General features: G+C 41.7%; 2 long non-coding RNA genes across 3 annotated transcripts; both read left to right on the top strand.

The window, feature by feature from the left end:
* Positions 1-42,553: 42,553 nt before the first annotated feature.
* Positions 42,554-104,902, top strand: LOC140135321 (uncharacterized). Of its 2 annotated transcripts, none has more exons than XR_011856499.1 (4): positions 42,554-42,742; positions 102,684-102,765; positions 103,825-103,896; positions 104,456-104,902. It is a non-coding gene; the product is annotated as an uncharacterized lncRNA (long non-coding RNA). The 2 variants fall into 2 exon arrangements; XR_011856498.1 differs by lacking the exon at positions 42,554-42,742 and adding an exon at positions 91,612-91,856 and having other exon boundaries at positions 103,829-103,896.
* Positions 104,903-105,604: 702 nt separating this feature from the next.
* LOC140135320 (uncharacterized) lies at positions 105,605-117,515 on the top strand. Its single transcript, XR_011856497.1, has 2 exons — positions 105,605-106,434; positions 117,027-117,515. It is a non-coding gene; the product is annotated as an uncharacterized lncRNA (long non-coding RNA).
* Positions 117,516-129,869: the final 12,354 nt, after the last annotated feature.

Genomic DNA, 129,869 nt, shown 5'->3' with positions numbered 1-129,869 from the left:
AGTGAGATAATCACACCATAGTAGAGTGGGACCAATAGTAGGATTAAGACAGAGTGAGGGCAAAAGGGATTCCTTTGTTTACTAGCCAAAAAAATAAAAACATTTGTGGAACCTTCTATCTTAAGTACCAACCAGTGGGTATCATGTAAAGTTAGTTTATTTTTGGCTTAGTGGCAAAGTGTCTCTGGTGACAAACATGTTGGTGTCCATTCCTTTTGTCTCTTGCTTTTCGATGTCTAGTGGTTAATAGGGGTTGGCCACAAATATCCCAAATAGGGTCAGCAATAAAGTACTTACTGGGTAAACTTTCCCCTTCTGGCAACGTCAGGAGGTCGAACACTGACCTGTACTCATTACTGATTGCATACCTGCTCCCTAAACACCACTCCTATACCACTCAGGTGGGGGCTGAGGGCTGAGCCGTCTTCAGCACAGACAAGTCACATGTTGTTTTTTAAAATGCATCCAAACCAAAGCCTAACCCCTAGGACTACATAAGGGATGTTGTCAGGATGTAAGGTAAGTTATAACAGACAATTATATTGTAATACAAATGCTCAGAGAAAGCAGAAAGACATATTTGCAACGCAGGTGTGATGGGCTTCTGTAACCTGTCTTTAGTGAAAACGAGGGCTCTGGTGACAGGGTCCCTTTAACCCCTTCCCGTCGCGCACCGTAATAGCATGGGCGCCGCCATCTTGATGACGATCGCCGCTCCCGTGATGTCATCGGAGAGCAGCAATTGGTCGCCATGACAGCCTCAGGTCTTCCCAAGATCCGAGGCTGTCTTGTTTCAACCATTTCATTACAATGTGAGATTTGTACATTGTAATGAATGAGGAGGAAAATCCCCATATACTGCCATACTGTAGTATTGGTAGGATTGATCAGACAACCTTGGGTTAAAGTACCCTACGGAGTCTGAAAAATAGTAAAAGTAAAAGTAATAATAAAAAAAGGGAAAAAAAACTATAAAAAACCCTCAAAATTCAAATCACCACCCTTTCCCTAGAACTGATATAAATATAAATAAACAGTGAAAATCATAAACACATTAGATATCACCGTGTCTGAAAATGTCTTATCTATCAAAATATGATAACGGTTTTTCACTGCATATAAAACCGTAATGGAAAATAGTGCCGGAAGTTGAAAATTGCACTTTTTGCCATTTTGAAAAATATAAAAAATTCTATAAAAAGTGATCAAAAGGTCGTACAGTCCTAAAAATGAGAGCATTGAAAACTTCATCAAAAGTTGCAAAACATTACACCATCCACAGCTCCGGACACCAAAGTATAAAAAGTTTATTAGCGCCAGAAGCAGAATCGCTGCAAAAAATTTTGTACAGGAGGCTTTAATTTTTGTAAATGTATGAAAACATTATAAAACCTATATAAATGTGGTATCCCTGTTATTGCAGCGAACAAAAAAATAAAACAGACATGTCATTTGGAGCGCACAGTGAAAGCTGTAAAATCCAGACCCACAAGAAAATGGTGAGACGCATTTTTTCACCACTTTCACTGCATTTTTTCTCGCTTCCCAGTGCGTTGCATGGAACATTAAATACTGTCACTATGAAGTGAATTTTAGAAAGCAGAAAACAAGCCCTGACAGAGCTCTTTCGTGCAAAAATAAAAAAGATATGGTGGGGAGTGAAAAATGGAAATGAAAAAACAAAAAGGGCCAGGTCGTTAAGGGGGTAAAGCCAGAAGAGCAAAGTTTACCATGGTAAGTACAATTTGGGTGACCAGGCATTAGGGGATTCTACTTACCCTGGTAAACCTTGGTATTTGTGGCTAACCCTTCTAAGGATCTTAAACTCTGGTTTATGTTGTTGTTCTGTTTTCCTTTGGATGATCTATCAATATGTCTCAATAATATCAGATTAGTAAGGGTCCAGTGCTGGAATCAACAAAGAGTCCAGCTCTGGTCTATATGTATTGGGCAGCCCCAGAAACAGCTACTCAGCTCCAATTCGAGTGAAATAGAACAGCTGATATTTGGGGGTTTAACACTCGGACATTTTCTGTGGATAGGTTATTATTGTTACTAACCTGACAATTTCAATTAATTTGTTGTTTAATAAACCTGTCGTCTTTTGGCTTTGTTTTCTGGCATTTTATCTGGCTGCCTCAGGTATTTATTGGAATTGATGGGAATTTCTGATGTTGACAAAGGTTTTGAAATAGAGAAACTATTACAAAATATATCAGATTACTGAGCACAAACGTAACAAATAAAAATCCATTGGCAAAGATTCAGGAAATAAAGGGCTGGACATCTGATCTGTGTAAATATGTCAGTGATCGGTCAAAGAAAGAGCAAATCACTGGTGCCTTGATCATTTTTGAGACCAAAAAAATGACCATAAGAGTCCCTAAATATGATTAACAGATTAACATGTAGAAAGTATTTTGTTTAAAACACAAATTTTTCATATAAGGTTTCATGCACAGGCTGCAGATTTTTCCTTGTGGAAATTCACATGTGCTGCATAATTTACCACAGAATTTAATTTAATTGTGGCCCAAAATAATTTAACCAAGCTGTGGTATAAACTTAATGGCGCACATATACTAAGGGCTGTGCGCCTGTCCGATTTTGCACAATTTTTTCAGTGCAAACTGCCTGCACAAGTATTTAAGAAATGTCTGAGACACATTTCTGGTGCACACTACACAATTGTGCACTATCTTTCATGTGACACAAATTTCTCCACAATTAACATGCAAACTCTGACGGAATTGTTTTGCACAGTCCATTTTAAAGGTGCACAAAAAAACTGGTGCAGTACAGAAGGCATCAGATTCATGCAGAACATGCCCCAGAAATCCTGAATTGTAAATGAAAAAGACTGCTGTATGATTTAAGCCCGTGCAAATAAGCATGGCTCAACAATGTATTTAACGTAAACCAAATTTATAAAATTTTATTCACAGACAAACCAAAAACAAAGAAATACATTTAAAAACATTTAAGATAAATAATGTACAGAGAGTACAAGAACGGTGACCCAGGTGTAGGTCGACCGAAGGCCCCAATGTTCAGTCACCTAATAATGACTATGGACCTCCCCAAGTGTAAGCCAGAGGCAATGAAATAGAGATCAAGTAGGTATACAAGTACCAGTCAATGTAGCCTTAGGTCACAACCCTATAGGAGTACCAGCTTGTCAACACAAATCTAAGTGACAGATAACACAACAAAGTGCTTATGCAGTAATCCAGTGATGGCAAACCTATGACACGCGTGTCAGCACTGACACGCGTAGCCATTTTTGGTGACACGCGGGCGCTGGGCGCCCGCGGTCCCTCCCCTCCCCTCCCTGTGTAATGTGCTGTCCCTGTGTAATGTGCTGCCCCTGTGTTAATGTCCCGTCCCTGTGTTTCTGCCCCTGTGTAATGTGCTGCCCCTGTGTTAATGTCGCATCCCTGTGTTTCTGCCCCCTGCTTACCTGTCCGCCGCCGCGTTGGTCCGCCCACCGTGTGCAACTCCTCCAGGCTGCAATGCGCGCTGCTCGTCACGTGACTGAGGCGACCTGACGTCAGGTCACTTCAGTCACATGACCCGAGGCGCGCGGTGCAACCTGGAGGTGCCGAGCCGCCATTATCATCAGACCTGCAGTAAAGCTACAGGGAAGAAGACATCACTGGGTAAGTATATAAGTTTATTATTATATTATATTTAAAGGGAGGCGGCTAGGGGTATTTTTTGTAGTAAAGGGAGGCAGCTAGGGGTATTTTTTGTAGTAAAGGGAGGCAGCTAGGGGTATTTTAGTAGTAAAGGGAGGCCGCTAGGGGTATTTTAGTAGTAAAGGGAGTCCGCTGGGGCATTTTATTAGGGAAGGAAGGCCGCTAGGGGCATTTTAATAGTAAAGGGAGGCCGCTGGGGTATTTTATTAGGGAAGGAAGGCTGCTGCTGGACATGTTATTAATAAGGGGAGGCCGCTGCTGGACATGTTATTAATAAGGGGAGGCCGCTGCTGGACATGTTATTAATAAGGGGAGGCCGCTGCTGGACATGTTATTACAAAATTTGTTTTTTTTCTAAAGGTGACACAGCACCCGAGTTATGCTCGGTTTTTTGGCGAATTTTGACACACCAAGCTCAAAAGGTTGCCCATCACTGCAGTAAGTCAGTACACAGTTGATATACACTATTAAATAAGACAACTTAAAACAAGGTGCCAATGCAGCAAAAAGAGGTAAGTCTAGAGGGTAAGTCTAGAGGTAAAAGACAGTCTCAAGAGTTTTCCTCTGCATCCACGTCATTCAGAAGAAATGATATATGTAGGTGCATGGATGCATACAGTAGTCAATATGGACAGTACCTTTCCAATTCCATATTTCCTATGCCAAACGTTGGATCAGGTAAAACAGACTCTCCGTGCGCTCCCTCAATGTGGCGTTCTCGTGGGTCCGGTTGTTAGACTTGCGGTGTGCAGCATGTAGCCATGCAGATCTCTGGTCTTCCGACTAGAAAACTCCACCGCTTCACTTTTGTTCCGCTTTGTTGCACAGGACACCGGTAAGGGGAGAAATGCGAATAATAGTGCAACACAGTTTCTTTTCCACAGATTGACAGTTCTCATAGTACCTTGATTTCTCCAGACGGAGACAGTGCCCCCTGTTCTTTTGATTTGATTTAATCTGAAACAACTTACCACCATATTTTTTGTATGGACCATTCATATATTTATATAAATTAATCATGTCCCCTAGTAGTCGTCTCTTTTCCAGACTAAATAAATCTAGTTGTTTTCATCTTTCCTCATAACTTAGACCCTCCATACCCCTTATCATTTTTGTGGCTCTACGTTGAACCCTATCCAGCTCCAGGGCATCATTTTTATGGACCGGTGCCCAGAACTGGACAGCATATTTTTAGGTGAGGCCGAACCAATGCCTTGTACAGTGGTTATATTACATCCTTATCCTGAGAGTCCATACCACTTTTAATAAATGACAAGATCCTACTGGCTTTAGAGGCAGCTGATTGACATTGCATACTGTTATTCAATGTATGATCTACTAGTACCCCCAGGTCCTTCTCAACAAGGTACTCTCCCAGATTTACTCCCCCAAGGACATATGTTGCCTTTGGATTATTAGCCCCCAGGTCCATATTCTTACATTTATCCACATAGAACCTCATTTACCAAGTGGATGACCAAACATTCAGTTTGTCCAAGTCACCCTGCAGCCTATGAACATCCTCCATAGACTGTATTACACTACACAGCTTGGTGTCATCTGCAAAAATAGACACAGTGCTAATAATTCCTATCTCTGGTGACCATTCTGAGTAGGAATCATTGACCACAACTCTCAGACAGTTTTAAATCCAATAGCAAATGATTCCTGCCAAACCAATAGACCTTATTTGACCCATCAGGTGTCTATGAGGCACAGTGTTCAATGCCTTTGCAAAGTCCAAGAACACAATATCCACAGCAGCTCCTCCATTCAGCTCACCTCTTCATAGAAGCAGATCAGGTTAGTCTGACAACTTCTATCCTTAGTAAACCCATGCTGGCTGTCACTTATTATTCTATTTGATGTCACATACTCCAGTATATAGTCTTTTACTAATCCTTCCAGTATTTTCCCCACAATGGAAGTTAAGCTTACAGGCCTGTAATTGCCTGGCAAAGTTCTAGAGCCCTTTTTATGTATTGGCACCACATTTGCCTTGCACCAGTCACTTGGCACCACATCAGACATTACGGAATCCCTGAAGATTTTAGACAGCGGTACAACAATAACAGAACTGAGTTCCTTAAGAACTCTAGGGTGTAACCCATCTGGTCCAGGAGCCTTGGACACATTGATTTTTTTGAGCTTAGATTGGATCATGTCTACATTCAGCCAGTCTAGTATATTACAGGATGCATGACCCGCACTGGCACCACCCACGTCAGACGTTCTTTCTTCTATGGTATAAACGGAGCTAAAAAAAAAAACATTAAGTATATCGGCCTTCTGTTAGTCTCCAGTCACCTATGCCCCATTTTGAGAATAAAGGGGTCCAACCTGCTCTGACCCATTTTTTTTTGCATTGATATACTTAAAAAATTTCTTGGGATATGTTTTGCTATCTTTAGCCACCTGTCTTTCATTTTGTATTTTGGCTGATTTGGCAGCTTTTGGTAAGTTTTTTGTAAGTATTGAAAGCCTCTGGTGACCCGTCAGATTTATATTTTTTGAATGCCCTCTTTTTATCATTAATTGCCCTTTTAACTGTAGCTGTAAGCCACGCGGGGTGTAGTCTATACTTGTTACATATTGGAATAAATTTAGAAGTATAATGTATTCTCCAATTTAACATTAGTATCATTACATGACAGTATTTGATCCCAGTCTGTATCCTGTAGGGCAGCCCTGAATTTCTGGAAGTTAGCCCTCTTAAAATACAAAGTTTTTGATTATGTTATAATCGCTGTTCCCAAGGGTCTCCCGGACACTGGCATTTTGGACAATGTCTGCATTGCTAGAAATCACAAGGTCCAAAAATACATCACCTCTTTTGGGATCTTCCACAAGCTGCACCATAAAATTATCCTGCAGAAAGTTAATACAACTTCTTCACAGATGAAGAAGAATTTATATTTGGAAATTTATCACTCTCCAATTATCACTACGGTCCCCTCATGTGCAGTCCACTTCATCTGTTCATATAAGTGACCCTCTATTTCCTCAGAGATGTTAGGGGGGGGTCTATAACTTACACCAAAAATTATTTTCTCAACGCTCTCTTGGTTTTGAATTTCAACCCACAAAGTTTCCGCTTCCTCGCGCTCTTCTGAGACCACTGTCTCATTCACAATCGCTTTTAAGTCTCTTCTGACATAAAGACATACACCTCCTCCTCTTCTATTTGTCCTGTCTTTCAGAAAGAGTGTAAAACCTTGAATATTAACACCCCAATCATGCGATGCAATGAGTCATGTCTCCACTACACCAACTACATCTAACTGTTCCTCTAATACCAGAGCCTCAAGCTCACCCTTTTTGACTGTGATACTTCTGGCAGTTGTGAACATACACTTTAATTTTCCACAGTTTTTTTTAATCTGATTTAAAGTAATTTTCCTGGTACATATATTTGCACTATTGTTTTGTAACTTGTGGATCTCCTTATCCACTGCCTTAGTCCCCCAAACACCGCCAACTTCACCAGCCACCGACATAACCTGTCCCCTCTATGACCTGTCTACCCCTTTTGGGTCTTCCTTTTCCTCCTCCCCCGACCCTAGTTTAAATGCTCCGCCACCCCTGCTAGGATCTTCTCCCCCAGCACAGCAGCTCCTCTTCCATTTAAGTGCAAGTTATCTGTGGAAAACAGCTTGTACCCAATGAAAAGTCAGCCCAGTGCTCTAGGAACCCAAATCCCTCTACACCAGGATCTGAGCCATGCATTTACCTCACTGAGCTCCCGCTGTCTGCTCCGTGTAGTGCATGGCACAGGTAGAATTCCGGAGAATATTACCTTGGAGGTCCTTCCCTTAAGCTTTGAACCTAATTCTTAAAAAAAAAAATTCACATGCATGCAATGTGGACTCTTTATAAAGGGAGCCTGTCAGCACTGTTTCAGAAAAATGAATCTAAGGTTCCTATAGGCTTATTGCATCATAGGCTATAAGTTGATTGTTGTTTAACAGTTTGTTGGCACTCCATTATAAGTTTTGGAGTTATTGGTTTACCTTGACCAATTATTATAAATATTAGACCTACGCATGGTAATTTTACTCCCTCAGAATTTACTTTTATTGTCAGCGCAGGTGCACAATTTTATTAATTAATTTTATTAATTTACTTGTACCCAATACTTGTGCCTCTCGTATAGGTATAGGTTTCCTACTGCTGTGAGGAAAACACTTCCTCCTCCAACATTGTCCCCTGGCTGGACAGTGGAGTACCTACCCGCTGTTGGACCAGCAACCCATCCTGCAAGTCATGTGGGGACTGGCCTGACACCTCTTCCTCCTTTACCGCCTCCTGTGCCACCATTACATCCACCATCATGGCCTGAAGGGTTTTTCTAACAGACAAAGGATGGGTATGCCAATGTCGATGATGGCATATTGGAACCACTGTAGCATGGCATAAATGTTGCTCATGGAAGTCCACCGTGGTGGTAAAGTGCTGTTGATCACTTTTTTTAATATTTTTTAATTATTTCTTTTCTTTATTATTAATTTTTTATTTAATTTTTTATCTTATGTTATTAAGATAACCATTTTTGTCTTCTTCTTTCTAGCATTTTTGCAGCCCTTTGAACCTCCATTTTAAAGCCATTTTGGGTGTTAAAATTGGGGACCCCTTTGACTGCAACAGGGTTCTTGTTCAAGTTAAAGGTTAAGTACATGTCCCGAAGCAAATATTTTCATGATGTTCAGACAAACTCAACAAACCCCAACCTGCTCATCACTAGTCACAACTAGTCCAGTGATTAACGGTGGTACAAGTTAAATTCCTGGTATACAGGGCCTTCATGTACAATTGTCTAATGTCTAGTGATCAAGTGTCTCAGGACCTGTTATTTAGTTAATAAAGGGGTTTCCAATTTTGTAATATTGATGTCATTACCTATTGATATTTCCTTTGGCACCAGAATCATCACTGAGTTAATTCTCTATGTTATTAGTAGGCAGATATTTCTTTAATAAAGGCCCCCTGCCACCGAACATGAATTTTGGAAGTTTCAACAGTTATACATAAGCCGATTGCCAGAGCAGCAAAGGATAGACATATCCTTCCCGAGTTTACGTCTCAGGCAATCCTTATCAATTGTCATCGCAACCATTTTTTGAGTCCCATGAAACTGCATACGTCATTTACAGGAGGCCTATCTGGGAAATCACCCTGTAATGCTCAACACTGGCGTGCACTCAAGTCTAATTCAGTTCCTGTTGTGTTTTGGCTTGGTTTCTGATGTTTTCTGTAGCTGATTTGCATATATAGTTGTTGCTTCAGGAATTTATTTGTATTGGGGATTTCTTAAATTGCCAAAGGTTTTAAAATTGAGAAAGTCACTTATTTGTGCCAGTGTATCAGATTACTGAGGACAAACACGTGAAACTGTTGTTTTTTTTATCTAAGCCTTCTTAACTAATAAAAATATGGCAAACTTTCAGGAAATACTGAATGGCTAAACAATCATTTGCTTAAAGGAAATCTAGCATCAAAATCCCTGATTAATCAGGGACACTAACTTAGGATCCATGACGGTGGTAATCTTCCTTCTAATATACAACTTTACGACCCCTCAAACCCCCCAAGCACTTGTCCAGTGAGAACTTCCCCCTGTATTCTCAGTGCTGAGGGAATGGGGGGAGGGCAAGACAGTGTAATAGTCTGTTAAGCCAATCACAGAGGGGTTAGGTTAGAAAGTTGATTTTTGCAGGAAGGAGGACATGGATAAGAAGTATAAGATGGCCACAGTCACAGTGCTGGATCTATGAGTAAGTGTCCCTGGTATATCATTCTTGATTCTGATGGTAGATCTTATTTAACCTTTTCATACATTTTAAATATATGTGGTGTATAGGGGTGTATGGAGAGGACTCACGGACTGCCCTGTATGTAGTACAGTAACTGCCACATTCATGCTGGCAACAATCCCGGCAGTTAACAAGGTGCTGTGGTCAAACCCAACCGCAGCATCTAACTCTGCTGCATATGGGTGCTGCCATCTTGGATTCATTGTGATATCACAATGGAAGTTTGGGATGTTACAATAAAGCATTGTTATGTCACTATGGACAATTGGGAAGTCACCATGGGGTACTGTGATGTCATAAAGGGCATTGACATGTCACATAATATATATATATATCGTTTTATCAACCATTCCAATATTTAAAATCTACCAACTTTTTGTATCTAAAATGATTTAATTACTGAATTAACATATACAGCGCCTTTAGCAACCCTTGAAAAAATCTTGTTTTAACTGCATAGATCTAGAAATACCAAAAATACAACACCATAACCAAGTTCTATAAATATAGTGGGGGTCATTTACTAAGGGCCCGATTCGCGTTTTCCCGACTTGTTACCATGATATTTCCGATTTGCGCTGATTGTACCTGAATTGCCCCGGGATTTTGGCGCACGCGATCGGATTGTGGCGCATCGGCGCCGGCATGCGCGCGACGGAAATCAGGGGGCGTGGCTGAAAGAAAACCCGACGTATTCGGAAAAACCGCCGCATTTACGAACGGAAAATGTGTCGTTCGGGACGCACTTACCTTCACCGAGCCGGTGAACTCCAGTGCGTTCAGATGCTTTTCAGCGCAGCAGCGCCACCTGATGGACGGCGGAAGAACTACCTTATTAAATCCCGGCCCGAATCCAGCGCAGAGAACGCGCCACTGGATCGCAAATTGACCGGATAAGTAAATCTGCCCCATAGCGTCAGAACCAAGAGCAATACTTATAGTTAATAGATCAATAAAACCAAGTTTGTACATACTTACAACACCAGAAGCAAGTTCAATACATAAAAACAGCACTAAACCTGAGATTAGAAGACAAAATACAGCACCAGAACCACATTTGGTAGATAAATACAACGCCTGAACCCAGTTCACAAAATAAATACAGCACCGAAACCCAGTTTAGTAAATATAAACACTACCAGAACCTAGCTAGTACATAAAAATAGAACCAAGCTAAGTGTAAAAAATAGTGTGAGTTGTGTATAACCAGCGCTTACTATAAATCCAATGTCTGGATGATTGGAGGAGTCTCTTTCTCTTCTTCTACCTGGTAACCATTTCAGCTTCTTCCAGCCACAACTTGACTCTAGTGTAGCAACACAAAAAATGTTAGGTTCTTAACTTAATCATAATCTCCTCTATATTCTTATCATAAACATAGTGGTGTTCTATTGTTCCCCTTGAGATCACTATTATGTCTTAACAGTAACCGGTATTGTATTACAGTAGCCAATATATTAACAGTATCCCCACAGTGGCCAATATAGTCACAGTGCCCCCACACAGTGGCCCATATAGTCAACTTGTCCCCACACAGTAACCAACATAGTAATAGTGCCCCCACACAGTAACCAAAATAATATGTAGCTCATCTAGTCACAGTGCTTGCAAATGGTTCACAGTGACCCCTCTCAGATTCCAATACTCACATTTCTGCCACAAAGAAGCCAATAGTCACATTGTCCCCACACAGTAACCAAAATAGTAACAGTAGCCCTCACATTAGCCAGAATAAATGTAGCTCTTCTAATCACAATGCCTGCAAATGCTTCACAGTGCTCCCTCTCAAATTATAATAGTCACATCTCTCCCACATAGAAGCCAATGGTCATTTTGCCCCCACACAGTAGTCAATAGTCCCAGACATCCACAGTAATCAGTAGACACTGCCCCAACCCAGTAGTAGCCAATGGTAACACCAGCAACTCCCAGAAGCCATTAGTCACAGTGCTTGTACCCAGGGGTGAACCTAGCCTCTCTGCTGCCTGAGCCGAACTATACAAAGACGCCACCAAGCATCCCTCCCCCCACGTCAGGTCAAGTATAGTTATATACTATGCTTAGTCCAACCATTCAATTGAGACCTCTGCAGATCAAAAATGGGTTTTGTTGTATTGCAGATTGAAAGAGCAGCTGGTCGCACATGCTTCCTGCTGCTTTTCTCATCTCTGTGGCACTGGCAGAGATAGCTGAGCGCCGTTTTCAGCTATCTCCATCAGTGCCATACACAACGAATGGAGCATCAGTGAGCACTTAAATTGGGGTACTACAGGTCCCTGTTCTCATGATCCATGACCCCCAGTGATCTGCAAGTTATCCCCTACACCAGTGATGGGCAACCTTTTGAGCTTGGTGTGTCAAAATTCTCCAAAAAACCGAGCATAACTCGGGTGCTCGGGTAATTTTGTAATAACATGTCCAGCAGCAGCCTCTCCTTATTAATAACATGTCCAGCAGCGGCCTCCCCTTATTAATAACATGTCCAGCAGCGGCCTCCCCTTATTAATAACATGTCCAGCAGCGGCCTCCCCTTATTAATAACATGTCCAGCAGCGGCCTCCCCTTATTAATAACATGTCCAGCAGCGGCCTTCCTTCCCTAATAAAATACCCCAGCGGCCTCCCTTTACTATTAAAATGCCCCTAGCGGCCTTCCTTCCCTAATAAAATGCCCCAGCGGACTCCCTTTACTACTAAAATACCCCTAGCAGCCTCCCTTTACTACTAAAATACCCCTAGCAGCCTCCCTTTACTACTAAAATACCCCTAGCGGCCTCCTTTTACTACTAAAATACCCCTAGCTGCCTCCTTTTACTACTAAAATACCCCTAGCTACCTCCCTTTACTACAAAAAATACCCCTAGCGCCTCCCTTTAAATATAATATAATAATAAACTTATATACTTACCCAGTGATGTCTTCTTCCCTGTAGCTTTACTGCAGGTCTGATGATAATGGCGGCTCGGCTCCTCCAGGTTGCACCGCGCGCCTCGGGTCATGTGACTGAAGTGACCTGACGTCAGGTCGCCTCAGTCACGTGACGAGCAGCGCGCATTGCAGCCTGGAGGAGCCGGAGGAGTTGCAGACGGTGGGCGGACCAACGCGGCGTCGGACAGGTAAGCAGGGGGCAGAAACACAGGGACGGGGGCGGGACATTAACACAGGGGCAGCACATTACACAGTGCTGACACGCGTGTCATAGGTTCGCCATCACTGCCCTACACACACATAACCAACACATAATCTACATGCACACACAGCTACTGACCCAATCTACATGCACACGCAGCTACTGATCCAATCTACATGCACACACAGGTACTGACACATGATCTACATGCACACACAGCTACTGACCCAATCTACATGCACATCCAGCTACTGACCCAATCTACATGCACACGCAGCTACTGACCCAATCTACATGCACAGGCAGGACTGCAGGGATTGACAAACCCAAACCTTAAATCTGGTACTTGCCCCTGTACCTTGATCAACCATACATCCGTCTGGTACTTAACCCTGTACCTTGATCAACCATCCATCCGTCTGGTACTTAACCCTGTACCTAGACTAACCACCTAACCGTTTGGTACTTGACCCTGTACCTAGAGTAACCACCCATCAACAGACCGGGAAACTAAATGTTTGGGTAATGTGGGAAGGCCAGAGCGTTTATTAACAACCAAGATAAATTATTAACCCCTTAAGGACGGAGGGTTTTCCGGCTCATTTCTCGCTCTCCAACTTCAAAAATCCATAACTTTTTCATTTTTACGTGTACAGACCTGTGTGAGGGCTTATTTTGTGCGTAACAAATTTTACTTTCCCGTAATGTTATTTATTTTAACATGCCGTGTACTGCGAAGCTGAAAAAAAATTCCAAATGTGGAAAAATTGAAAAAAAAACGCACGTGCGTCACGTTCTTGTGGGCTCAGTTTTTACGACTTTCACTCTTCGCTCCAAATAACACGCCTACTTTATTCTTTGGTTCGGTGCGATCGCGGTGATACCAAATTTATATAGGTTTTATTGTGTTTTAATACATTTTCAAAAATTAAACGAATGTGTACAAAAAAGAAAAAAGATTTTTTGCCATCTTCTGACGCTAATAACTTTTTCATACTTTGGCGCACGGAAATGTGTGAGGGGTCATTTTTTGCGAAATGAGGCGACGTTTTCATTGCTACCATTTTGAGGTCTGTGCGATATTTTGATCATTTTTTATTTCATTTTTTATGTTATGTAAAAAGGTGTAAAAGTCGCATTTCGGACATTTGGGCACCATTTCCCGCCTCGGAGGTCACCGCCGGCCGTAACCGTTTTTATATTTTGATAGATCGGGCATTTTGGGACGCGGCGATACCTAATATGTCTGTGATTTTTACTGTTTGTTATGTTTTATATCCGTTCTAGGGAAAGGGGGGTGATTTGAACTTTTAATATTTTATTAATTTTTTTTATTTTTTAAACTTTTTTTTTTCTTTTTTTTTTCACTATTTTGTAGACCATCTAGGGTACAATAACCCTAGATGATCAGATCGCTCCTACCATATACTGCAATACTACAGTATTGCAATATATGGCGTTTTTGCAGGTCTTACATTACAATGAGCCACTGGCTCATTGTAACGAACCTGCATAAACCATGTAGCCTTGTGTCAAGAGAAGACCCGAGGCTACCATGGTAACCGATCGCCGCCCCCCGATGACGTTCGGGGGCGCGGCGATCGAAAAAAAGATGGCGGCGCCCGCGCGCCGCCGTCTTTTAAACGCCGCCCGCGACTTTGCGGGCGGCGTTTAGAGGGTTAATAGCCGCGATCGGTGCAAGCACCGACCGCGGTTATTAGCGGTGGGGGTTTTGTGCAAAATGCAAAAACCCCCACCTCTGTATGAAGAGGACTCAGCCCGTGAGCCCTCTTCATACATCCCTTATACCTCTGCGCCGTAGAGCTACGGCGCAGAGCGTTAAGGGGTTAAATAACGTTATAAATTAAAACATTTCACTACTTGCTAGGCCCACTTGGCATCTTCAAAATCTTGAGAACCAACTTCGCCCGAAATGGCGGCTGCGGCCCTGCAGCCGGCATGTGGGCATCTTCCAGCGCCTTAGGGCCTGTGTAACTTCCGCCTTCGCTGTGACATCTGTAGGAAAACAGAAGGAAACAGCCAGAACCGAGGAAAGAAAAGCTGAAAAGAAATAATTCTGAGGGCAGGGTGGGAGGGAGACTTCTCGCCTCTTCGGTCCAGGGGGCAGAAGGAAAGAGGCCCCCCCACGTGCTCTCGGACTTTATAAAACCACCGGGCGGGTCCTTACCCGCCCCAAAACACCGCCTCCGGTGACCACACACAGGAGGAGTAAAGGTGCAAGCCCCACCAGCACCAGAAGGCTTGAAACCACCCCCTACAGTCCTCAGCCCCTTCTCTATTTGCTTTGGGGCTTGTTACTACTGACACATAATCTACATGCACACACAGCTACTGACACATGATCTACATGCACACACGGCTACTGACACATGATCTACATGCACACGCAGCTACTGACCCAATCTACATGCACACGCAGCTACTGACACATAATCTACATGCACACACACACAGCTACTGACCCAATCTACATGCACACACAGCTACTGACACATGATCTACATGCACACACAGCTACTGACCCAATCTACATGCACACGCAGCTACTGACACATGATCTACATGCACACACAGCTACTGACTCACGATCTACATGAACACACAGCTACTGACTCAATCTACATGCACACACAGCTACTGACCCAATCTACATGCACACGCAGCTACTGACACATGATCTACATGCACACACAGCTACTGACACATGATCTACATGCACACACAGCTACTGACACATGATCTACATGCACACACAGCTACTGACCCAATCTACATGCACACGCAGCTACTGACCCAATCTACATGCACACGCAGCTACTGACACATGATCTACATGCACACACAGCTGATTATTTTTATGCTCCATTTTCTGGCTCCGGCCGGCTGCCCTTTACCGACATGACTAAAGTGCATTATGCCGCCCCCTTACATTCAACCAGGTCGTGCCGCCTGAAGCGACATCCTTAACTTGACTCATGGGTGCTGCGCCCCTGCTTGTCCCCAGTAGCCAGTAGGCGCACTGCTTGCCCTAAAGTAGCCAGCAGTCCAACTAGCCAATAGTCCCAGTGCCTGCACCCAGTAGCCCCAGTGTCTTCCCCAGTAGCAGGTGATTCCTCCTGTAGTCACAGTGTTTTCCCCTGTAGCCAGTAGTAACAGTGATGCTCTCTGTAGACACAGTGATGCCCCCATTATGGACTATATGACTTTTTGATTACTTTTCATTACATTTTTTATGTGATGTAAAATCATATAACAGTAGTGTTTCGGACATTTGGGGCGCAGCGATACGTTTGTGATTTTTACAGTTTATTTAGTTGTATATAAGTTCTAAGGAAAGGGGGGTTCTGAATTCTTAGGTTTTTTTACATTTTTTTTAAAATGTTTATTACTATTTTCTAAACCGCTACAGTTTTTAACCCTAGATTGATCGTTCCTGGTCTGATCGTTCCTACCATATATTGCAGTACAGGCGGTCCCCTACTTAAGAACACCTGACTTAAATACGACCCCTAGTTACAAACGGACCTCTGGATTTTGGTAATTTACTGTACTTTAGTCCTAGGCTACAATAAACAGCTGTAACAGTTATCACTGGTGTCTACAATGAAGCTTTATTGTTAATCCTGGTTCTAATGACAATCCAACATTTTTAAAATCTAATTGTCACAGAGACCAAAATAATTTGGCTCCGGGTTATAATGATAAAGTATACAGTTCCGACTTGCATGCAAATTCAACTTAAGAACAAACCTACAGACCCTATCTTGTATGTAACCCGGGGACTGCCTGTATATGGCATTTTTTACATAGGATTCATTATAATAAGAGATGAGCGAATCAATTCTAACGAATCAGAATTTGATACGAATTTCATGAAAACTTTGATTCGGCGCGAACCAGAAGTTTATGGTGATTCGTGGGATCAAAGTTTTTCTTTCCTCTTTATTAGCAAATGGCCGCAAGCACAGCATGTTACATTGGGCAGAGAACTCTGGGTAGAAAAAAGGAACACCCTCGATCACATGTGCAGACATGAAAGCCAATCAGCGACCACCATACTTATGTGATGTCACAGCACTATAAAAATAGACGGCCATTTGCAATCCCGTCATTTCACACTGCATGTGCTGTCTGTAGCATCTGTGTAAATATAGATAACATAGTTTCTGGAGTGAATTTTGCTCCAATCCCAGGGTGTCCGTTTTGGGGGATCTGTATACCCCAAATTGCAGTTCTTTTTTGTTGCTGAAGTTAATAGCAAGAATGTCTTTTTTGGCAATTTTCAGGGAAATTCAAATTTAAATTAAAAACTTCAAATTCATTTCAATCTTTTAATTTCAAACTCTGTCATTGTGCCACACTGTGGCCTACCATGTTGTTGCCACCTCCATAATTTGTCATTGTGCCACTCTCGGACTTCCTGCTGCTGCTGCCATCTCCACACTCTGTCATTGTGCCACACTGTGGCCTACCATGTTGCTGCCAGCTCCACAATTTGTCATTGTGCCACTCTCTGACCCCCTGCTGCTGCCACTTCCACACTCTGTCATTGTGCCACTCTGTGGCCTACCATGTTGCTGCCAGCTTCAGAATGTGTCATTGTGCTACTCTATGACCTCATGCTGCTGCAGCTGCCACCTTCACACTTTGTCATTGTGCCACTTTCTGACCTCATGATGCTGCTGCCACCTCCTCAATTTGTCATTGTGCCACTTTTTGACCTCATGCTGCTGCTGCCACCTCCACACTTTGTCATTGTGCCACTCTGTGGCCTACCATGTTGCTGCCTGCTCCAGAATTCATCATTGTGCCACTCTCTGACCTCATGTTGCGGCTGATGCTGCTGCCACCTCCACACTTTGTCATTGTGCCACTGGTTGGGCCTACCAGGTTGCTGCCAGATTCAGAATTTGTCATTGTGCCACTCTCTGACCTCATGCTGCTGATGATGCTGCTGCCACCTCCTCACTTTGTCATGGTGTCACTAGGTGGCCTACCAGGTTGCTGCCAGATCCAGAATTTGTCATTGTGCCACTCCCTGACATTATGCTGCTGTTGCCACCTCCACACTTTATCATTGTGCCACTCTCTGACCTCATGCTGCTGCTACTGCCACCTCCACACTCTGTCATTGTGCCACTCTCTGACCTCATGCTGCTGCTGCTGCCACCTCCACACCTACCATGTTGCTGCCAGCTCCATGATTTGTCATTGTGCCACTCTGTGACCAACCATGTTGCTGCCAGCTCCAGAATTTGTCATTGTGCCACTCTCTGACCTCATGATCTTGCTGCCCCCACTTCCACACTCTGTCATTCTGCCACTCTGTGGCATACCATGTTGCTGCCACCTCCATAATTTGTCATTGTGCCACTCTGCGCCCTACACATGCTGCTGCCAACTGGCCGCTGCCTCCCTGGAACACCCTGTGATTTCCATAATGCTGTTTTCACCTTCCACCACTCTATGACGTTGCCACTATGTTTGGTTTTCCCCTTCATTTCATCCGTCAGAAGGAATGAAAAGCTTCAGGATTGATAGCCAAAAGCAGGAGTGGATACAGAACACAGAGAACATGCAAATATCCCATTTACTGGTCTCTCTCTCTGGACACTGACAGATGTAAAGAAGGGCAAAATGATCAGTGACGTTGGTCCAAAATTACTGTCGACACCCTCTCCACTCTTTTGGGGGGGGTTTACATGTATCTGCATTTAACAGAACAGGTTAATGGACATCTATGGAATCATCTGATGTCAGTGTAAAAAGAGTGCATATAGTGTTATAGTGGGATCTTGGCCCTCAGCTCAGTCCTTTCAAGCTGGCACAGACGTTACCTTGTCAGGCTGCATTCTCGCTTCACTTATTTGGTGAAGTTGGCCCCTGCAGGTGCCCGTGGAATTGAAGAGTGAAGCGATTCTGAGAGCGGCGGCATTGTTTGAAGACCAAACCACGCTCCCTATGCATATTTGAGCATGACACAACGCTCTACAACAACCTACAGGCTCTCTGCAGCCAGGAAATACCTGTTTTTCATTATGATTCGATTCAGGTCAAATCAAATTTTTTTCAAAAAATCTAGTTTTTTTAAAAATGCGCCACTGGCGCATTGTAACAAATCCATGGTCTGGTGGTCTGATGAAAACATAAGGCTGTCGTGGCAAGCTATTGCCACTCCCACATGAGCAGCAATCTCAACAAAGATGTGGCGGTGCCCCCAGCAATGGTGGATTACAGAGTGGGTGATTATCTCACAGAGAGAAGGTGGTCAGCAGAGAAGGCGCCCAGCACATTCTCCCCGGTTGGTCCGCTGACTACTACTAACAATACTCCTAACACTACTACTATTGCTGACAGTGCCGCGCAGGACCTCCTGTGGAGCGCCTGTGACACAGGAAGCGCTTGTTCACACTTCCTGTGTCACCACTGCAGGAGCAACTCGGGAAGAATGAGGAGGAGTGGTGGCGCCACATTCAAAACTTTGCCACACAGGGACTTCCTGGTGGTGTAGGCCCTGACCTCAGCTCTGACAGAGAGGAGAAGCCCTGCCCACCAGCCCAGCCTCCTGCAGAGAGGATGTCATCTCCGTCGGCTGCCCTGATGGATTCCCTGCCTTTCCTGTTGTATATCAAGCTGTTTCAGGTAAGTCTAATGTGCAGGGCCGGCTCCAGGTTTAAGTATGTCCCTGGGCAACAGAGCCTCGGTGGGTCCCTTTGCTATAGCACCCCTCTCCTAACCCCACTATGTGTTTTACATGGTACCATGTGTTTGGCTGCTTTAAAAGCCTTTTTCTTCATTGCTGGACGCCTATGCAGCTGTGTTAACCCTTTCACATTTGCATACATTTCTAACAAAAGAAAGAATACGCTTTCAAAGCATCCAAACACATGGTAACATGAAAAACACATACGTTCTTACTAGAGATGAGCGAGCACTAAAATGCTCGGGTACTCGTTATTCGAGACGAACTTTTCCCGATGCTCGAGTGCTCGTCTCGAATAACGAGCCCCATTGAAGTCAATGGGAGACTCGAGCATTTTTCAAGGGGACCAAGGATCTGCACAGGGAAGCCTGGCCAAGCACCTGGGAACCTCAGAAAAGGATGGAAACACCACGGAAATGGACAGGAAACAGCAGGGGCAGCATGCATGGATGCCTCTGAGGCTGCTTAATCGCACCATTATGCCAAAACTATGGGCAACAGCATGGCAATGACAGAGTGACCGAATGAGGCTAGATAGCATCTAAAACATCCAATAATTGACCCTGACACTATAGGGGACTCTGCAGAGGCAGCGGAAGGCTAGAGAGTGTCTTGGCAACATACCCCAAATGGACTCAGGCTTAAAACCAATGGGTGGCAGAGAGGAACCAAAGGAGGTGAGCAAGAAGCGCTCAAATAATATCGGTAAATGATAAAAGTTTGCCAGTATATTTTGTGGATTACACAGCAGGGTGGCGACAAAGTTAACAAGTTTGATGAGGAAGCCATGAAAACAACCCAAAATTGTGCCTGACACAGCTCGTTTGATAAGGGGACCATGTATGGAGGCAGTGAACTAGTAGTAGATTAAAGGTGCTGCAGTTAAAACTATGTTAGTTGGATCTTGGGATGGAGCTGGCGCTCCGCTGCCAGGCGAGCTTTCGCCAATCCAAGCCCCTGTCTCTAGGCTACTCCCCAAACAGCACTTCTAAGAACCTTTTTCATAAGATCAAGTGTAGTAGCGTTCTTATAAGTTTAGGATATGGCGGGTGAGGGGAATGTAAACAGATGCGCAAGAAGCGCTGAAATAATATTGGTAAATGATAAAAGTTTGCCAGTATATTTTGTGGATTACACAGCAGGGTGGCGACAAAGTTAACATGGAAGCCATGAAAACAATCCAAAATTCTGCCTGACCCAGCTCGTTTGATAAGGGGACCATGTATGGAGGCAGCTATATGGACTACTTTTGGAGGCAGCTATGGCGATGACGTGTGGAGGTAGCAATGGAGACAACGTGTGAAGGCAGCTAAAAAGACGACGTGTGGAGGCTGCTATGGAGACAATTTAATTTGGATAGTGCCTGTATGTGGCAGTCCAAAAAAGTTTTCAAACCAGAGGAGCAGGTAGCTGGTCCTCCAGAAAAATTACATAGATTGAATGCCTGTATGTGGCAGTCCAAAAAAGTTTTCAAACCAGAGGAGCAGGTAGCTGGTCCTCCAAAAAGATTAAATAAATTGAGTGCCTGTATGTGGCAGTCCAAAAAAGTTTTCAAACCAGAGGAGCAGGTAGCTGGTCCTCCAGAAAAATTACATAGATTGAGTGCCTGTATGTGGCACTCCCAAAAATTGTTTAAAACAGAGGACAGGGTAGTTGGCCCTCCAGAAAAATTAAATACATAGAGTACTATAGCCAGAGCCAGTTGGCCCTGGCAAAAAAATAGCCACTTTCCTCTGCTTTAGTGTACAAAGAGGAGGAGAAGGAGGACAATGAGGAGGAGGAGTGCATACATTCTTCAGGTTTAGCTTCTTTCACCTGGTGGAGAATGGAAATGCGGAGAAATCCAGGCTTTATTCATCTTGATAAGCATCAGCCTGTCAGCGCTGTCAGTCGACAGGCGTGTACGCTTATCGGTGATGATGCCACCAGCTGCACTGAAAACCCGCTCGGACAACACGCTAGCGGCAGGGCAGGCAAGAACCTCCAAGGCATACAGCGCCAGTTCGTGCCACATGTCCAGCTTTGAAACCCAGTAGTTGTAGGGAGCTGTGTGATCATTTAGGACGATGGTATGGTCAGCTACGTACTCCCTCACCATCTTTCTGTAAAGATCAGCCCTACTCTACCGAGACTGGGGACAGGTGACAGTGTCTTGCTGGGGTGACATAAAACTGGCAAAGGCCTTGTAAAGCGTACCCCTGCCAGTGCTGGACAAGCTGCCTGCTCGCCTACTCTCCCTCGCTACTTGTCCCGCAGAAGTACGCCCTCTGCCGCTAGCGCTGTCAGAAGGGAAATACTGTTTCAGCTTGTGCACCAGGGCCTGCTGGTATTCATGCATTCTCACACTCCTTTCCTCTCCAGGGATGAGAGTGGAAAGATTTTGCTTGTACCGTGGGTCCAGGAGAGTGAATACCCAGTAATCGGTGCTGGAATAAATTCTTTGAACGCGAGGGTCACGGGATAGGCAGCTTAGCATGAAATCTGCCATATGCGCCAGAGTCCCAACGTGCAAGAATTCACTCCCCTCACTGGCCTGACTGTCCATTTCCTCCTCCTCCAACTCCTCCAACTCCTCTTCTTCTGCCCATACACGCTGAACAGTGAAGGACTGAACAATGGTCCCCTCTTCTGTCTCGCCAACATTCTCCTCCTCTTCCTCCTCATCCTCCTCCACCTCCTCCAATATGCGCTGAGAAACAGACCTAAGGGTGCTTTGGCTATCAACAAGGGAATCTTCTTCCCCCGTCTCTTGTGACGAGCGCAAAGCTTCCGACTTCATGCTGACCAGAGAGTTTTTCAACAGGCCAAGCAGTGGGATGGTGAGGCTGATGATGGCGGCATCACCACTGACCATCTGTGTTGACTCCTCAAAGTTACTCAGCACCTGACAGATATCAGACATCCACGTCCACTCCTCATTGTAGACTTGAGGAAGCTGACTGACCTGACTACCAGTTCTGGTGGAAGTTGACATCTGGCAGTCTACAATCGCTCTGCGCTGCTGGTAAACTCTGGATAACATGGTTAGTGTTGAATTCCACCTCGTGGGCACGTCGCACAACAGTCGGTGAGCGGGCAGTTGGAGGCGGCGCTGCGCTGCCCTGAGAGTGGCAGCATCTGTGCTGGACTTCCTGAAATGCGCACAGATGCGGCGCACCTTCGCGAGCAAATCAGACAGATTGGGGTATGTCTTGAGGAAACGCTGAACTATCAGATTTAACACATGGGCCAGGCATGGCACATGTGTCAGTCTGCCGAGTTGCAGAGCTGCCACCAGGTTACGGCCGTTGTCACACACAACCATGCCTGGCTTCAGGTTCAGCGGTGCCAGCCACAGATCAGTCTGCGCCGTGATGCCCTGTAATAACTCTTGGGCGGTGTGCCTTTTATCGCCTAGGCTCAGCAGTTTGAGCACCGCCTGCTGTCGATTAGCGATGGCACTGCTGCTGTGCCTAGAGCTACCGACTGATGGCGCCATGCCCACGGATGGTAATTCAGAGGAGGAGGTGGAGGAGGGGTGGGAGGAGGAGGAGGCATAGTAGGCCTTTGAGACCTGGACCGAGCTAGGCCCCGCAATCCTCGGCGTCGGCAGTATATGACCAGCCCCAGGGTCAGACTCGGTCCCAGCCTCCACCAAGTTAACCCAATGTGCCGTCAGCGATATATAGTGGCCCTGCCCGGCAGCACTTGTCCACGTGTCCGTGGTCAGGTGGACCTTGTCAGAAACGGCGTTGGTCAGGGCACGGAGGATGTTCTCTGACACGTGCTTGTGCAGGGCTGGGACGGCACATAGGGAAAAGTAGTGGTGGCTGGGGACCGAATACCGAGGGGCGGCCGCCGCCATGAGGTTTCGAAAGGCCTCGGTCTCTATCAGCCTATAGGGCAGCATCTCCAGGCTAAGCAACTTGGAAATGTGGACGTTGAGGGCTTGGGCGTGTGGGTGGGTTGCGCTATACCTCCTTTTGCGCTCCAGCGCCTGGGGTATGGAGAGCTGAAAGCTGGTGGATGCTGTGGAGGATCGTGGAGGTGAAGATGGGGTTTTCGCACGGGAGGTGTTTGGGCCGGGGTCCTGGGCAGGGGGCTGACTAGCAGATGACACAGGGGAAGGAGTAGTGGTGTGCCCGGCCGGAGGTGAACGGGCTTGGTGCCATTGAGTGGGGTGTTTAGCATTCAGATGCCTGCGCATACTGGTGGTAGTTAAGCTAGTAGTGGTGGAACCCCTGCTGATCCTGGTTTGGCAAAGGCTGCACACCACAGTCCGTCGGTCATCCGGTGTTTCTTTAAAGAACCTCCAGACTTCTGAAAATCTAGCCCTCGCCACGGGAGCTTGACTACGGGCAACATTTGGCGCTGATGCACCAGCTCTGGCCCTGCCTCTCCGTCCGGCCCCACCACTGCCTCTTCCAACCTGTTCTGCTATAGGACTCGCCTCCGTCTCAGAAGCACTGTGTTCACCCGGCCTATCAACCCAGCTTGGGTCTGTCACCTCATCATCCTCCGATCCCTCAGTCTGCTCCCCCCTCGGACTTCCTGCCCTGACAACAACTTCACCACTGTCTGACAACTGTGTCTCCTCATCGTCCGACACCTCTTTACACACTTCTTCCACTACGTGAATAATGTCATCATCACCCACAGACTGCGACTGGTGGAAAACCTGGGCATCGGAAAATAGCTCAGCAGCAGCAGGACAAGTGGTTTGTGACTGTGGGAAGGGTCCAGAAAACAGTTCCTCAGAGTATGCCGGTTCAAATGCCAAATTTTGGTGGGAGGGGGCAGACTGGGGGGAAGGAGGCTGAGGTGGAGGAGCTGGAGGAGTGCCGATTTCGGTGACATGGGTGGACTGCGTGGAAGACTGACTGGTGGACAAATGGCTAGAAGCATTGTCCGCAATCCACAACATCACCTCTTCGCACTGTTCTGGCCTCAACAGTGCTCTACCACGAGTCCCAGTAACTTGAGACATGATGAACCTAGGGAGTGTACCTCTGCGGCGTTCCCCTGCTCCCCCATCAGCAGGTGATGTCTCACCCCGCCCAGGACCACGGCCTCTGACCCCTGCAGTAGTTGGACGTCCACGTCCACCCCCTTGTCCTCTACCCCTAGCCCTCGGGTTAAACATTTTCCAAATTAAAGTGTAAACTTGAAAAAAAAAATTTTTTTTGTTTATTTTTTTTTAGTTTTTTATTTTTTTTAACAAAACGATGCTATCCTATTGCTATGGCTAGTTTCTAACCTACACTGACAGCACACAACTGGATTTTGTGCTTTGCAAGATGAGTTTGAGCTATAAAATGAAATAAAGGTAAAAAAATAAAATAAATCAGCAGACTCTGCCTAATTCTAATCAAACCCCTAATAAATTGTCCCACTTTGGTGTTTGAGGTGGATATGCGTGTCACTAAGAGCTAAACACAACGGTCGCAGGTCTCCCAGCAAATTCCTCACAGTATGGTACTAGCTGCACTACTATTGCCAGCAAGCCCAGCCACAAACAAACAAAAAAATGGAAAATATAACGCTATTGTAGGCCTAAGTAAGCCGTTGGGGTTCTCCTATGGCTATTTTGTAGCCTACAATGAGAGCACACTGCTTTGCAAGATGAGTTTGAGCTATAAAATGAAATAAAGGTAAAAAAAAATAAATCAGCAGACTCTGCCTAATTCTACTCAAACCCCTAATAAATTGTCCCACTTTGGTGTTTGAGGTGGATATGCGTGTCACTAAGAGCTAAACACAACGGTAGCAAGTCCCCCTGCAAATTCCTCACAATATGGTACTAGCTGCACTACTAGTGCCAGCAAGCCCAGCCACAAGCAAATAAAAAAAAAAAAGTATAACGTTATTGTAGCCCTAAGAAGGGCTGTTGGGTTCTTGTAGAATCACTCCTGCCTAACACTATTCTAATAGAACACCCTAACGCTTTCCCTGACCAGCAGCAGCTCTGTCCCTAGCGGCATCCAGACACAGAATGATCCGAGCATCGCAGGCAGGGGCTAGTCTATTCCAGGGTCACCTGATCTGGCCAGCCAACCACTGCTATCGACGTGTAAGGGTACCACGTCATGCTGGGTGGATTGCAGAGTCTCTTGGCTTGTGATTGGCTCTGTTTCTGGCCGCCAAAAAGCAAAACGGCGGGAGATGCCATTTTCTCGAGCGGGCGAAGTATTCGTCCGAGCAACGAGCAGTTTCGAGTACGCTATTGCTCGAGCGAGCATCAAGCTCGGACGAGTATGTTCGCTCATCTCTAGTTCTTACCCATATGTCCAAACACATGCCCAAAACACTGTGGGCCACATTTATTATAAGTAGTGCAGCCTGTAGTATGTAGGGTTTCCTCAATGGTGCAGCAGATTCATCAAAACTGGGACACGTTCTTCATGAATCTAACGCCCCCTGCACTGCTCAGGAAGCGTCAACAACCTTTTTTTATGCACCTTTAACATAGAGGGTGTGACATAATTCTGTCGAGTCGCAGTAATAAATATGGAGCATGGTCCGACTCTTCAGCCGTGACATTATACTGGCACAGACACTTTATAAATGCATGTGTAAGCAGTTTGCACGTTCTTTTCAGTGCAAAGTCAGACAGAAAACTGGCACAAACGCTTTAATAAATGTGGGCCTTGTGTGTACGCACCGTCAGGGTTAATGTTTTAAAGGAAGCAGGGACATAGTTGAGAAGCAAGTTGACCTGGCAATTATAGTTAGGTGGTTGTATATGGCAAAGAGATGGGAGGTCAAGGGGAAGGGAGTGGTGGAACAGGTGGCACACAGGTAACATTGCAGGGGGCAGAAAGTGGGCATAAGAAACATAACTGACTCAGTCAGAGTCGAGACTGAAAGGGTTAACTGCACACAGGGCTTGACTCCTACCATGCTGTCCTCCTTGGAAGCCTCCTCAGCTCACCATACATCACACAGGAGTAGACTGATTCCTGCCTGTTTCCATCTGAATAGCTGCTCCTCCGTACATCTGATAACGCTGAGGCCGACCCGAACAGCGCTGGTAGCTGGAGGCACTGAATGCTCAGTAAATCACACAGTGGGAGGCACGGCCGTGGGCCTGTACAGGAGTGCGGTGCACGGCTGCAACACAGACACTGATGATGCAGAGAGTAACCGCTCTCTGCATCATTATTATATCCCTGTCACACACCTCCCCCGCCTCCAGTGGGCCTTGCCAGCCCCAGTGGGCCCCGGCACTTGCCCAGGTATGCCGGGTGCTGACGCCGGCCCTGCTAATGTGTATTATATGTCTTCCCTGTGTATATGTGTTTTGTCATGTATATATGTGTACAACATCTAATGTGTGTGTATATACAGGTATAACATGTAATAGGTGTAATATGTGTGTATATACAGGTATAACATGTAATCGGTGAGTATATAGGTGTAATGTATGTGTGTATACGCCTTTATGCCTTTCACTTTGCGTTCCATATCACACCTCCCCTTGATATTTATTTTTTTTTGTCTTTTAATAGATTTTTAAAAATTAAAACCTTTTTGTTTTCTTTTCTTTAAAAACTTTTTGGCAGCTATACAGTATATATAGTGATTACTGGGGGGTGGTATATAGCGATTGCTGGGGGGCTTTATATTGCGATTGCTGAAGGCTGTATATAGTGATTACTAGGGAGCTGTATATACTTACTGCTGGGGGTGGAGGGGCTGTATATAGGTAATGCTGGGGGGCTGTATACAGTGATTGCTAGGGGGGCTGTATATAGTCATTACTAGAGGCCTGTATATAGTGATTACTAGGGAGCTATATACAGTGATTACTGGGGGCAGTATATAGTGATTGCTGGGGGCAGCCGTATATAGTTATTGCTGGGGGGATGTATGTAGTAAATACTAGGGACTGTGTACAGTGGTTGCTGAGGGTCTGTATATAGTGATTACTAGGGGCTGTATATAGTTATTGCTGGGGAGGCTGTATATAGTGAATACTGGGCGATGTACCTAGTAATTACTGGGGGTCTGTATATAGTGATTACTAGGGGCTGTATACAGTGAATACTGGGGAGTGTATCTAGTAATTACTGGGGGGCTGTATATAGTGATTGCTGGGGGGCTGTATATAGTGAATACTGGGGGATGTATCTAGTAATTACTGGGGGGGCTGTATATAGTGATTACTAGGGGCTTTATATAGTTATTGCTGGGGGGCTGTATATAGTGAATACTGGGGGATGTATCTAGTAATTACTGGGGGGCTGTATATAGTGATTGCTGGGGGGCTGTATATAGTGAATACTGGGGGATGTATCTAGTAATTACTGGGGGGGCTGTATATAGTGATTACTAGGGGCTTTATATAGTTATTGCTGGGGGGCTGTATATAGTGAATACTGGGGGATGTATCTAGTAATTACTGGGGGGCTGTATATAGTGATTGCTGGTGGGCTGTATGTAGTGATGGGGTGGTATATTGCTGTTCCCTGTCTAGACTACATTAAATGGGGGCCTCCACCAATCTTAATCTGGCCCTGGTAGTTACATTTATACAATATTACAATCAGCCCTTTGAAGGCAACCACAAAGCTGGCCATATTGGTAATCCCTTAAGGACGCAGCCTGGTTGTACGTTAAGGCTCAATCAATTTTTTAAAATTCGACCAGTGTCTCTTCCAGTGGTAATAACTTTTCAACGCTGTAAGATATCCCTGTGATTTTGAGTTTGTTTTCTCGTGAGACATGGTAGTTTATGTTAGTAGTGTCATTTCGGTGATCAGCTTATTTTTTTTGGGGGGGGGGGGGGGGGTAAAAATTCAATAATTTAGGAAAAATTAGAAAAAAATTAGCAAAATTTCAAATGTTCTACTTTGTGGACAAAAAGTCAAATCACAATTTTTTTTGTAGAAACCTTTTGCCATTGGTCTTCTTTTTATTTCTATAATTGACCCCATAGCTGGCAATAATCTGCAGGATGGAGACACGGTCGGTCTCAGGGGGGTAAGTAGCTAAATTTATGTTTTGAAGCTCTGTTTTCACTAGATTGGTGAAGTAGTGACCCCATTTTGGAAAGTGCACCCCTCAAAGAATATATGGCGGGTTGTATGAGCATTTTGACCCCTAAGATGGTGGCTCAAATGTAATTTGAGTAGTGCAGAGTAAAATTGTATTGCAATTTATCAAATATGCCATTGTAGTGACAAAAGCATTTTTCCCAACTCATGCCATTGGGCAAAAACACATAAAAAATCATTCTGCGGGTTACCCCGTTAAGGGCAATACCTCATAGGTGGCAATAATCTGCAGGATGGAGACACGGTAGGGCTCAAAAGGGAATAACTTGCATTTGGAGCACAGACATTGTACAAATTTTTTTTCTTTTTGGCATCATGAATCTAAAAATCCAGGGATGTATGATAAATTCGGAAGCAATCATTTATACATAGTCCTGGTCTTTCGGGGCATGTCTCACAGTGATAGATGGTGTCCTTCTGAATGCCTTTTTTGGAGCACACCCTGCACCTCTTCTGTGTCATTCCCTTCTTGGCAGCTTGGGAAACTTCTCCTGGAAAGTGCTGCCCTGGTACAATGCGTGATGTGGCCTCGCTTCCAGAAGTGCTGGCACTCCCCGCTTCCTGGTCTCCAAAAAGAAAGTACTTTATAAGCACCTCTAGGAATTACAGGAAAGTAGCCCTCTGGCCTGCACATTGATATAGCACGTAAGCATTATATAGTGCTATCTGCATGATGTGCACAACCAGCTACTTGTACCACACCCTCGACTTCCGCTTGGCATTGTATGGCTGAAGCACCTGGTCCGACAAATCCACACCTCCCATGTACTTGTTATAATCTAAAATACAGTCCGTGCAACAACCCTGCTGACGTGTAGGTAAGGGGTGGATTGCGAATAAGGCCCTCTACCTGTCAGAATCCATATAGTGAGTCTAGTTAACTCACCCAAGGGATAATGCAGGGAGATCTCAGGTAACACCAGCTGTAGATTCTGCCTGAACAGGCAATAGTTAAGTGCGTGTAAGCATAGCTCCCAACCATCCCGGATTGGCGGGGACAGTCCCATTTTTTTATATATATACCCCGCGGTCACAGGCAGCTCCAGGTCCCGCACTGGCTGGGGTTGTCCCGGCTCTGTGTGCCGCCTAGTAAATACTTTCAAAGTTAGAACCTGCGATACTGAATGACTTCTACAGACATCGTGCAGGGAATCCTTTTGAGAGGTGTGTCGGGTTAGTGCAGAGCAGGTTAGATTAGATTATTGAGATTGATATTATTATTATTGAGATTATTACTATTGAGATTATTGAGTTTATTGTTATTGAGATTACTATTGAGATTATTGAGATTATTATTATTGAGATTATTATTAAAATAATAAAAATAATGATTGTCTCCAAGATAATAATAATAAAAATAATAATATTAATAATAGTTGTCTCAATAATTACAATAGTAATCTCTGAGAAGATGTATCTCTATATACCATTGCATCGAGCCTGTGTCACTGTGTAACAGTAAAAGACTTAGTTACGTAAAATCCTTCCATTGATATCTAAGCCAATAGCCTTGTGCATTGGTGCCAAACCTATGGCACGGGTGCAAGAGGTGGCACTCGGAGCCCTTTCTGTTGGCACCCAGCACAGGATTTACCAGATAGGACTCAATGCTTCTTCCTGCAGTCCAAGACAGCCCAGGATGCGTCACGCTCAGTGCTATTTTAAAGGCACACCTACTCGGCTACCAGGACTACAGGAAGAGCCAGAACGTGTGGACAGAGATGGATTATCATTGGGGCTCCTGCTTCCTCTTCAGGGGACCCTGGGGGGAAGCTACAATCCAAATGTCTCCTGCTTTCTATTGTATTGGTGTCCTCAGGACGCAATACGATTAAAACTTGTGATACATCAGTGATCAATAGGTTACTGCTCAAATTGTCATGTTAGTTGTAGTTTTGGCACTCTGTGTCTAAAAGTTTTGCCATCACTGGCCTAGTGGATAGAGGCCTTCATCTCTATTGGATGTGGAGTATAGAGTTTGTGAGTTCCCAAGCTGGGCAAAACATTTTTTTATTATTATGGAGAGGATTATTATTCTTATTATTATGGAGATTATTATAATTATAATGGAGATGATTATTAGTAATAAAATTTTGAGGCGTGACCAGGGCGTGATTAGGGGTGTGGCTACATGTGCCGCCATTTTATCCCTATTTCTCTTCCGGAAATGTTGGGAGGTATGGGTGTAAGTTATTGACCAATGAGTTTGGCTGTATTGTAAACTGGAGTGTGATTGGAGACGTGCCTCCACATGACCAGGAGAATAACACCCCTGGGCAGAGAGGAACACAGGCCTCTTTTCTACCAGCTCTCTTGAAGAGAACAAGGTCTTAGCACATGCTCTCAGCACATGGACTGAGTGAAGAGAGAGAGACAGTGTTTAGTACACCTTCAGTACTGACACTTAAAGGGGACCTACCACCACGATTCTACCTATAAAGGTAGAATGGGTGGTAGGTGGATGAATGGGACATAAGGATAGCCCTTTTTGGGCTAATCCTTACGTCCCGGCTATCCTTTTGTAAACTTTAATCAGTTGATATGCTAATTAATTTAAGCGGCTACTGGGGCGTGGAGTAGCCGGACATGAGGCTACTAGTCGCGGCTACTCCACGCCCCAGTAGCCTTGTTCCTCCGCCTACCATGTAATCTTCGGCGCGCAGCTCCTCATAGCTGCGCGCCCTCGTGCGAATATCCTGCGTTCTGCTCCTACGGGTGAGCGGCCGTAGCTCCGAGGCCAGCACTACTGCGCATGCGCAGACGTCGGGTGCTCGGATGAGGACGCGCAGCTACGAGGTGCTGCGCGCCGAAGATTACATGGTAGGTGGAGGAACAAGGCTACTGGGGCGTGGAGTAGCCGCGACTAGTAGCCTCATGTCCGGCTACTCCACGCCCCAGTAGCCGCTTAAATTAATTAGCATATCAACTGATTAAAGTTTACAAAAGGATAGCCGGGACGTAAGGATTAGCCCAAAAAGGGCTATCCTTACGTCCCATTCATCCACCTACCACCCATTCTACCTTTATAGGTAGAATCGTGGTGGTAGGTCCCTTTTAACCTAATCCCAGGACCAGAGTCAGAAGATTCAGATTCAGAGCTGCAGCTTCCACAATCTGGACACAGTTCAATCCAAATTCTCCAAGCCTGCATCTACTACCAGGCTGTTGCACTATTCCTGAGGACCACTCTCCATGACCACTCCAGTAATCCAAATCTGTTGTGAGAGTTTAGGTCCGTTGCCTGATGTTGTTTAATAAAGAACCATGAGTTATTTTGCACAACGTTGCCTCTGTCTGATCCCTGGATACGGCTGTCTACCACCACGGGCTTCACCATCCATTACCCAGGGACTCATCCTACAGACACTTAAGTGTTGCCCCAAGGAGAACCAGTATGTCAGCCTCTCTGTCCTTATTTTTTGCACACACCACCTGCTGGAGACCTGCCAGGCTGTAGGACAGCCCTCCGGTCCCCATACCAAGCACTGTGAAATCAGTGCACCCCTAGCTGTCTCCAGGTAGCTGTGCAATGTCTGATGTGTATTTATTAGATGCAGCTGTGTTTCTTGGAATTTGTAGAAATGCAAGGATCTTCTCCCTGCTGTTTTTGAATGTAATGACATGCAATTCACAAGGCAGAGCACAAACGCATGTGTTCTCAAAAATACAACCGCTTTGAAAAACGCACCTCAAAAAACACAGACAAAAAAAACGCAGAGGAGAAAATGCTTTAACCACTTCAACCTAAAACCCATTGAAAAAGCCTATATGCAAATATGAAGCGTTTTTTAAGGATACAAAAACGCAATGAACACAGAAACGCCCCGTGTGTCACCACCCTAAGGGTGATGCCCTACATCATGTTTTGGGTCAGTTTTAAAACATGCGTTTTCAGTCAGTTTAAAAACGGATGAGTTTTTCAATGTTTACCATGCGTTTCACTGGTTTTAATCTGTTTCACAGTTGCCTACACTTCTAGGAATGAGGATAAACAGGTTCAAAGCAGCCAAACGCATCGTAAACATTAAAAAACACATGCATTTTTAAATGGACTAAAAACGCTTGCTTTAATACGGACCAAAAGTGTGACGTGTGGCACCACCCTTGGCCACTTTCACACTTGCGTTTTTCATGCACGTTTTCTGCGCATGCTTTTGACGCACAGAACTTGCATTGCACTCTGAACCATTGTAATAAATGGGTCTTTTCAGGCATTTTTTTTCACGCACACACGCGCATTTTTTTAAACGCACGTTTAAATTTCGGCATGCTCTACTTTTGCAAGTCACGCGCGTGAAAAACGCACCATACAAGTCTATGAAGATGCATCAAAAACGCATTGCACTCTGAGACACTACAACGCAAGTGTGGAAGGAGCCTAAGGGTGGTGGCACACATGGCATTTTGAACCTGTTTTTAGGCTATTTTTAGTCATGCGTTTTCAGATCGTAAAAAAAAAAAGCGTTTTAAAAACGCATCCGTTTTAGTCCATTTTTAATTAAGATAATGGGGAAAACCGAACAAAAACGCATGCGTTTTCAAAAAATGCATGCGTTTGTACAATCTGAAAACACACAACTAAAGCTGGTGGCACACGTGGCATTTTGAACCCTTTTTTAGGCTGTTTTTAAGCAGTCCATTAAGATAATTGAAAAACACACAAAGAACGGCAAAAACCAGATGCATTTTCAAAAAACGGATGTGTTTTTAAAAAAGCATGCGTTTTTTAACAGGCTGCTTAAAAAAGGCCTAAAAACTGGTTCAAAACACCACGTGTGCCACCACCCTTACACGTGGACCAAGTCTCATACCCAGATTTCCCAGGATTGATAGAAAACATAGCAAATAAATGCGCACTACAAATCAAAGTTACATTCTTTTATCTTTCTTGATTTTTCCTGCCATAAAAGTACAAAAAAACTAAAGCTAAACATGGTAGGTAAAGGCATGTTATGCTCTAAAAGAAATTCTGCTCAGTACAACTACTTTTTCTGTGAAAGGTATCATGGAAATGTTCTTATTAATAATAATAGACCGTAATCAGGACTGCAGTGGGATCCGTAATTTAGTACACACAACTTTCCAGCAGGTGGCAGTACTTATCCATTTATCTCATTTTGGCTGCAATTTTCATCATCTGCAGTCATATCTTATAATCAAGAAGAGTATTTGATCCCTGCTCTAAAATGCAGCAGTACTGCAACATATAAAAGCAAATGCTTTACATTACATTTTGAAGGTTTCAGAATGGTTTCCACGTATAATTTTTCATACATGTTAGTCACTGTGATAATTTAGTATCTAAAATTTAGCATCCAGTTTATTGCGCAAAAGGTGTTCAAACAAAATATAAAGCAACTTGTAATTTATTCCTTTTCCAAACTCCAAGTAAATAACATGTTCAACAATGTAGCCTATTACATACAGTAAAATATACCAATTGATACTTAATTATAAGAAAAACTATGCACTACTGAGATAAGTACTTATCAGTGAAAATCATGCAGTCCTCAATATAGTCATGTAATGCTTCTCTTCTTTACAGGCAGTCCCCGGGTTACGTACAAGATAGGGTCCGGAGGTTTGTTCTTAAGTTGAATTTGTATGTAAGTCAAAACTGTATATTTTATAATTGTAGATCCAGACAGAAAAAATTTTGGCCCGAGTGACAATTGGAGTTTAAACATTTTTTGCTGTAATGGGACCAAGGATTATCAATAAATCTTCATTACAGACACCTTACAGCTGATCATTGTAGTCTGGGACTATAGTAAAGCATTCAGAAAGCTTCACCAGAGGTCAGAGGGGTCTGTCTGTAACTATGGGTTGTCTGTAAGTCGGGTGTCCTTAAGTAGGGGACCGCCTGTATTTGGATCTTCTTTAGGTACAGATTGCTGAGTGTATTGGGTTTCATCATGTAGTTGAATGCTAGAGTATGGTGGAAACATCCTAAGAGCATGTATCACTGACATAGCGTTTATCTCCTCTGTTGAGTTTTTTCTTTTAGTTACATAAAAGTTAGGCCCCTTTCACACTTGCGTTTTTCACGCGCGTTTCCTGCGCATACTTTTGACACGCAGAACTTGCATTGCACTCTGACCCATTGTAATCAATGGGTCTTTTCAGACTTGCATTTTTATTTCACGCACACACACGTGTGTTTTTTTACGCGCGTTTAAATCTCGACATGCTCTACTTTTGCAAGTCACGGGTGTGAAAAACGCACCATACAAGTCTATGGAGTCGCATCAAAAACGCATTGCACTCTGAGACACATGCAAGTGCAATGCAAGTGAAATGTGTTTTTCACAGATCAATTGCCATAGAAAAGACAGAGCTCAGTCCTGAGTACATTTCACGCGCATTATCTGCACTTGAAAAACGCATTGAAATTGCATTGAAAACGCACGTGAAAAACTGAGACACTGAACAAACTCTGATTGAACTCAAAACTGATTGAACTCTGATGCAAAATGTGCGTTTTTCACTGACCAAACCCTGATCGTACCTTGATCAAACTCTGACGTGATCTGCTATGCAAGTGTGGAAGGGGCCTTACTGAGGGTCCGCGGACCGCATTTCCATCAGGTTTCCAGACTATTTCAGATTTGCGCCGCATTTAACAGGGGTTTTTGGCGCACGCACCGACTTTCATGCAACAAAATTCGGGGGTGTGGCAGTACAACACGACTGATTCGGACTAAGGATTTTAAATTCAAATTGTGTCACAAGCCAGGCACTCACATACACGGGAAGAAGATGGTGAACTCTGGAGGCCCTCAGCAGGGAAGCGACACATGCAGGATATCGGGCGCACGATTTTGGTGGATCACGCTGGACTTCATCCTCGTCGGACAGTCCGATCGGGGATGCGACAAGACCGGGTAAGTAAATGTGCGCCATTGTATTCAATGGGTTTTGTCACACTTGCATTTTTTTTCACGCACACACACGCTTTTTTTCAACAAAAAAAATCTGTTAAGATTTCAGCATGCTCAACTTTTGCAAGTCACCATATAAGGCCCCTTCCACACTTGCGTTTTTCACGCGCGTTTTCTGCGCGAACTTTTGACGCGCAGAACTTGCATTGCACTCTGACCCATTGTAACAAATGGGTCTTTTCAGACTTGCATTTTTTTTCACGCGCACACGCACATTTTTTTTAACGCGTGTTTAAATCTCAACATGCTCTACTTTTGCAAGTCACACGCGTGAAAAACGCACCATACAAGTCTATGGAGATGCATCAAAAACGCATTGCACTCTGAGACACTTGCAAGTGCGATGCGTTTTTCACGCATCAATTGCCATAGAAAAGATAGAGCTCAGTCCTGAGTCCATTTCACGCGCATTTTCTGCGCGTGAAAAACACATTGAAATTGTATCAAAAACGCGTGTGAAAAACTGAGACACTGAACAAACGCTGACTGAAAACTGATTGCACTCTGATGCAAAATGTGCGTTTTTCACTGGCTAAACCCTGATCGCACCCTGATCAAACTCTGATGTGAAATGCAACGCGAGTGTGGAAGGGGCCTTACTCTTCAAACTCATGCTGTATTTCTTGTGACTCCATAAATCACCCCTTTTTATCCTGGTGGCTGCTGGTATCACAATTCTTCCCCATGTCACATCCTTCTGCAGCATCTAAAAGATTTATTAATACTAATGGATGGCTTGGGGGGGGGGGGGGCGCTGCTGCAATGACTGCCACTAGATCTTATTTTCAGGGGAAGCCTTATATTTCTAAGTGTGAACAAGATTGTACTAGGTCTTATTTTCGGAGGATGTCTTATTTTAGGGGAAACAGGGTAGTCCCCGTCATACCAGTAGAGCCCAACATCCTTCAATTATAGCACCAGCCACATTATCCCCATAGCTATGACAGCAAAAGTGTCTCCTCATAAAAGTTAAAGATCCTCAATTTACCCCAACTACAATGAAAGCCACCAGAAACCCATCGTATTGATGACCACAATGGGGCTCATTTACTAAGGGTCCACAGAGTGCATTTTTGTTGGGTTTCCTGCCGATTTAAGTTTTGCGCTGAATTGCCCCGGGATTTTGGCGCACTCGATCGGATTTTGGCCCACCGGCGCCGGCTTGCATGCACGGAGACCCGAGGCTGTCTCATTTTAACTTATTCATTACAATGAGCTAAATGAATGAGTTATGGCAGTATATGGTAGGATCGATCAGAAAACCTAGGGTTAAAGTACCCTAGTGTGTCTGAAAAATAGTAAATAGTAAAAATCAAAAAATTTAAAAAGTAAAAAAAAAACAAAAAAACGTAAAAAATCAAATCACCCCCTTTCCCTAGAAGTCATATAAATAAACAGTAAAAATAATAACCACATTAGGTATCGCACATCCGGAAATGCCCAATGAAAATATAATAATTTTTTTTTACTGCATTTAACCCTGCAATGGAAAATAGCACCCAAAGTCAAAAATGCCACTTTTTTCCCATTTTGAAAAATATAAAGAATTCAATAAAAAGTGAGCAAAAGTTCATACAGTCCTAAAAATGATAGCAAAAGTCGCAAAAAATAACACCTCCCACAGCTCCATAAAATAAAGTATGAAAAAGTTATTAGCACCAGAAGATGGTAAAATAAAAAAAATGTTTTTTGTACAGGAGGTTTTAATTTTTGTAAATGTATGAAAACATTATAAAACCTATACAAATTTGGTATCCCCGTAATAGTACCGACCGAAAGAATAAAGTAGACATGTTATTTGGGGCGCACAGTGAAAGCCGTAAAATCCAAGCCCACAAGAAAACGGTGCAAATGCATTTTTTTCACCATTTTGACTGCATTTGGAAATTTTTTCCTGCTTCCCCGTACTTGGCATGGAATATTAAGTACCATCACTATAAAGTAAAATGTGTTACTTTATAGTAAACAAGCCATCACTGAGCTCTTTACGTGTAAAAATAAAAAAGTTATAGATTTTTGAAGGTGGGGAGTGAAAAATGGAAATGAAAAAACAAAAAAGGGCCAGGTCGTTAAGGGGTTAAAGACATAGTTGGAAATAGGCAGATTAAGATCCAGTTCCTGCCTATTTCTTTAAATATTTAATATTAAATATCCAAATATAATATCTACAGTTCTGTAGAACACATAACCACAAGCCTGCTGTGATGATTATGTTAAATATGATGCCAAAATATTTATTCCATGAAGCTAACATCTGAATTAACACTCATTAATTAATCTCATGCAAATGTGCCTCTTTTCTGCTCATTTTCACATAACTTTGGAGGGGACTTTTTGAATTTCCCCACCTTATACCACAATGTTGGATATAGTAGAGGATATATGACATAAATGGACTCCTTTGGACGGAACACACAATTTTATGAATCTCACATTTAATAAAAATCTGTAAAGTGATAAATACAGTCATGGCCAAAAGTTTTGAGAATGATACAAATGTTAATTTTTACAAAGTCTACTGCATCAGGTTTTATAATGGCAATTTGCATATACTCCAGACTCCAGTTATAAAGAGTGATCAGCTTAACAGCAATTAATTACCCCAAAACACATTTCAACTTCATTGCAGGTCTGCCTTAAAAGGAGCAGCTAACATAGACTTTTGGAGCAAGGCCTGGTGTCAAGGAAGGCAGCAAAGAAGTCACTTCTCTCCAGAAAAACATCAGGGACAGACTGATATTCTGCAAAAGGTACAGGGAGTGGACTGCTGAGGACTGGGGTAAAGTCATTTTCTCTGATGAATCCCCTTTCTGATTGTTTGGGACATCTGGAAAACAGCTTGTTCGGAGAAGACAAGGTGAGCGATACCGCCAGTCTTGTCTCATGCCAACTGTAAAGCATCCTGCAACCATTCATGTGTGGGGCGGCTTCTCAGCCAAGGGAATCGGCTCTCTCACAGTCTTGCCTAAAAACACATCCATGAATAAAGAATGTTACCAGAATGTCCTCCAAGAGCAACTTCTCCCAACCATCCAAGAGCAGTTTGGTGATCAACAATGCCTTTTCCAGCATGATGGAGCACCTGCCATAAAGCAAAGATGATAACTAAATGGCTCAGGGAACAAAACATAGAGATTTTGGGTCCATGGCCTGGAAACTCCCCAGATCTTAATCCCATTGAGAACTTGTGGTCAATCATCAAGAGACAGGTGGAGAAACAAAAACCAACAAATTGTGACAAAATGCAAGCATTGATTGTGCAAGAATGGACGGCTATCAGTCAGGATTGGGTCCAGAAGTTAATTGAGAGCTGCCAGGGAGAATTGCAGAGGTCCTGAAGGAGAAGGGTCAACACTGCAAATATTGACTCATTCTAACTGTCAATAAAAGCTTTTGTTACTCATAATATGATTGCACTTGTATTTCTGTATGTGATAAAAACATCTGACAAACGCACATAAGAACCAGAGGCCAACAGATCATCTGAAAATATAAGATTTGTGTCATTCTCAAAACTTTTGGCCATGACTGTAGTGTCTGGTGGGTAGTGGGTCTTTAGTACTTGTATGCTACGGAAAGCAGTGCTATCTCTAGTCCCTTGACAAGCAATGGTTGTTGCTATTAAAATATTTTTACTATAGGATTGTGTATCTATTATCATGTGACTGGTTGCAAAAAGTACATGAGAACATAAAGTTCTTCTAATCATCTAATTGAAGAGCAGATAACAATGTCAGATTTTACAAAGCGGAAATCTGATGAGACACCATGGCGGTGAGACAGGAGCTAAGGAGGGAAGGACAACATTGCATAAATGATAAGAAAATCATTCAAAAACGTAATAGGAAATGTATCTGTATATATCACATCTTGTATTTACAAATGTGTCATTTTGCTGTTATTCTGCTTTACTTGTATAATTCATTAGGTTTTATACTGTAGTTACAGCCAAAGCTTCATTTACAATTCTGTTTGCTTATCATTACCAAAACACAGAGAATTATTGGACTTCAGACAAAATTTGCCTATATAAACTACAGCCCTGGATCCCAAGAGTACAAGCCATAATGCCATTATCTATCTGTTTCAGAGAAGTAGATTGAAGTGAAGGCACCTTAATTAGAAATGACATTAAAACTTTGGTTTTATATAATAAATTAATAAAACAGGAGATACTGTCATAGTAAACTTTGTAAATGTACTACAGTAAGTAGTGCCTTGTTTCTGCCCTTTCTGCTGTAGTGAGCAGTGTATCTGAAAGCCTTCTTACACTTAAGACAGATAAGCAGGCTAAAGATGATACCTAGAAGAACTGTGTAGAACTATGCCAGATCTTCAAATGCAGGGCCGGCTCCAGGTTTAAGTGGGCCCCTGGGCGACAGAGCCTTAGTGGGCCCCTCCGTGGACCGCTCTCCAGTGGCCACACTGCGCCCCCTCCCCCTGCGGACACACTGGCCCTAGGGACACACTGATTCCCCCCCCACCCCCCCAGGGACACACTGAAGCCCCCCCTCCCCTGCAGACACACTGAACCCCCCCCCCTCCCCTGCGGACACACTGAACCCCCCCCCCCTGCGGACACACTGAACCCCCCCGCTCCCCTGCGGACACACTGAACCCGGACACACTGAACCCCCCTGCTGACACAATGACCCCCTCCAGACCCATTGAACCCCCCCCCTCCCCCTGTGGACACAATGACCCCCCCTGCTGACACACTAACACCCCCCTCCCTCTCCCCCTGTATACACACTGAACCCCCCCCCCCCCCGCTTCCCTGCGGACACACTGAACCCGGACACACTGAACCCCCCTGCTGACACAATGACCCCCTTCAGACACATTGAACCCCCCCCTCCCCCTGTGGACACAATGACCCCCCCTGCTGACACACTAACACACCCCCCCCCTCCCTCTCCCCCTGTATACACTCTGACCCCCCCCCCCCGCCCCCCACGGACACCATGACTCCCCTCGGAAAAGAAAAAAGAAAGAATTTACCTTTCCTGGTTCCCCCGGAGCAGCGCCTGCAGCTGTCTTCGGCCTGGGCCTCTCGTACGCGCCGGCTCTGAAGCCGGCACACGTGATCCGATGACGTCATCATGTGTGCCGTCTTCAAAGCCGTCGCATACCCTGCGGAGCGATGCATCGTTGGAACCGGGACAGGTGAGTTTTAGATTCTGCCTCTATGCTGCGCTCCCGACCAGCGCAGCATAGAGGCAGAAACGTGATCGATCCGGATGGTGATCAATTGTACCAGTGTCTTATAGCGACACTGGTACAATTGATCCAGGGGCCCGAGTGGGCCCCTCCAGTACCCCGGGGCCCCGGCACTTGCCCGGGTTGGCCGGGTGCTGGCGCCGGGCCTGATCAAATGTCTTAGAAATGTGGTGCACTGTAACACTCTCTAGTCTCACCCTACACCACCTAGTAATTGGCTTAGTTTAGGCAAGAAAATTACTCGATTAACATCTTGGAACATCTTTTGTACACTTTGGAAGTCATTTATCTTTTACTTCCGTTGGTGCTTTTGCACCTTTATGCTGCGTAATGGCTGTTTTGCATCTATTTTGCGTTGTTTTGGAATGTTACGCCTCAATTCGCCATGTTTTGTTGCGCCCTATTTGTCATTTCATTGCGCCTCTTTCCAGATGTTTGTGCCCCATTTATTATACTATTGCGCCTATATGGCTGCAAATAATTGTGCAATAAAACGCCAGTCCTGACCATGCTTAGGAAAGGCAATGGTATGATTTGTGCAACAAATTGCGCCTTTTTAAAAACCTGCATTTGACAAATAACCGAAACGACAAATGAGGTGACAAAGACAAAATAGACTCACAACAGGCACAAAAAGAGAGCAGAGAAGGGGGAAATAAGATAAATGACCCACTTTGTCTCAAATAAGATCACTCAAAGTTATCACTGACCCATGCTTTTAGCTCTGGACCATGATTTATCACAAAGATGCAACACCCCTTTTTCATACAATACTTTTATAAAGTGTCTAAAAGGTTTGAAAATTACTGCACATAGAATATCAGATTTTTTGGCCCAAAATACAAAATTCAGACACACTCAAAACATTAGATAAAGGAATTTGCATTTGGTGTCTGGTCGTGTTGAATTGCCCCTAAGTATTTTTTCAATGGGACAATATAGGGGTTACGAGTACGCCTGTTATTCCTCCCACTGTGTAGCAGGGTAGGTGTTGTCTATCTACTTTATTAAATTCTCCTGCCATAAATATTTACCGAAGTCTGATAATTGATAGATTGTTCATACTGTAGTATGTTGCTCATCCTAACCGGTGTCTTTCATATCCTACCACCTGTGCTGGAATATCACCTTCAGTATGTTCCCTGAATCTGTCAGAACGGATGATCTCAGAACAAGGTCTCTATTTCGTCCCCATGTAACCAACACCGGCTCCTTATCTATGATCAACCCACCCTTTGTAACCGAAGTCAGGTTTGCAAAAAACAAGGCCCCTCCACATTCCAGTTTACAGAGCCCCCTAAAGAAGGAGATACCTACAGTAGACAAACTGAAGAACTCTTCCTGCATAAAAAAAACGGGTTCTGGGGGCTCTGAGGTCTTCTATTATATAAGCCTATTGCCTTTTCTTAAAATCTATTAATATAATTGCTGCATCTGGAGGAAGGAGTAAGATACCCCTAGTGTTATCGGTGGCGGCTCACCATGAGGCTTTGGAAGGGACTAGGTGTTCAGTTTCTTTATATAACAGAGGCCTTGGCTGTGGACACCCGATCGGTGCCTGGTCCGAAAGTATTTGTAATTACACTTGTATCTGACCACCTGGTTTCTTCAGCCATGTCTATGAATTGCACCATTGATATGAAGCTGAACCAAGTCCCTGCACCCTGCAATCGCATCACTATAGCATTTGCAAAAGAAAAATTAATTTATAAATGACAATGGAAAGGGGGTGAAGCTGGGGTCTCAAGAAGAGGCTGCAGTATCATTGGCTTGTGCTGCTAAAGAATTAGTAGGCATGCATGGAATCTGTGTTATGACTAGCAATAGATGTAATGTAACCAGAGCCTGTAGCTTTCCAGGAGCACAGGGTGAAGCAGAAGAGGGGGCAGTGTGGGCTTGGAAATTTCATCTTGTCGTTGATTTGTGCCTCATTTTGCTCTCTCTCAGCATCCCCCTTACAACCCCCACCGTCTCTACCTCTTTCTGCTGGAGCATAAGGGAGGCATTGAAGATTAAATGTTCTTTCTACAAGGCAGGGGCTTGGTGCTGCTAATGTCTACAGGAGCCCGGCTGCATGCAGAATAAGGGGAATCGCCATAATACTGGGGAGCAGAGGAGCGAGCTGTGTGCGGATAATAGTAGGGAGCGCTCAGGTGCCATGGAAGGAATGCACAAGGCAGAAAAGGTAAGAAGGGGCTGATGCCCTGTGCCTGGGCTCTACAGTCAGGGAATGATCCTCTTGTATGTAAAAGCTTCCACTAGAGATGGTGGTGATGCCACCAAAAATGTTGACATCTCTGGAAGATCTGCTCAGAATGTGAAAGGGAATGAATTGTCCTGAGCAGTCTTTAAGCTACTATGCAAAGTATCAACTCGCTGAAGCCTGTCCATAGAGATTACTTTTCGCAGTCACTCTTTATTGTCTAGTTTGTCTTTCTTTTCCAATTTTCCTCCTCCACCCCTTTAAGGTCCAGGTAGAAAGACGCCCCACACAGGGGCCCCCGAGACTGAATGAAAGAAAACCTTGGATTTGCAGCCCTGCCTCTGTTTGAAAGGGGTGTGGGGGCCAGGAGATGGTGCTGGGAATGTACCTACAGTTGCATACAGACAGGAGGGTCTAGTGGCACCGAGGCGGAATGTTCTGCAGGGTGTAAGGAACTCTGGACTGTGTAAGAATGGAGGTGCCTCTAAATGGAGGGTGGGGAGCGAGATTTCACCCTCCCCCTATTTCTTTTTCCGAGTTTAGTGGATACAGATGCTCTGATCATTCCCCTTGACGTGTAGCCAAGAATGAGTGAGGCCCAGTGTCCAGGGCATGCAACACCGCTGCGCACTGCTTGTCGAATAGATGTGAGTGATTACTTATACAATGCAATATGCCTCCTAACCAAAAGCAACAATGACAATTAAGAATCCTGTATATAAGGTTGAGATTTGAAGATTGAAATTTCTCAAGTAAGCCGAACCATCATTTGGTCCCCCATCCCCCATGCAGGGGGCCTGTGCCTGTGAATCTGGGGTGTATCAAGGAATCCAATAAAGGCGGGCGGCACGTCTTGTCTAGATACAGCTATTTAGCATCTCAGCTCCTGTGTGGCTCCATTCTTAACCCATGCGTTGCAGTACCAGTATCTGACTAAAATGACTACTAAGCATCTGAAGGGCTCATTGACTTCTTTTATTTTTATCCTTGTAGGTGAGTTAAATAGCTCTGCACCCCTCGCATTCCCTGAGACCCTAACTTGTGATGTTTTGCTTGTGAAATCCACGGGTTAGGCTCTTGGGAGCTGGGAGTTGTGCTCTTGCATCTGTAATAGGAAATTCAATGAATTCCATGAACGTCAGTGTGTGCCGTGGGCCGCTCAGGTACTGGAGATGGTGAAGGGTGGGCTGCTAGTGCATGCCCATCAAGAAAGAGCGACTCTGCTGCATCGTAACCTCCTTTGCACTTTGTAGAGGATTAATACTTACATTCATTTGCATGGTACTTGCCGAAACCCCACCTCTTTTTATGCAATTAAAGGGGCAGAGTGAGACTGAATAATTCAGGCTGACAATTAGAGGATAACACAGACAACGCTTCCAGTGACTATATTTCCAGTCCCTTTATTTTGAACCTTTCCTCCTTTGAGAGCAGCGCAAAGTACCCCCAGGGCGTATCAAAATCAGCTCAGTACATTGCAGCCTGACCTCATAGCATCTCATCTAAATTCCCAGCATGCCTCACTCCTCCAGTTTAAAAATTCAACCATGTGGTGCAAGTCTCCATCTTTTCCATCAGATGGAGAATTACGGTATGAAGGAAGAACATTACATCTATCTATCCGCACTATAAATATTGTGGGACGCCTACATGAACTTGCATTGTGATGCTTTCTTTGTCTCAGGATTTATATTTTATATGGTTGAGACATTGTGATCAGTTTTATTAATTAAATATTGAAGGGGCCCATGTTCCTCCTATATATTTTTGAGCTCTATCACTTTGATTAGATTTTGTTTAATTTGATTAAGTGTATTTGTTTTAATTCTTTTCCTTTGTATATTGTATCGGGTTAAGGATAAACTGAGCAGAATAGACAATATGGCTCCCATGTACAAGCCACCGTCTATATAGGGGTTTGTCTAGACAGGTGTATGTAGTAGCGTATACTTCCCTTTATTCTCTGGTCAGGTAGTTGTTGCCATAGATGAAGACAATTATTACAGTTACTATATACTTTATATTGAACCATCATTCAGGATTAAGGATGATATATGAGAATATTGGCTGCAGCATCCTATAATTGATGATGTTCGATATTCTATATACAGCTATGTATTTATTTGCTTAGCTATGTTACTCTTTGATATTTACATACATATATACCGTATATACATATATATACATCTGCATATATATTTGTGTGTTGTACCCACATTTGCATGCCGCCTATCTCACTTACCCTCTGTCTCTCTTCCTTACTATTTATGTATGCTCTATATGTCAGTTGCAAAATGATGATGTCTCTATCCATTATTAAATCAGATTAAGTATCAATGAATAGCTCTACATTAGTCCTTGTATCATTTTGATTCCATCATCTTCTATACTGATACTATATTATTAGAGCGTATGTGTCTAAGCTATTTTGGCGACATGTACAGCGTTCATCTGTTTATCAATTTGCATATACATACATATGTATTAAAATGTATAACTCCCCATCTGTTCTTTTAAAGGGAACATGTCACCTACCTTTGCCCCACTAAATTAGCAGCAGCTTTAAGTAAGGTATGATAGAATTCTCTCTTTTATGTAAAATATTGTTGGCATTGTATCAAAGCCGCGTCAGGCTTGTGGTTCTGTTAGATAAAGAACAAGAGAACTGGGCAAGTAAAGTCATAGTTAGGACTGAAAGCTTCATATAGAGATCCAATTGCATACAATGTATATCTTCATAGCTCACCGAACCACAGGCCAACTATTTATTTGAAAGATAAGATTTTCTTCTCTAATCTAACCTGAACCATGGTTCTAAGTACTATAAAGCCTAGAATAGGGGGTCTGAAATGAAAGCCTCTCAGCCTGACTCATCTTGAGTAAGGATTGGTCAGGCTGGGAGGCAAGTGGTGGAACATCACTTTCGATGCCTATATCTTGGATTATATAGAAGTTAGAACTAATCTTTCAGATTGCATCAGGCTTGTGGTCCCGAGAGCTACAGAAATGGATGTGGTTTAAGAGAGAATTTCCTTTTTTTTTCCTTGTTTAAGTTGCTAAAGAACCCAAGATATAGGCATTGAAAGTGCTTCAAACCTCTGAGTCTGGCAAAAATTGACAGATTTCTGCTCATTTTTACATGACTCTGTAGGAGATCCTTTATAGGTAAACAGGTAAGATTTCACATAAAATATGGAATTCTAGAATGTATATTTCATATTCAACCTAAGGAGGCTGGTAGCTTAGTGGGGTAAAAGCAGATGAGAGGTTTTCTCTTCCTTTAGGCCGGGGTCACAATGTTAGTACTATAACCAGTTAACCAATGCAAACTCACCAGTGGGTAACTTACAGAAGTCTAGAGGATATAATATGTACACTGTACTGTGAGGTTAAAACCTTCAGCATGTTATTTACTGCAACACGTAATTAAAAGTGAAATTTGTAATTTGTATTGTATCCCACAGTGCAACTTACAGGTATACCTAATGATACGAATAATGACGGATATAGATTATGACATATTGACAGCTGGGGGGCTAGACAACATCACAATGATACATGGAGAATGGGACATTGCTTCACTGTCACTTGGAATGACAGGAAATTGCAGCACTGAAGTATGGAGGAGGATAGGGAACAATGGCACACTGACACTTAGGGGAGGGGTCAAAGGCATAATGTCATTTGACAGAAAGAACAATGGCGCAGTGACAATTAAAGAATGGGGTAATGACACAGTGGAACAGGATGGTGACATAATTTCACTTGGAATAAAGGATATTGACACGTTAACCTATGAAGTGCAAAGGACAATTACACACTGAAACTTGGGGGTCAGATTGATGGCACACTGACTCGTGAAGCACAGGACAAGTTAACAGGCGGGGTCCTGACACATAAAATATTGTAGTTCAAGAACTAGTACTGTAGTTCAACAGGACAAATGGAAAGTTGCGTTACAGTAAAACAATACACAGAACGTAAAGGGATGGATCAATACATGGAATAAATATACTTTAAAATATATGCAGGTAGGTAATGACACTAAGGTTATAAAATAATGACACAATAACGCTTGGGGTACTGAAATATGACACATTGACACTTGCGGTAAAGAACATTGACCGCCATTACTGAGATTTCAAGAGAGGGACACAAGGGCTACATTATCAAAGCTCCTGCACCAGTTTTCAGTCTGACTTTGCATGCTCTTTTCAGTGCAAACTTCTTGCACATGTATATAAGAAGTGTCCGAGACACATTTGTGCCGCAGCTGCACTATGTCCGACGCGACACAAATTTCTACACATAGGGGTATTCTGGTGCACAGTTGGTCCGTGCGCCGCATTTATTGCTGCAGCTAGATAGAATTGTGCACCACTTTCCATGAATGTGGAGCACTCTGCCCACTCCACAGACAAACTGCTCAAAGTGCAGTTTTGATAATTGTAGGCCAATGACACTTTGGAGGGCAGAACAACGACACATTAATACTTTGGGGGGTGGGGGGGGGGGGACATAGCAGTGACATATCAATATTTTGAGGGTGGAGCACTGACACATAAGTAGTTAGGGGAGGGGAACAGAAGAATGACACATTAATAATTTGCAAACAGAAAAATGACCCATTAATACTTGGGGGGCAGAACAATGACACATTAATACTTGGGCAGAACAATGACACATTAATACTTGGGAGGGTAAGACCAAAGACACTAATACATGGGGGGGACAGAACAATAAGACAATAAAATTAAGGATAGGAAAATGACACACAAACACATAAGGTACAAAACAATGGTGCTCTGATTCTGAAAGTGAGCCTTGAGGGATGCAAAATAACACTGACTTTTGCAGTATGACACATACATTTGAGGTTCAGAAAAATTACACACTGACACTTAGGGGGAAGAACAGTAACATTTTATAAAACTATATTGGTACATGATGATAATACACTGACCATTGAGGTACGAAACAATGACATTTTGATGCTGGAGAGAGGGAAGACAATGACATTGATCTTTATTTTTCTGTCTCCAAGTGAATGCTGTAATGCCTTCATGAATGACCGAGTTGTTAATTTTAACATGTAACATGACAACTTTTTTCGGATATTTGAATGCTCTGTATATTTATAAATAATGATGGTTATGAATAGTCATCCTGATCACGTGATCATACAGTGTGTTGATAATGAGTTTCATTGAATTCCCTAATTTTGTTCATTACCCATTGAAATCACTGCTGTGACCTGAAATCTTTATTGTCTAAGAATCACAAGGGTTAAAATAAAGCACTGCCTGTGGGAGTACCCTCTGTGAGAAGCTGTGACTGTATATAGAGGCTTCTACATTTGTGTTCTGGGGGGGGGGGTAGTAGAATATCACTTAATTAGGAGAAATCCCAGGACAAGTTAAGAGTTTCAATTGATGCAGGTTTTATTTAAGGGGTAATTACCGAGGCTGGATGAAAATGTCGCAGGATTTGAATGCAGCAAGGAGCACCCACATGTGAATTGTCTCTTGTCATTCACTTGTAATAGAATAGAACAGTTCTATTGTGAACACAGCTCAGCAGATTCTATAACAAAGTATTGTAAAATATGTGCCATCCTAAGGTTATACATTCTGTTAATACTAATTTGTTTTAATAGTATTTAATACTAGTTACTGATGTTTCTGACATTATCAACATTTTAATACTGTAATATTCTCTCTACAGGAAGAACGTTCCCCTGTGCTCTGTTTTGCACTAAGAACTGGGGCATACTTGCTCACTCTCCCGTATTTGCCTCAGTTGTCATGTCTTTTCAAAAACAGTCATGGTAAATCTGCTGTCCCCAGGGTGATTTCCACCCCAAAAGGGTTACGCTTTGTGCAAACCCAACCCAATTTAGGCATTCTCATCAGGGTTGAAGATGTCCAGCCCTGGTTTCCCCTTAAATATACAGTAGTAATATAATAACTAATAGGATAATATCCCAGCTTTACAAGAATATACCTACAATAACCACAATAATTCTGTTGCCTATGTAGAATAATGTAACTACTATAATGATGCTCTCCACATATACAAAAATACAGCTACTATGAATTTACCTTATGTATGAGCATATAACTATGATAATACATCCCAACGGGGAATATTAAGAACAGTGCAAACTGTACTAAATGCAATTTGCCTGTGTAGTGTGCAGGGTGGGCCAGATTCCGGATTTCTGGCACACGTTCTTCATGAATCTGTCGCCCCCCTCCACAGCCCGAGTGTGGACAGAGTGCACCACTTTTTTTTGTTGCACCTTTAACATGGGGCATGCAACGCAATTCTGTCTGACTTTACATGATAAATGTGGCGCACGGTCTGACTGTGCTCTGGAATGCCCCCTAATTTGTGTCTTATTAAGAGTAGTGCAGATTCGCCACAAAAGTGCAACATAAATGTGGTGGAGACATTTCTTAAATACCTGTGCAAGTAGTTTGCACTAGAAAGAATGTGCTAAGTCCGACAGAAAACTGTAAATAAGCCCCAATATGTATTCGAGTATAATGGATAATTTTATATTCAGGATGGATTTGAGCCTATTTGCTGCCTGTGGTGAAAACTGAAATGCGCCCCCTCCCCCAAAAAACATATGACCCTGATCCCCTCCTGTATTCAGCCCACAGAATTTACAGGCACATTTGTAAAAATCATCTTAAACCTGATAAAAGTATACAGACAACTTTACTAACAACATCCCTACACAGTGCCACCGGATCACTGGGGCTGACATTACACATGCTCGGAGCTGTAATACTGACCCCCTATGTACTAGGATAATAAATTAATATATTTAACACCACACTAATGAATTTATTTACCCCCCCCCCTCCAAGTTTCATTATTTACAGAACCCAGATTATTACTATAATACTGCCCCTATGTATAAGGCTATATCTACTATAGTACTGCTCCTATGTACAAGAATATATCTACTATAATACTGCTCCCTATGTACAAGAATATAATTACTATAATACTGCTCCCTATGTACAAGAATATAACTACTATACTACTGCCCCCTATGTACAAGAATATAACTACTATAATACTGTCCCCTATGTACAAGAGTATATCTACTATAATACTGCTCATGTCTACACGAATATAACTACTATAATACTGCCCCCTATGTACAAAAATATAACTACTATAATACTGCTCATATGTACAAGAATATAACTACTATAATACTGCCCCCTATGTACAAGAATATAACTACTATAATACTGCCCCCTATGTACAAGAATATATCTACTATAATACTGCTCATATGTACAAGAATATAACTACTATAATATTGCTCCTATGTATATGAATACAACTACTATAATATTACCTCTCTGTACAAGAATATAACTACTTTAATTCTGCACCTAAGTACAAAAATATAACTACTAAGGTATTGCACCTGTGTACAAGAATATAACTACTATATTACTGTTCCTATGTACAGGGATATAACTACTATAATACTGCTCCTGTGTACAAAAATATAACTACTATAATACTGGCCCCTATGTACAGGAATATAACTATTATAATACTGTCCCCTATGTACAAGAATATAATACTATAATACTGCCCCCTATGTACAAGAATATAACTACTATAATACTGCCCCCTTATATGCAGGAATATAACTACTATAATACTGCCCCTAAGTACAATATATTATAATACTGCCTCCTATGTACAAGAATATAACTTCTATAATACTGACCCCTATGTACAAGAATATAACTACTATAATACTGCCCCCTTATGTACAAGAATATAACTATTATAATACTGCCCCTAAGTACAATATATTATAATACTGCCTCCTATGTACAAGAATATAACTACTATAATACTTCCCCCTATGTACAAGAATATAACTACTATAATGAAAGGAAAACGGAGGAAAAAAGGGTCGGGAATCCGGCAGCCATACAAGAATATCCAAGGGTAAAACGACTTCTTAAAAAAGTATTCCAAAAAGGTTTATTTCAACAAAGTTAAAAACATCACTAGCCCACATGCTAGGATATGGACACAGAGGCAGGCAGACAAAAGAAACACAGCACAGTGTGGTGGAGGTAACGCGTTTCGGACTTTGTAAGCTTCTTAGTCCTTAATCATACCTTAATCATACCTGGGAACATTCCGTGCACCTGGCCTGATCTCACGTCGCACACAAGCTGCTGCTACATTGGGGTGAGCCGATACCATTACTTTTCTTTTCTTTTCTTCCTTTCATAACTACTATAATACTGCCCCCTATGTACAAGAATATAACTACTATAATACTGCCTCCTATGTACAAGAATATAACTACTATAATACTGCCCCCTTATGTACAAGAATATAACTATTATAATACTGCCCCTAAGTACAATATATTATAATACTGCCTCCTATGTACAAGAATATAACTACTATAATACTTCCCCCTATGTACAAGAATATAACTACTATAATACTGCCCCCTATGTACAAGAATATAACTATTATAATACTGCCCCCTATGTACAAGAATATACGGTAACTACTATAATAATGCTTCTATATACAAGAATATAACTACTATAATACTGCCCCCTATGTACAAGAATATAACTACTATAATACTGCCTCCTATGTACAAGAATATAACTACTATAATACTGCCCCCTATGTACAAGAATATAACTACTATAATACTGCCCCCTATGTACAAGAATATAACTTATGTAATGCTACTGCCTGTGTACAAGACAATAATTGGTGAAATACTGCTCCCTGTGTACAACAATGGGGCACATTTACTAAAGGGTGTTGTTTGCTAAGTGGCTGTTTTGTGGCACAGCTGTACTATTCTTTATGCAACACAAATTAGGGGGGTTTAAGTGCTGAGTATGACCGTGCGCCAGATTTATCATGCGAAGACTGTATGAAGTGTGGCACACACCCCATGTTAAAGATAGACCAGAAAAAAGTGGTCACTCTGTCGGGCCATTTCATGGAGTGCCAGATTCATGAAGACAGTCGCCAGAAATCATGAATCTGGCGCACCCTGCATTATACGCAGGCAAGCCACACTTAGTGCAGTTTGAACCATTCTTAGTAAATGTGCCCCAAGGATACTGTCACAATGTACAAGCATGATAAAAAAAAGCTGCATCCCTCTTTCCCCTCATATTCTGTGATTGGCTACTGGGGTAGTCACCTCTATATTTTTGTACAGCTGTAGACGCCAGGCTTTTCTTCCTATTCACTAAACTCCCATTTTTTATATGGTTGCCCCCAGTTAGTAAAGGGTGTTTTGCAAGTTAATTAAAAATACAGATATCCCTCCTCCTCCTTTCTCAGTGTTTCTGCTCCTGTGAGCTGTTTTTCAGCCGAGCTCCATGAAATGAATAATTAGGAGTGGCTTCCATTAGCACACGTCTCCACACTGGGGCTCCCCAACTCAAATGGGGCTCAGTATTATTTATTTCTTATGAAGGGTAATGTATGTGCGGAAGGATCTAGTGCTTCAGCCTGACCGTTCCACACCTACATCTAAAAATTAAAGGGCAATAAAAGCTGTCCATGGAGCCGGCAGGGAGCAAATAACAAGTGGAATATAATGCGTTTCCTTCTCCCACTCCTGAGTTCACTGAGGATATTTGGCTTGTCTGAATCTCTCGCTCACTGTGCGTCTCGACTTGAGATTGCCTTGCAGAAAAACATTCTGAATGCGGCATATGGTGTGATAAAATACTCTCTTCTACCACAATTCCATATTAAAGTGAACCTGCTACCTGAACGCAGCAGCAGAGAAGGAGGAAGACATCTTACAAACTGAGCAGGAAGGAACAAGGATCCACATTTATCAATGTATTTGTCACGTTTTTTTGGCACAATGGGGTCAATATATTATTTCTAAGCTGGAACAAATTGCTCTGTAGTTATATAGTGGCTCCGGCCTCTTTAAAGGGGTTTCCGTTTTACTGAAAAACCACTCGGTGCCAAGGCAGAGCGAAGTTGAAACAATAAAACCTGCCTAACTTGCTCTGGTCCCCTTTTCCTTGCTACACATCTCCAGGGGTCACTGATTATTTCCATAGCTTAGTCGTAAGTGTTGACGATCGTTAGACCGAAACAACCAATCGGTGACATAAATCTTGCAGTAAGAAAAATCCACCCCCCACTCTTAGAGGGCTGCTTTCTTAATTTCTATAAGTGAAATTTCATTTCAGCTATTGCCAGTACAGGCAGTCCCCGGGTTACATACAAGATAGGTTCTGTAGGTTTCATCTTAAGTTGAGTTTGTATGTAAGTCAGAACTGTATACTTTATTATTGTAACCCCAATCAAAAATGTTTTGGTCTATGTGACAATTGGATTTTAAAAATGTTGGGTTGTCATAAGAACCAGGATTAGCAATACATCTTAATAACAGACACATTTGATAACTGTTATAGTTGTTTATTGTAGCTTAGGACTAAAGTACAGCAAATTACTAAAATCCAGAGGTCCGTTTGTAACTAGGGGTCGTATGTAAGTCAGGTGTTCTTAAGTAGGGGACCGCCTGTATAATGTATTGTAAATAAGTCAGACTGCAGCATCTCCATCCAGTCCCACCGTGATCCCTACCTCACTCTACTTTCTAAAAAATCAGTGGGTTCCACGGGCATCAGTGACATCACTTCCTCTGCGTCACCCAAAAAATGCTGATGCCACTGATTGGCTGTAGCAGGCCTTGTGACATTACTGGGACCAGAACTGTTTTAAAGGGGTTGTACGGTGCCCTGCACCTTTTAGATAATCAAAAGTCACTTCCTTTACTGATTCAATGTTATTAGCGATTGTAGGGAGTTTTAGAGATAATATAAAGTTATAAGGCCACTAGGTGTTTATAGTCAGCCATCTCCAGAGAAACCACATGTTCACTGCATGAAAGGTGTGGATTTTTGCAACCCTGCACCGTGTTTGTAAAGCAAGGAATATATACCAAGCGCATGCATGTGTCTGTCTGTATCTGGTAGGTGTTTATGATACTATGGGTGTATTATTCTGCAGATCATGTAATGTTAATTATTAGGTGATTTATTTGTGTGAAGGTTATATAGGGACATTATTGCTTAGAGCAGTATATAAGGGTACTATTTATGTCTTAGGCTCCCTGCATACAACCTTTGTTTTTGTCTGTGTGCTATACACTGATTTACATGGATAAATTCATTTCTATGGGTTCATACACATGGCCATAGTTTCCTTTGATCTGTGTGTGAGCCGACTGCTGAAGCGATTAAACTAAGAATAAGTCCTACGCCTGACTATCTTTGTGGCTCAAGCAGTGTTTACTACAGGCCACAAACAACAGGCCGTCCATTCATTGTTTGTGGCTTAAGAAAGCAGATGCGTGCAGGTAGGATGAGTTCTCATTACTGTTAGGGGCTTTCCATCATTTCCATTATTCTGAGGGGAAATAATATTGTTAAAGACCATGGGGGGCATTTATCATTGAGTTTTAAATGGAAAACTGTAATTGTTTTGTTGTTTTGCCTTGCTGCACCTGTTGCACCATATTTATTAAGTGTCGCTGTCACAATATTGGTGCTTTTTCGACCCTTTTTTTTTTTGCTTCTAGATTTCCAGCACATTTTTGGTGCAATTAGAGCAGCAAAAGACTGTTCTACGGAGTTGTATTTCACTTTCATGAATGTGAAGACAGTTCTAGTTCTAACCCTTTAAGGTCCAGTGCCATTTCATTAACCACTTGTGCCACAATTTAACATCCCCTTGAAAATTATAGCAGGATTTGTGTGGCAAAAACATGTACACAGCACCCAAAGTGATAAATGTCTGCCTATGTCTTTTTTAACTGCTATAAATTATAGAAGAAGGAATTCCTCTATACACGTAACACTATGGGGATTGGAGGGTGACTTGTCACTTTCTGCATTCATTTTCTGTTGTTTTCTGCTATAATGGAAGTATATACTGATAGCAGTCACTGATATTCTGTGGTGGGATCTGTGTGTACTGGGTCATTAAAGGAAACCTACCATTTCAAATGGTAGGTTTAAGCTGTAAACACCGAGCACCAGCTCAGGGTGAGCTGGTGCCGGTGCTTAGGTTCGTTAGTGTTAAAACCGCGGTATCGCGGTTTTAACACTTTTTAAACTTTATAGCATAAACTGCTTCGGCGCTGCGTGCGCACGATCGTGCGCGCACCTACATAGGAAATGCCGCAGGCGTTGCGCGTGCACGGTCGCGCGCAGCGCCGAAGCGGCTTCTGCTATAAAGTTTAAAAAGTGTTAAAACCGCGATACCGCGGTTTTAACACTAACGAAACTAAGCACCGGCACCAGCTCACCCTGAGCTGGTGCTCGGTGTTTACAGCTTAAACCTACCATTTGAAATGGTAGGTTTCCTTTAACATATCAAAAGGCTTTGAACAGAAAGAAGCCACCATGAACCAGGTGTGAGATTCCCTGCACACACTGGGGTCTATCCTAATAGGGTCCTAGGGTGGAGTTATAGGGGGGCGGCCATGGACGACACACAGGAATATTTAAAGCAGGTAAAACCAGAATTCAGTCTCTCTTTTCTCTCTTGCTTCCTGACCCCCACCTGGACGAGCAGCACTTAACTTAAGGAACCAGGTCATATATTGTGTGTGCTTTCTGTGTATGTATATAACTTTATAAGAGTAATTATAACATAGTACTTATTATAATATAGTAGACTTTATACATGTACCTATAGATATTCCAGGTGTTATGTGATTTACCATATATACATAACTAAGTAGTGAGTGTGTATATATTAGTGTAACTACATGTATAACCTGTAGCCGTATCCCATTTACATTGTATTGGAGGAATATATATATATAGATGCTATTTTGCATGAGTCTCTATATGTACATGTATATGGTCAGGTACTGGATGTGACTCCTGCTTCAGGATATATCCAGGATCTGTGGTAGTAATAGAATATATTGTATATACATACACATTACTCGGTGTCCAGGAGGGGTCAGGAAAGGAGGTTTGTGTATAGTTGTGTTCTCTATGTATCTTGTATTGTATTTTATGTAGTTACTTTTTCACATGTCTGTTGGTAGTAAAGTCTTTTTGTATATAAGTATCTGCAAGGGTTGTATGTCCTTCCTGTGATATATGAAGGACTGGAGTGGGTGCTTATGGTAAATAGCACGGACTAAGGGGCTGGACAGAACCACTGAAACCTATAGGAACTGAGGAAAAACCCAATCCCAATTCCCCTTTATCAGAGGGGAACTGGGCCTTCCATACTTGTAACACTATGGGGAATGGAGCGTAAATGAAGACCTTATATAAATGTAACACTATGGGGATTGGCGGGTGAATGGAGACCTTCCAAAAAGGTAACTCTACAGGGAATGGAGGGTGAATAGCAATCCTTCCATACATGTAACACCATGGGGAATGGAGGGGGATGGAAGACCTTCTATACATGTAACCCTATGGGGAATTCAGTGTGAATGGAAGACCTCATGTACATGTAACACTATGCGGAATGGATGGTGAATGGAAGCTCTTTCTTACAAGTTTCTGTATTCAGTTTCCATTTTTTTCTCATAATAGAAGAGGATATCAGAGACTATTAGCGCTGATATACATTAGACCCTTGTCAGGCTTAGAGGTTGTGGATCCTCTATACCACTGCGGACGATGGCACAAGCCACTACCTGGGACCGGAATCTAAGTGGCACCCGGTTTTCACCAGAGCCCACCCCAAAGTGGGTTGGACTTGCTGCGGCCTGGTACCACCAGGTCGTTCCACAGGCGTGACTTGTCTGCAGTGGCAGCCAAGGTCAAGGTACAGAAACGGCAGGCAATCTCGTAGTCGGGGACAGGCAGGAGGTCAGGACAGGCAGCACAGGATCGGAGTCAGAGTCGTAGCAACAGGTCAGGGCAGGCAGGAATGGAGCGAAGTCAGAAACGGAACCAGGGTCACAACGGGAAATCTCAATAACAGCACAAGGCATCAAATGCAGCTTTCTCTAGGGCGCAAGGCACAAAGATCCGGCAAGGGTAACAGGAAGAGGCAGGGTTAAATAGATTAGGGGGGAAAGGCCAGCGCCAATTAGCGGTGCACTGGCCCTTTAAATTCGCAGAAGCTGCCGCTCGTGCGCCCTAGGTGTCGGGGACGCGCGCACACAGCCGAGGAGGGTGGAGCAGCAGCAGCCGAAGCAGACGCGCCAGGAGCCGGAGCACGTAAGTGGCGCTTGCGGCGCACTAGCAGGGTACAGAAGGCACGTGTGAGCCCGCAACCCGCGACATTGGTCGCGGGACCACCCATGACAACTCTATTTGGTAAAATGCCAAGACATGCTCTCAGTGACTGGTCTGCCATCAGAACAAGGGTACATCCACACTGGACTAAAATGCTAAAGAATTTCCACACAAAATTTCTGTATGGAAAATTAGGAGCTTTGAAATTAGGAACGTCAAATATATGAGTTTGATTAGACAGCAGAATATTAAGGACCAAATCAGTGACAAATCCACAGCATTTCCCCATAGGAATCAGCAATGGGCCCAGATCACATGTGTATTCCATCTGCTTTAAAAAATCTTTGGCAATTAAGTGGGGACTAACTATGGTTAGGAAAAGCTTGCAGAAAGCATTTTGTATGTAGAAATTCATGTTTTCATACACTGACAGCAAGCTTTAAATCTTTACTGTATCGAAAGGTACTGCAACGCTAAACTCATAAGAAGTTTGCAGATCTTTTTCCTTTCTTTTTCCTTATAGAATAATTTTATTAAGACACAACCGGACCAACCCTTTAATAGTTGACCTGGGAGGGGAGCATTTTTGCTAAATATTTCCTGAGAATTGCTAATGTGGCAGGGTCCTTTCTGAGGTTATATTTGTAGATTTTTTTTATTTCCAGGGGTGGCCACAGCCGGCTGCTGACACTACAGAATGACGCTGACTCTTTAAAGAGGACTTGTCATCTGTAAAAAAAGGCACTAGGAACAGAATTTTCTATGACGCTGACTCTTTAAAGAGGACTTGTCACCTGTAAAAAAGGCACTAGGAGCTGCTTACTAAAGTAAGCAGCTCCTAGTGCTACAAGAGACGCAACAGTGTTACACTGAAACCTCCGATAATGTTAACAGACACTGCCGCCATGTATACTAGATGTATATAGTATTCACGAGGGGGTGGGATTAGGGGCGGTGACTGCCGTATGATGCTCGGCAGTCACCGCCAGCCTATGTAGTGGGTGGGGCAGTCCAGGGAAGAGGCAGCGGTTGGAACCAGCCCCTCGTGAATGCGCCCGACCGCTTACAGCACGGTTTCTAGTGTACATCACGGCAGTGTTTGCTATGTACATTTCTACTATATTCCATCTTGCAGTGAAACTATGAAAAATACGTATTTATGCAAATATCTAAATAATCTAAATAAGCCATGGATAACATATAGGATGCCTATATGAGAAAAAAAATTGTGTACCCTGTAATTTGAATGCTTAGAAATAGTTGTAGAGGTAGAAAGTGCTCCATGCAGGACAGTGGACACAGAGATTTCTAGCAGTCACTGATAGGACTTTAGCCAAAAAACTATATATGAATCTGTTCGTACTGCTCTATATGATCTACTCCTGCTGTTTACAGATTACATTGCAATTTAATGGTAGCAGGTTCCTTTATATGGGTGTATAATTGTAGTTTTTTTTTTAAATTAAAACCTTCTTGTCCTTCATAGTAACAAACACTTAATTACTAAATATTAGAATGTATATATATATATATATATATATATATATATATATATATTCAGTAAGGATACACATACTTATTTCCTACCCAAAGCGACTGACTCATGAGAGCACCTTGGCGGTTCCAAAGACCCAATAAAACATTACTCATCCAATTACTTCATCCCCACTCCATAGAGAGAATAAAAAAAGACTCCAGAAAGGACAAGAAAAAAACCCCACCTAAATATAGGTGGAACAGGTATTGGCCCCCTACATAAGAACACCCGACTTACAGACGACCAATCTTCGATCTCATGAACTCACTCGCCCTTTACAGTCAACAAAGTACCTTTCTACTACAAACCTTCACCCCTGTTCTTCCCTCCCCATCCCTCCCCACCCCTGACTGAGAGTGCGCGAGAGATAGAAAGATCCTATTTTTCTCTATAGACTTAAATCCGGTATAATTTAGTGCTCCAGTGTTCTTTCCATATTTCCCATATATGAGAGGTCTTAAAAACATTTTTCTTACCCTTCTCACCACTAAGTTCATAGTTCAAACTTTTATCCACTAACTTTTTCGACTCACTTATCGATATTGATCTACCTGTACGCCAATTTCTTGCTTAAAAAAATATCCTGTATATTATACCTTTAAATAAATGACACTGCAATCTAACTTATATCCACCCAAAATTGCACAGCATATCTGATTTCTTACATTTACTTTAAATATTTCTTTAATAGTATAAAAAATCTCCACCCAATAACCCTTCTTCCTCGGGCATTCCCACCATTCATGTATTACCGGTATGCCTGCACTTTCAGTCCCAAAAGAGCTACATTTATCGGTCTCTTTCCAACCCATTTTAAAAAGTGTTTCTGCTGAGTAATAAATTATATGAACTTGAAAGCAAATAATTACTTCTAGACCAACATATATTGTGCCAAAAATCCATTATATTGTTAGCAATTGTTTCTTCCCATTTTGACTTGGCCTTAACCACACTCTTATTCGCAAATTCTATTAAAAAAATTTATAACATTGTGACATACATCCCTTACCATCACACAATGAAATACCACTGCAACATTCCCCCCTGGGTCCTTGCTTTTCTTCAGTGGTTGTAGACACCCAGGGCCCAGAATACCAGGCTTCCTTATGTGGCCTTGGGCACGCTATGCTCACGGTGCTTGGTATTAGGACCTGAGGACTGGCCTACAGCCTGGCAGGTCTCCAGCAGGTGGTGTGTGCAAGAAATTTCGAGGGAGAGGCTGATCCAATGGTTTCTCCCTGGGGCAACCCCTGTGGTGTAAGTAGAAGTCATTGGATGATGGAGGTTGGGGAGCCCCTAATGGTGAAGCAGCCTGATCCAGGGATTACACGGAGGCATGTTGTGCAAATCGACTTACAATTCTTTATTCAACTTCAAACAGCAGGCAATGGCCAAACAGTAGCAGCAGATTCAGCAAGCTGGAAGGTTGATGGAGATAGCTGGTCTGCAGGAAGGTTTCTCATAGCCTGTTAGTACTTTGGGCTGGGCTAGTAAAGATGGAGCCGAGCCAAGATCGTGTACCTCTGCTCTGGGGCTTAGGTCTCCTGACTTAAAGGGGTTTTCCCACAAAGCAAAGTTAGGCCCTATCCACAGTCTCAGTGCTGAAACCGCTGATTATCGCAAGAACCGCTCCTCAGACTGTTGGAAAAGATGGCCGCGCATTACCATTCTGCTCCATTAATCTCTATGGAGCTGACGGAGATCGCTGAGCGCACAAGTTTACCCATGTGAAAGAGTTGATAAACCTGTTCTATCCCTTTTTTCTTACAATGTGTAACCTCTACTGTATGTGTGTGTATATGTATATATGTCTGCTAAAGGAATCTCTGTGTCTCAGGGAACGTCATACACTACCCCGCGCTTTCCAAAATCCACTTATTACCCACCATATACAGGAGCCATTGTCTGCTGGTCTGCTGCAGTGGCAGTTGGAAGCTGAGCCATGATTGGTTGCTGTTCTGCCCCGATCATTAATATGAGCTCTGAGCTTTGATTGGTTAATATAAGCAACGAGTATAAGACACTTATGTGTGAGGTAATATGGATAGAGATGCAGAGATAGGGGGAGATTTATCAGAAATATCTGAGGTAAAACTGTTCTAGTTGCCCATGGAAACTAATCAGAGATCAGCTGTGATTTTATAAACAGCTGTGGGAGATGAAACTTGAGCTCTGATTGGTTGCCAACTGGAGTGAGAGCATCAGGGACTGACTGTCGCTGGAATGAGAGCGTAAGAGACAGACAGGTGCTAGAATGAGAGCATCGGAGACGGACAGTCGCTATAATGAGAGCGTCAGAAATGGACAGTCGTTGGAATTGGAGTGTTAGGGACGGACAGTCGCTCGAATGAAAGCGTCAGGGACAGAAAGTCGCTCGAATGAGAGTGTCAGAGACAAACAGTCACTGGAATGAGAGTGCCAGGGACAGACTGTCGCTGGAATGAGAGCATCGGAGACAAACAGTTGTTGGAATGAGAGCGTCGGAGACAGTCGCTGGAATGAGAGCATCAGAGACGGACAGTCGCTGGAATGAGAGCGTCAGAAACGGACAGTCACTGGAATGAGAGTGTCAGAGACGGACAGTCACTGGAATGAGAGCGTCAGAGACAGACAGTCACTGGAATGAGAGCGTCAGAGACAGACAGTCACTGGAATGGGAGCGTCAGAAATGGACAGTTGCTGGAATGAGAGCGTCAAAGATGGACAGTCGCTGGAATGAGTGTCAGTGACAGTCTAAGACAGTATATAAAACATATTAAATATGTTTTTAACCATTTCTATTTTGTTGTAGCTAAGAGCTGTTATCTACTATCCTGGGCAACGCCGTGAGCTACAGCTAGTTTATAATAAAGTACAAACCCGCTTCCATCTAACCATACATGCAAACTGTGCTACTAAAAGATAAATGTAAAACTGTGTGACAGCCAATTCTTCATTTTCCTTAGTTAGACAAAAAATCTCTTGTTTTAACCTAATTCTTTTCCGTTTCCTAATTAATTTATTCATCAATTGCTCAATATTCTTAAAGATATTTTTGTTTATCAAGCAAGGTGCATCGCTTAAAATATATAACAATTGTGGTAAGAGAATAATCTTCCATAGTCCTAACCATCTACAGCCCTAAGTTATCTGCACTAGATAAATGTCATTCCAAACCTGTGTTTTAATCTGTATCTTTTTTATTTAAGGATTTATATTCTGATCTACATAGTTTGATGGTTCACCTTGACAAAGTGTCCTATGCAAAACACGATTGGTGTATATACATGTATTTTGTACATTTTGTCTACCTAGCAGGATTTCTGCTGATATATACTATGGGATTTGGCTATTGGATTCAGTCTAGTAGGAGTAAGTCTCCAGATATATTTTGTTAGCATACATTGTGACCTTATGTGCGCCCTGTATTTTCTGTGTATTGTTCCTCTTTTTTATATGGTTTCAGATTTGTTATCTAATAAACGTATGCTTTTACTGAAATGTATTTGTGTGCTTCTTTGGTTGGGGAAATAACAATTGTGGTAAGGCCTCTTTCACACTTGTGTTGCAGATCCTGTCAGAGTCTGATCAGGGTGCTATCAGGGTTTGGTCAGTGAAAAACTGACATTTTTCATCAGACTTCAATCAGTTTTCAGTCAGAGTTTGTTCAGTTTTTCATGCACATTTTTTTTTCACAATTTCAATGCAATTTCAATTTGTACTTGGATTGGACTTGCATGTGTCTCAGAGTGCAATGCGTTTTTGATGCGTGGCCATAGACTTGTATGGTGCGTTTTTCACATGCGTGACTTGCAAAAGTAGAGCATGCTGAGATTTAAATGCAAGTATGAAAAAAACCCATAGATTACAATGGGTCAGAGTACAATGCAAGTTCTGCGCTTCAAAAGCCCCCGCAGAACACGCAGAAACGCAAGTGTGAAAGGGGCCTAGGAGGATCATCTTCCACAGCCCTAATTTATCTGCACTGGATAAATGTAATTCCAAACCTGTTTTTATCTCTATCTTCTTTATTAAAGGCTTTATACCTGTCAGTACTATCCCTAAATATCATAAACCATATTCTTTCTCTACTACACAAAGCCCAGGTTCCAGTAAATTTTTAACACAGAGAACTCTCCATACACTTCCTCCACGATTTTGTCTCATTGCTTCTAATATTAACTGCCAGGGTTCAAATGCAATTGCAAAGAGTAGTGGGGGAAAAAAGGACACCCCTGCCGCCTCCATCGTTTTAGCACAAACCCCTCTCCATTTACATAAATCCTGGGCCTTTGTCCAGCCTAAAGTATTTTTACCCATTTTACAAATGAATCCCCCAAATTATATTCCTCCACGATTCTCGATAGGTAACCACAAACCACACTGTCTAAAGATAGTATTGAGCGTGGTCCCCCAGGCACCTCACCTGTATATTTACCTTAGCTCTAAAGATGTTGGCAGCCTTTTATCAAGGATGGCACAGGAAGCATGCTATAATTTTCAGTAGGATGTAAGTTTGTGGGATTAATGATTTGGCGCACAAACAAAAAGGTTTAGAACTATCTCCACGTTCATGATGGTGATATAATACACTGTAGACCAGCTTTTTGCTGGTGTGTGTGGCAAAGATTGTGCCACAAAACAAGTCAGAAAATTAGAAGCAACAGGAAAGTGTTAGATTCACAAGTCGTGAGTGTTTGAAAAGCACCAATATTGCAGACACATAAATAAGACACAACAGGCGCAACAAGGGAAGAAAAATAATTTTGATAGTTTTCAAAGTCGAAAATAAATGTCTTTGTCTCTGGACAAAGCCACATTGGTCCTCATGAACCAGATTATTAATTACCTTACCCAATCTATAAGCCAAGATCTTACAAGGATTTATGCATCGCTATTTGTGTGCATCGTTGTTTCTTGCTTACCTGCCATTTACAAACTTGTGTGTCAGCTTTACTACAGCACGTCTTCTGTGATTCTGCCCTGCTGAAGGAGCAGAAGAGTTAAAATACTGAAGCCCCCGATGGATACTCAGAAGACCCTATTGTCTATGATGGAATCTGTACACCTTCCATCCATTGGAGTGTGGGTTATTTTACCACATGAAAATTCACAGCAGTCAAAAAAAAGATGATTGTTATCTATGATTTCTGTAGCAATGCATTAGTGAACAACACACTGAGGGGCATTTATTAATTTTGGCGCAGGCTGGTCCTGGAAACACGCTATATTTTTAATTTAAAAGTTTGTGGTGCAATGGATTAATGAATTAGTGCACGGACTAAAAGGTTTAGAACTCCCTAAACATTTTTTTCCGCTGTTTTTTTTTTTTTGCACCACGGATTGCACCAAAAAAATGTGAGGAAAATCGAAGTGCAAGAAAACTGGTGGATTCACAAGCAGCGCCAAAAATTTGTGCCCAAAAGAACAAGTCGAGAATGTTGGAAAACAATATTGTGGTGCTGACAAAAAACCCAAACAGAGAGGGGAAAAAAAGCACCTTGCAACACCATAAAGTAATACCCCCCAATTTGTTTTGATGTGTCCCCATAGACTTGTATAGGCTGTTTTTCATGCCCTAAAAAAATTGCTGGTGTGCATATTTGTTTCAATGACATGTACTCCAGTGTTAGATGATACAGAAAATCTAGTGCTTTTTCATATACAATCCCAGTTTCATAATTTTTTCCATTATTGACATATTACAGGATGTTTGCATCTTTCAAGATATATGGGTACCTTTTATCTTTCCTTAATTCAACATTTTATTTCCGTCCTTCATCACTTTGCTGTAAATCACACATATAAGTTGTGATGTGTTTATTAGAACTAGGACAAGTGTTCAAGTAAAATCTCCCTGACAAAACCTGCAAAACGAAATTCAAACAGAGGAAAGAATTTCAATGCTCAACCTGATAAGATAATATTCTATAAACTATTGTAGACAAATTGTAGAATCCTCCAAATAGTTAACATTCCCATAAAAGAACAAAAGAAAAAAATAAACAGTTCTCTCGCTGTTTACTATTATAGACTGGGGAATCACAGGTCGGAATCGCTGCGGGCCAACAGCATTTGTCAGCGGGGTCCGGGAGCTGTGGGAAGCAGTGTTTGGGTTTTATTTTAGATATGGTGGGATATGGTGGGATATACATCAATTTGACATTTATGACAAATCCTGTCGATATGACATGAAACTCTTTCTTGGGAAACCCCCTTTAAAGGGAACCTGTCACCAGGTGACCCATTTTTAGCACTCCCCCAGTCCCCACAGAGCATAGTACATACACTGCCAAAGTGTTTTTGTATAAAAAAAATTGGTTTTACAGAAAAAAAAACATATGTTATATTGTACCTTTCATTAGCATCTGTGTGTGACTAGGCAGTTGCCAAAAGGGAGGGTCTGGAAAGGAGCAATTCCCCCACCCTTGGGAAACATGTGACCTTTTCAAATATATGAATAACTCCCCACACTCGGGATTGGCTGTAGAGGAGCAGGGGGCGTCGCTAAGCCAAGTGATGGGTGTTTTCATATATTTGAAAAGGTCACATGGAGCAGTGGTTTCCCAAGGGTTGGGGGGGGGGGGCTGCTCCTTTCCAGACCCTCCCTTTTCGCAACTGCCTAGTCACACAGCAGATGCTAATGAAAGGTACAATATAACATATCTTTTTTTCTGTAAAACCTATTTTTTATACAAAAACACTTTGGCAGTCTATGTACTATGCTCTGTGGGGACTGGGGGAGTGCTAAAAATGGGTCTCCTGGTGACAGGTTCCCTTTAAAGAGAATGTGTCATCAGAAAATGACCTATTGTTCAACTCATTAAATAAAAATATTTTTAACAAATTTGTTTAACATTCCTTGTAATTGTCAATTTTTCATTAACAATAATAAAGCAATTCCAAAGAAACTTATAAAAGTCCATGGTGGAAAAAATTGTAGTGTTTATTTTCCTGTGCATAGGAATTAGTATTATAGCATGCATATTCTATTCAAAATAAAATATGGTTTAATCTAGTACATAAGGCATTATATGATAGTAATCTTCTTGTACATCGAGAACTATTATAGTACCGGTAGCTATTTTTGTGTATCAATACGATAGCATTATTGTAAAATTCATGTACCTATGATGGGCTAGTATTGTAGTTGTTTCATTAGTTTATATAATAGTGACATTTTTGTACATATGGAAAGTATTACAGTAGTTATATTTCTGTACATCAAATACCGTATATACTCGAGTATAAGCCGAGTTTTTTCAGCTGGGGCTGGCAGACTATATACTACAGAGGGCTGGCTGGCTATATACTACAGGGGCAGCTGGCTATATACTACAGGGGTCTGGCAGGCTATATACTACAGGGGGTTAACTGGCTATATACTGGGAGGCTGTGAACAAAGCATTTCCCACCCTCGGCTTATACTCGAGTAAATAGGTTTTCCCAGTTTTTTGTGTTAAAGTTAGGTACCTCTTATACTCAGGTCAGCTTATACTTGAGTATATATGGTACTCTATTACAGTAGCTATTTTCCAGTACCTAGGAGTAGTATTGTATTATTATATTTTGGTAGGGACTATAGTAATTATATTCTTATATTTTCTTGGTAGTTGGAAGTATTATTGTACTTACAGTATATTCTATAACAAATGGTAGTATTATTATACTTATAGTTCATTACAAAGGGCAGTATTATTGTATTACAAAGGGCAGTATTTTAGCAGTATTATAGTAGTTATAGTCTTTTACATAGAAGGCAGTATTGTTGTTCCTAAATTCTTATACTGAGAGGACAGGTCTATAGTTGTTTACTTTATTTATATAGTAAACAGTATTATAGGTATTATACGCTTGTACATTTGGAAAGAATTTACAGTAGTTATGTTTCTGTACACAGAAATAATAATAATTATAAAAATAATTCCTTTTGTTTATATTAGAATAATTCCTTTTATTTATACAGCGCACACAGATATTGCCAAATCAGTCACTGTCCCCAATGGGGCTCACAATCTAATCAACCTACCAGTATGTTTTGGAGTGTGGGAGGAAACCGGAAACTGTATTATAGGAGTTTTTTCCAGTACCTAGCAGCAGTATAATAGTAACTATACCAGTAGATAATAATTTTTATATTAACACAATTACATTGTAAAAACTATTGTATTGTAAAAGCTTTTGCATATTCTTTTATATGGAGGGTATAGTATTATTGTTGTTAAAGTATTGTATCCATAGAGCTCTATGTATTAAATATATTATTTTCTTATACTTTGAAAGTATTATAGTTATACCATGTTACAAAATTTTATACTATGTTACTAAAGGCAGTATTATAGTAGTTTTATTCTATTTCATGGGGCAGTATTATAGCAGTTATATTCTTTTACATAGTATGCAGTATTGTTCTCAAATTCGTATAGTATGATAGCTGTTTTATACTTGTACATTTGCAAAAGTATTACAGTAGCTATTTTCTTGCTCATAATAGTAGTATTACTATTTATATTCCATTAGCAGAGGAAGGATTACAGTAATTAAAAAGTACCTAGAGAGCTGTACTTCAATATTTATACCCTTTCTATTCTTGTACTTGTTAAATGTTATAGTAGCTATACTGTTTAACATAAGGGACAACATGAAGGTACGTTATACTTATTATAAATTCTGTTTTGCATTCTGGGTAATATTAGTTGTTACCTTCTTAGACATAAGTGCAGTATTGTGCTACAATAATTATAAAGTTTAAAGGATTGCATTACTTGTTACAGTAGTTGTAAGTAAATATTATACCTTTATATAGGAGGTCGGTATTGTAGTATTGTTGTTTCCATACACTGGGGAATTCATACAATAGCTATATTCTTTTCCATATGAGGCAGTGTTTTATTAAGCAGGACAGTGATCAAATTAAATGCTAACTCCCTACCTCTATTCTTCTTTGCTTATGTAACATGAATAAGACTGCAGGGGAGATTCTGGGCATCTAAGGTGTTAGGCATATAACTATATAAATATAAATTTATTTTAAAATGCCCTTTAAGGATTAGTGTTACTAGTGTGCCTTTTTGTCAGATCCCAGTGATACTGAAATAGAAAGTAAATCCTAGTCTAAAACGAGGAACTATGAAATGTATTGCAATGTGCATGGAAAAATAGAAACACCAGACTCCTTTTTCATTCTAAGTGAGTCTGTGACGTCCACTCTGGACTGTTCTGTGCATGATGTCTGTTACTCAATAAGGCTGATGTATCATGACTTGAACGCCAGTTTTATGTTGTGAATGGAATGAAAAAGTAATTTCTGGCTGCACCATTGAAAATGAGACTTTTTTGCGCTTCCCCAGTGACCACTCAATCAAAGCAGGGTAGATGCCTTGGCTTGGCAGATTTATCATAACTTGGGCTAGTTATAGTAAAAATCTACTGCAGTCCTAGTGACGGGGCCTCCTAACAATTCTGGAGCGTCTGCCACTAGATCACTGCACAAAGCTCTGATTTTGGCCCCATTGACTTTACAGTTTGACTTTCAAAGTCCTCCTATTTCCTCCTGGAAACACCAGACAGCATGTCGAGCATTCTACAAAGAGCAGTATGGATAACAGAATCGCAATTTTGATTAGCAAGGAGTGAAAGGTAACTCCTGAAATGAACTAGTAGCCGAGTTCAAACACTTCTTCATGGTGAGTATTCTGCAAAGAAAATGTGTTAGGTGCCATTTTCAACATATGCTGCACATTTAGATGGGGTTGTTCAAGAATTTGCAAAACACCAACCAAATTTATCACCCAGGATCAGGGTTTGACAACCCACTGCCGTGGGTTCTTCGGGGTATCCAGCATTATACACCTGATCTGGGGTTCTCCACTATTATCTCCACTCCACTATTATACATTTGCTCCGGGAGTCTCCACTATTATAGGTCTGCTCTGGGGTTCTCCAGTATTATAGGTCTTCTCCAAAGGTCTCCTGCATTATACATGTGCAATGAGGGTCCAAACTTTTATACGTGTGCTCTGGGGGTCTCCAGTTTTATACATCCACTAGGGCGTATCCATAGTTATACGTTTGCTCTGGAGTTCTCCACTATTATAAATTTGCTTCAGGATTCTACACTATTATATTAGAGTATTACTGTATTAGAGTCTGCTTTGGGAGTTTCCCCTAATGTTCATCTGCTATGAGGGTCCCACTATTATACATCTGTAATGAGGGTATCCACTATTATACTGCTCTGGGGGTCTCCAGTATTGATGTTTGCTCTGGGGTCTCCAGTATTAGTGTCTGCTCTGAGGGTCTCCAGTATTAGTGTCTGCTCTGAGAGTCTCCAGTATTAGTCTCTGGTCGTCGGGTCTCCAGTATTAGTGATTTCTCTATGTGCCTCCAGTATTATAGGTCTGCTTCAGGGGTCTCCAGTATTATATGTCTGCAATGAGGGTCCAAACTATTATCCGTGTGCTCTGGGGGTCTCCATCATTATACATCTACTTTGGGGTTCTCCACTATTATACACTTGCTCCTAGAGCAGTGATGGCAAACCTTTTAGAGACCGAGTGCCCAAACTACAACAAAGACCCGCTTATTTATCGCAAAGTGCCAACACAGAAATTCTATTTGTGATTTATATTCCCTTCTCTGTCACAGCTTTCATTGATACCAGCACCTGAGGACACCAATAAAGCAGAAAATAGTCCCAGGTAGTCCTGTCACTTTAAAATCACTCTGTGCACATCAAGTCCTGGGCTGTCTGGGACTGCAGGAAGATACCTGGAGTCATCTATGGTGATGGCCTGAGTGCCGCCAGAAAGGGCTCTGAGTGCCACCTCGGGCACCAGTGCCATAGGTTAGCCATCACTGTCCTAGAGTCTCCACTATTATAGGTCTGCTCTAAAGGGTCTCCAGTATTAGTGTCTGCTCTGAGGGTCTCCAATATTAGTGTCTGTTCTGAGGGTCTCCACTATTAGTGTTTGCTCTGGGGGTCTCCAGGATTATGGGTCTGCTCCATGGGTCTCCAGTATTATACGTCTGCAATGAGGGTCCAAACTATTATAAGTGTCCTCTGGGGGTCTCCAGCATTATACATCTGCTCTGGGGGTCTCCAGTATTAGTGTCTGTTCTGAGGGTCTCCAGTATTACTGTCTGCTCTCAGGTTCTCCAGTATTATAAATATGCTCTGGGGTTCTCCACTATTATACGTTGGCTCTGGGAGTCTCCACTATTATAGCTCTGCCCTGGGGGTCTCCAGTATTATAGATCTGCTTTGGGGGTATCCAGTATTATGAGTTTGCTTTGGGGTCTCCCCTAATATTCATCTTCTCTGATGGTCCCACAGTTAAACATCTGCAATGAGGGTATCCACTGAGTGTATACACTGGAGATCAAAATTATAGAACAATGGGGCACATTTACTAACAACAGTGCCAACTTTGCAAGTTGTTTATAGTGTAAACTACTTGCCCAGGTATTTAATAAGTGTCTGCACCACAACCTTTTTATGACGCAGCTGCACTTGGCATCATGCGACACATATTTGGGGCGATCTGGTGCTCAAGTCTGACAGAATTGTGTTGCACGCCCCATGTTAAAGGTCCACCAAAAAAAGTGGTGCAATCCGAAATCTGGCACACCCTGCACTCTACACAGGCAAACTGCATTTAGTGCAGTTTGCACTGTTGTTAGTAAACGTGCCCCAATATAATATCCATTAATGAGCATTTAATGGATTTTTTGTAAGGGGTACACCATGCCACTAAAAGAGTCCAAAGTATCAACTTAAGCATTTATTTAGCAAAAAATGCGATGATCATAATTTGAGAACAGCAATGACTGTAGCATAGAGAAAGATTTTAACTAAATCTTCTGAAAGTTACACCAGCCACCAATCAGTAAGAAGTGTACAGGTCTTTGCTTTTAATGACTTCAGATCTTCAGCCATAGGACATCACTGGTTTCTCACACTGCTCTGGTGTGATTTTTCTGTAAGTGCTCTACTAAAAGCCCTTTTACATGGGCTTCTCATCATATACCTGGCAGTTATCATTGCAGTTGTATTTAGGATGTGATTCCTTCAGTCTGGATTTGTCAGCAACACATTGATCTGTTTACATGGGGTGATATGCTGCCAAAATAAGATTATAAAAGGTGCTGCAAAAAGGATGGGATACATCAACAAACAAGTACTTAAAGTTTATTTGTTGGTTAATCACTGTGCACATCATAATGGACCTGTCATTAAGTTACTGATCCTCAACTCCTCAACATCAAAGAGAATAGTATTTTAAGTATTCTAATGGACATTACAGAGAGCAGAAATAAAACATGGTATCCGCTTTATGACTTGTGAACACAGTGGATTATCAAATACTGGTAGTTAAACCCATCATATAAAAAAGAGAGGTGAATTGTGCGCTGTCCAAGTATATTTGGAAAAGTAGCAGCTAATGAGAATTACACCCAGTATACAGGAGAAGAGAAGTGGTACTATGCAGTGTCCATATATACAGAATAAGAGCAGATACTGAGAATTACACCCAGTATACAGGACAGGAGAAGTGGTACTGTGCAGTGTCCATATATACAGAATAAGAGCAGATACTGAGAACTACATCCAGTATACAGGACAAGAGATGTGATACTGTGCAGTGTCCATGTATACAGAATAAGAGCAGATACTGAGAATTACACCCAGTATACAGGACAAAAGAAGTGGTAATGTGCAGTGTCCATATATACAGAATAAGAGCAGATACTGAGAATTACACCCAGTATACAGGACAAAAGAAGTGGTAATGTGCAGTGTCCATATATACAGAATAAGAGCAGATACTGAGAATTACCCCCATTATACAGGACAAGAGAAGTGGTACTGTGCAGTGTCTATATATACAGAATAAGAGCAGATACTGAGAATTACACCCATTATACAGGACAAGAGAAGTGGTACTGTGCAGTGTCTATATATACAGAATAAGAGCAGATACTGAGAATTACACCCATTATACAGGACAAGAGAAGTGGTACTGTGCAGTGTCTATATATACAGAATAAGAGCAGATACTGAGAATTACATCCAGTATACAGGAGAAGAGAAGTGGTACTATGCAGTGTCCATATATACAGAATAAGAGCAGATACTGAGAATTACACCCAGTATACAGGACAGGAGAAGTGGTACTGTGCAGAGACCATATATACAGAATAGGAGCAGATACTGAGAACTACATCCAGTATACAGGACAAGAGATGTGATACTGTGCAGTGTCCATGTATACAGAATAAGAGTAGATACTGAGAATTACACCCAGTATACAGGACAGGAGAAGTGGTACTGTGCAGTGTCCATATATACAGAATAAGAGGAGATACTGAGAATTACATCCAGTATACAGGACAAGAGAAGTGGTACTGTGCAGTGTCCATATATACAGAATAAGAGCAGATACTGAGAATTACATCCAGTATACAGGACAGGAGAAGTGGTACTGTGCAGTGTCCATATATACAGAATAAGAGCAGATACTAAGAATTACACCCAGTATACAGGACAAGAGAAGTGGTACTGTGCAGTGTCCAAGTATATTTGGAAAAGTAGCAGCTAATGAGAATTACACCCAGTATACAGGAGAAGAGAAGTGGTACTATGCAGTGTCCATATATACAGAATAAGAGCAGATACTGAGAATTACACCCAGTATACAGGACAGGAGAAGTGGTACTGTGCAGTGTCCATATATACAGAATAAGAGCAGATACTGAGAACTACATCCAGTATACAGGACAAGAGATGTGATACTGTGCAGTGTCCATGTATACAGAATAAGAGCAGATACTGAGAATTACACCCAGTATACAGGACAAAAGAAGTGGTAATGTGCAGTGTCCATATATACAGAATAAGAGCAGATACTGAGAATTACACCCAGTATACAGGACAAAAGAAGTGGTAATGTGCAGTGTCCATATATACAGAATAAGAGCAGATACTGAGAATTACCCCCATTATACAGGACAAGAGAAGTGGTACTGTGCAGTGTCTATATATACAGAATAAGAGCAGATACTGAGAATTACACCCATTATACAGGACAAGAGAAGTGGTACTGTGCAGTGTCTATATATACAGAATAAGAGCAGATACTGAGAATTACACCCATTATACAGGACAAGAGAAGTGGTACTGTGCAGTGTCTATATATACAGAATAAGAGCAGATACTGAGAATTACATCCAGTATACAGGAGAAGAGAAGTGGTACTATGCAGTGTCCATATATACAGAATAAGAGCAGATACTGAGAATTACACCCAGTATACAGGACAGGAGAAGTGGTACTGTGCAGAGACCATATATACAGAATAGGAGCAGATACTGAGAACTACATCCAGTATACAGGACAAGAGATGTGATACTGTGCAGTGTCCATGTATACAGAATAAGAGTAGATACTGAGAATTACACCCAGTATACAGGACAGGAGAAGTGGTACTGTGCAGTGTCCATATATACAGAATAAGAGGAGATACTGAGAATTACATCCAGTATACAGGACAAGAGAAGTGGTACTGTGCAGTGTCCATATATACAGAATAAGAGCAGATACTGAGAATTACATCCAGTATACAGGACAGGAGAAGTGGTACTGTGCAGTGTCCATATATACAGAATAAGAGCAGATACTAAGAATTACACCCAGTATACAGGACAAGAGAAGTGGTACTGTGCAGAGACCATATATAAAAGATAAGAGCAGATACTGAGAATTACACCCAGTATACAGGACAGGAGAAGTGGTACTGTGCAGTGTCCATATATACAGAATAAGAGCAGATACTGAGAATCACACCCAGTATACAGGACAGGAGATGTGGTACTGTGCAGTGTCCATACATACAGAATAAGAGAATATACTGAGAATTACATCCAGTATACAGGACAGGAGAAGTGGTACTGTGCAGTGTCCTTATATAATGAATGAGGGCAGATACTGAGAATTACATCCAGTATACAGGACAGGAGAAGTGGTACTGTGCAGTGTCCATATATACAGAATAAGAGCAGATACTGAGAATTACACCCAGTATACAGGACAGGAGAAGTGGTACTGTGCACTGTCCATATATACAGAATAAGAGCAGATACTGAGAAATACACCCAGTATACAGGACATGAGAAGTGGTACTGTGCAGTGTCCATATATACAGAATAAGAGGAGATACTGAGTATTACACCCAGTATACAGGACAGGAGAAGTGGTACTGTGCAGTGTCCATATATACAGGATAAGGGCAGATACTGAGAATTACATCCAGTATACAGGACAAGAGAAGTGGTACTGTGCAGAGACCATATATACAGAATAAGAGCAGATACTGAGAACTACATCCAGTATACAGGACAGGAGAAGTGGTACTGTGCAGTGTCCATATATACAGCATAAGAGCAGATACTGAGAATTACATCCAGTATACAGGACAAGAGATGTGATACTGTGCACTGTCCATATATACAGAATAAGAGTAGATACTGAGAATTACACCCAGTATACAGGACAGGAGAAGTGGTACTGTGCAGTGTCCATATATACAGAATAAGAGGAGATACTGAGAATTACACCCAGTATACAGGACAGGGGAAGTGGTACTGTGCAGTGTCCATATATACAGAATAAGAGCAGATACTGAGAATTACACCCAGTATACAGGACAAAAGAAGTGGTAATGTGCGGTGTCCATATATACAGGATAAGAGCAGATACTGAGAATTACACCCAGTATACAGGACAGGAGAAGTGGTACTGTGCAGTGTCCATATATACAGAATAAGAGCAGATACTGAGAATTACACCCAGTATACAGGACAAGAGATGTGATACTGTGTAGTGTCTATATATACAGAATAAATTACATCCTGTATACAGGACAAGAGAAGTGGTACTGTGCAGTGTCCATATATGCAGAATAAGAGGATATACTGACATTTACATCCAGTATACAGGACAAGAGAAGTGGTACTGCGCAGTGTCCATATATACAGGATAAGGGCAGATACTGAGAATTACACACAGTAAACAGGGCAAAAGAAGTGGTACTGTGCAGTGTCCATATATACAGAATAAGAGCAGATACTCAGAATTGCACCCAGTATACAGGACAAGAGAAGTGGCACTGGGCAGTGTCCATATATAAAGAATAAGAGCAGATACTGAGAATTACACACAGTATACAGGCAGGGCCGGTTCTAGACAAAGTGGGGCCCTGGGCAAAACTAAAAGTGGGGCCCCAAAATAAAACTATTTTATGACCAGTCGCAGTCAGCAAGAGGCTCCTTTAGTATGGTAAAACAAACTGTAATATGGGAGAATTTTATAGGAGATAGATAAATGATAGGGAGATTTATGGGCAGCATGGTGGCTCCGTGATTAGCACTACAGCCTTGCAGCGCTGGTCAACATCTGCAAAGATTTTGTATGTTCCCTCTGTGTCTGCGTGGGTTTCCTCCGGGTCCTCTGGTTTCCTCCCACACTCCAAAAAATTACTGGTAGGTTGATTAGACTGTGCGGCCCATTGGAGAGAGGGACCGATATTTTCTGAAACATTTGATTAAAAATACTTAAAATATGACTTTGATGGCAAAAAATTTGATCCAAACAGGAAATGTTTACCTTCACATCTCCTAAATGTAATACATGGACATTTGTAGATTTCACAAATGTGCCCTATTGATATGTTCACATAAATAAATCCACATAATATCACTAAAACTGTAATAACTAGATATCCGCTTTTCAGCTAGACATTTTTAGACAGTCACAACCTGCAAAATATATCAATAAAACAGAATAAAAAGTAAAGGCGCCATAAAACCTATAGAATTTTGAAAGCAGACAACCGGGCGATGCATTTGGCAATTAACATCTTCAAAATTTCCTCTAAAATATGTACAAATCCAGATACTTATATAAAGAAAATCTACTTTCCTAAAACAGTAAGATGTGAGGAGATCATACAGACCCCACATGTGTATATTCACCAAAATATGCAGCAAAGGGAACTGCAGAAAATTCACACAGATCTATCATTGTCTGTTCCTTAACCCCTTAAGGACGCAGCCATTTTGTAGCTTAAGGCTCAGCCCGATTTTTTGGATTCTGACTTGCGTCTCTTTATACGGTTATAACTTTTGAACACTGTTACTTATCAAAGCGATTCTGAGATTGTTTTTTCCCCACATGTTGTACTTCATTTTAGTGGTAAATTTTGGCAGATAAGTTTTGCATTTATTTACAAAAAAAAAGAAAATATGATAAATTTTTGGAAAAATTTGCCATTTTCGAAATTCAAAATCATTGCGTTTTCAGGCAGATCGATTTACCACCTAAATAAGTTGCTGAATAACATTTCCCATTTGTCTACTTTACATTTTCATAATTTCTGAAATGTCTGGATAATTTATTTTGATGTCACGCGGCTTACAAATAGAATATCGCTTTTCCGGATTTTCAGAATTGACTATTTTGGGGATAAATACAGTTTGGAATGAAATTTTACATATTTAGCATCAAAACCCCCTATATAACCAACCCATTTTCAAATCTGCACCCCTCAAGCTATCAGAAACAGCTTTTACGAAGATTGTTAACCCCTTGAGATCTTCATAGTAATTGAATCAAAATGGAGGTGAAATTTAGAATGGTCATATTGTTCCCTTATACGTTCATTTAGCCCTAAAATTTACACATTTCCAAAAGATAAAAAGAGAAAACCCACCATACAATTTGTTCTGCAATTTCTCCTGAGTACAAAGACCCCCCACATGTGGCTGTGACTTGTGTTATGGGGGCACAGCGAGGCGCAGAAGGGAAGGAGGGCGCTGCAGCTGCCAGGATTTTAGTTTCCTCATTGGCCCCTTTTGAAGGCTATAAAATTTTCGCTTTTTCGTTATTGGGGCCATGTGATGCCATTTTTTTTGCGGGATGAGATGCTTTTTCCAATGTTACCATTTTGGGGTTTGTATCACCTATTGTTGAAAATTTAGGAACGTTTTTTGAGGACAGGAGTAGAAAAGCATCAATTCTGTACTGGATTTTTTACTTCTTTTTTTTTTGGTGTTCACCGTATAGACTAATAATCATGTTATCTTTATTCTATGGGTCGATACGATTACGGGGATACCAAACATGAATATATTTTCTTACGTTTTACTAAATTTGTCAAACAAAACCCTAATGTGGGGAAAAATCTATCATTTATGTATTGCCGTCTTCCAAGTGGCATAACTTTGTTACTTTTTTGGCTACGGAGCTGGTTGATGGCTTGTTTTTTGCGGGACATGTTGTACATTGCACCAGTATCATGTCACAGTACATATGGTTTTTTGATCACATTTTATAGCATTTTTTGTGGGATTGAAAAGGTAAAAATCATAATTTTTGGAGGGTTTATAACAGTTTTTTTTTACGGCGTTTATCGTGCGGGTTCAATAATGATTTACTTTTATTCTACGGGTTGTTACGGACGCGGTGATACTATATATGTGGGGTTTGTGTTATGATTTAGACTTTTTTTTGAGTTATATGTCTCTTTATATGTTTTGGGGGTTTGGGGCATTTTTAGTGATTTATGACTTTATTTTTTTATTGAATAACTTTTTTTTTTACTTTTTCACTTTTATACCATGGGACATGAAGAAGCAATCTTCTGATTGCTTCTTCATGATAATATTCTGCAATACTCATGTATTGCAGAGTATTATCAGTGTCAGCCTATACACTTGCATAGGCTGGCACTGTGCCAGTAAGATGACGTCACAGACGCCATCTTACTGGCAATTCTTGCAGGTAACTCTGGGGTCCAGATCGGACCCCAGAGTTACTATAGCAACGATCGGCGCACCCCGAAAACGGTTCGGGGGGGCCGATCGTGGGGGAAAGATCCCCCAGATACATGTTAGATGCCGCGGTCGCGCTGACCGCGGCATTTAACGGGTTAAGCACCCGCGATCGGAGACAACTCCGATCGCGGGTGTTACACTGGGGTGCCGGCTATCAGTCACAGCCGGCACCCCGTCTTTCCCGATGCCGGTTCGGCTCAGATCTTGAGCTGAACCGGCATCAGCTCAGCGTCCGATATATCGGACGCTGAGCGCTAAGTCACTGCGCTCAGCGTCCGATATATCGGACGCTGAGCGTTAAGAGGTTAAACAACGGTAACCCAAATACATAACTATATATCCATAAACCTCTCTAATGAGATAATAAAAGTCACTCTTAGATGTGCGCCATTGTATTAGCCGCACAATAACAGATCCCTCCGCGCTTCATAAGAATGAAAGTGAGAACGTCATAACATAGGAGTAAGTAATGGAGGATGATGGGAAATACAAACTTTATTCCAGGACACGTGTGTGTTTTTGGTGTTACATATAACTTTATGGACATGTTCTGGTCGCGGTGTAGTCACATTAGGCGAAGAGGATTGAATGTTCATCGTATCAGTCAATTTTCCCAACACAAAATAAAAGGGAATAAGAGAGAAAGGGCCACATTTATCACTTTTGTGCGCCTAAGTGTAGTAGTTGCGCCTAAATTCTGGCGCACTGTTTTCCAGAATTATCACAAGCTACAACCATCTGTGATAAGTTAATTTCCTGCCTCTTATTAATCACTTTACTTTAACACAGTTTAGGCGCAGTTTAGGCGCAGTTTAGGCGCAATGTTAGATTCGGGCACTTACATGTGATCCTGCTACAAGCTCCTCTCTGCTTCTCCCACATCCCAGCATGAAGATAACACTCACAGCAGCACCCAGGTGTGTGACACCCAGCACCCAGTGACCTCCTCAGCAGGGGCTTCTCCTGGAGGGGATCCCCCAGTGCTGGTCTCCTGCTGCACCCCTGTAATTCTGCACAGTATCCCCCTCAGACACACTGGTGACACTGTGCAGAATTACATGGGGGACACTTGTATGTAGTATCTGCAACATTCTGTAACTTTCTCTTCTCTCTTGCTTTGAGCTCAGGATTCTGCAGAATGTTTTGTAAATAGAAGGTGATGAACTGTCTGCAGAGGATCTCATGTCTGTATGATGATGTTTGTGTTTCTAAAATGTAGGAAAACGGAGATATTAACTGTTAAACTGCCATCGGGAGTGATTTTTAAATATAAAAATGGCACCCGATATTCTCACTTTAAACCTGAATATCTCTGGATCCAGAGCACCTAGAAACAAAATTCAAGATTCATTTGAAAGAAGAGATTCTCCCCTTTCTCCCCTGGGCCCTGTCTACCCATAGCGCCGGCCCTGTATACAGGACAAGAGAAGTGGTACTGTGCAGTGTCCATATATACAGAATAAGAGCAGATACTGAGAATTACACCCACTATACAGGATAGGAGAAGTGGTACTGTGCGGTGTCTATATATACAGAATAAGAGCAGATACTGAGAATTACACCCAGTATACAGGACAGGAGAAGTGGGACTGTGCAGTGTCTATATATACAGAATAAGAGCAGATACTGAGAATTACACCCAGTATACAGGACAGGAGAATTGGTACTGTGCATTGTCCATGTATACAGAATAAGAGCAGATACTCAGAATTGCACCCAGTATACAGGACAAGAGAAGTGGTACTGTGCAGTGTCCATATATACAGAATAAGAGCAGATACTGAGAACTACATCCAGTATACAGGACAAGAGATGTGATACTGTGCACTGTCCATATATACAGAATAAGAGCAGATACTGAGAATTACACCTAGTATACAGGACAGGAGAAGTGGTACTATGCAGTGTCCATATATACAGAATAAGAGCAGATACTGAGAATTACACCCAGTATACAGGACAGGAGAAGTGGTACTGTGCAGTGTCCATATATACAGAATAAGAGCAGATACTGAGAATTACATCCAGTATAAAGGACAGGAGAAGTGGTACTGTGCAGTGTTCATATATACAGAATAAGTAAAAATCTTCATGTAATCTTAATCTTTCCACGAGCAATCACCTTGCCAGGACCTTATTCCAGTTAATGATACCATAAAGGAATCACTGTCGAATGGTTTGACTCTTAGAAAAAGATAGCAGTATTTAAAAACTTAGGTTAATGTTTTTTTATTTGATGCGGAAGAATCCAAAATCTGGGACTCCTGTCCTAAGAAAGATGTCCAAGTCAAAAAGGTAATAAGGAAGACCTAACTTCCTTTTGAAGACACAACAGAGCTTTGTGACATGATGGACTGTAAATCAAACTTAAAAAGGCATGCGAAACATTGATGCTAAACCTAAAAGGATATCTACTACTAGGATTAAGGATTGTAAACCATGCATCCTGACATATTGTTGTGTGCCCCAGCACTTCTTTAAAGGGGTATTCCCATTTCGGCAAGTAAAAGTTATCCAATTTGCCAATATATTTTATGTATTAGTTCTTCACTGTTCTCTCGACCTTTTCTTGCTGTTATTCAATAGGAAGTTTCTATGTTTACTTCCAGTGGTCAGAAATCTGATCATGTCACACAGGTGCACGACTAGTTATATCACAGAGAATAATCAGAGCAGGGTGATATAACAGGCTGTGCACCTGTGTGACCACGGTCAGATTTCTGTGCATTAGAAGTAAACATAGAAGCTTTCTATAGAAGGAAAGCAAGCAGAGATCTAGAAAACTATGACAAATTGATACAGAAAGTATATTAGACACTTGAATAACTTTTCATTATACAAACAATAACATTTATTTGCTGAAATGGGAATACCCCTTTATGCTTCTTATGCCCTTGTGTTTAAGAAAAAAAGGCTTTAAAAACTATGCAAATGAATCTGAGGCGCTCCAGGCTCAATTAACAACTATGAAGCACAAAGCCTCTCAGGCTCATTTGCATATATATATATATATATAATTTTATTTTATTTTTTTATTTTTTTTAAACAAGGCATAAGAAGCTAAGAGAAGAGCAGGTCTTGCCAATGAGGGCACACACCTGTATTTCAGTGGGCTTGGTTTACAATCCTTCATCCTAGGGGTACATGTCCTTTACAAACAACAAAACTGCTACTTTTATCCCTTAAAATATATACAGTATATATACACCATATATACATACAGCATATACACATACATACAATACCATATACACGGACATACAGCATATACGCATCACAAATACACATATACAGCATTTCCACATCCAATACCGCAGATGGCGGGCCCCCTGACACTGTGGGCCCCATAGCAGCTGCTATGGCTGCTACTCCTGTAGTTCAGCCACTGTAGAACACATCCAAGAGAAACCTGAAAAACCTCTTCTCAAATCATCCACTGCTTTCTTTATAGTTGCCTCTGCAGAATCTGTTTCTCAGCTAAAGAGAAACTCCAACTCTCTCTTTACTAACCCATTTTGTATGCTCCTCCCTTCTGTTTTTAGGCAAACACCAGATAGATACCAAGCCACATTGATCTTGGACTTTGTATAAAAGATGGTGGCTGATGTCTGGTTCAAGCAGCAGTGTTTTTATTTATTAAATTATTTTTATTCCGTTACCTTACATAGAATGGCTGGACCATGATGTAAGCTCCTATACCACTTGTGTCACCTCCTCATCCCCACAGACTGTAAGCTCTTGTGAGAAGGGCCCTCACTCCTATTGTTCCATATGACTGTTTGTACGCCGTAATGTATTACTTTATTTCTATATGTCCACTATAATTTGTAAAGCTCTACAGAATTTGATGATGCTAGGTCGATTGCTCATGGACGATGGACATGACCCTCCATCTGCGCCCATTTTATGGTCAGAAATGTCTGGCTGATGAGATAAAAGACAGGAGGCTTCACTTTACATAAAAAGAAATCCATGCTGAACTATTAATAGATGTATATTGGTAAATTACCTAATATCCTGCCCCCCACACGTACACACACATTGGGGCACATTTACCACGGAGTTCACAAAAGTGCATTGTCCGACGATAATGCACTCTGCCGCGATTCACTAACATCGTGTGCTCGATTTCCTGCATGTGTCGCTTAACCACTCAGGTCTGCAGGAGTTCACCTTCTTCTTCCTGGTGCATGTAAGTGCATTGTCTTGCGACACAAATTGAAAGTTAAATCACACGCTCAGTCCGAATTAGTCGGATCGTCTGACGGCACGGCCCCCGATTTCTGTTGCATGCTGCGCCAAAATCCGCTCACGTGCGACACAATCCCAGCGCTGACCCCTGTTAAATACCTGTCGAAGCGCAAATCCTGAAAACAATGAACAGTCCGACAAAAGTACGATCCACAACCCTTGGTAAATAAGCCCCATTATACTAAACATAAGATAAAGTGGTCAACCCCTTTAATGTGCAATGTGCTTTTGGATACCAATAGTTGCAGATCACTGAGCCTCATGGTAGACTCTTTTTGAAGATTATAGTAAAAATGTACACACACCGAAATGAGCTGCCACATTCATTTCTCTTCTATCTTGCCTGTAAGTATATTGTTTTTTCACTTTACTGAAGCGGAACACAATACAAACATGTGCACTATAAAAACAACAACATGGAGCACATGAATGTACTGAACTCAGCAATCTCCTGATGTCTCTGTGCCCCAAGGTGCTCTCTCCTTTATCTGTATAACAAGCTCATAGTGTAGCCAAAAATGTCTGTGAGGATTTCAAAGGAGTCCGGGAACCAAGCACATGAAATTCCACACTCGGTTCACAAAGAGGCCACGATTTAGGGGGAAGGACAAGGAAGACAGAGCGAAAATCCTAATGTGACATACATAAATGTACAGGGCATGTGAAATGATGGAAAACACGCTGTAAGTTGTTCACATACATGTATATCTCATCTGCTATAGACCAGGGCCATAAATGCAGCATTTCTACTGATTAACTTAACGGGTGGCTCTGCATCACCTTTTGGGGACTAACTATCATTGTTCACCCTGAGCCTTCTGGACCATGAACAGGATCCAAAAACTACATTGGAAACTAAGACACAGAGCAAGAGTGCTGCCCTACAATGCAGATGTGTGGTAATTTGTTGGAAGCTGCGTGATAACCAAACATCTGGGGCCAATGTAACCTGGAAGTGGCTGAAAATAACACATTCCACACAAGAAGATGTCCCATTAAAGAGTTTTTTGTCAACGCGGAACACTTATTAATAGTTTTGCGGCTATTTTCTGTCAGGGAGTCCCAGGATTATTTCTAATGTGCCTGTATCAACAATTTTACAAAAAGTCAGCGCCAACACTACCAACTATTTTCATTTCATGGCTAAAAAAACACTGATCACCAAAATTTAAAAAAATGCCCCTACTATGTAGTGTGAAGGATATTTTACCTTAACTACTATTAGCAAGATTTTCAAAGAAGCAGAATGACTGAGCTCCAAATGCAACAGTAGAGTTTCCCCTCTCTGACAGAAAGCAAATATATATAATGAAATTGCAGCAAAGAATTAAATTGGTGAAGTAAAAAAATTGTAGAATGTGTCATTAAAGTGAACCGGTCAGGGTGATTTGGAACATTAAACCACCCACAAATGCTTATTGACCAGTGACTTACCGTATATACTCGAGTATAAGCAACCCGAGTATAAGCCGAGACCACAAATTTTACCACAGAAAACTGGGAAAACCTATTGACTCGAGTATAAGCCGAGGGTGTAGTATACAGCCAGCCCCCACGTAGCATACAGCCAGCCCCACGTAGCATACAGCCTGCCCCCATGTACTATACAGCCTGCCCCCATGTAGTATGCAGCCTGCCCCCATGTAGTATACAGCCTGCCCCCATGTAGCATACAGCCTGCCCCCATGTAGTATACAGCCTGCCCCCATGTAGTATACAGCCTGTCCCCATGTAGCATACAGCCTGCCCCCATGTAGTATACAGCCTGCCCCCATGTAGCATACAGCCTGCCCCCATTTAGCATACAGCCTGCCCCATGTAGTATACAGCCTGCCCCCATGTAGTATACAGCCTGCCCCCTTGCAGCATACATCCTGCCCCCATCAGTATACAGCCTGCCCCCTTGCAGTATACAGCCTGCCCCGTGTAGCATACATCCTGCCCCCGTGTAGCATACTCACCCTCCGGTGTCCCCAATGTTCGTTGCGGCTCCCGGCGGCTTCCGATCCCCATCGTGGCTCCCAGTGGCTTCTTCACTCTTCTATGTTCTATCTTCTCTGGCCGGGAGATTGCGTGGTCCGTCGCACACTGTGATGCGACACTGTCGCCACTGATGAGGTCATCAATGGCGACATCGCTGCATCACAGTGTGCGACGGCCGGCAGATCGCATGGACGCGACTCTGCCGGCTAAAGAAGATAGAAGACAGAAGAGGAGACACGGGGAGCCGCCGGGAGCCGCGACGAACATCGGGGACACCGGAGGGTGAGTATTATTTTTTTTTATCATTGACTCGTGTATAAGCCGAGGCGAGGTTTTTCAGCACATTTTTTGTGCTGAAAAACTTGGCTTATACACGAGTATATACGGTAGTTTTCCAAATAGCCCAATATGAGAACGCATAAAAAAAAAAAACATTTTTACTTACCTGGTTCTGGAGCTCTCTGCGACTGCTTGTACACTCAGGGTGGTGGCACACGTGCCGTTTTGGCTGCGTTTGCAAACGCAGACCAAGCCGCACCCACGGGGGCAGGCCGTGGCCCAATCGCATCAGCGTTTCTATGGTAACTCCTGCGATCGGGAACGAGCCGCCGGTGTTTTATGTTAATTTAATGCAAAACACCAGTGGCTCGTTCCCGAATGCAGGCGTTTCCATAGAAATGCCAATGCGATCGGGCCGCGGGCCGTCCCATTGGGTGTGGTTTGGTCTGCGTTTGCGTTTCCAAACGCAGCCAAAACGGCATGTGTGCCACCACCCTTAGGCGTCACTGTGCAAGCGCCGTATGTACAATACATGCGAAATGAGGCAGAGGTATTATTAAGGCATTATTGAAGCAATGTGAGATGAGGTGCCATTGCTAAGTTCTTCAGACGAGAGTCCAATGTGCGCCTCATCAGACTCACATCTGGGTGAGTATAAATGTTTGAGCTTTTACATTGCACCCACAGACAGCTGCAATTCATGTCGATTTGGGACCATAAATCACAGTATCCTAAATCCATACGGACCTGACTAGTTCTCTTTAAGGTTAGTTTAGTGGAGGAAAGCCCTGTGCAGTGGATTGAAGATAAAAAAATTCTAAAAGCCGACGAAAGTGCAATCCGCAGGACCCTTAGTAAATGAGACCCATGGTATTTTTCTATATTCCCACGCTCAGTCTGATCGCCCGACGACCTGCCCCCCCCCCCCCATTTTCTGCCGCATTGGAAGCCTGGGCCGCTGCGCCAAAATACGATTGTGTGTGACACAATCCCCTTCTAATTAGCTGTCATAGCGGCACAAATCCCCCAAATTTCCAAAATCCAACGAAAGTGCGTTCCGCGGACACTTAGTAAATAAGTTTAAATGTGTGCAGTCTTAGCAATCTCTCATAGTAAGGGTACATTCACACAGTGCTATGCCCGCAAGCTCTATGTTTTCCTGGTGTACGGAGGGCCGCCATTGCCATCTTTGGGAGCGTATATATGCGGTCGCAAATTTGGGGCCGCATATACATCCCCACAGGCGGGCGTGTGAAGGAGCTCTAAAACCATATATCTAATATATAAAGCTGGATGTATGTGTGTATGTTTTTGAGTCAAAATTTTTACCCCGCACTTTCCAAAACCCACTTATTAACCACCATATACAGGAGCCATTGTCTGCTGCTGCTATGGCAGTTGTAAGCTGAGCCGTGATTGGTTGCTGTTCTTCCACAGGTCATTTAATATGAGCTCTGAGCTGTGATTGGTTACTACAAGCAATGAGTAGAAGACAACTTATGTGTGAGCTAAGATGGATAGGGATACAGAGATAGGTGGAGATTTATCAGAAGTGTCTGAGGTGACATTATGCTATAAGTATGGAGATCTGCTGCAGGAAGTGATTACCGATGGAGCAGAATCAATGTCAAACTCAACTGTAAATTGCAGGATGTCACTTCTCTCTGGGCCTGATCAGTTACGTAGTTACTGGTAACCTTCTAGTTTTAGAGACAACTCTCATATATACCGAAACTCCCAGCGCCAAAATATTTCAACATAATGTCAAAAGTCTGCTCTACTCAAATTATATGGTGATGGGTGGGCCATAGAGTGGGGTGGACGTGAACACCTGACCTGCTGTACATTTTTCCAAAGGTTCAAATGACCGAAAAACGTAGGTACAGGGGAACCCAGGTGAGGGCATGCAGTGATTAGAGATATCGTGAGGCATTTATTATCGTCTTTCAAACGGAAAACTGTACCTGTTGCACCTTATTTATGGTGCAACAAGTGCAATCTCCATCAGCTCCATATAGATGAATGGAGCAGAATAGACATGTGCCTCCATCTGCTCCATTCATCTCAGCAACGAGGGGTCTGACGGAGGTACCTCGGATCCAGTAGAACCCCCCATTCTTGTGATCTGTGGGAATCTCATCTCTGAGACCCCCATCAGTAAGTTAGGCCCTACCCTGTGGACAGGGCTTAACTTGTTTGGTGGGGAAAAAAACCCTATAATCCCAAGCAACCATAAACTTACATCTCACCGGAAATTATAGCATCCTTCCTGCGCTACCCTGCACCCAAATTAATAAATGCCTGCCATCATGTGTACAATCACAAGCTCTGGTTGGGCAGCTGTAGGGTCTTTAGCAATTATTAAAATAGCAAAACTGCTAGTCAGTGACTGATTTATTCAACTAAGCCAAGGCCAGGGTATGGGAATCAAGTTAAGGCTTTCCCAGGGAAATGAGCTGGGGACCTCCCTGTCTGGGTAAGGCAGTGTTTAATACCCAGGGTTTGCCTTTGACATGGACATGCTAAACCTTTAAATCACAAAGATGATGCATGTGCACTATAAGAGGACACACAAAAATACAAGCAGTATGCTGGAGGGCAGAGGGACCACAGCTGGTGGTCTGGCAGTCAAGATCAGGGGTAGTGAACCCACTGAACCACTGCGAGCAATGACGTAGGCAGACACCCGGGAGCTGAGTCTAACGGGCACCCGTTTTTCACCAGAGCCCACCACAAAGCGGGTTAGACTTGGTGCAGTGGGATCCCACCAGGTTGCTCCACATGTGTGACTTTGCTTGCGGTGGTATAAACACACAGAGTCATAGAAGACAAGCTTTTACAAAGGCATGAGGCACAAAGATCCAGCAGCTGTGACAGGAAGGGGCCGGAAATTTAACAGGGAAGATGGCCGACCAGTGGCAATCCTCGGCGCTGGAGCATGGAGACCACCTGTGGAGCGAGGGAGGGTAAGTGCAGCCAGGCTTCAGTGGCACAGGTTGGCACAAGAGTGTGTCTGCAACCTGCGAGATGGGTCACAGGAGCATCTGTGACACTGGCATCCAAGGGGAGATGGGAGACGTTGATTAGGAGCTACTAGCATCGTAAAGGGACTGTAGGGACACATCCCCAACTTCTAAGTCAAAATTGTAAATGTATTATTAGTTTTTAGGAGGAATAACATGGCAATGACACAAGACAAAGTTATAAAAAAAAAGGTGCAGACTTGTTTTTCCCTGGAAAATTAAATTATCTTAAACAGAAATGTCAAAAGTGGTGACTTCTTAAAGATCATGTTCCTCACCCAGCCATACCTATACCTGAGTCACTTGTGTCATTTCCAGAATTCTTCATCCCCAGTCTGGGATAAGTAACAGCAGAAGTTATTCATATGTCCATGAATGGTCTATGAGTCAGAAGCAGTGTTCTCTTTTGCTTCCTGAATAAATAACCTGGATCCACCACTTGTGAATGATGATGTTGATGAGTCACCATAAGTCACATTAAATATGGGCAAGGCTAGATTTTTACCAACCATTTATTATCTCCACAATGTATTAAATCATTGAGGAAGTTTAGATAACAATTACAACCTATAACAACTTAGAACTCAATTCATCCTTAGCTTTCGGGTTCATAAATCGGATACATACAGTAAAAACTGACACATAAATGTTGACAGAAAGCCTGGTGATAATTTACGTGGATACACAAATGGCGGCCATTAGTTTCTTTATGAAATCAGGGAAACTGAGAACCCTACTAGAGGACTCCAGAGCTTACCAGGAGGATAACTATCATGCTCCTAACTGAGCAATTATTTCCTGTACACACATGCCAACAGACCATTCATAAAAGTGGCACATGAGTTAAGCACATTTGTGCCACCTCATTGTCAACACTCACTCACTCTAGCTTCTGACTAACACTCATATTTTAATTGGGTTTAGGCCAAAAACTGAGTTGCGTGGAGAAGCAGAATATGGTATTCTGTGATGTTGGATCTATGATTGCATTGAGGAAATGTGTCATCATCAAGGAAATGCTTCAACCTGTTCAAATATGCTTGTTAATAGGGAAAAAAACACAACAGTATTCTGCTGAAGGAGCAGATATTTAATTTACTAAAAGTAAAGGAGAATGTAAAGCAGGGTATCATTCTAAGGCTTCCTTCACACTCCCTGCAGAGGATCCATTCCTCTGCTTTCTTTCATTGCAAAATTGAAGCCCTTTGTGCTTTGATAGGTGCCCAAAACACCTCAGGGACTACAAGGGAGTCTCTTGCACTTCTATTGTGGTGAGCATCAAAAGCTAGCACTGTAGCAATCACTGTGGATGATACTGGGTCCAAGGTGCCTTGGAGACCCCGCAGCCCAGACCAGTGGACACACAATAGTGATAAATGAAGGCTGTGAAAGAAGACAACACAGTAAGTACCCGTACATGATGTGACCCAGGTAAAAGGATATATGATTTACCACTAGTTTCCACCGTGCACCTGTATTCGCTATTGTTTGCCATTATAACTAAAGAACCGCAAACACAACTATCCAATAACTAACCCCAAAAAAACAATCCAATGTTACGCAAGTTTAAATACAAGTTTATAAATGTTTTGTGGCACACCTGCTGTTGTAAAAACCACCAAGTTAGAAATTGTATGCCACCTACAGCAGACCATCAGAGCTCTTCGATATTTATCTCTAATATTATGAGCACTGCCCGCTGTCCATTATGTCTTATAGGGGATATGTCTTTGGACTGCACAGTGAAAGCTGTTAAACCAGAGTCTGTTAGAAAATGGTGCAAATGTGTTTTTTCAGTAACTTCCCCAAATTTACATTTTTTTCCTGCTTCCCAGTACATTGCATGGAATATTCAATGACAACTTGACCCATAGAAATCAAGCCCTCATAAATCTCTGTAAATGGAAAAATATATAATCTCTTACATTTGGGAGGAGGGGAGTAAAAAATGAAAACGCAGAAACATCCTTCACATCTGCCTTCAATCCAGATGTGAATTTAGCCTAAAACGATATTACAGAGACAGGTTTGGGAACCTATTAAGCTCATTACATAATGCAGTATCACACCTGATAGGTTTAGATACAGTATCAGACATGGTAGTATTGTATACATTTGCTTTGCAGATAGTGTTACACATGATTATATACAACAGTCCAGCAGACAGTAATATATGTGATATCTGACAACAAACTGACTAGTGGCATATTATGTCAGTCCTTAGACCCAGCAAGTTATTATAAGTGTCCTCCTATCGCTAATGGATGATATCATGGTAATAGCTACTTATGAGGCAGTTGCTATTTCCACAATGCCTTTTATGACTACAACCCTATGGTGCAATGTCGCCGATCAGTGATGTACAATAGAGAAGGATGAAGATTATAATACAATTAAGGGGAAGACTGTGGTGTCCTGCAGAGAAGTAATTGCATGGATGAGGAGAATTGTCGGGGTTCTCATTGTGTTTGAGATGGCTGGATAAATGGCAGATGTCCACTGTAATATATGTATATATAAGCTAGCTGCAGCCCCTGGCTAGTAAATAACTGCTCTTAGCTATAACAAAATAGAATGAGTTAACAAAAATATGTGTTATCTATCTATCTATTAAGTAATAGAAGAAGAAAAGAAGGCGGCACTCCAAAAAAGCATTTTTAAATGTGGGTTTACTTTATTCCAGGATGCAACGTTTCAGCTCCCATCAAGGAGCTTCTGAAAAAGGCTCCTGAATAGGAGCTGAAACGTTGCACCCTGGAATAAAGTAAATCCACCTTTTTTAAATAACATTTTTGGAGTGCCGCCTACTTTTCTTGTGCTATTGCTTAAAGGACTTCTCAATTGTTGGCTGTGCACCCACTTTATAAAGAAGTACAGCAGAAGTATTTACCAAATATATGTATTTGTTTTTTCAGTATTGCACAGTTTTTCTTCAGATTGACTGGACTTAATGTCTACAGTAGACAAAACTACAGGTATCTAATTTCCAGAGTTAAAAAGGCATGAAAAGGCTCCTAAATAGGAGCTAAAACGTGGTACTCTGGAATACAGTAACCCCACATTTTTGACTGATCAATCTTTGGCTGTACACCCACTTTATAAACTAGTGCAGCTGAAGTGTATACAGAATATATCTATCTCCATCTCTCTGTCTGTCTCTATCTGACTCTCTTTCTGCTTGTCTCTCACTGGGTCTGTCTATCTCTATCTTTCTCTCTGTCTTTCTCTCTGTCTCTCTCTCTGTTTGTCTCTGTCTCTCTGTGTCTGTCTCTCTGTCTTTCTGTCTGTTTCTCTCTCTCTCAGTCTGTCTCTTTCTGTCTGTCTTTCTCTCTTTGTCTGTCTGTCGCTCTGTCTCTATCCATATGACCTCACACATAAGCTTTCTTATACTCATTGCCTGTAGTAACCAATCAAAGCTCAGAGATCATTATAACGACCTGTGGCACAATTGAAGCTGAGCTGTGATCAGTTGCTGGCTGCTCCTGTACATGGCGGTATTTTGGAAAGCACAGGTTGAAAAAATTTGGCAATTATAAATGTGATGGTGCAGATTCCGTAGCGCACATATACACACACGCACACACACATACATACAGCGGGTACAGAAAGTATTCAGACCCCTTTTATATTTTTTACTTTTTGTTTTATTGCACCTAAATGGTAAGATGAAAAGAGTTTGATCAATACTGTACACTGCACCCCATCTTTCCTATGATATAGGCAGGGGCATAGTATGGTCAGTTGTGATGTAAGGTGCATTTATTGTGATATATGTCAGTTGTATTGTGATGGTTAAATATTATTATGGAGTTCAGTTTGGGACATTGTTCTCCAGATAACACTATGCTGTTAGTGGCTGTGATATTTTTAGTTGCACAGTGTGGAAATGTGCTGCACGGAGCTGAAGACATTCTGCAGCAATGTTGCAGTCTGGAAGTCGTCATGCATTTCTGGACCTGATGTAGAAGACATGTCACCTGTGAGGCATGAAATCCCGCTTCTGTGTCTGATCAGTATTGTAGTGACTGACTATCTAGTGTGTGAGACAACTCTAAGTCTGTGTGTATATTCATAGTGTCAGTGAGACAAGTCTACCTACCGTATATGATGCGGTAACCCTGGGGGAGAAGGGTTATCAGGTAAAGGCTGTCAGGATTTTGTAATTGTTAGCACTGACACTTAAATCTCTAACCAAAGGCCAGCCACCAAAATAATGCACTGGAAACCAGGAGTAATTATTATAACATCCCAAACATTCATGCCTGCAGCCTCTGTATACAAACCAGGAGCCATGTACTTAAAGAGAATATAGAAGAATGGGATTGCTTAATTATTTATTTCATAGCTAGTGCTTGAAATTCCTGATCCCGGACTCCTGCAATATTGGTAATATTTGTATGTACCAGTAGGGTGGGCCCCAGGCTCCCCAGTCCGACACTGACCACATACATAATAACGCAGATGAGACAGACCTGTGCTAAGCCCTTATTCTGCAGGTGAATGTTATCCTGCACATATCTGTATATGTTGCCTGGATCATCACTGGACCTGAGGGCTATACAAAGACTGCATACAAGGTGGATACAATGGAAGGATGTTATGTATATATAATATTTTCATCTGACTCTCGCTGAGATGTTTAAAGCTGTAACAAGAGGTGTTTCATGAACATCTCTGTCCTCCCCTCCCCCACAGCAGCCGACAAAACTGACTTTGCTGTAATGAATTCTGGGTCTGTGTCCACTGCGATGGTTGACATGACAACACAGCCGGTATTATTACAGAAAACCTCAACATGTTTCCGTTATCAGCTCCCCTGCAGCGGCCCATCACAGGCAACCTAGCCGGACCCATGACTATCTTTATAAAAGCCACTGGTAAATGATAGGTAGTAACTATATGAAATTAGACCTGTAGTTTCCTTGAAGATCCTGTGTGTTGGCCTCATTTGAGACTGTTTGTGTATGCTTGTAGAAGAAATATCTTGTACTCTCAAGAGGGGTGGAAATAATCCTTTGTACAGCACTACATGATATGTTTGTGATATGTACATGTACCAGTAATAAATTAGTTACCGTATTATTAAGTAACAGGGATAGACAAAGAAATTAAATAACAAGCAGATCACCATGAACAAGCAAGAAGTCCACATACTGTTATGTTATGTCTAGATTATTATGTGTGTATATGTGTGGCAATATTAGATTGTAAGACCATTGGGTCAGCAAAATGCAATAAAAAAATTACTACTTTAAATTACTGCATAAATACTAGTGCTAAGCTCATATATACACTCACCGGCCACTTTATTAGGTACACCATGCTAGTAACGGGTTGGACCCCCTTTTGCCTTCAGAACTGCCTCAATTCTTCGTGGCATAGATTCAACAAGGTGCTGGAAGCATTCCTCAGAGATTTTGGTCCATATTGACATGATGGCATCACACAGTTGCCGCAGATTTGTCGGCTGCACATCCATGATGCGAATCTCCCGTTCCACCACATCCCAAAGATGCTCTATTGGATTGAGATCTGGTGACTGTGGAGGCCATTTGAGTACTGTGAACTAATTGTCATGTTCAAGAAACCAGTCTGAGATGATTCCAGCTTTATGACATGGCGCATTATCCTGCTGAAAGCAGCCATCAGATGTTGGGTACATTGTGGTCATAAAGGGATGGACATGGTCAGCAACAATACTCAGGTAGGCTGTGGCGTTGCAACGATGCTCAATTGGTACCAAGGGGCCCAAAGTGTGCCAAGAAAATATTCCCCACACCATGACACAACCATCACCAGCCTGAACCGTTGATACAAGGCAGGATGGATCCATTCTTTCATGTTGTTGACGCCAAATTCTGACCCAACCATCCGAATGTCGCAGCAGAAATCGAGACTCATCAGACCAGACAACGTTTTTCCAATCTTCTACTGTCCAATTTCGATGAGCTTGTGCAAATTGTAGCCTCAGTTTCCTGTTCTTAGCTGAAAGAAGTGGCAACCGGTGTGGTCTTCTGCTGCTGTAGCCCATCTGCCTCAAAGTTCGACGTACTGTGCGTTCAGAGATGCTCTTCTGCCTACCTTGGTTGTAACGGGTGGCGATTTGAGTCACTGTTGCCTTTCTATCAGCTCGAACCAGTCTGCCCATTCTCCTCTGACCTCTGGTATCAGCAAGGCATTTCCGCCCACAGAACTGTCGCTCACTGGATGTTTTTTCTTTTTCGGACCATTCTCTGTAAACCCTAGAGATGGTTGTGAGTGAAAATCCCAGTAGATCAGCAGTTTCTGAAATACTCAGACCATCCCTTCTGGCACCAACAACCATGCCACGTTCAAAGGCACTCAAATCACCTTTCTTCCCCATACTGATGCTCGGTTTGAACTGCAGAAGATTGTCTTGACCATGTCTACATGCCTAAATGCACTGACTTGCCGCCATGTTATTGGCTGATTAGAAATTAAGTGTTAACGAGCAGTTGGACAGGTGTACCTAATAAAGTTGCCGGTGAGTGTATATTCCAAGAGACTTCATATAAAAAATAATATTAAATACATAGTGTCATCATATACTGCAGCGCATTACAGATCAATGTGTACATGAACAAAGAAAGCAAGACTTAGAGAGCAATAATATGGTCAGATGGAAGACTAGAAATAAGGGCCCTGCTAGCAGGAGTTTACAATCTATAGATTACAGTTTCCAATACAACACCCTAAACATTGCAAATCGCACGGTAGAACTACTGTAAAGTCTGACACATGAGAAGAAATATCAGGAAGAAGGATGTAACTCAAAATAGCACTGTAAATCTTTGTCATATTCAGAGTCTTTGGAAAACTGGGTGACAAATCTTTGTCATGCAGCGTTAGTTCTCCATGTAGCTGACCTATACCACGATGACTAAATATTACAACAGGTAAAGGAAAACTACCATCAGAATCAAGCATGAAGGGGCATTTACTTTTAGGATCAGACACAGTGACTGTGGTAATCTTCTTATGTTTGTTATATGTAGCATCCTTCCTTCTAAAATCATCTTTTAAAATTATGCTAATGACATCCTAGGAGTCATAAATCTGCAGCAGATAGGGCCTCTCTATGAGTAGTGTCCCTGGTTTATAAGAAATGTTTCTTATATGTACTCAGGATAACAAAATAACACATTCTCTAATTCACTGTTATTTATAAAAAAAAATGCAACATTTCACAGATATAGGTCCAACCTGTCTCTATCAGTCCTGGTGTACACAATTTCAGTTGCCCCTAGACACGACCCAGTAACTTCTGACTTAGGGTTGGGATGCCATCTTGGATTTACATGTGAGATCGTGCAGATGAGATTTCTTTCTCTCTCTGCTGAGCCTGTAGCCACGCCCCCTGCACGGAGCTCAGAGACTTGCTCATCACGTCCTGCCAGGAGATCGTGAGCAGAGAGAGAGGCTGCAAACTACGAGCTACAAGGAGATAAGTGATCCGGAGGAAGGGGGAGACAGGCACATTTCTTAGATGCAGCAGAGCTCACAGTGTAAAAGTCTGTCAGCCTTGTCTGTACTGCCTCTGCCTAATAGGTATCATGCATCTTACATCTCGTCATCTCTGATCTGTCGCATCTCTCTATGTGTGTTAGAACAATGTCAGAAGCCAGATGAAAGTGTATATACACCTGTACTAACCACATTGTCACTCCACAGAACTAGATGGGTCATAATGTGTCTGCTTATAGAGGCCCCACCCATACCCTGGGATTTTGTACTGAGCAGTCTAGGAAGTGTTAGGAGCTAAAACAGCTATAAAACTTAGTAAAATTGTAAAGTAATGGGTTAAAATGATCTTTATTGTGTTAACATCACCAGGGGATTGAAATGTGAGAATTTTCTTCCGTGGGAAAACCCCTTTAAACTACTAGCTCCCTCAGCTAGGGTATGAAATGTCCTTTGTATAATTCTCTCTTTTATGTTAATTTCTCACTCATTTACCTATAACAAAATCTCCTCTAAAGGCATGTGAAAATCAGCAGAGAATTGATGGATCAAGTGTAGAGGCTTCAGGGGGATACTCAATTTAGACGGCCCTATCTTTGGTTCTATAGTGTCTACAAACATGGCTTTTGGTGTCCTATTATCTTATCTGTCAGACCGCATCATGCTAGTGATTATGGGATCTCCATAGGGACAGTTGAAGACATAGTTGTAGATGCAGATGAAAATACAATTTCTGGGTTTTTTTAATAGCTGTCTGCATTTCCGTTTCTGTAAATCACAGAACCACATGGCTTGGCATCCCCCTCCAGTATCTAAACTTGACACATCTTAGGTAACTGTGTCTCTTCTCTGCTCATTTACACATGAGTTTGGAGAAGATTTGAAAAGGATAATAAGCGAGAGTACATACAAAAGATGGAATTATAGAAAAGAACATTTCATTCCCTACCTGAGGCGGCTAGTACTTTAATGGGATGTAATCTGGTGACAGGTTCCCTTTAAGACTTTATATTCCGGCTAAGTAAATGTAAAGTTGAATAAGAAACTGTTTCTGTCTGCCTTCTGAAATCAGAAGTTTACATAAACTATATAAAGAAGACACTTATGCATTTTTTCCACTATTTGATATGAAATCAGAATAAACCTTCCCTATTTGTACTTGGGTATAATTGTTTGTACAGATGGATGAGGCACCTTCAGGTTTCGATTCTCTGTCGTCGATTCTCTTCTTGAAATCTGGGCTAATTTTTTTTTACTTTCCCATGATGTTTCACAAAGAAGCAATGTGTTTCAGGTGTGTCTTAAAATACAGCCACAGGTGTGTTTCTACTTAAAGGGGTTGTCCAGTTTTTGCAAAAACTGTATAAAAAAAGGTTATGCTTACCTCCTTCGTCGCTCCTGTTGTCCCGTGCTTCCCTTGCCTGTCAATGCTGTGCCCCTGTTTGTTTACAGAGTCAAGCACTCTCCCATCCGACTACTTCCGATTGCCTGGTACAGCATTAAATTCAAAGCTGTACCAGGGGCACGGCACTGAATGAGTGGGCATACCTTGCCTCTGTAAACCATCAGTGGCAGAGCACCCATGGTGCGGGACAACAGAAGCCACGGGGATGTTAAGCATAGAATTTTTTTGTATTTACAGCCTACCCAGGACAGTTATTTAGATTTTGCTAAGCCTGGACAACCCCTTTAACTCAAATGTTGACATTAATAATAAGAATCTTCAAAGACATGAAATTTGGCTTTACCAAATTGTTTAAGCCCTTAACACATTATGATGTACATGTATGCCATAATGCCATTAAGCTAGTAGTGATGATGTGTACCGTGTTAGCCATGGAGAGCAGAAGAAGAGTGAAGAAATAAGGCAATACCTTTTTGAGGCTAACTGAGTATATTTGATGGTGAGCTTTCGAGAATACTAGTTCTCTTCGTCAGACATGATGTTGCATAGTAAAAAAAGGTTAGAATAAACAAATAAAAATGTAACACGTTAAATATCAGCACATCCCAAAAGTCCTGATCTATCAGCATATAAAAATGGTTATTCAAACAATGGAAAATACCACCAAAATGTCTGAAACCCCATTTTGCAAAATATAAAAATCTAGGAAAAAGTGATCAAAAAGACCATACAGTCCCCAAAATAGTAACAATTAAAACGTTGTCAAGTCCTACAAAAAAATGAAACCTTGCCCAGGTGCGTACTCCGAAGTATGAAAAAGTTATTGGTGTCAGAAATAATTTAAAAAAATTTTGTGCAAAAGGTTTTAATTTTTTTTAATTAAATAAAATATAATAAATGCCTATATAAATTTGATATTCCCCTGCTCGTATTAATTCAAGGAATAAAGAAGAGGTGCCATTTTGAGCGTACAGTGAAAGACATAAAAACTGTGTTCACAAGAAATTGGCGTAGGTGCATTTTTTTCTACAATTTCATCGCATTTGAATTTTGTACCAGCTTTCCAGTAACTGGGATGGAATACTAAATGCGGACACTAGGTAGTATAATTTGATATAGGCATAAACCAAGCCCTTTCACAGATCTGCAAATAGAAAAATAAAAAAGTAATAATAATTTAATATAATAGACACAATGGCACCACTTGTAATACAATGTAAATTAATATGACTGCAATGCCTCCATCACATTACACTTGTTCTGCAATTGCCGGTTTGGGATTATTTTCAGCTTCTGGTTTAATTTTTGGAAAGAGAAAATGCGCGACACACGGCTCGGCTGTCTGGTTTCCATGGTAACCCGGGTCTATTATTCCACCTTGTCATTCATCAAGACAGGATCCCTCTTGACAGAGCAAACAGCCTTCACTCCACAGCACCTATTAATACTGGTGGCTCCTCCGTTCTATCCAAGAACGTGGGGCCAGGAATTATCCGATTACTAATGCTTTTACTCAACAGAGTTGATTTTATAAAATACAAATACCGAGCACTGACTACCACTAAGTCAAATATGTTTATTGCAGCTATACATAAGAAATAAATAAAATACACATAATATGCACATAGATAATGCTCTAGACATATAAAAAAAAAAGTAAAAATGTACGATAAAACGCAATACTCATAACAGACGATACAATGCATGCCTTCCATCAAGAGCTTTAGATGGTATATACCTGGTATGTTATAATTATGTTTAGAAGAACACAGGCTGGGCAACATGGCATGGTGGCATTAAGGGCCCAAGTGCCTCCCCTGCCAGAAAAACTATAAAATGGTACTGTTATATCATGAAAAAAAAAATGCATATTTGGGCAGAGGTCTTATGAGCGCGGGAGTTGTTATTGCTGAATACTGCAGTATTTCATACAATGTTGCCAATAGTCCCTAAGGTGATAGATACATTGTTATGTCCCAAATTCAAATGCAGATGAATACTTATTTGCTGCAAGGGTTAGTTCTAGCAAAAGATAAAGCATGTAAATGGTTAAGGACATAATGTGGTCCTTCGATTGTAGTTCAGATACACGTACATACACTGTGCAAGTAGACAAATATTTCTTCTAGCGGTACAATAGCTTAATCCATATCCCACAGATCACTCTTGGTTAGAAGTCATCAGATTGTTGTAACTCGTAAGGGTATGTCTTATAGGTTATGCCGATCTGATTGCAGAGCCGTGGGTTGTGGTTCCAGATACACGTACATACACTGTGCAAGTAGACAAAGTCTCTTCTTGCGGTAAAATAGTTTAACCCCTTAACGACTTGGCCTTTTTTAGTTTTTTCACTTCCATTTTTCACTCACCAACTTCAAAAATCTATAACTTTTTTATTTTTCCACATAAAGAGCTGTGTTATGGCTTATTTTCTGCGTAACAAATTGCACTTCATAGTGACGGTATTTAATATTCTATGGCGTGTACTGGGAAGCAGGAAAAAAATTCCAAATACAGTGAAAATGGTGAAAAACCACATTTGTGACGTTTTCTTGTGGGCTTGGATTTTACAGCTTTCACTCTGCGTCCCAAATGACATGTCTACTTTATTCTTTGGGTCGGTACGATCACGTGGATACCAAATTTGTATAGGTTTTATAATGTTTTCATACATTTAAAAAAATTAAAACCTCCTGTACAAAAATTTTTTTTTTAATTTTGCCATCTTCTGGGGCCAATAACTTTTTCATACTTTGGTGTACGGAGCTGTGGATAGTGTCATTTTTTGCAAATTTTGATGCCATTTTCATTACTATAATTTTTGGGACTGTGCGACCTTTTGATCACTTTTTATTAATTTTTTTATATTTTTCAAAATGGCAAAAAAATTCCATTTTCGACTTTGGACGCTATTTTCCGTTACGGGGTTAAACATAGTGAAAAAACATTATCATATTTTGATAGATCGGGCATTTTCGGACGCGGTGATACCTAATGTGTTTATGATTTTTACTGTTTATTTATTTTTATATCAGTTCTAGGGAAAGGGGGGTGATTTGAATTTTTAGGTTTTTTTATTTATTTATTAATTTTTTTTTTTTAAACTTTTTTTTATTTTTACTTTTACTATTTTTCAGACTCCCTAGGGTACTCTAACCCTAGGTAGTCTGATCGATCCTATCATATACTGCCATACTACAGTATGGCAGTATATGTGGATTTTACTCCCCATGCATTACAATGTGCAATTAGCACATTGTAATGCATGGGTTAAAACGAAGTAGCCTCGGGTGTTCGGAACACCCGAGGTTACCATGGCGACGGATCGCAGCTCCCCGTGACGTCATCGGGGAGCAGCGATCCACGACAAGATGGCGGCACCCATGCGGCGCCATCTCTTTGAAGCCGCCGGCAGCATTGCCGGCGGCGATCGCGGAGAAAACACCCGCGATCGGTGCTAGCACAGATCGCGGGTGTTACCGGTAAGCCTTTGCTGCAATATGCAGCAAAGACTTACCGGCTATGGAGAGGGCTCGGCCCGCGAGCATTCTCCATGCACCGGGACCCGGCGTCGGGAAGGGGTTAAAGGAAACCTACCATTTGATTTCATGCATTATGAAGCAAACATACCTTGAGAATGGTGTTGCTACATATCTTGGTTAATCCCTGAGCTAAGTGGTTTTGCTGAAAAAACAATTATACCATTCACGACCTTGGGAAAGCTGGGACAGACTGGCTTACGGAGCTTGGAATTACAAATGAATGAAAGTAAAGCATGACTAGTCAAGCACTAATCAACCTGAGCTGAATCACTCATACACAGCAGCTAAGGGATGGTGCAGCAATTGATTATTCTGTCTGGCAGGAAGAGAACTGCAGGAGATGATGATGATGCAATCAGAGAGAAACTCTCCTGCAATGAGAAGCGGAAAAGCAAGCGCCAGAGCAGATATAGAAGCCACATAGCTTCATTATCATAATGTTACATCTGTTTTATTAGCAAAACGACTCAGCACAGGGATTAACCAAGATATGATCCTGCATCATTATACCTACAGCATTCTCAAGGTATATTTGCTTCATATTGCATGAAATCAAATGGTAGGTTTCCTTTAATCCATATCCCACAGATCACTCACGGTTAGAAGTCATCAGACAGGTTGTAACAAATAAGGGTATGGCTTATAGGTAATGCCGATCTGATTGCGGAGCTGTGGATTGTAGTTCGGTGTCCTATAGTCTCACATGCGCATGCGTGACTACTCAGTGTTATCAGCCAGCTTGTAATGGAATGGAATGGTCATCTGATGGCAAGTATTTATCTATATGTATCGCTCAGTTCTCCCGACCTCTTCCACAGTAAAAGTTGTAGATGCGTTTCTCAGCCTATTGTTGTTTCCTTTCTCAGTAGCAACTCGTTTCTGAGCCTATTTTCGGCTCCTTCCTCAGTAGGCTCACAAACACGTCTAGAATTATGACTTTTACTGTGGAAGAGGTCGGGAGAACTGAGCGATACACATAGATAAATACTTGCTATCAGGTGACCATGGTCGGGGCAGCTGTCCGTAACCAAAGGAGGAATAATCAAGATCCAAACCATGAGAGCTTGTATGGTCTGTTGACCAGAACTCCATTATGAGCTGGCTGACAACACTGAGAAGGCACTCATGCGCATGTGATACCGGAGGATGTGGAACCACAACCCACGGCTCTGCAATCAGATCGGCATAACCTATAAGACATACCCTTACGAGTTACAACAATCTGATGACTTCTAACCAAGAGTGATCTGTGGGATATGGATTAAGCTATTGTACCGCTAGAAGAAATATTTGTCTACTTGCACAGTGTATGTACGTGTATCTGAACTACAATCGAAGGACCACATTACGTCCTTAACCATATACACTCAACAGCCACTTTATTAGGTACACCTGTCCAACTGCTCGTTAACACTTAATTTCTAATCAGCCAATCATATGGCGGCAACTCAGTGCATTTAGGCATGTAGACATGGTCAAGACAATCTCCTGCAGTTCAAACCGAGCATCAGTATGGGGAAGAAAGGTGATTTGAGTGCCTTTGAACGTGGCATGGTTGTTGGTGCCAGAAGGGCTGGTCTGAGTATTTCAGAAACTGCTGATCTACTGGGATTTTCACGCACAACCATCTCTAGGGTTTACAGAGAATGGTCCGAAAAAGAAAAAACATCCAGTGAGCGGCAGTTCTGTGGGCGGAAATGCCTTGTTGATGCCAGAGGTCAGAGGAGAATGGGCAGACTGGTTCGAGCTGATAGAAAGGCAACAGTGACTCAAATCGCCACCCGTTACAACCAAGGTAGGCAGAAGAGCATCTCTGAATGCACAGTACGTCGAACTTTGAGGCAGATGGGCTACAGCAGCAGAAGACCACACCGGGTGCCACTCCTTTCAGCTAAGAACAGGAAACTGAGGCTACAATTTGCACAAGCTCATCGAAATTGGACAGTAGAAGATTGGAAAAACGTTGCCTGGTCTGATGAGTCTCGATTTCTGCTGCGACATTCGGATGGTAGGGTCAGAATTTGGCGTCAACTACATGAAAGCATGGATCCATCCTGCCTTGTATCAACGGTTCAGGCTGGTGGTGGTGGTGTCATGGTGTGGGGAATATTTTCTTGGCACTTTTTGGGCCCCTTGGTACCAATTGAGCATCGTTGCAACGCCACAGCCTACCTGAGTATTGTTGCTGACCATGTCCATCCCTTTATGACCACAATGTACCCAACATCTGATGGCTACTTTCAGCAGGATAAAGCGCCATGTCATAAAGCTGGAATCATCTCAGACTGGTTTCTTGAACATGACCATGAGTTCACAGTACTCAAATGGCCTCCACAGTCACCAGATCTCAATCCAATAGAGCATCTTTGGGATGTGGTGGAACGGGAGATTCGCATCATGGATGTGCAGCCGACAAATCTGCGGCAACTGTGTGATGCCATCATGTCAATATGAACCAAAATCTCTGAGGAATGCTTCCAGCACCTTGTTGAATCTATGCCACGAAGAACTGAGGCAGTTCTGAAGGCAAAAGGGGGTCCAACCCGTTACTAGCATGGTGTACCTAATAAAGTGGCCGCTGAGTGTACATGCTTTATACGATCTAAAGCTCTTGATGGAGGGTATGCATTGTATCGTCTGTTATGAGTATTTAGTTTTATCTTACATTATTACTTTAGTTTTTTATATGTGTAGAGCATTATCTACGTGCATTTTATGCATATTTTATTTATTTCTTATGTGCAGCCGCAATAAACATTTTTTACTTAGTTGTAGTCAGTGCTCGGTATTTGTATTTTATATTTTTTTTTCCCATTTATAGTACAAGACAGACACCTGTACATTACCGATAGCACCTCCACTAATTTTGGTCCTGAGGGTGAAGATAAGTGCTGAGATACAAAATATTTCTAGAGTTGATTTTATGTCTGATTTACGGAGAAGAAAAACAGAAAACAAAGGTTAAATGAGATCTGGGCATCTGATGGATCAGTTCTATATTCTAGAGAAGCCTCGGTGCTGTGTGGTTCTTTCATTAGTAAATTGAACTTAATAATTCACCATTTTCAAGTTTGCTTGCTGTTCCAGTTTACATTCATAGAATGAAAACAGACTCATTCCTTTTTGCAGCTTTGTTACAAAGCGTTTAGCCCTCCCTCTATTAGTTTAATTGATCAGTATCACAATTCCGTTCACTGTTCTGATAATATATAATAATGATCAATAAAGGTAATGGAAAAGTGGAGTTCTAACAGTGGCGCATCTTTATATTGGAGGCATGTCCTGGCCACTTGACGTCATAGTGTTGCATGCGGGCCGGAAGTGGAGAAGACGGAGCCGTGGGGAAAAAAGCTGAAGGTATATAGTTTGTTTTGTGGACATTTATTTAAAGGCGTGTTCTCGTCTGGGCAATCACATTCTGTTTCATTAATCTGCCATATGTAAACATTTCTTCAATTAGATGTTATTAAAAAAAATGTTCCTATGTGGAGATAATTTCTCATAAATGTAGTCATATGGTCCCTTAGAAACAAGACTTACTCCTCGGATACGACCACCTCTGCTGGAGTGATTGCACAAAAACACAAAGGGTGTTTGTATATGAAATGTCCGGGAGTTACTGCAGGTCCCACATCCATTCTGTAGTAATGATTGCTGAAGCCAGGTGGTCAGGCAGGACTCGATAGTGCATGTCTGGCCACTGCTGCCAAAATGTGAGGTTGTCGTATCCGAGGAAGCTATCTCGTTTCCAAGGGACAACATGACCACGTTCATGAGAAATTATCTTCACACAGGATTGAAGAAATGTTTACATATAGCAAATGAATTAAATTAAATTAAATGTAAATGCCTAAATAGGAGTACCAATATGTGGACGCAATAATATGCATTAATATTCCTGCCAGCTATGAGAGAAATTTATGTGCTGATAAATGTTTCAAAATTTGCAACAAACTAATGGGTTTCCAAAAGACAGGGGCAGACAGTAAAAAGCAATAAAATAAGACAGATTAACCTCATCGTTCCTGTGTCCCTTGATAAGTGCTGGAATTGTTTCCTCTTAGAATGCATGAAAAAGCTGAAAATTCTTGTTCATTTTGAGATAAGTGGTTGGCTAAGTAGGCATTTCTAGCAGTTTCTGAAGGGTTCCTTGGTCCCACAATATTATATTATAACCTCTAGGCACTAACGGCCTTCACATTGAATTGTTATATGCCTGACATCTGGGCCCACCATTGCTTAGAGTCTAGGCACCACTCTAGGATCAGGTGGGTCAGTTTAACCCTGATTTCTAGCCATTTTGTTATTGTCACAACAGGACAATGAAGTGGGAACGAATGACAGATCAGTTAAATAAATGCCATATTATTATCATCTTATTTTTTTCTTTTTCCTATCACGTTTTTTTACCATTAGAAAGGGCCTTTAAGCCATAGCGCAAAACTGAAAGTGGAACCAGTGGGACAACATCGAAAAATTGTCACCAAGGTACTGTATAAATTTGGTGCTATGTTCTACATTTTTCTTTAATTTTATTTTAGAAATGAGAGATATGGCTGCAATACATGACATTGTATTACGGTCCATATGACTGCTTATTGGCAGGCTTCATTGGGTACATGTTACATTGTATCATGCTGTTCTCGGAATGTACAGACTGTTAGAATTTCCCCAGAATTGTGATTTGCTTTTAATATTCGTCAGCGACGCAGCCTTAGCCCCTGATTTCACGCTGAAACATTAACAAGGACTGACACTGGAGATTAGATGCAGACAGCAGGAATGCCGGCTCTTTGTTGCAATATGGAGCTCGGCCAACAACGATCAACAGCGGCCAAGAGAGACCTGGGAAAGTCTTCAGAATAAAAGGGGTGAATAAGGTAGTTCAGTGAGAGGCCCATGAAAGAAGATAATTACCAATTCCTTCATCTTCCAAAATCTAATTAACCTTCAGTCATAAACAGGATATGAGTTTAAAGGTAAAGAGTGTTAAAAAATAATTGGTGCAGAGCAATTTCCGAATTTGTTGTTTTTTCCTCAATTTTAGCGTTAAAATAGGAAAACAAGAACATAGTGATCTCCTAGCCACAGCATCTCCTATGCCCCAGTGACAGGGGATTGTGTCGCACACCATCAGATTTTGGCTCAGCCACGCCAGCTTCATGCGACAGAAATGGGGGAGTGGCCTGTCGGACGTTCCGACTGATTTGGACCAAGCGCGGGATACAATTTGTGTCGCAAGACAACGCACTTACATACACCAGGAACAAGAAGGTGAACTCCGGTGGACCTGAGTGGGGAAGTGACACATGCAGGATATCGGGCACATGATTTTAGTGAATCACGGCACAGTGCATTATCATTGAACAATGCACTTTTGTGAACTCCTAGGACCAGGTAAGTAAATGTGCCCCACTGTGTCTAGATGCTGCCAGTCTGTTCTTCTCCACCAATCACAGTGCACAATACAAATGACCAGTGTACAGCAGGTAGAAGAGGCATGTATTAACTTGCAGGTAATGATCTGCTCCTTTGGTTACAGCACATAGTGGCAAACGGCTCATCGCTGCTGCATTCACTCCCCAATGTCTTCAGCTCCGTGCAGCCCATCTCCACACTGTGCAATTATGGACATGACAGTTATACTTACAGTATAAAGTCACATGTATAACTATACAATGCCCCTGAATAATGCTTCCCCCTCACACCACAACTGACCCCACAGGGGCATTTACTAAGTGCAGTGTGTACTATGTGCAGTTTGCCTGTGTAGTGTGCAGAGGGGGAGCCAGAGTCATGTTTTGTGGCGCACGTTCTGCATGAATCTGGCCCCCTCTGCACTGCCCCGACAGCGTGCACCTTTTTTTTTTGGTAAACCTTCAACATACTGTCAGACTTTGCATGCAGACACTTCTTAAATACCTGAGCAAGCAGATTGCACTAGAAAGAACGTGCAATTTCTGACGGAAAACTGGCGCAAAGCCCTTAGTAAATGTGCCCCACTGTGTTCCCCACAAAAAATTTTGATGCCCTCCCAATTAATTATATTATATATTGGACCTCATAAAATTATCACATGATATATATTATCCCCTGATTTTAAATGACTGAATAAAGGTGATATTAAAGTATCCCCCTTTTTCTTTCATTCAGTAAAAAGTGGTTATTAGAAGGGAATAATACATATTGTGCACCCAAAATAAATTGCATCTTCCAAATTTGAGTTATACAATTACATTACATAATATATGTATTATATATAGTGCAGCGTTAATTTATTTGTTGTGGGGGACTTAATTAATTAAAAAAGGCTGATAATGTAATTTTTTTTATTGGCCCCTAATAAAATAACAAAACCACTTACCCTCCGGCAGCCCCTGGCAGCTTCTCTTTCCTTCACATGCCCTCCAACGCGGTGACATCATGACGCAAGCCATGGGAGGTCATCATCCCTGGTGCTAGCCATTTTTACAGCAGCTAATACTTATTCCCATAAACTTCACAGAGCTTATGCCCACTGTCATGGATTCCATGGGCCTGATCACAAGCTGCTGAAGCTGTGCAGGCTTTCTCTATTGTGATCGGCACATGAGAAGTGTTCACCCATGAATAACTGTCAGGACCCAAACAATGGTCCATGGGCTGGTCATTTACTACCCGAGGAACTGTAAATGTACTGCGTAGTAACACTGAGCAACAAACATCACACCACTGAGCTCCAAAATGAACCTACACATTCAGGATCAGAATTCTCAGAAATCTGGGGCATATTGACACGACCCCACGCTGTATGAAAATTGTGGTCACCCTTCTCTAAAAGTAAAATTTACTAAAATGTTGTGTTTAAGTAGTAGTTCTGTTCAGTGTCCAAACATGAATCCTATTGTCCCAGGAAGGAAAAATCCCTTACCAGGATGAAGAAAAAAGCAGACTGAAAAAAGTGCATGACGAAGGCTCAATAGGGCCGAAACGCGCGTCGGGGAAGGTGCCATTCCGGACTGTGGAGTGCGATTCTTTCATACCAGGGTAAGACAATCACTATAGTGTAACTTCATGTTAGGCGCATACCTGATTTAATATGTATTTCCCTTGATATGATATCTTTGGAATGTTCGCCAACATTTAAGTTTGTCTATCCCCTTGTACACATATATCCACTGGCCTCCATGTATTGTCCGGTGATGTCCCCTTTATTCCTCCTCCCTCATCACCTGATGTTTTAATAATTTTAAATTTATTGTATGTAATAAAGTTCTTTATATTTTTCATACACTTTTTTCAGTCTGCTTTTTTCTTCATCCTGGTAAGGGATTTTTCCTTCCTGGGCCAATAGGATTCATGTTTAGTCTTTGCAGCCACTTTTTCAGGTGCAATACCTAGGGATCCACACTTGTGTACAATTACTTTATGATCCCACTGTCTCTACTCTAAATATTGTGTTCTCAGTGTCCAAACATACAGGAAAGCAGTAGTAGTACTGCGCTTTGGCCATATATACAGGATAGGAGTCATTGAACTGTGATGTGCTTATATATGCAGTGTAATGGCAATAGTCCTGTGCAGTGTCCATATGTAAATGATAAGAGTGGTAGTCATTTGCTGTGTCCATATACAGAGAATAAGTGTATTAGTTATGTTCAGTGCCCTTATATGCAGTAAAGTAATACAGAGCAGTGTAGGGCTGAGGACACAATTTGCACGTTCTTTTCACTGCAAACTGCCACATTTATCATGCAGTGTCCGACAGAATTGTGTTGCATGCTCTATATTAAAGGTGTAACAAAAATAGATGGTGCACTCTATAATGCAGGGGGCGCCATATTCACAAATGGTGGGCACTGCTAATGTAGGGTATAAATCATATTTTCAGAGCCAAATGTTACGTAGGCCGTCTTAAACTGCCTACTGTTTTGGGAGCTGGTTGCTGGAGCCACCATACCCCTACAAACAATTGTTTGTGTACAAATTGTTTTGTACTTTTAGGTGTTTTTATCATGGGTTTGGGTTGTTTGTGATTGATATATTTTGGATAGTTAATAAAGATAAGTTCTTTACATCTAGCTTTTCACATGTCTTTTTTCCATCTTTGTATGCTACAATTCATGGATCTGGCGCACCCTGCACACTTCACAGTCAAACTGCATCTGTTTTTGATAAATGTGGGCCCATACCTCTAAGTATTATCTCAATATCAAATGAGGCCTTGGGACTCTACACAAAACACCCATATTATAATCCACTACTATCATCTGGACATACAAGGCTGTTCATCATATACCGCTGTTTAGATCTTACACATATACATGGACTACAGGCGGTCCCCTACTTAAGAACACCCGACTTACAGACAACCCCTAGTTACAAACGGACCCGTGGAATTTGCTAATTTACTATACTTTAGTCCTAGGCTACAATAAACAGCTGTAACAGTTATAAATGATGTCTGCAATTAAGCTTTAGTGTTAACTGGTTCTTATGGCAGTCCCAACATTTTTAAAATTCAATTGTCACAGAGACCCAAAAAATTGTGGCTGGGTTTACAATTATAAAGTATACAGTTCCGACTTACGTACAAATTCAACTTAAGAACAAATCTACAGAACCTATCTTGTACGTAACCCGGGGACTGCCTGTATATGGGAAAGCCCTAAATCCCTGAAAACCGGCATATTTTCCCCACAACTCCATTATAGCAGATTGGGTCACCTGTGATTTAACCCACCCATGCAAGATCTGAATATACAGTGATTTCATTACCTTAACACAATTAATAAACCAAAAGAACAATACAAGGACCAATATAACCAAAATACTACTATACAAGACCAGAAGTACCCCACCATTCTGTTACCAAATAATGCAGAGACCAATATTACCAATAATATTGTTGTACCATGAGTAAATATTACCATAATATGATAGTGGTTAATATTACTTAAATATGGCTACTGAACAAACACGAACATGCAGAGGAAAATATTACCAGTAATACTGCTCCACAAGGCCCAGATAATACGGCCACTGCTTGGCCTGTACCATAACTACCACATAGTGATGTACCAATACAATCATACTGATACATATGGATAGACATCATTTTCATATTTTGGCAGTATAGTGTTAAACACTACTTGTAAACATGCCATCTGTTGACTTAAAGTTGGCTTCTCGCTTCACTTTTTGCATATTTTCCATTTGGCTCTCTCTCTTTGGACCTCCCTATACTTTGTATAGTGTTACCTTTTGTTTCCCTCTTTATAGTGCTACCCAAAGCCCATAGCTTACTTTATTCAGCCCCTTCCCTTTGTACTTTTTCTTTATTTTGTCGATCCTGTAGTTTCTATTGCAATTTAGTTTTTGTCTTCAAGATAATAATTTTTTATAATTAATAATAATAATTCCTTTATTTATATAGCAAACACAGATTACACAGCGCTGCACAAAGGATGCCAAGATGTATTTGTCTTCATATTTATAGTATCTTTGGAAGTTTTTTCATTGTTTTATTGTTTTATTCATTGCTGTTTTATTCATTGTGTCCCTTTTGGTTTTCCTTGTTTTATGTAAACCATAATTTTTTTTGTTTATTGTGACAACCTTCAGTTTTCACTAAACAAAAGAAAAATAAACCTTTTTACTCACCTTACCTTGATCCTTAATAGAGTGACATCCTTGTGTCTTCTATGCCAGGATAACGGCATTCTGTCTCTGCCATACACTTCAACTAGACCTAGGGGGACATTAATCATAGTTTGTTAAACTGTTTTGAGCGTTTTTTTGCACAAAAATCTGGCGTATCTCGTTAATTTGGCGCATTTATACGCCATTTTCTGCCGCATGTTCGGTACTTAGTGGTTTTGAGTCCCAGCGCCTTATCTGACATAGTGAGTGCCTGCTATACAGATGTTTGCTCGGGATCTATCACTAATTTGCGCCTAAAATGGTGCAAAATAGGTGCAAAAATGCACCTACTCAGAGCAGGTGCACTTCCAAAAAAAAATCACTTTTCATTACTAAATACATAAATTTTAGGTTCCAAAAATGAAAAATTCCCTCTATGCAACATGGAAAATACTTCGGAGCAGTTTTAAAATATAAAATTTCTCCAGTAACGACTTCATCACTTTCTATAGGATCATCTCTGTAAGTGATTATTGTCTTTTTGTACAGATCTGAGAATATTATCAGACTCCATTTTCTGTACATTATAATAAAAAAGGCAAAGACTCATTTCAGCAAGAATTTTTTTTTTTAACATCTCTTTTAGTCCCTGCAGTTACATCACAATGATAGTTTTTTTGTGCAGGGATGAAGCCCTGAACGTTCTGTCACCTTTTCTCAGTCTACTTTCATTATTGGTCACAAATGAGATCTAACAATTTGAGACAAATTTGGCACAAATTTAGGCGCAAATGAGTCGGACATGAGACAATTCCAAAACGCATTTACTAAGGCAGAACTGGATCCATCATAGATCTCAAGCCAAAAAAAAAAGAACAAACCAGGCGCAAAAATAGGTGAACCTGAGACCCACTATGATTAATGGCCCCCTAGTGTCCAGAGGATTCAATGGGGGAATCTGGGTCTCTGACTAGCTTTTCACTGGTCCAGAAGTAAGAATTGACAGATCCCACCTCTGCTGGAAATATGAACATCACTGTAATGCACCATTCTTTGGCACAAAAATGCTATACTACAAATGCAGAGGGAACACCAGACATAGGGTCCGGGTGTCACTGCACTGGTACTTTAAAGTGTCCTAACATAACTGGACAGATTTATTAAGACTGATGGGCATTTGTTTTTTTAACTTTTTTTAGTTGTGTAAACAGCAACTTTGAATGTAACAAAGATAAAAAGCATATAATTCTTGACATGATGTGAAATAATGTAAGAGTCGAAACACTACTGCATTGCATTGTCGGCAATGAACTCTGTAATACCCCGCAATCTGTTTCATTATGTACTGCTACCAGCTGTATAGACCTCATCTAAATTGATATTAAAAATTGTTATTCATAAACATAACCATGAACAACTGTATCATTTATATGTCCACAGAATATGTCAGGAAGTTACAGAGCAGAATAGTTGGTTAAAGATGAAGCAGGACAGAAGCACCACTTTAGGTTACTCAGTTACTTTTTTAACAAGTTTGCATGAGTTTGGGTCTTAAAATGTTGCCTTTTTTCTTGTATGCAGCAGCAAAGTTACCGTACATTAGAAAGAAAATGACATTCTCTCTTAATCTGCTAATCCCGTCTCTAGACAAGATGGTTCTTTTAAATCAACTACCATTTTTTCAGCGCAGTGGAGCACAGATCCGGACATATTTTTTATTGAACAATAGATTCTTTTCACGAGAGACTGGCCAGGCTAACACTACAAAAGGGCCGCTGCATCCTGAACAGCAGCTCCAGCATCAAATCCACAAGAATCACAGGAGGGTTTTGTTGGCTATTGATAGAATGATGGATCCTTGTTTGAAGTTTCCAGATTTAACACATTGTTACTGCACAAATGCCCATTTTCTCACCTCTGGAAGATTTCTGTGGGCTGGAAGAACAACTAAGAGGAGGCACAGAGCAGAAATGTTCTCATTGTAAAAATGTATGGAATGGAGAATTGTTATCAGAGTCATTAGAAGTGTATTTAATCCAAAAAAGAAAAAAGTAATCTTCTCTCAGAGTATAATGAAAACTATTACATCTATTCCTGCTGATAACCTTTATAACATGACTGAGTGGTTGTAACAGCTCCAATCTCAATCTAAATAACATAGTAATATAATTTATTTTGTGATCATGCATGAAATCTACAAATCTAATACTACGAGGGCGGTTCAATCTTTTTTAAAAAAAAATTTTTTGTATTTTTCAACATAGTCCCCTTTTAGAAAGATACACTTCTCCAAACGTTCCTGCCATTTTTGTAACCCCTCCAAAAAATAGGATTTGTCATACAAACTCTCCAAGATACGCCTCTGTCTCGGCGATGACTTCCTTGTTTGAGCTAAATTCTTTTCCCGCAAGCCAGTTTTTCATGTTAGGGAACAAGCAAAAGTCGCAGGGAGCCAGATCGGGTGAATATGGGGGTTGCGGCAGCAAGTTATAACGCATTTCATGCAGTTTGGCGGCGACAACTCCGGATGAATGTGCTGGTGCATTATCGTGGTGAAACAGCACCTTCTTTTTTGCCAAACGCGGCCGTTTCTTCTTCAATTTTTTTGTCTAAAGCAGTCCAATAACTTACTGTACTATTGTCCAGTGATCGTTCTTCCTTTTTCTAAAAAATCCAAGTGGATGACGCCGTTCGCATCCCAAAAAAGTGTTGCCATGACCTTTCCGGCCGATGGGACCGTCTTTGCTTTCTTTGGAGCAGATTTACCGGGAGAAATCCATTGTTTTGATTGTTTCTTAGTTTCTGGTGTGTAATGATGAATCCAGGTTTCATCAATACAAAAACTCATTCGGATTGCTCTTAAATTGCTCCAAACACTGCTTCAAAGTTAACAGCCGCATCCATTTGTTGTCCACTGTGAGCAATCGCGGCACCCATCGGGACGACAATTTTTTCATCCCCAACTTATCATGTAAAATATTAATTGCCATTCCGGTCGACACACCTACGGCCTCTGCTACTTTGCGCACTTTCGTTTTTCGATCAGTGAGTATCATGTCGTGGACTTTTTGGAATGTTTTCCTCGGTAACCATGTCTGCCTGGCCCCCATTTAAATTAGTTGAACCAATATCTAACTGTTGTCATAGATGGCGAAGTGTCCCCATAAACAGCATCCAACTTTCCTTTTATCTTCTCGCATTTTATCCCATCCAAAAACAAAGAGCGAATTACCAAACGATACTGATCTTTTTCCATCTTAGCGAAAATCACAAAACACGTCTTACTCAAATGGCTGCCAAATCCAAACTAACCCATCAATCAGTCTGCAATTTGTTTTGCCGTCGTTTGATAGATGGCAGCACACGATGATAACACCAACTTCCCTCAGGAACGCCCCCTGTCGTCAAACATGGGTACTTATTGAACCGCCCTCTTATAGTATAATTAACTTATTTTTTGGCTTGTAAGTCTATGACTGCTGACAATACCCTCCGTTTCAGGATTAAGCAGTTGACCTCTAATGCTGATGTCATTCACATTGTAAACAGAAAGCCATAAGATCTACAAAAATTTCTTCTGCTCATTTACACACCAACAAAGATGGCAAATTTGATTTTCATTTTGATTGACAATCATAAGATTATATTGCACACACATTGATCAGCTATTAAAATTTAAAACAAAATTCCCAGGAATTTGGTATTGTTTATATCCTAATGATAGGTCATCAATATCAAGATGGACGGGCTTTGATCAATAACAGGCACTGGCCTATATAGTGTACAGTATAAAACGTTGAAATCTCCATCCACTATGTAGTGGGATTTGACAAACTGGCTAAGTAGTCGCACTGCATGTGCATTAATGGGCATCTAAGACCCTCTTGGTGATCAGTAGTCCTACTTTGGACCATTTTTGGTGACCTACCATTAAGGAAATTTTTGACCCAGTTTTGACCCAGTCATAATTTGGCTGTTCCCAAAGTCACTCAGATCCATTTTCTATGCTTCAAAGTGTCTCAAAGAACTGATTGTTCATATGTTGCCTAATGTATACCACCACTTGACAGGTGCCATAACTGTCAATCAATCAATAATTCATTTTATTTGGTTTTAATGTTGGGCTGAACAGTGCATACTACACTTCCAAGACGTTCTGTTTTGATATATTCTACACCAGTTGTCAGCCAGTTAGTTATCTAGCTGAGGATGAATGCTGGCCAGTGGTAATTCAGCAGACTTTGGCATCGCTCCATTCAATGGCTCGCCATGCCCAAAGGCAGAGATTTAATTTGAGTCGTGTAGCATTGATTTTGGTGAACAAATGGGGGTCTCTTTGTGCTCGTTGTTAACCAGTTGTTAGTCAGAAAGTATGAGAGGCTTTTAATTAACTACTAATTTCTTTTTTTTGTGGGGCCGTTAACCTAATTAACAGCTCCGTAAAAGCGTTCTGCAGGCAGAGAAAGCATGATCGCTTTTTAATGCTAAGTCTTGAGCTCTGTTAAATAATTCATTTAAATTTTAAAGACTCATGTGGAGTCATTTACTGCATCAGTGTCCTGTAAATCAGAGGATTTATTCAATCACCAGAACACTCTACAGAGAGAAATTTTTAAACATCATAAAACCCAATGTACAGAACTAAGAGTATTTTAACTAATAAATATTAAATTCTTCACACAATTTCACATTGCAAATATAATTTGTATATGATTTTTACACAAAGCAGTTTCATTTGATCAATTGAGAAAAATGAAAAGTTAATGAACAAATTATAAATCTAAACTATATCAATTAATGTGTCCACCCTTTTCCTTCAAAACAGTATCAATTCGAGCATAGTTCCCAAATATCCTGTGAATGTACAACACAGAGGGGCTCCTGTAACGGCCCCAGAGCACTTTCGACTCATTAGCATAAATGTAAAAGTGATTTTAGAAGGAAGGAGGCCATGGATAGCAAATATAAGAAGATTACCACTCTCATGGTGCCTGGATATATAAGTGCCCCTGGTTTATCATGCTTGATTTTGATGGTAGATTTCCTTCAATTCGTCTTTCCATTTACAAGACTATATGTATTTTGTAATTCTGTCCCTTGTGTACATGAATTATATTTCTAGTTGCTACCATACCATAAAATAACAAAGAAAGTTTTTTTCTATGCCTGTTACAGGGCTTTAGCTCAGAATGGGCGAAACATACCAAGTGAGAACACACTTACAAACAAACGAATGACATGAGTACTACTATAATACAGAGCAGTACTTCCAAAAGTATAAGTACTATAATTCTGCCATAAATGTACAAAAATATAACTACTATAATAGTGCTCCTCTGTAGAAGAATAAATGTATTATAATAATGCTTTTAGGTATGTGAATATTTACTATAATACTAATTTTATGTACAGGAATAGAACTATAATATTATAACTATTATAAATATTGTTATTGTTATTATTGTTATGTATAATAATATCTACTATAATACTTCTAGTACTTATAAAAATATAGCTAATACAGTACTGATTCTAGAGAAGAATATATAATACTGCCTCCTAAGCATGGCCCAGACAAGGCATTTTTCTACCTAAGCAATATTGAGCCCCCCTACCCTTGCAAATTGTATGAAAAACGCATCAAAAAAAGGGTCAATCCCGAGGACAAAAATTTAAGTCTCCCTTAAAAATCATAAGAAAGAAATCTAAGCAGCCACCTGCACCTGATCATCTGCAATTAGGTCTACCAGCAGTAAATATTGCACAAATATATATAGTATAAAGGTAACGAAAACCAGAACATGACCCTTACATATACACTCACCGGCCACTTTATTAGGTACACCATGCTAGTAACGGGTTGGACCCCCTTTTGCCTTCAGAACTGCCTCAATTCTTCGTGGCATAGATTCAACAAGGTGCTGGAAGCATTCCTCCGAGATTTTGGTCCATATTGACATGATGGCATCACACAGTTGCCGCAGATTTGTCGGCTGCACATCCATGATGCGAATCTCCCGTTCCACCACATCCCAAAGATGCTCTATTGGATTGAGATCTGGTGACTGTGGAGGCCATTTGAGTACAGTGAACTCATTGTCATGTTCAAGAACCCAGTCTGAGATGATTCCAGCTTTATGACATGGCGCATTATCCTGCTGAAACTAGCCATCAGATGTTGGGTACATTGTGGTCATAAAGGAATGGACATGGTCAGCAGCAATACTCAGGTAGGCTGTGGCGTTGCAACGATGCTCAATTGGTACCAAGGGGCCCAAAGAGTTCCAAGAAAATATTCCCCACACCATGACACCACCACCACCAGCCTGAACCGTTGATACAAGGCAGGATGGATCCATGCTTTCATGTTGTTGACGCCAAATTTGACCCTACCATCCGAATGTCGCAGCAGAAATTGAGACTCATCAGACCAGGCAACGTTTTTCCAATCCTCTACTGTCCAATTTTGATGAGCTTGTGCAAATTGTAGCCTCAGTTTCCTGTTCTTAGCTGAAAGGAGTGGCACCCGGTGTGGTCTTTTGCTGCTGTAGCCCATCTGCCTCAAAGTTTGACGTACTGTGCGTTCAGAGATGCTCTTCTGCCTACCTTGGTTGTAACGGGTGGCGATTTGAGTCACTGTTGCCTTTCTATCAGCTCGAACCAGTCTGCCCATTCTCCTCTGACCTCTGGCATCAACAAGGCATTTCCGCCCACAGAACTGCCGCTCACTGGATGTTTTTTCTTTTTCGGACCATTCTCTGTAAACCCTAGAGATGGTTGTGCATGAAAATCCCAGTAGATCAGCAGTTTCTGAAATACTCAGACCAGCCCTTCTGGCACCAACAACCATGCCACGTTCAAAGGTACTCAAATCACCTTTCTTCCCCATACTGATGCTCGGTTTGAACTGCAGGAGATTGTCTTGACCATGTCTACATGCCTAAATGCACTGAGTTGCCGCCATGTGATTGGCTGATTAGAAATTAAGTGTTAACGAGCAGTTGGACAGGTGTACCTAATAAAGTGGCTGGTGAGTGTAGGTATCCCAGCACATGCGCATGGTACAGTGGGTGAGGACATTCAGACCCCTTCACATTTTTCACTCTTTGTTTCATTGCAGAAAATTGGTAAAATTAAAAAACATCTTGACAGAAAAAAACAGAAATGTAGATATTTTTGCTAATTTATTAAACAAGAAAAACTAAAATATCACATGGTCATAAGTATTCAGACCCTTTGCTGCAACGCTCATATTTAACATGCATCCGTCTGTTCCTCCTTGACGTAGTTCTACTCCTTCACCTGAGCCCAGCTGTGTTTAATTAGACTGTTTGGAATTCTTTAGAAAAGGCACACACTTGTCTATATAAGACCTCACAGCTCACAGTGCATGTCAGAGCACATGAGAATCATGAGGTCTAAGGAACTGCTCAAGGAGCTCAAAGACAGAATTGAGGCAATGCACAGATCTGGCCAATGTTACAAAATAATTTCTGCAGGTTCTTAGGTTCCTAAGAGCACAGTGGCCACCATAATCCTTAAATGGAAGAAGTTTGGGAAAACCATGACTTCCTCGACCAGACCATCCAGCCAAACTAAGCAATTGTAGGAAAAGAGCTTTGGTGAGAGAGGTAAAAATGAACCCCAAGATCACTGTGGCTGAGCCCCAGAGATGCATTAGGAAGAAAGTTTCACAAAGTCAGCTATCACTGCAGCCCCCCACCAGTAGGGCCTCTATTAGATGTGCTGACGATAGCCTTTCCTCAGTGCAAGACATATGAAGACCACATAAAAATTTCAAAAAAGCACATGAAGGACTCTCAGACTATGAGAAATAAGATTCTCTGGTCTGAGACAAAAAGATTGAACTTTTTGGTGTTAATTAAAACCGGTATGAGTGCAGTAAACCAGGCATTGCTCATCACCTGTCTAATACAATTCCAACAGTGATATATTGTGGTGGCAGCATAATGTTCTGCTATGTTTTTCATTTGCAGGAACAAGATGACTGGTTGCAATTTAAGGAAAGATGAATGCAGCCAAGTAAAGAGATATTCTGGATGAAAACCTCTTCCAGAGTGCTCAGACTGGGCCAAAGGTTCACCTTCGAACAAGACAATGACCCTAAGCACACAGCTAAAATAGCAAAGATTTGGCTTCAGAACAACCCTGTGACCATTCTTGACTGACTCAGCCAGAGCCCTGACCTAAATCCAATTAAGCGTCTCTGGAGAGACTTGAAAATGGACAACCACCAACGTTCACCATGCAACCTGAGGAAACTGGAGAGGATCTGCAGGAAAGAGTCGGAATACTCCTTCTAGTTTTTCTTGTTATAATAAATTAGCAACAGTATCTATATTTTCATTCTTTTTTCTGTCAAGATGTGGTGCAGAGTGAAGATTTTTGGAGCAAAAAAACCTTTCTGATTTTCTAATTGGCTGTCATGAAACAAAGAATGAAAAAATTAAACAAATTCTGAATTATTTCCATATCCACTGTATATATAGGTAACCCAGCAATGCTCATAGTATTTACGTTAGCCAGCACATGCCACAAGCATATAGGTAGCCCATGCAAGCACAAGCCCAAAGCATATAGGTAGCCCAGCACATGCCCCAAGTATCAATGTAAGCCAGCACATGCCCCCAATATATAGGTAGCCCAGAACATATTCCCAGTATTTAGATAGCCCAGTACATGCTTCTAGTATATATGTAGCATACTCACCTGCGCTACCTGCAGCCTCCTTCTTGCTCCCATGCTTCTTCTCGTCCAGGTGGTGCAAACGTCAATGCATAGGTAACATTGCGCTGCACATACCATTGATTAATATTGAGGGCCAGAACAGCGCCCCCCAGTGTGGGAGGTATGGCTTGTGCCCTAGGCCTACCCCTTGTTCTAGCCCTGCTCGTGGCCTTCCATTCTTTTACAATTGCTATTGTATTTAAACACCTTTCCTCCTTCTTTATCTCTAGCTCCTGTGTCCATCTCATCCTTATTATTTTCCTCCTCTTGCTCTTTTTATTTTAATTCTCTTCCCCTCTCCCTCTCTCATCCTCTTCCTTACAATCTCCATTGTCTTCCTGTAGCTACCAACTTGTCTTCTTTCTCCTTGTTCCTCATTATCTCTCCATCTATTTCTTCTCCTCCTTCCTCAACCTCCTCGTACTTCCTTCTTCTCTTTCCTCCACCACCTTCCTTTTCCTCCTCCTCCTGCATGTCTTGTACTTCTCACCTGTCTCTCTTTTACTATGTGATAAGGTTTCGGACACAAACAAGGAAACTATTGATAGTCTTCTTTAATTAAAGCAATCTCCTGAAATTACAGCCTCTCCCTTTCCTCCCCTTGTGCAGGCTGCTGGTGAATGCACCCCATTGTTTCATGCTGAGGGGCTGCCCGCTGCCATTGTGCACTTTTCACTTATTTAAGGAATCTGTAAATTGCTTGTATTACATCAGACACTTACAAACTGTCACATTCATTTCATGTTAAAATTTTCATTTGGTGGATAGCTTTAGAAGACTGCTCATTCCACCCATGAAGGGGTTAACTCACAGTTACTCTACACCAATAGTTGTTCTTTTGTATCTTACAGTACAGTTTACAGTAAACAGTTTACAGTTACAGTTTTAGACAAGTATAATATCTAAGTATTGCCCTATGGGGGCTCATGATATTACTGAGCTGAGAATACAGCATGACCTTTGACCTCAACAGATATCACAAAGGTTGTCAGAAAATTTGCCACTGGGTTATAGAAACCATAGAGGATGAAAAAGTACCCACCTAGCACCCACCCTTAAAGGGTTTTGCCCATGAAAAATTCTCAAATTTTAATCCCCTAGTGCTGTTTACACAATAAAGATCATTTTAACCCCTTACTTAACAATTCTACTCAGATTTATTGCTGTTTTAGCTCCTATCACTCCATAGGCTGATCAGTGAAAGATTCCAGGGTATGGGTGGGGACTCGCTAACCAGACACTCCTCAAGTGCTGTGTGCTGACAATGTGGTTAGATTCTGAGGGTCCAGGTTTTTATAAACTTTCATTTAGTGTCTGAACATTCACTAGTATCTGGCACACAGAAAGAGAGATGAGACAGATCAAAGATGAGAGATGATGAGATCCATGAGATGCATATTACACAATATTCTCCCCTCTGCTATCAAAGCCATTACATACTGTCACATCTGTTGTATACCTCACTCCCTCTCTCCTGGATAAAGATCTTATCTGCCTATAGCATCTAGCTTCACTCTCCTCATGCTGCTTGCAGGCAGGAAGTCAGTGTGTGTCTATGTGAGCTCCTCCTGGGATGCAAAGGAGGGAAACATGTATGGCACCATACTGTTCCGAGCCTGGGAGAAAGATAAATTATAGTTATTCATTCTTCTAGGTCTCAGCTTTGTTTTCCTTCAGTGTTTTCTTGTTTCACAGAGAAATAAAATCTGCTTTATTCCAAAGATTTCTCCCTTCAAGAAAAATGTAAAGTCAAATAAACTGGTATTATCTCTGCCGGAAATCAGAAAACACATTGAAATAGAAAATTCTGATGAAGAAGCAGCAAATCATGATGCATAAAACTAGATTCTCAAGGAATTCCACCCAGGAATATTCTGTGCCTATGAAGTGCTGATCGCTAAGGAGTAGCCAGTGGCATTGCTAAAGGGGTGCACTTTGGATCCTTAACAGAATATACTGAGTCGGGGGGCATAAAGTATATAAAATTTACGAGGCATGGGTCGTGCCACGCACGGATGTTAAATGTGGCGCATGGTCCAAGTGAGCACCAGTAGGGCGATTTCAGTGCAGAAATGTGCAACACCCCTGCCGATGCAAGGCAGAGGGGTTGTTGCGAATACGCCCCACCATGTAGCTTGCAGCCTGTGTAGGGTCTGATCAACCCCACAGCAGGTCACTACATAACACAGGGGAACACTGCAGCAGTAGAGTTTGCCTGGTAAAGCAGGAGTTAAGTGAAGAATGTGATGTAATATGTGTCAGCCAATCACATGTGTTCTGATATTGTATCTGTAAGCTGGGATGCGATTGGAGGAGGAACCACCACCTGACCAATGGGAGTAATAAAACCTCTGGTCAGGAAAGTTCTAGAGGTCAGTCAGGCCAAGGAGTCTGAACAGACTACTTAGTGTCAGTCAGTCAGTGCAGGGAGACAGACCAGAGCAGCCAGAGCTCAGCTCACTGCCTGAGCAGCTCTGAGGAGCTAGTTAGTGAGAGAAAGGGGTATCATCCTACCTTCAAGGGTGATATCTGAAGCAACCCAGGACAAGCTGAAGCATCCTACTAGGACACAGCTATCTCCCAGCCTGCCATTGCATCCGGGCTGGTGATCCATTCCTGTGGTTCCCTCTCCAACTGCAGCCCCTGCTACAACGGCTGTCACCATCACGGGCACCCTATCCACCACACAGAGACTCATACTCTAGACACCAAAGGGTTGCCCCAGGGAAAACCGCTATAGCAGTCTCTCCCTCATCATTTCTTGCCAACACCACCCTGCTGGAGACCTGTCCCCATACCAAGCACCGTGACACTAACGTGCCTGGGCCGCAACCGCCAGCCACTCAGGTATTCCGGGCCCGGCTGTCTCTAGGCCCCAAGAAAAGGCTAAGCCCCGGTGGGGGATGTTTCAAATGTGTTTTGCATGAAGAATAGTATAGTATGCGCCACAAATATGTCTCGGACATCTTCTTATTTACATGCGTGAGCAGTTTACAAATGAAAGAATGTGCAAAGTTAGACAGAAAACTTTTTTGATTCACCCAGTAGTTTAGTGGACATGATATGGTGGGGAAGTGGAGGGGAGGGCAGGCTGATCTCTTGCATCAGAACCCATGAGTCTTTAGCTATGCCCCTGTGTCACGGGTTTTCCCGCGATCCTTGTCTTGGATCACGGGCGCACTCGTGTGCTTCTGTGTGCCCCAGAGCACCTGCACAGCTGCACTCACCTCTCCTGGCTCCAGCGGCAGTCTCTATGGCTCCTGCAGTTCGGCAAGCGTCGCCGTCTCCTAGGGCGCAAAGATTTACAGGGCCATCGCACCAATAATTGGCACTGGCCTGCCACCTTCCCACATAAATTCCTGCCCCTTCCTGTGACCCATGCTGGATCTTCAAGCCATCCCCTGAAGAGAAAGCCCCCCTGTGTATCCTGTGTATCCTGATCCATGTGCCAGTCCGTTGCTGTATTCCTGATCCGTGCGCCAACTCCTGCGATTCCTGATGTCCTAGTGTATCCTGCTACCCTGTCTGTTGCAGCAAGACTATCCCGCTTTGCGTCGGGCTCTGGTGAAGACCCGGTGCCACTTAGATTCCAGTCACAGGTGTCAGCTAGTACCATCTCCTGCGGGGGTCCAGAGGGTCCACAGACTCACAGCCCTGACATCCTGCAAGTAGTAATCATTATAGAGGTCACTGCCCAACTCCCTCACACATACTCCACACATTTTTCTACTTTAATACTATATATAGGGGGAGAGCTATACCTATATAGGTTTCAGAGCCAATTCAGGATCCTTTCTAAAGCAATGTGATAAACTGACAATCTTGTACATATAGGAAATCCTCAGTCATGTGATCGGCAGGTATAAAAGTACAAGAGTGTTGGAGAGCTGAACTGTTTTAGTTGCCCATAGCAAACAATCAGAGCTCGGCTTTCATTTTCCCACAGATGTTTTCCCAAAGCTGAGTTCTGATTGGTTGCCATGTGCAACTACGGTAATTCTGCTCTCCCCCAATGTTCATCTTCCAAAATATAACCCTAGACATGTGACCTCACTGAAAAATCACCCCATACCTTTTTTAAATAAGTGCGTCTGGTAAAATGGTGATTCTTTCAATATTTAAATTGGATGTCACATTAATAACTTTTTTATATGTCTAAAATGCAGTAACGCAACAAAATAAATTGAACTCAAACTACTTTTTCCTGGAGAGTCAATACTGTAGCTCCTGCAGGACTCCTTGTCTCTGTTGCACATGATCTCTGCAGCCAATAAGTTTCAGAAGTACCACATTCACCTGCACAATGCCTGTTAATATGGTACATTTACCTCTAGCTGTGCCACTTATTTTACAACAGAGATCAGGAGCCCTAAGAGCTTACAGTATATTAACAGTTGCACATTACTCTGCAGTGATGGTTAATAATGATTAAATGAGTGACGGGACAGGTGAATGGGAATTAAGTAAAAAGAACAAGAGCTGAGATAAGGATCTGGAATGAGGTCTTTGACCTTGGATGTGGTACTGGAGGTCACCTCCATGTCTGGGTGGGCAGGACAAGATGACGCTCACCAGGTGATTTCTGTGCCTCTCATACTCTGTACTCTGAAGGATTGGAGCATAGAACTTTTTAATTAGCTTTCTTTTTAATTATAATCAAAGTAACTTCCAGCGAATTCATTGGAGCCTGAAGATTCCCCTCGAGAAAGACTCCAGACTGGAGATAATTGGAAAAGACGACGTTTCCGCAGAGACAATGCTGCAGATGATTTGTGTGTTACAACGTGTCCTGAAATTAGCGCTGAAAAGTGAACTCACAATTAAAAATTATCTGTCAAGTAGACACAAGAACATACACAGTAAAAAAGCTAACTGACAATCATGTTACACAGAATGGGGGTCCCAGCTGTCACCTGTCATAACCTGTCCTGATCAAGTTCACCTCACAGAGAGTATAGATAGGTCTTAGCACCTCTGATCATCACTGCCTAATGTATTACACTTATGTACTGTTCTAATCTTTATAAACAGCAGAGTCACTGTGTAATATTACATGAATTACTGATCCTGAGATCCATCCTGGATGATACTCAAGAACTACACTCTGTTCTACTAGTGGCATTACAGAGTACATACATTACTTACCCTGTACTGGTCTTGTTCTTCTTTTGTTAAAACAATAATATAAAACAAAAAAATAATAATAAACATCATAACAAATGCCAACCATATACCGTACATTCAAATAGGACAGCATCCGGTGATTTTCCACCTCAACTGTATATCCAAGTCCATAAAGAAATTAGCCGGTCTAGCCCCATTTACACAAAAAAATATACAATCACCCCAACATATATATATATATATATATATATATATATATATATATATATATATATATATATATACAGACACATATACATTAGTCAAAAAAATAGGGGATGCACACAAAAGGTAGTGAAAAGAACAGTGGGTACTTTATTAACCCAAAGCAACATTCCAGACCCTATCCAGGATCCTTTCTAAAGCAATGTAAGAGACTGTCACTCTCGTATAGGGAATCCTAAGCCATATGATCAACAGGTATAAAATTACAAATGTAATACATACAGTCAACTTACAAGTGACATATCAACAGTATCATACTGAAAGGGGTATTCCAGGAATCAGCAATTCATATACATATGGGTCCTTAAAATATAAATTAATATGTAATTAGTTGTTATTTAAAAATTTGCTCCACTTAGCAGAAAAATGCTGTAGACACACACTATAATGAAGAATTAAAATGCTACTGGCCTTTTAATCAGTCCGTTAATTTCCTCCACGCAGAGCAGACACAGGACAGAAGAGGGCTACGCGTGTCCACATCACATGTCCTGCACCTGCCTGGGCAGGTCACGTGATCATCACTAAGTTTGGCTGTAATTGGTTGGTCTTTCGCCCTAAGTGTCTATAATGCATTTAAGTTGTCTGTCAACTTAGACACTAATATCTTGGGGGGTTGGCTTATATTCAAATTTTACTATTCTAAATTTCCACCAACATGTTTCACTTCTTACACTACATCATTAGCGGTACAGGGCTAAAGAAACACTGGATAGTGTGTATGAGTCATCTACTACATCCACCCACAGGGGCCTGACCGCAGTGTGGGGTAGCTGGATTTCCTTGTACCTGACTACGGCTGACTGTAGTGTGGCCTAGCACCAGGTATATGTCCCAGGTGACTTGGTCCAGGAGAACAGGCCTAATCCACGCCCGTCAGGGCCAGAGATAAGCAAGAAGGGGGAAGGTTGCAATGTGGTAAAAGAGTCCCTCTGGGGCACTCCTGGAATGTGTGTACTGATAGATCCATGGGTAGATGGTGAAGGGGAGGACCGTGGTGTTAGTGTCAGTAGCCAAGGATCACACGTGGAGACATGGATGTTGAACAAAAACTCAGTCTCTTAGCGCACACAGACCAATGAAGCAGCAGCAGGTTGGATGTGGATCTTGAGTTGAGAATGTACCTCAGCCCTGGTAAGTGGCTAAGGGCTGGCTAGAAGGGGCCAAGCTGCTCGGATAGCAATTTGGATGTACTTACTTTGGTATTGTAAATAGAGATAAAGTTCTCGGCACCATCCAACGGCAATAACATATTTCCAGCTATATTCGGCAGGGATGTATACAGGGTGACACAGCCTTATCACAACACTGCACGAGTGGTGGTGCTCAGCCCCCGCTCTGCCACTGTACCTTACCTCAATAAAGAACCTTCGCACACGTCGGTGAGTGCTGCTTCCTCTTCTTTGTTACTTTGGTATTGGCCCGCAAAGCTGCTGGTCTGACAGAGGGATATCCCTCTGAAGGGAAACAGCATATACCCGGCTGACTGTGTCAGCAGACTGATCTAGTAGACCTCACCCTGAAGACTGCACTGCCCTAACTCCAGCCAGAGGGAATATATATAAACTTCCAGATCTGGGAATTTTCAAGGATTCCAACCAATCACTGGCCTTGGGCTGCAAAAAGAATCACAGATTGAAACATTTAATGTAAACACTATAAACATTAACCTTAGATATCACAGGCATAGCATAAGGGAGGTGTAATACTGTATGATAACACTAGATGGTAACATGAAACAGCAATTAAGGAGGATTTCTAGTGTTAAATAGGTAAAACTCCCATAAAAAGGGCACAGTCCTATAGCTAGCCATTATTTATAACATCCCAACCTGTGGACATTACATATCTCTCTATGGGGGCTGCTTTTGGAAACAGTCAATATACGTTATATTACTGTGAGTAGTTCAAAGGTGAGGCCAAGCAGCTACTTAAGGATACTTCCAAAGGAGTGTAGCGATCCCTGACGAAGGAGACCGTCCCTGTCTCCGAAACGCGTAGGAAATTTGTTCCTCCTTTGTTTCCGTAGCTCCAGTGGTGACGTCACCGAAGCAGACACCGGAGAACTCCGAACAGCGTCCACGCACATCCGAACGCGGTCACCGGCCGGGGCTGCGCCGGATCCGTGGCAGAAGCAAAACAGTGCACTGATTCTTTACCCTCCACCCAAGCACCGTGAACCACTAAAGGTAAATACCAACTTTTTTCATATTGGAGGAGCGCGATATACATAAACCTGATTTATTTTGCATTTCTTTATGAATACCATGATAGGAGGTATCTAGTATATTGCAGCACCAATCAAACATAGTTGCGCCAGTAAGTATTTATCTTCATTAATATACGTTATATATTATACCTGTTCGTAACAAAGTGAATTATATGGCTGTAAGTATGTGTGTAAGTGTCCTTTATATCTATATACTGTAACAACTGTGCAATTATACAAACATGTTTTTTTTAAATCCAATCTATATATACAATATATATTTAAGTATCATCAAATCCGAACCTATGGTTACCCTGACGGTCTTTACAAACCATACACAACACTTATAACCTTGAACCAGATTTGGGCTAGGTTTCAGTTTTTGGCCCAATATTTCAACAGGTTGTCCATTTTCAGTAAATAATATGTAATTCTTTGAATAAAAAGATTTTTCAAAATACTTCACACTTTTCTAGATCTGGGCTTTCTGTCATTTTATAGGAAACTTTAGTGTTTACTTCCAGTAGATGAAAATCTACCCATGGCCATGTGATATCACACAGGCACACAGCTCATTATGAGAAAAATTCTGATAACTGTGACTGACTCTAAGGTCCCTTACACACAAACGTATGCTGGCCATAAAAAAATGAAGCAAATTTTGCAGAAAGCACAGGCCGCGCCCATATCAAATTTGACAAGGCAAGATGGTCAGGAAAACAAGTTTATCGTGGCACCAACACAATAAATTAGACAAAAGGCACAAACACAGAAAATAACGGCACACACATACAAAAACAGGTGCTAAATCTTTAATACATTTACCCCAGTTTGTCCAAGTCAGTTTGCAGCCTATGAACACTATACCACACAGCTTAGTGTCATCAACAAAAATAGACATAGTGCTATTATTTCCATCTTCTATACCTGTAATTAACATGCCCAGCACTGAACCCTATGTTACTTACACCACTTACTACTGGTGACCAGTCTGACTAGGAATCATTGACCACAATTCTTGATATGACCATTCAGCCAGTTTTCAATCTAATTGATACCTGCCAAAACAATAGCCCTTATTTTACCACTTAGGTATCTATGAGAGACAGTGTTGAATGCCTTTGCAAAGTTCAAGAACATTTGAGGGGGCGGGGGGGATTTATCACAACTCAGACAGGTTTCAGTGTCCAAAAGTCACATGTCTGTAATGGTGCAATTAATAATTTTTATTGCTAGGCAAAGACCTAGGGCCCTTTTTGAATATTGGCACCTCGTTTGGGGTGTAACCCATCTGGTACGGGAGAGTTTACAAAGACTATATAAAAAGACATATATGCATGTTATTCTCATTATCTGACATGAAATAAAAATAAACCTTTTCAGATTTAGGTCAATTGGGATTGGGAATTATTTATATTTGCAAAATGCCAGAAAAATGAGAGAGAGACATTTTAAAAGCATTTTTATTACTTTCTAAAGTATCCTTATATTACTATACATTTTAACAATTTGGGCTCATATGATGATGTCATGTCTTTTTAAGCTTCTGATTATTGGTTTATTGGCAACATCTGAGCTAATAAGAGACACACTTATGGATGTATTTTAAGGAGCACCTGAAACACACTGCTTCTTTGTGTAAGGTCTAAATAAATCAGCCAAGATATCAGGAAGACAATTGTGCACTCGCACAAGTCTGGTTCATCCTTGAGTGCAATTTCCAGATACCTGAAGCTGCCTCATCTATCTGTAGAAACAATTATTTGCACATGCAAACAAGATGGGAATGTCCAGACTCAGGAAGAAGATGGGTTCTATGTCCAAAAGATGAACATTCTTTAATCCAAAATAAGCATTTCGACCCAAGAAATAAAACAAAAGACCAGTGAATCGAGTACTGTATTGGCATGGGATGAAAGGCCACGCTGCCAAGAAGAAATTTTAATTTTTGTAGATCTGTCCTCTGGTCTGATGAAGCTAAAATTTAACTGTTTGGCCATAATAACCATTTTGAAATTTGGCGGTAAAAAGGAGAAGCCTGCAAGCCTGAGAACACCATCCCAACTCCGAAACAAAGGTTGCGGCAGCATCAAGTTGTGGGGTTGTTGCTGCACGAGCACTTCACAGAATAGATGCATCATGAAGAACATTGGGGCACATTTACTAAGGGCCGTGCGCCAGTTTTCTGTCAGACTTTGCACATTCTTTTAGGTGCAAACTGCTCGCACAGGTATTTAAGAAGTGTCTACGCTACATTTGTGTCACACTGTCAACAAAAATTTATGCACTAAAGGCGCCATTCCAGTGCTCAATCAGACCGTGCAACAGATTTAACATGCAAAGTCTGACAGAAATGTCTTGCACGCCCGATGTGCACCAAAAAAATGGGAAGCACTCTGTCGGGGCAGTACAGAGGGCACTAGATTCATGCAGAACATGTGCCAGAAATCCTTAATCTGGTGCCCTCTAAACACTACACAGGCAAACTGCACATAGTACAGACTGCACTGTTCTCAGTAAAATTTTCCCGATTATGTGGCATTACTGAAACAACATCTGAAGACATCAGCAAAGAAATTAAACCTTGGTTCCAAATGGGTCTTCCAAATGGACAATGACCTAAAGAATAGTGTCAAACTGGTTACAAAGTTGCTTAAAGAAGATCTATCACCAGAAGTATACCCCTTACACCAGTAATACCTGCTGGAAAAGGGTTAAAGGTCCTCCCTATGTCACCTAAAATTATTTGCCTCTGAGGCTCTGTACCTTATTTACAGACATTTTTCTGACATGCAAATAAAAATGGCCCATATTAATCAAAAACAGTGCAAACTGCACGTTCTTCATGAAATTGGCATCCCCTGAACTGTTCCATCAGAATGCACCATTTTTTTTTTTTGGTGCACTTTGTTCATGCTGCAGAATTGTGGCAGAATGCGGAGCCCTTTAAAGAGCTCTAATGTGGACAATTCGCCCACCAGCTAAATAAATCACGCCTGTCTCTTTAACACACAAGCGTGATTTACATGTGGATGTTTACATGAGTGAGGTCAGTTGTGTTGTGAGGGGTATGTATTATTTAGGAGCACAGTGTTGTTATCCAGGAGACTTTATACTGTAAGTGACTGTGATATTTTTAGGGACGCCGGGTGGAGATGCTGCACGGAGCTGAAGATATCTGGTAGTGAATTCACCTGTAATATGTCATGGATTGGAGAACCTGGAATAAAGTCATCTATAAGGTACTAGATGCCACTAATGACTCTCAGAACATGCAGTCAGTCACACAGTGTCAGTGAGCTGCCTGTGTGGATGTTAATTGTTAGTAAAGTTTTCAGCATTTATTGAACAGGGAGCAGGCAATGGAACAGGAGGGGGGGGCAGCATTTTAATATTCGCCTCGGGCAACAAACATGCTAGAATCGTCCCAAGCTACGATGGACAGAGCCAACACAGACAGAGACAGAAAAAGTTTGAAGAGCGATTTTACTAGTGGGAGGAGGCAGATTTAAGCTGGGAAGCCTGCACTGCACTTTTCAACAAAGACACAGTGGTGGGTGACTAAGGGTTATTGTTCCTGTGCTTGATGACTGGTTCCCATTAAGGATAACAAAGTCAATGTTAGTCAATGGAGTGGTCATCAAAAAGCCTTTATATCAATCCTACTGAAAATGTATGGGTAAATCTGAAAAGGCAGGTACAAGCAAGGTGGCCTACAAATATGGCTCAAATTCCTACCAACTATTGTGAGAAGATTATGAAAGGATATCCAAAACGTTTGTCCCAATTCAATAAATACATTGAAGGACAATCGTACCAAATACAAATGAAATGTATGTCAACTTTTTACTTTGCAGAAAGTAATAAAAATGGGGGTTGTCCAGGCTTAAAAAATATATAAGTTTTAAGGAGGGCTATAAACAAAAAAAATACTGTATACTCAACTCCCTCCAGTGCTCCTGTTCTCCTGAGCCGCCGTCCGTTACTGCCAGCTGGAGAACAGGAGTGCTGGAGGAGGTAAGAATACTTTTTTTTAGTTTTATAGTAACCCCCCCAGGCCTGTACTGTCTCATTATTCTGGTATATGGCAAATATAAATATTTTTGGTAATCCTAATTGACCTAAAAGGAGAAAGGTTTATTCTGATTTACTGTCAGATGAGAAATAGATGCAATAGATGCAAAGGTGGGGGGCCCCTCTCACTGCCCACTCCCATGGGACACAGGACGCTGTTCTGCAGAGAGAAAGTAAACTTTCATCTAACTTTTCTTTTTATCAGAAAAAAACTTTTTTATTTTATTATAAAAACACTTTGTGCACACCATTCTCTATGGGGATACAGGGGGAAAAAAGACATCTAATGATAGGTTCCCCTTAATACTGCAGCTGCATGGTGGCTTTCCATGTAGGGTTCTGTGTTAGTGTGGCTTTAATGTGTCAGCCAATGGGGCCAATATGTTGGTGATACAAGCTTTGGATAAAAGATCAATATTTA

This window comes from Engystomops pustulosus, chromosome 6 (genome assembly GCF_040894005.1).
Source record: "Engystomops pustulosus chromosome 6, aEngPut4.maternal, whole genome shotgun sequence".
In the NCBI taxonomy this organism is placed as follows: domain Eukaryota; kingdom Metazoa; phylum Chordata; class Amphibia; order Anura; family Leptodactylidae; genus Engystomops; species Engystomops pustulosus.
This window is presented reverse-complemented; position numbering and strand designations above follow the sequence as displayed.